The sequence below is a fragment of the Anastrepha obliqua genome, chromosome 3, assembly GCF_027943255.1.
Source record: "Anastrepha obliqua isolate idAnaObli1 chromosome 3, idAnaObli1_1.0, whole genome shotgun sequence".
Taxonomy (NCBI): domain Eukaryota; kingdom Metazoa; phylum Arthropoda; class Insecta; order Diptera; family Tephritidae; genus Anastrepha; species Anastrepha obliqua.
In genome coordinates, this window is record NC_072894.1 from 18,729,644 (window position 1) to 18,873,822 (window position 144,179).

Genomic DNA, 144,179 nt, shown 5'->3' on the forward strand with positions numbered 1-144,179 from the left:
ACAAAGTTTATGGAGATGCTGCTTTAAGTGAAATAGATTGGTTCCGTTGCTTCAAAGACGGTGATTTCAATGCTGATGACCGTCCGCGTGAAGGAAGGCCAAAAACCATCGAAGACGCTGAATTGGAGGCATTGCTCAATGAGGATCCGTGTCAAACGCAAGAAGAGCTTGCTTCAGTATTAGGATTTAGCCGCCAATCCATCTCCAAGCAATTTTATGCTTTGAGAATGAATCAGAAACAGGGGACTTGGGTTCCTTATGAGTTAAAGCCAAGGGATGTTGAACGTCGAATGTCGTTTTTTCGCCTGTGAACAACTGCTCCAGCGGCAAAAAAGGAAGGGTTTTCTTCACCGCATCGTGACGGGTGATGAAAAATGGATTCATGACAGCAGAGAAAACAAAGTCATGGGGACTGCCCGGTCATGCTTCTACGTCGTCGCCTCGGCCGAGTATGGCTATATATTTGGTGGAACCAAATTGGTGTTATTTATTATGAACTGTTAAAACCTAGCGAAACCATCACTGGAGATCGGTATCGACTTCAATTGATGCGATTGAGCCGAGCACTGCGCGAAAAGTGGCCGCAATACGGGGAGAGGCATGAAAAAGTGATTCTACAGCATGACAATGCTCGGCGTCACGCTGCCAAACCCGTTAAAACCTACCTGAAAACACTGAAATGGTGGTGGGAAAATGCTACCCCAGCCTTCAGATATTGCGTCGTCCGATTATCACCTGTTCCAAACGATGGCACATGGCCTAGCTGACCAGCAGTTCCATTCATATGAAGACATCAAAAAATGGCTTGATCCGTGGATAGCCTCGAAACATGAACAGTTTTACCGTGATGGTATAAGAGATCTACCAGAAAGATGGAAAAAGTAGTAGCCAGCGGTGGGCAATACTTTCAATGATTCACTTGTAACCATTTTTTCAGAATAAAGTTGTACTTTCATCAAAAAAACAGCAAGAACTTAGTTGCGCACCTAATAAATAAAGCAAAAGTACTCAAATTTGATACAAATGATGAACCCAAGAAAAAAAAAAAATAATAATAATAATTGGCGCGTACACTTCTGTTAGGTGTTTGGCCGAGCTCCTCCTCCTATTTGTGGTGTGCGTCTTGATGTTGTTCCACAAATTGAGGGACCTACAGTTTCAAGCCGACTCCGAACGGCAGATATTTTTATGAGGAGCTTTTTCATGGCAGAAATACACTCGGAGGTTTGCCGTTGCCTGCCGAGGGGCGACCGCTATTAGAAAAATGTTTTTATTAATTTTGCTTTCACCGAGATTCGAACCAACGGCCTCTCTGTGAATTCCGAATGGTAATCACGCACCAACCCATTCGGCTACGGCGACCGCCAAGAAAATAAATATGCAAGTAAAATAATTAAAAATGGGTCATGGCATGCCCCCTGCGTGTAGCTCAATAACGACTTAATGAAATTCGTCCAAATTTCAGACTCGTATTGTGCCTCTCGCCAGTTAGGTTGCATTTAAATGCGAGGGCTGTTAAATAAGTACCCGTGTTTGATGACAGAGGACGTTCTTGAGAAACGACGGCAAAACAAAGACTGATTGATGGGTTAGTTTGGATTTGGCAGCTATTCGAGTAAGACGTGTTTCGTGATTTTCGCGAAGATGGAAAAAGAGCTGCATCGTTCGGTATTTCGCTTTTTGTTTTTGGATGGAAAAAAATGCGAGAAGATACAAACAAAGTTGGATGCTGTCTATGGGAACGCTTTGCCATCTATGACCGCAGATTTTGGTTCAACGAATTTAAACGTGGGCGAACATTCGTTTTTGATGAGAAGCGACCAGGACGCTCGGCAGACGTGGTTACCGGGGAAATCTTTCAAAGAGTCCACGCTGATCGACGAACGAAAGTGAGTGAAATAACAGGGGTCACAGGTGTGTCGACCGGAACGGCAATTAATATTTTACATGATAAGTTGGAGATGAAAAAATGGTCGGCCCGATGGGTGCTGCGATTGCTCACGGAGGACAATGTTTGGCGCAATTTAAGCGAGAGCCGAAGAATTTTTTGCGTCGCGTTGTCATCGTTGATGAAATCTGGATTTATCACTACACACCAGAAACTAAGCAGCAATCAAAGCAATGGATTACTCCCGGTGGGTCTACTCCAAAGAAGGTGAAGACAGTCCCATCGGCGGGAAAGGTAGTGGCGACGATTGTTAGAGAAATGGTAAACGATCACTGGGCAATACTGCAGTAAGTTTTTGGACCGCTTTCAGAAAAAATTGAAAGATACGCTGGCGCGATTGGCGAAACATAAGGAGCTGTTTCACCACGATAATGCACCAGCGCATTCATCCGGAGTTGACGCCACCAAAGTGCGCGAATTGCGTTATGAATTGCTGCCGTACCTCCCGTATTCACCCGATCTGGCTTCCTGCGACTTTTTCTTGTTCCCTAACATGAAGAAATGGCTCGCGGGAAAAAATGTATTTCAAACGAGGCAGTCATCGCCGAGTCAGAGGCGTATTTTGGAGAGTTCGATAAATCCTATTCTTTGGAGGCGTTAAAAATTGTCCAGAGCACTGGGAGGACTGTATTTTTCTAAAAGGGGACTTTGTTGAAAAATAAAAACAAATTTTTGAAAAAATTGTGCCTTCATTTCTAAAACCCCTCGTTTTAGTTAGATGGGATTTTATGACTGAATTTATGACTGGTGTTACAACTATATAACTCGCATTGTCTATGCGTTTTTTTTTTTGGATTCCAAAAATGTGCAATCAGCCCCAATAAAATTTAAACAAAATGTGAACATTTCGATCCGAACCGAATTTAGCACTTCCTTACTTCCTTCCTTTTTCATTAAAACTTTTATTATGTACATCTCACCTTTTTTATTTCCGAATGCCATTTCAACAAATTTTCTCTTCCTTGTTTTTTTTGTTTGCTGCTTTTAAACCAAATGCTTCCATTCCCATAAATATATCACAGTACATTAAGAATAACGCAAATAATTTATCTATGAAATGCAAATATTTTTGCTGTCGTATATTTTATTTGTACGTGCGAGAAGAATAAAAAACAGCAAACTCTTCAAAGCGAAAACCAAAACCAGTCGAAATTAAAATGACCTGCGGGGGTTTAAAAGTTCTACACTCTTTCATTTTCGTACAAATATATTTTCCAACCTCGACCGCTTCAAGAGTTGGTTAAATATGTAAGTAAATAAAAGCGAAGAAAATTAGGAAAATGTAGCTCTCATTTCTGCTAGATGTTTGACTGAAAAAATATACAAGTAGTAATGAAATTCAAAAGTTATGAAACTTCTGCCATTCAACGCATTTTTTTCAATTTTTTTTCTTTGTAGATTTGTACTGAGCCGCAAGCAGTTACCACATGCAGTTCTATTTTCATTGCTTCCACGGTCTTTGCTTGCATGCATTTGCGTGTATGTATGGGTGGGCGCGGTGTTAGCCATGTCCTGCAGCGTTTCAATTTGATCAAAGCGCATTCTCGTGTGGTGACAATTCAACAGCCCCACATACACTTGCACATATGTACATACATACACACATACATATTTCTACAGTTGTGCCTTCAACTCTGCGAAAATCTCATTTTTACATTTCTCAAACTATCAACACTTTGCATTCTTTTAATCTACCGCTTGACGCCAGTGGTTAGTGGGAATGAATTGCATTTTGTTTCCACCTGTCCATTCTTCAACAGACACTTTTGAAACATAATCCCCGTTTTGTTCTGCGGGCACTTCAACATAAATTATTTGTGTGTGTATGTTTGTATCTACGAATGAATGTACCTGTATGTGTGCCTCCCTTTTGTTTAATGAAGTTGAGACATTTTTAATCCTTCAAACTTATTAACACATTCTGTTGCGTCGCTTATGGAATAATAAATTTCATGAGATATTTAATTTTATTTTATTATGCTTTTTAATGTGCTTAAGTGTTGCCTATTACTCTTTGTGTCGTTTATTTGCAATTCAAGCATCGCAGATGGTTATACTTCTTCTCAAAAACGTTTTCATTTGTCATTTTACTCATTTGACAACTTAAGATGCATGAAAAATGTTGCATAGCTCAAGGCGTGAATGTTGTGAAAATGAAATGTTTGTTTAAATGTTTATTCACTAAGCTTTTTCGAACATTTGTGTGTGTTTAGTATTCTATATTATTTTCGGAAAAACTTTATTTAAAATTTCCATTCCAAATAACTAAAAACGAAAAAAAATTATTAAGGCGTTGCATACGACCAGCAGCGCCAAAAATGCGCTAAAACCAAAACGGGTTTTAGAAGGGAAAACAATAGAAATAAATATAAAAAATGTATACATTGTTAATTAATAATTAAACTTTATAAAAAAATGCATTTTAATTTTTCTTTACAAAAATTAGTAAATAAAAAATCAGGTAGCCCAAGGTACAATGAAAAAAAAAGTTGCTCCACGGTCTGCATCACTTCTCCTTGAAATGTTGGTGGATCTGCAAAAAGTAAAAAAAATGCTTATAAACTAAAGTTAGTAGTTATAGTCTGTTGAGCCGGATTTTCGACGGATTCTAAAAATTTTACGGAATTTTAAAATAAGTAAGCGTTTTACGTCGCAAATACCACACTTAAATTAGGTTTATAAAATTTTTTAATAAAAATAAAATATCAAAAACCAAATCTATAGTTTTTTTTCTATTTTTTTTTTTATTGAAACGTTATAAAATTTGTAAACATTTCATGGTATTATGCCTAGCTTAAGCTAACAAGTAACATTACTTTATCCTTAACATTGAAATTTAAAAACAATTATAAATATTTTACAGACAATTATACAGTGTTGGCGACTAAATCTCGTGGCTTAATTCTTCGAAGTCTTCTTGTGCAGACTGTTTTGGTAAGCTCTGTGGCCTCCGGGTTTCTGTGCTCTGGTTTCATGCTTATTTGCAAGAATTGGGATTATATCAGCGACTTTTTTCACCGACAGATCACTGTGCAGGTCGTGATTTCGCACATACCAAGGTGCGTTGACCATGTCTCTGAGAATCTTATTCTGCAGGTGTTGTACAGCTTCAATGTTTGATTTAGTGGTACATCCCCATAATTGAATGCGTATGTCCACACCGGCCTAACTACTTGGTTGTATGTTAATAATTTGTTCTGTATTGACAATGTAGACTTTCTGCCAATTAACCATTTGATTTTTTTAATTTTTAAGTTGATTTCAGTTGCTTTCATTTTGGCATGCTCTTGTTCAAGAAGTATCGCGAATTTGGTATTTTTTCAAAAATTATTTATTTATTCATTAATATCTACTTTGTCCCCTTCAAAGTAATCCCCATGAGATATTACGAACTTGTGCCAACGTTTTTTCCCATCTTCGAAGTACTTCAAAAAATCATTTTTTTTTTTATCTTGTGCAGCTCCTCCTTCGATGCGTCGTCCTTTCATGGGCCTCTTCAGCTTCGGTAAGAAGAAAAAGTCACAGGGTGCCAGATCTGGGGAATACGGTGGCTGTGGCATCATTGGTGTGTTGTTTTTGACCAAAAAGTCGCGCACAAGCAACAATGTGTGAGCAGGGGCGTTATCGTGATGCAAGAGCCAATTTTTGTTCTTCCACAAATCCGGGCAACTCTAGCGGATTGCTTCGCGCAAATCGCGCATAACTTGCAGGTAATATTTCTTATTGACCGGCAAGAACTCATGATGCACAACGCCCCTGCAATCGAAGAAAACGGTAAGCAAAACTTTTACATTCGACGGAACTTGGCGCGCTCTTTTCGGTCTTGTTTCGTGCGGCAGCTTCCATTGAGATGATTGAGCTTTGGTTTCCACGTCATAACCATAAGCCCACGATTTGTTACCAGTTATAACCCTCTGGAGCAAATTTGGGTCGGCGCGGACAGAGTCCAACATCTCATTAGCAATGCTCATGCGATGCTGCTTTTGGTCGAAATTGAGCAGTTTTGGTACGAATTTCATGGCGACCCGTCTCATGCCCAAATCATTGAAAAAAATCGAATGACACGTGGCAATCGATATATCTAGGTCCTCAGCTCCTTCTCTAACGGTAATTCGACGATTGGTCAATCGACCATTTTCTTCACTTCATCAATTTTTTCGTCTGTTATTGAAGTGCTCGGGTGTCCGATCATGATATGGGTTTGGTGGGACTGGGAGGGCATGGTGTACTAGGGAATACTCGAAAAGAATGCCACCCTCAACAAAGGGCTCTACATTGCCCAGCTACACGTCGTGAATGAGGCTGTTCGACTGAAAAGATATGATCGACATGGCCAAATTATACTCCTTCATGACAAAGCCAGGCCCCATGTTGCACAAGTCGTCAAAGCCGCACTCCAAGAGCTCGAATGGGAGGTCCTTTAGTATCCGCCGTATTCTCCGGACCTTGCAGTGACCGATTGCCATTTTTCCGCTTCCTGTTAAACCATATGAAGAGCGTTACCTTCGATAGCAAAGAGGTCCTTCAAAACTGGTTCAGGCTCAATAACTTCTTTGGCACCATAACAAGCGATCAACACATTCAAAATTTGGTCGAGATATGGGAAGTGGTTGCAAACCGCAACCGCGAATATATTATTGATAAACTTATTGATATAATTATTGTTTTTTTTTTTTTTTTTGTTTAAACAAAAGTCTTCGGTAAAAACGCTACAAACTTATTCCCCAACCAACAGTTTGTGGAAGAAAAATCTAGATCAATATGACTTGAAAGCGAATTAAGTTATCAATTTCTAAAAATTTCTAAAAATCGGAGCATTGAAGGCATAATTAGTTCTAAGCATCCCTAACTAGAAACTAACTTGATTTCGTATGCCTCGCTAGGGAATATTGAAATTAATTTTCTCGAGTAGCAAAGGGGAGTCAATGGAAAGTGAGGGAGAGAATTGCTTATAATATGAACAAAGTTATAATAATGACAACTTGGATACAAATACCAAACCACTCGCTTGTAAGCCTTCTTTTTACCATTAATATCTTAACAAATCAATGCAAAAGAAATAATGGTAATTAATTATGCTTCAAGAGAATTATGACATAAATAATTAAAAGTCGAAATCTCTTTTGAGTTGAACAATCAGTACTCGTATAATGAATTGGAAGCAGTATAAGAGCGATTACCACTGCAGACTGCACAGCATATATGCTTTTCTGTGTGTATAAATTTGTGTATCAATTTTTTTATAAAAACTTCTAGACCACAATCCCCTGTTTTGATGCATTTTAAGCAACTTGTTTTTGAAAGCTTTTTGATATTCAATATCTCATTGATCGAAGCTATGTCTGTAAGTCAGTAAAGGGAAATGGAGATATTTTAATTTATTTTATTTGTGATTGAACTGCTGGCTACAGCAAAAGTTAACAACGACGTTCGCTACTTTATACTCCATGGAATGGAGTGGAGTGGAGTGATGCTCCACTGCGATTCAATGCAATTATTTTTGTGTGAATATATGCACTTCGATGTAAATGTATAGGTAGGTGTTCGTTAAAAATGGTGAAAAAATCACCCACCACAGCGGCATCACTGAGGCCAAACTGTAATTTGTAGCATACTTTCGTGTGCCAGAGGAGTCAGTTAAAACATTGTAACTGTCATTGTCATTGCTGTCGTATAGCAAAAGTTCCAAGCCACACTTACACATACATACATACATACATACCATACTTGTATACCTACAAACCGCACAGGGGACGCCAGAATAACAATGGGATTGTTGGAAGTGCAGCCAAAGAATTGAGTTTGATGAGGATGTCGAGACGGTAGTAGTCAGCAGCAAACTATGCAGACCCTTTTGTTTCACAGTCGATCCAATATGAATGCTGATAATAATGATAATAGAATAGTTGAGAACTACAAGTGCAACAAATATCATAAAAGCTACGAGCTATGAACACCACCAACAACAGCAATTACAACGTATAACATGCTGAGCACTGGTACAAAGAGAAAATGGAATGAAAAATTGTACAGCCATAAAATTAAATGAAAATATTTTCTCTTACAATCTGTGGTCTTTTGTTGTTTTTTTTTTTTCTTTTTTTTTTAGTTTTTTCCTTTTCCATTTATCCTTTGAAGAATGAATGTGGCATCACCAAGTTAAAGGAAGCAGCAAGGTGAAGAGGTGGTTGAGTAGCGCCGGTTTCAACTCTAAAATAAATGCAGCGGGTGACTGGGCTGAGTCTGTGAGTGCAGCCAATTCTACACGTATTTAGCTGGCGGGCGTTATCTTGACGGCTGTGCACACACACACACACACAACGACATAAAAAGCAGCAGCAAACAAGCAGGCAAACAATATGAGAAAAGTTCTCAGTCGCTGTTCCACGCAACTTCGCTACGGTTATGATTTTCCGCCTGTCTGTCTCTCCACTTGGCCGTCGTACAGCGTCTCGACTTGGTTGCTGCCACTTTCGCGTTTTGTTTTTTTTTTTTTTTGTTTTTTGGGTTTCATTTGCATTCTTCTTCCTTTTGTTCTTCTCGCGATGAGTTCCTTGAAAAATGGCAATGAAAAGTATGTGAAAGAAAAATATTTTGTACATCCTTTTAGATAAATATCAATGCAAGGAAGTAGTCGCAGATTAGAGTGACACAGAAAATTACCACCAATTGTTGAGGCTTAAGAGCGCTCGTGCTTTAGCATTTAGCATATTTGCTTTTGTTTTTTTGTTTTAAGTATTGACGTACTCACTTACAAGTTAAGTATATTCTGACTCGTATATATACACACATACATATACACATATAAATTCTGCGTGGTAATTACACGGCCGTAAATATTGATTTTCCTGAAACATAAAATTACAAAGTTCTTAAGTGAACCTCCCCAAATTCAACAAACGACTTAAATATTTATTTTGTGATCATTAAAGTGTCAAAAGGCATCACTTATTTGTTTTTGTATTTTATTAACTTGCGTCTTACAATGTAAGTTGTTTGTGCCTCGTAGAATATACAACGTAATTAAGTACCTAAAGTAAATAAATCGCTTAATGATTTGTTAAGACTGCAATTGATTCCATTAATGTACACAAAATGGAAAATACGACGAATAGGTGTGAGAGACAATTGGCGAAAGCCATTAGGGGCGTCTTCACGCATTCTAAGTGAAAGTTAATGAACTTAGAAGGATATTTGTGGAAAAATGGTTTGTTGTAAAAATTAATTGCACGTTTCTAATGGTTAGGCCTTTGTTTTGAAGTAGATTTTTCTTTGTTGAATTTTTGTCACCAGTATGCAGTCTATACGCTTACATATAAATAAACCACACATTATTTCCAACTACTTTGTGTAAAGTTGTATTTCGGCAAATTAACAACTACACACAGGGGAGTAATTTCATATAAAAAATTTAAGCGATAATTTGAATGAGAGGCAACATTACTAATTTGCTAAGAAAAGTAGAGAACGTAGATACATATATAGGGTGGGCCATGTATATTAAAATTTTCTTTTTGAATCGGCTATAAAAAAAAACTAATCAATATTTTTTCAAACTTTTTGACGTGATAACGTCTTATAATTCGATTTAACCGGCTGCACGCACGAAAAAATGTGTCGTTACCTTGCTCATTTGTAGTTACCTTGCTCATTAGTGTTACCTTGCTCATTTGTCGTTACCTTGCTTATTTGTAGTTACCTTGCTCATTTGTCGTTACCTTGCTCATTGCCGTTACCTTGAATGAACTGCAAGCGAAAGCGCGGAACGAACGACAAAGCAAACGAACGGCCTTAAGCTAAAAGGATTATTATTAATTTGATTTACTTGAAGAATTTAAAATAAAACCAAGTTTGTTAATAATACCTGTTGTTTTAATGTTATTATTATTAATTTTTTTATTATATATGAAGGAAAAAATGTATGGTAATATTTACCATACTCCTTATAAGATATGTTGTATACTAATATATGTATATAAACATGCATATACATATACAATTTCGCGCAATTTTCAAAAAGAACAAATCTATATGTAAAGATGCATACAAGTCATATGGACATATCAAATATACGAATCTATTCCGTACGCAAGCAAATGTAAGCTAATGTGCTTGAACTGCAAGCAAAAGCGCGGAACGAACGACAAAGAGCACAATCGGCCCCCGCGTTCGGCAACGTTCGACATCTGGCTCTGTCCTACTTGAGTGAGCATATATTTGTATGTATGTATATGCGCATTTGTATATAAATTCACATACTTGTATTTGCATATGCCTTCTTCCTGTGTGCATGGTAATGAACCATTTCTCTGTTGAGAATAGGACGATGATAGAAAAAGTAAGAAATGAAAGGGAGTGTTTCGAGTTTAAAGTGTCTTGAAAAAGGCAAATCGATGATGGTGCCTCTCAGTGTTGTTGACTTATTAACGTCTAATGCACAATCGAAATTGAAGATATCTTTCATGAATTTGATAAGTGTTTCGTCATTTTTCACGTTTGTGTAAATGTAACTTGACCTATTCCATTGCAATTCCTTTTACCTCCTCCTCTATATCCATACAAAATATCTATCAAACAAATAAAATTAAAATTTTGTTTTGAAAATTGCAACCATTCCATCAATATTTTCTTATGACGTTGTCACGTTAAACTATCGTCAGTAAACCGACTTTACAGACAACCTCTTTTTTTTTATTTTGAAGATTGAACATTGTCATTTATGAATGAAAAATAATATCGTTCAATGACTGCTACGACTGGCTTTACAGTAGGCCATTCGATCAACCCAATTTTTAAGCACATTTTCGATTGTTTGGGCTCCAATTTCATGAATGGCAACTTGGACGTCTCTGGATGGTTCGCATAGCATTTGTCCTTAACGGCTCCCCACAAAATATAGTCCAACGGGCTTAAATCACAGCTCCGAGGAGGCCAATTGATATCGGAATTTCGGCTGATTATTCGGTTTTCAAAAACGGTAGCCAAAAGTTCGAGTGTAACTTTGGCAGTGTGACAAGTTGCACCGACCTGTTGAAACCAAATGTCGTCCATGTCATCCTCTTCAATTTTTGGAAACAACTCGTTGAGCATGTCACGGTAAGGCTCGCTCATTTTCGAAAAAAATGGCCCGATGATGCCGAGAGACCAAAAACCGCACCAAACAGTGACTCGTTGTGGATGCATTTGCTTCTCTACAGTAACGTGTGGATTTTCTGAGCCCAAAATCCGACAATTATGCGATGTGAAAATCAGAAAAGAAGAAGAATACTCACCACTTTGGAAATAAGTTTTCAATATTTCCCAATTTTGTTTAAGCGTATAGCGTCCCATTTCCTAAATGTCAAACCTTAAGTAAATTGTAAACACATTTGATATGTCATTTGTGTTACCATTCTCAAAAAAATAAGTGGTTCAAAAAGCAAACGCTATATGGCCCACCCTGTATAAATATATATACTCTCAGAAAAGTACTCGTACACTTACTTTTTTGTAGTAGGCTTTCAGGTGCTCTTCGGTGAATTTCCGTAATGCCTAATAGTCCGGGAACCAGAGGTCTTTTTGACCTCAATACTGAAGGCAGACGCCATCCAATGGATGACCGTCAGCTGATCCAGTAGCGGTTGGTACGTGCGTGGGATGCTGCGCAACGTGTCGAAAAAAATTTGTTCACAACTCATTTAATACCGACTGAAATTTGTTTGTGTATTGTTGAAATTTAGTAGAATAAAACAAAAAAATAGTCAGCTGCGCCGTAGAGGGGGGAAAATACGTCAGCTGAACAGGCGAACTTGTAAAATAAATTAAAAAGTAAGACTACTTTATGCCGATTGAACTTTTTTTACATAATTTTGGACACATATGAAAATATAATAATGATGGTCAGCTGCGTTTATACCAGTGGGAAGACCGTCAGCCAAAGCAAGAATGTATCATTGCGTTCATACATCTCGGCGGCGCGTGGAATCTTCAATGCTACGACTGACGTCTTTTCCCCCAACGGACAATCAGCTGACGATTATTTTTGCATTTTCATTTATTAATACTATAATATTTGAACATTTCAATCGGCATAAAGTAGTTTTACTTTTCAATTTTTTTTACAAGTTCACCTGTTCAGCTGACGTGTTTTCCCCCCTCTACCCCGCAGCTTATTATTATTTTTTCTACTAAATGTCCACAATACATGAAAGAAATTTCAGCCGGTATAAAATGAGTTGGTAGAAATTTTTTTTCGACACGTTTCGTACCCTCCCATAATCACACCCACCGCGGGTGCGCCAGCTGACGTTCACTTTCGTTATTCATGAAAGCTAAATCACAAGTATAGTCAAGAATTTAACGATATAAAAACGTAGTCCAAAATCGACTCCTGACTCCCGGACTATAACGTATGAGTAGCACGCAAATTGGAATTGTTTCTGTTATTTGCTGTTATCTTTCAAACGCTTACTATTTTGTGGAGGATGGTTCCATATGTAGAAGTCCATGCTGGTGGGGACTTGTGTATGTATGTATGCATTTTTTTAAACAAAACTGAAGTGAAGCACGACGAAATGGAAATGCTCCGCAAAATAATTATGTAAACTACACAAAGCAGATCCCGATATGCAGCCATCAAATCCAAGGTTAGCAAATGGCTTACTACAACCCGCAAGCGAGCTTGGCAGGCCGAGACAGGCTGAGAGAAGCTGCAGATGGACTAAACTGATGTTACCTGTCATGTCCGATCGACTGTCGCAAGTCCTCCTGTCATTAAGCAGAAGGGACTGCAGACAGCTGGTTGGACGGATGACGGGCCATTTTCTGTGGACGAAGCACATGGAAAAGGTAAGCATCTCAGGCAGTGCACTCTGCCCAACATGTGGAGAGGAGAATGAGACGGCGGACCACTTTCTGTGCGTCTGCCCGGCCTTCGCTCGAATCAGGCTTGAGGTCTTTGGCACTGTTGTATTAAGAAGCGATCCTCTTAGATCCTTGGCACCACAAGATCTACTCTGATTTTTTCGGAGGTCGGGTAGATTTAAAGAAAATTAAAAAGGGAACCCGAGTGCAGTACAATGGACTTATTGTTGTCAGAGTTTTGTACTTCCTAATCTGTCCCGACAAAAAAATGCTATACACGGACAGATATCCCAGTTGAAAGATATTGACGTTTAGTAGGCTCGACGTTTCTCTCAAATATTTCAAGGACCGCCTATTCGGATATTGTCATCGTCCAAGCTTCTGCGCTATACGATAGTATGGGCATGACCAGAGCCTTATGAAATGTTAATTTTGTTCGTCGAGAGAGAACTTTACTACTCAACTTTCCACTTATTCCAGAGTAGTAGATACTTGGAAATGCTACCGAAATGGAAATGAAAATAGTGACGTGGGTGGCGATACTTTTTCGATTGTGATTTGATGGCAAGAGGTACTTTGTCTTGTCCTCATTCACCACCAGAAGCATTCGCTTCGCTTCGCTTCTTTATTCAGCTTAGAAAAGGCAGATCTAAAAGCGCGGTTCTTAAGGCCGATGATAAAATAGGTTTCTGAGCGATTAACTTCGGCGGCTAACACGATATTTTCCAGCATTAGATTAAAGAAATCACACGACAGCGAGTAACCTGAAGGTTTTTACACACAAAGAATGACTGCATGGATAAACATGAATGAACTATAAGCCACTTAACTCATCTAACAGCAAGCAAGGAATCTATCTAACACTTGCAAAAAACAAGCAAGCCCAGCCAAGTGGAAGCGATCAGTGATTGTGAGATATACGCACGCTCACTACTACACGAGCAAGCAATGGGATTATGAGAAGTGAATATTTTCTAGTGAGTCCTAGTTTGAGAGCACAATGGCGTGAGTTTTGAGTATGAGAGCATGTTCACTAGCTCATGCTATACCAGTCAAAAGAATATTATACGAGTACCAGTTTTTGATACCCTCTGGTCCACAGCATGACTTGTGCTCTTAAGCAAAAGTATTCCTCTCCCTTAAATTGGTTTGTTTCAACAAACTTGTGTACGCGCTATTCTACCTGATAGTTTCATTTTGCACAATCAACGCCGTACAGTTCACACTAATACGAAGTTGTTGTTTTCCGCTGCAATCGTCTTTGAAGACTTAAAGAGATCCTTTTTGGTAAGAGTTACAATTAAATTATCAATGGTGAGATTCGTTCTCTTTATTTTTTACACCTTATCGTTTTGAGCTTAAAAATATATACAACAACATTTTTAAGACCTTCCAAGTAATTTAGTGGCAAATTTCTATGACTTTTGTTTTTGTTTTCGAAGATTGAAAACAAGCCTCCACTCCTTATCTATGCATCTTTGAAAGAAATTCATATTAATTTTTACTTATTGAACGAACTTCTACGTCCCTACTCTACGGACTCGGCGGCACACCTCCATCCGATGTTCCAAATTTTCGATGACGCTGAGGCATAATTGAGGTTCCATGCCGTTAATGTGCCCAATTATCTCATCCTTTAGCTCTTGAATTGTTGCTGGGTTATCCACGTACACCTTTTCTTTCAAATATTCCCAAAGAAAGAAGTATAACGATGTCAAATTACATGATCTTGGCGGTCAATTGTCATCGCCGCGACGTGAGATTATTCGGCCATCAAATTTTTCGCGCAAAAGAGCTATTGTTTCGTTAGCTGTGTGACAAGTGGCACCGTCCTGTTGAAACCACATATCGTTCACATCCATATCTTCCAATTCGGGCCATAAAAAGTTCGTTATCATCTCACGATAGCGAACACTATTCACAGTAATTGCCTGACCGGCCTCATTTTGAAAAAAATATGGCCCAATGATGCCGCCGGCCCATAAACCGCACCAAACAGTCACTCTTTGTGGGTGCATTGGTTTTTGAGCAATCACTCTTGGATTATCATTCGCCCAAATGCGGCAATTCTGTTTATTGACGAGTCCACTGAGGTGAAAATGTGCCTCATCACTGAAGATGATTTTCTTCACGAAGTGCGCGATATGCATTTCGATTTGAACGCCCGTTTACATAATAAGTCTGAATAACTTGAACGCGTTGCTCGATTATATATCTTTCCATGGTTCAAATTGAGTTAGTCTGAAATTGAAAAATGTCAAATGAAATACAGAAAAAAGCTTGACGTTTAGGTGTGGTTGACATTCAACATCGGCCCTTAAAATTTAACCACTCTTTACATACGTAACTCGCGGCGTATTAACTTTTATTAATGAATGTTTGAAACTGTTTGCTACTTTTTAAAATAATTTTTTATTTCAATTTTTTAAGCCTTTAATTTAAAAAAACACTAAACATACTTACATATATACACACGTTTGCATCATTTTCTGCTTCATCGCACCATTTGTCATCCTAGTGGCCTAAATAATATGTGCAAAAGTCAAAAAGGCTATTTAATGTATTTTATAGTTAAACATTGTTGCTGTTTTTTTTTCATCATCTACACTCAAATAAATTTTAGTTTTAATAGACTTCTCTGCTAAATGTATCCGAGAAGAGCACTAAAAATGTTGTTTGAAAGAGCGCACAAAAAAAAACAACCAAAGTTGACGGCGTTGCTGTGATAACAGTATCTGACAAAAGGTAGAAAGCAAAAACGCTCACCAAAAGGCGAAAATCCCTTGAGAGCGTGTCTATTAAATTTAAATTAGCTTTTATCCCCTTCGTCGCTCTTAGTGGGGAGAATGAACTCTCGCGCACCTGTAACACTTACATTCCCTTATACATATTATATATGCAATTTCCACTTTCCGCCCGTTTAATTTTAAGCTATGTAATAAAAGAAAATAAAAGAAGCTTAAATCACTAAGAGAGCAAAATAACCAAGAATACGCTTCTCTGCGCCTGCCCCTACCTGCGTTTATTAATGTTTGTGTTTTTTTTCTCTACGTACATATCTTGGTTGTTATCTGACTAAACTGGGAGAAGAGTCGCGCGTCATTAACATTCAGTGCACTTTTTTTTAGTGAATTTCCATATAAATGAAGTCTCGTGTTGATATTTGCATATATAGGTACATATAATATTATATATACGTACATACATACACACATTTACACAAGTTTAGTGAGCGGGTGATATATTCCCTATGCAGAATTCGCATACTATTGTATGTCTAAGCTAAGTTTTTTCATTATTTTTTTAAGGCGAGTAATTAAGCATTGCAAATAATTTGATTCAGTCTGGTCACAGAGAGTGGGAAACTGCATTCATGCGTAGAGTTTAAAATTAAACGAATTTTTCAAGCCGTGTAGTACTTTTTACTTTCCCATAGTTGATGATTTTAGTATCTACCGATGAACAGTTGATTGATTCCGTTAAATGCATAGATGTGCATTTTTTTCTAAGCAACTCACCTCAGCTTAGCGATTTCTACCTGCCAAAAGCCTAATTGCTCGATTCTAATGTAATATGTAATTAGTCATATTATTCATAGCTGCAGATAAAATACACAATTTTTGTATGAAAGCTAAGTATTTATTAATCTTAAGTTGTTTTATCCAACGTCTATAGATATGACTATGAAGTTTGCGTTATATCATCTATTATGAATAGCAAACAAATTGGCCTATTAAACCGATTATTATGATCTCATAGTCAACCCGTATAAAACGATATCAGGCTTGAGCTGCAAAAACCACATAATAAAAAAAAGACCTTACTGATATGATCGGAATATCAGAAGGATCTGTGAAGGATCAGATTATCAGGACAAGCTCAAATGCATCATTACGGGAGATGAGACTTGGATTTATGCTTACGACCCTCAAACAACCGACCAATCAAGCGAATATCGTGCTAAAGGCGAGGCCAGACCGAAAAGAGTACGTCAAAGTCGTTCAAAAATAAAGGTCATGATAACAGTTTTTTTTGATTTTCGTGGTGTGGTGCACTATGAATTCCTTCCACCTGGCCAAACTGTTAATAAGGAGTATTATTTGAGCGTTATGCGTCGTTTACGTGAAGCAATTCGTCTAAAAAGACCAGAATTATGGGCCAACAACTTTTGGTTTCTACATCACGATAATCCACCGTCTCACACTGCACTCGTTTTTCGTGACCATTTCGCCAAAAATTCCACGCATATCGTTGCGCAACCACCGTGTTCGCCTGATTTGGCTTCGAGTGACTTCTGGCTATTCCCAAAACTCAGGAGACCACTCCGGAGAACGCGTTTCGAGTCGATTGAGGAGATAAAAGCTGAATCGAAGAAGGTGCTGATGGCTATACCGGAAATGGACTATTTGGCATGTTTCGGTGATTGGAAAAATCGTTGGCATAAGTGTATTTCATCGAGAGGGGATTATTTTGAAGGGGATGAAATTGATTTACAAGAATAAATAAAGATTTTTCATTTTACAACCAAATTCACCCTACTTTTTGCCCACAGTAGTATATGTATATGTATGTGTGTGAAATTTTAACACCATCAATTGGAGTGTTTATGAAAAATTTTTCAGAATTATTAATATAGGGCGTGTCTTTGTAGCAATGTGTTAGTAGTATCAACTTTTTGGTTCAGGACATTTAATTTTTTTCTCTAAGTATGCTCTCAGTCCACTTATATCAACGGCCGTCTGCTGTTAGAGTAATTGTTTAAAAAAAAATACCAGTCTAACGGTTAGACGCGATAGAAGTGAAACCTTCCGTAAAACAAACTGAGAGAGAATGAGACGAAAGCAGCATTAGGAGCGGGATAATTATAGGTTCATTATAATATTGCTATAAAGTTCATATTTTATTTTCTTCATTTTATTATTATTCATCCTCAATGTTTTCAATTTCAACAAATGATACGAGTGGCTTATGATAGCTAAAATATGATACAAATGCTTTGGTTTCGATGTTGTCAACATATCTTTGAAATACCGCGTCAATTGTTGTTCTTGATCGTGTTGTCGATTCAGTTCGATTGTTACACATTTTTAAATTGTATGTTGTATTGAGAAAGTCAATTGAAGGAACCGCTGTGTCCAATGCAAAATTTACGTTAAAATCGCCACTTAAAATCATTGGAACTTTATCGTAATCTTTTCTAAGTATCCGCGATACTTCTGGTGTATACTTTATTAAATTTTCGTGAATGAATTCCGTGATGCTATTTATTGATTTTTTTTCTGTCGATATTCACGACACTTTTCCGCATTATTTTTCGGCATAGTTGCGGTAAATATTTAAAAATGAAAATATTTACGAATATAAAAATACACACGCGGTTGCTATTATGAGCGTCCCCAGCAAAACCTGCGTGACCGAAACTCTAACACAATTACATTTTTTCGAATGCTACAAACACATATGCACGCGGGTTTTGCTGGGGCGTGACCGAAACTCTAACACAATTACACATATGCACTCGTATTTGTTTGAAAATCGACTTTTTTTTTTGGTTCTCCGTCACCTTTGGAAAATAAACAGGAAACAGTAAGCAAACTTTATTCATATATTTTTCCTCATTTTTGCATCAGTAAAATTAAACAAACGCCGTAGCCGAATGGGTTGGTGCGTGAGTACTATTCAGAATTCACAGAGAGAACGTCAGTTCGAATCTCGGTGAAAACACCAAAATTAAGGAAAACTATTTTTCTAATAGCGCTCAACCCTCAGCAGGCAATGGCAAAACACCGAGTGTATTTCTGCCATGAAAAAAAGCTCCTCATAAACATATCATAAAATAAAATAAAATAAAATAACTGTATAAAAAAATTTTGTTCTTGTGATTCGAACCAAGGATTTTGGATCGGAAGCTCACATTGCTAGCCGCTCGGCTATCGCGCCATGCTGTCGGCGCTGGCCTAAAAGTTATTTTGTTCGTCGCTACGTTTATATCAACATATAATATAACGCTTCGTAGCCAAGAGTGTCGCTTTTTTCGTTTCATCGAGTCTCAAATCACTCCCAACGATTCTAAGGAAGTTTTCACTTCAAAAACAAAATCAAATTAGTTTTTTACGAAAACAACTTAAAAATTAATTCGCAACTCCTTTACTCAATAAATAACCAAAGGTTACGCTCCGCTCTCGCTATCAAGATTTCCACTTTGCACCCTTTTATGGGCTTTCCATTGCATGCAATGCGTTTATCTGATAAATTTGCTTAATGTCACAACGGATTGCTTCACAAGCAGCGCAGGAAAAAAATATTCCAAGAAACAAGTAAGGAAGGCTAAATTCGATTCGGATCGAAATTTACATAGCCGCGCATATTTTAATAAAATTTAATTGAGGCTGGCTGTTAACTTTTGCAATCAAAACTCATAAACAATTGGACCCACATAGCTTCTATCTACAGAGGGGCGAACAGAAATTTTGTTTTGTTTGTTTCAAAGAGAGAGGTCGTGGTTAACGTCCGTTTTAAAAAATAATATTTATGTATATCGAATAGAAGTGAGGTGGGGTACAATACATGTTATTATCGAGATGGTCGCATTTACCAAAAAGTGGGCCCATTTTTTTTTCATTTTACTTGCATCGCATTTATTTTTTGGGTTCACCATTTGTACCAATTTTGAGTAATTTTTCCTCAGAGATGTCAAGATGTTTCCTTTTTTTAATTTCCGTTGTGTGGCAGTTGAGAATGGTTGTTGACCGATTTCGCCCATTTTCAGTGCCCTATTCCACTTTGGAAAGAGTAATACGTGTACCAAGTTTCAATAAAAAAGAACTATTCAATGGAATCATCTAAAATTTTAATATGTTGTTCATCGCCCGTACTAGAGTCATTATTTATTCCAATTATTTCATAGTTTTTTATTAACTGAAAAAACCATTTTGTCAAATTTTTATTTTTATTCTAGATCGGGACATAGCGACAGTGATACTGATTAGTAATTTTTTTGCTTTTTGTGTTTCAGATAAATAGAAGAGCCAAAATGAACAACACCGTCCAATTTTTCGGGAGGCTCAACTTTAGCACCATTTTTTTAATTAATAAAATTAAAACAAAAAAACTTTTTTTTTCATAGCTGTATGTAAAAGAAATTAACTAAAAAGCTTAAAAAAAAGTTAAATATCGTTTTTCATTTTTTTATTGTAAAAAAAATCACGGAAAATACTCTAAATCTTCGAGCTCTAGACCACCGGGACCCCTTAAAGCTATTAACTCCAACTTCTTGACAACTGTAGGTCTGTTCATGAAGCAAATAGTTTGTAATTGGTGTTACAAATTATCATGTTTTGGTGTTTATGTACCTAAAAATTTTGCAAAGTAGGGGAATGTGAGAGAGCAAAGTCTAATTTCATTTTGAGGGGAAGTTAAACGTTTTTACTGGATAAATTTTTGTTTGTAAGAATTTGGAAGTGAGAAAAACAGCTGATCGCAAAGTAAGAATAAACAGGAATTAAAATTTGCGATTTGCAATTTCTAGTGGAATGTTCTTCATCTAACAGCGGTGATGAAATGGAACAAGTTATTGTGGGGAAAATAAATTCATGTGAAGCCGAAGCTCGTTATTTTGCATTTCTTTTGGTTTAATTTGTTTGAAATTCAATACGAGCTAGCACAACTGAAAAATTTTAATTTTTGTGATTTTTCTACCAAAAATTTAATCAGCTGTTCGTCGAAATTCGCAAATTGTTACTGATTTTTCATTCATGTACTTTCTTTGATATTTTTCCCTTTGAGAGCCAGTTCTCACAAATTAACTTACTGGCGAGTTACTGGACAATTTTTCCATGAACAGACCTTCTATCTATCTCTATTCCTTTCGTTATGTGAACAAAACTATAATACCCTTGTACACACAAGCGCGAGGGTATAGAAATCACAGTGCATACCGAGGCGAAATGAAAGGACAAACAAATCACAATAAGTGGCTAGGAAGGGGTAGGTCGTAAATGGAAAGTAACTCGTAATTGTGGTATGAAATAAAAGGTGATTATTTTGTAAATTACACGGCGTGCGCACAACTCGGATAATTAATTCATTAGCATAATTTACCGTTGTTGAAAGCGTGTTTCTGTGTTTTTTTTCAGCCTTACTTTTTTAGTGATTTCTGCTTTTTCTCGCACCAATGGCAATTACGATTTCGTTTATTTTTTCATTCAATTGTATGCCAGTATGTCCGTATGTACCTATGTATGTACAAAGTAGAATGCAAATTTTATTGTCTTTGTGCTGAAGCATATCACGTTATTGTTGTTGGTGATAGGTAGTGTGTATATGTATTATAGCACCTTCTCATTTTACGAGAATGTATGTATGTAGGTATGCGCCCATTCATTAAAATTCAAATTATTTTTATTTTCGTCTGCTAAGCCAAGTAAAACTAATGCTCTTTGACGACATTTGGCTAGGCTATTTTTTTAAACTCAATTAAGTTAGTCGCCATTTTTTTAATACATTTATATGGTCCTTGGTTGCGTTGATTTTCATGCTTTATAAAGTGTGTGCAGTCAAAGGCAAAGACCAAATCTTATCATTTTTTTTCCTGACACTGCTTTCATATCTACTAGCCATTTATCTCACTCCCCTAGGTTATTTCGTTAGCATACTTGGAAATACAGGGTGACTGATGAAAGCCGCTACCAAAAAAAAATTGAATAACTTTTTTTCTTTTTAAGTTATCTGTTCCATTTTTGTTTTAATTTGCAGATTGATCTTTAAAATTTATTAAAATGGATAACTGGGACACGCAAACAAGAATTTGGATAGTCCGCCGCTATCACGCACTGGAGTCCGTAGTTTTGGTACAGAGAGAGTACAGGCGGATGTTTGGCGGCGATCCCCCGAGCAGATGGACCATAATGAGACTGGTGAATAATTTTGCTGAGCAAGGAACAGTCGCAAGAAGGCCTTATCATCGAAACCCACCAGTTCGGACGGAGGAAACGATCGCTGCTGTAGCTGCAACTATACAAAGCAATCCAAGGGTTTCAACAAGAAGCTTATCTGCTCAACTTGGTGTCAGCCGACAGTCTTTGCAAACAATAATGCACAAAGATTTAGACTTATTTCCCTACAAAATTCAAATGGTTAACAAACTGAATGCAGCAGACTTGCCGATTCGCTTGGAATTTTGCCAGAAGATCCTGCAAATGGTGGAAGAAGACCAAAACATGTTAAACTGCCTTTTCATGTCTGATGAGGCCCATTTCGATTTAAACGGCAATGTGAACAAACAAAATTGTCGAATATGGAGTACTTCTAACCCACAGATACTCCACGAAACGGAATTGCATCCTCTTCGCGTGGCAGTGTGGTGTGCGGTTTCTTCACGCTGTATTGTCGGGCCTTATTTTTTTGAAGAAAATGGTCGCACCGTTACGGTTACTGGATACCGTTATTTGAAAATGCTGAAAGAATTTTTCTATCCAGAACTACGCCGAAAGAGAATTCCTTTCAACTCTGTGTGGTTTCAACAAGACGGGGCAACGTCTCACATAGCCCAGACTGTTATGACAGAGTTGCGACGAAAATTTCCCAATAAACTGATTTCAAGAAACTCCGAATTTCGTTGGTCCCCCAGGTAGCCTGACCTTACTGCGCCTGACTTTTTCTTGTGCGGTTTATGTAAACATGAAGCTTATAAAACAAAGCCAACAAATTTGGATGAACTAAAACAATCCATTCGGGCAACAATTGCGGCTATTCCTGTTGCAACTCTCAAAGCAGCAATGAACAACTTTTTACTAAGATGCCGCACTTGTGTCAACGAGCATGGGGGGCATTTAAATTCAATTATTTTTAAAACTAGTTAAGCTACATTTAATAAAATTTAATGACCTTCAACTTGAAAAAAAAATATTGAATTCCATACACTAAAAAAAAAAGTTATTTGAGTTTCTTAATGTAGCAAAATCCATCAGCCACCCTGTACTTATGAAAAATTCATTATCGGTGTACAGCTAAGTGGCTTGGGCAGTCAAAAAGCAATCTATCGTCCGAAAATACGAAGAAACCGGGGTCTTCGGGTATTACTGGGTGAGTTTTGAGGCCGTTAATTCTGTATCTGATGCCAATTTTATTTAAATTCAAAATAGCTAATCTTAATTAAAAATGGTATCTAAAGGGTTATCAATTTAGAGTAGTCGGATTTAAAATTCAAATAAAACATTATTTTTGTGTAGAACCATTGATGACATTTATTTTTTAAAGATAATCCCTTTGAAATATTGTCGGAAAGTACCTTTCTGAAACACTGATTTGCTTCCGGGGGTGGGTACTACCCGGGGCAGTGATTGTGTCAGAAGGGCGAGCTCCAGAAACCATTGGCTGAGTCATGTGGTCTGATGCCACCGACGTTGACATGAGTGTTTCTCCTTCTGGAGTTCCCGTGACACCTGGAGTGACGGTGACAGCAAGTTCGGCTTGTCTTAAGACAGGGCCGTCCTTGCTTCCCGAAAGTTTCGTTGCGAGGGGGGGTCTACTTCTGGCACCAGACGTTGAAGGAATGTCGTCACCAACTTGCCTTGAGACAGGGTTGGGGTGGTGACCAGTGGTAGGCCTCGCTGCCGTGGAGGCAGTCTCTGAAGGGACAGAGTGGGAGCCGGGCCCTGGCTTAGCCACAGGCTTGGCACCACTCGTGTGTGTGGTCTTTTCTGTCGAAAGACCTGACCTTCCCGTAGGATTCGATCTTGTTTTGATTGTGCCTTTATCCGAGGATACGGTTTTTTTTATGCATGATTAATTCATAATCGTCCGCGTTGCTCGACATGGAAAGCGTGGCGGACTAAACTTTTTAGAGGGGAAAGGGGAAACGTCGACCATGGCAGTCCCCTCTACCATGGCAAGGTCATTCTACCTCCTGAGGTGACCCGGTTTCAGGAGATCGCCGTTAAGAGCTGGATATCCCTGGCTGCAAACCATCCAGTGGGCACGGTAACGCATAACACCCTGGATTCGGGGGGATTAAGGGAAGGATATGATGGGAAGCCAGGGTTAGGAACAAAGGTGTGATATCATACGATTTTGGTGGTCAATCCACTGATCCGAGAGGAGCGATAAATCTCTTACCGAAATGACGGCGCGGTAAATATTGATTTGGGGAAGCGTTTTTATATTTTCTTTAATTTTACGATTTGTTTGCTGTTGGGTAAAGAGTGGGTATTCATTCGATAGAACTCTTTCTGCTCTACACAAGTCTGTTAATTGTGTTTTTGAGTTAACTAATTTTTTATTCGTTTTGAAGAATAGAAATGGAATACTCAGGAGGCAAACATCAACATTTTCGACACCTGCTCTTCTTGGCTTTTCCTCGAGGTCAAAATTTTCACAAACATGCATTTTCTCCTACCTGTCTTTCTTTTGTTCGTTTGTTTTATATTGCGAAGGGAGCTGACTTCAGAGCAAGGTAGCTGTTTTTTAATGGCGTCACCTTCAGTACTCAATTCGCCTTGTTCCTCTTGTCATGACTTCTTTCATGCTGAAAAGTCTCGAGTGACTGGTGGAATTGCGCATGCGTCAGAAGTCGCTGAAGGCTGACCCTCTGTCTCCATTTCAGCATGCCTATCAAAGTGGAAATCCTGCGAGTCGGCACTGCAAAACCTTGTTGGGTAGAGCTGGCCATCGACAGGAAGGACTACGCTATGGGCATCTTTTTAGACATAGAGGCGGCGTTTGATAATACCACTTTTGACAATATGTGTAGCTCTACTAGTAGGCACGGCGTAGACCGGGTGCTAGTAAATTGGATTCGTTCGATGCTGGCCCAAAGAATCGTCTCGGTGTGAGCAGAGGAAGATCTGTTGCATGGTAATCGATGCTCTACTCACCACCTTAAACGATTCGGGAGTCTACGCACAAGTATATGCGGATGATGTTGCTTGTTTGGTAACAAGCCCTTCGCTTACGAACATCTGCAGGAAAGTGCAGAAAACTCTGGATCTGATTGACACTTGGTGCTGTGCGAATGGGCTGTCGGCAAATCCCGCCAAGACTGGTATTGTCCTCTTCACCAGAAAGAGGAAACTTGATGGACTCGTTCTGCCTAAGCTAAAAGGAGTCACAATCCAGCTATCCAAGGAAATTAAATATCTTGGAGTAATCCTCGATAGTGAGCTCCTATGGAAATCACACGTTGAAACAAAGACTTCCAAAGCACTGACAGCTTTCTGGCAGTGCAAAGGTGACTTTGGGAAAACGTAGGGTATTTCTAGGTCCTATGGATCCACACGGCTATGATAAGACCTATTATCACCTATGCATCAGTGGTCTGGATGAGTAGACTCTCTTTCGTTGGAGTCAGGCGGACCTTATCGAGACTAAAACGCACTGTGGCCATCTGTTGCACCGGAGCTTTTCCGACTACTTCAGGCCCGACATTGGATGCTCTGATTGGTTTGCCACCACTTGATGCTTTCATTCAAGCAGAGGCCTTGAAGGCCATCTGCAGGCTCAAACACAATGGGAACTGGTACGGCCCCTGTCCGGCATTGGAAAACAGAGAAGGCATGGACTTCGATTCAACGATTCTCTCCATGCTCCTTGACTCCATGCCATCAGGAGTCATACTTGAAAAGAGATACAGTGTAGTGCTGCCAGAGGCTCAGTTGGGGTCAAACTCAGAAAATGAGCCCGGCAAACACTGTTTTCGCATTTTTACGGATGGCTCCAGGACCGAGCATGGCTCCGGCTCTGGGGTCTACGTGGAATCCAGCGGAACAAAACTGCACTTTGCTCTTGGAATGCATGCATCTGTGTTTCAAGCGGAGGTGTATGCAGTTTAAGAAGCCATGAACTTTGTTGTGGAAAACCGATGGAGAGGCAGATCTATATGTGTCTGCAGCGACAGCCAAGCTGCGCTTATGCCCTTAGACAGCCCCCAAACCTCATCAGGGGTAGTCAAGTCCTGTAAATCCAGGCTGAACTATGTCAGTAGATATATGTAATAGCTTGATGCTAACATGGGTCCCGGTAGATTTAACTTTACTTTAACGAAATCTGTTTGGTTTTTTAATTTCAGAAGACCCAGTTCAGAGATATAGTGGCCCGAATTGGAAGATATGGATGTGGACGATATGTGGTTTCAACAGGACGGTGCCACTTGTCACACAGCTAACGAAACAATGGCTCTTTTGCGCGAAAAATTAGATGGCCGAATAATCTCACGTCGCGGCGATGTCAATTGGGCATCAAGATCATGTAATTTGTCACCGTTGGAAAGAACTTGAGAAAACAAAGAAAGAACTTTGGGGTTATTTGAAAGAAAAGGTGTACGTCGATAAGCCAGCAACAATTCAAGAGCTAAAGGATGAGATAATTCGGCACATTAACGGCATAGAACCTCAACTATGCCTCAGCGTCATCGAAAATTTTGACCACCGGATGGAGGTGTACCGGCGGCCTTTTGGCCGATATTTTGTTCCATACGTAATTGAGTCATACCAATATTATCATAATAAAGGTAAATGCTAATAATTTCCTAAAAAAAATGTATTTTATTCAAAATCAACACCGGCCCTTGAAACTTAAACACCCTTTATAAAGCACAACCAACAAAAGCCTGTCTATACAAAACGAAATATAATATAATATTTGCTTTCACAACAAGAACAGATATGTTTGCTTTTTTTTGTTTTTGTTTAAAGATATGCGGCAATACTTTCATTGTGGCAGCTCGGTACGTTTTACTCGTTACGTCAGTCGTTGTTGTTGTTGTAGCAGTATACTTATCCCTATGAGTGTTATGTATGTAGATCGCCGGTCATCTTCGTCTAGCTCATCTAACGGTAGGTCCAGGAAAGTTGCTGTTTCGACAGGTTGAGTTCAGAGGCAACGGGGTGTTCATTCGAATGGCAGGCGGTTCTATATTACCGGAATGACTCGATTTTTTCCCGACCAAGGGCTGCCGCCCCTATAAACTAACTATAACTTCACATTTCCTCTGCCAAAATGGCAGAATGACAAATGGCACCTATGGTGAAAAAATTTTCTAATCCATCATCCTTGGTTTTTACTAGGGCATTTTTATGATCGTTGTGTTTTTACATCATTTTCGAACAGCTCCCCAAAGGTTTGCGGAGGGCATAGAGGGGAGTGACGGGACTGTTCTTAACACTTGAACTGGGTGGGATTTTAAATGCCACAGCGGAATGCCACTGTCGATCGTCACTAGAAAAAACCGTTTCTTTCTTACCTTATTTAAAAAAGCCATATTAGATTGCACAACAATTATAATTATTATTATTATATTATTTAGTGGTATCTCAAAACCTAGTATGTACACTTTTTGTTAGAAAGCAGTTCTTCACTCTGCTGCGTTAGAAATACGATTAAAAATACGTTTATTCTTGCTTTATTATTGAGAATCGAATACATATCTACTTCCAATTGGAATTTGAACTATTGCGCCCTGTGTGGTTGCTGTTAGTATCAGATGTTATCAAATAAAAAAAATGCATATTAAATGTATTCAAGTCTTATTGTGACTTCAATCTTCTTAATTGCTCTTACAGTAGATTCGCCTAAATTAAATTTTTTTCCAATCGCCGTAGATCCTTCTCCTTTTGCTAGGCGATCTAAAATTGCAATTTTCGTTTTCAACGCAATTTATTGTCTTTGATATTTTTTTCTCTCCATTGGGCCAAGTAAAATCTTAGAAAATAAATTAGAAAAGTTTAGTTTAACGATATTGAGAAGGCAAAATTTTAATCGAATTTAAACTTCATGACACTCACTTTAAACGTTCGAATCCAGAAATCAAAATTTGCTGCTTATTGCTGCAACTTGAAATCAAGAAAATTAAGGGGTCCCGATTTTTTTTTTTGATATTTTGAAAGTATAGGCTTTTAAGAAAATACTGTCAAATTTTTGGAAGGATATTCCTAGTATTTTCGATTCTACAGCCTTTTTAGCCGGTAGAATCAGATTCGTCACGCGGCGGCATCAATTGCCGCATTTAAATGGTGAAACCTTTAAACTCAATAATCTCAAAACTACTTTTTTCGACCTGATGTTAGAAAAAAAAAACTATTCAGCCGAATCGTCTGAAGTTTTAATATTTCGTTCACAACATCAATGGCTACCGTTCGTACTAGAATCATATTATTATTCCAATTATTTTATATTATTTTATTTATATCAAATTCAAAACCGCGCTGTTTCGTCAATTTTTTTCTTTATTCTGGTATGTGACACAGCTACAGAAATACTTAGATATTAATATTTTTTTTTGTTTTTGTGTTTCAGATAAATAGAAGATCCAAAATGGTCCAATTTTTCGGAAGAGTCAACTTCAGCGCCATTTTTAAAATTATAAAATTAAAAAAAAAAATTAAATATGGTTTTCAATTTTTTTATTGTAAAACAACATTCCTCAAAATACCCTAAAATTTCGAGCTCTAGACCACGGGACGCTACTTATTATAGAAACGAACAAAACACCGCCAAAAATAAATTTAATTTCAAAACAATTACAGTTTATACCTCTCAGTGCGAACCCTAGAATGATGTAATGGCGACTTGTCTATGATAAGTATCTTGTACAAGGGGAATCCCTGAGTTTTGCAAATCACTGACACCTGGATGTGAAGAGTTAAGGTAGATCTAGCTGTCCTTTATTTCCATAAACGTGGGCTCCACGATTTTTGGAGACTGTCTATATGCGTGCTTTTTAAACAAGCTTGTATGGATAATTTTTGGATAAAATATAAACCTCACAATTTCAAAATCGCATAAAAAGAGACCTTATAGTACATGCATACTCATATATGTATATGTTTTTGTTGCCTCGTCATAATATATTTTCCACACCCATTTTGCATTTCATTTTACCCCTTTTTGTTCGTATCATAATCTGTTTGAACCATGGTGAAACGGTTTTAAATTGTGTGGCCAATATCATACCGTTAGCCGGCTCTCAGCGAATTTCACTAAATCAAATCAGCTGATGGGCTGACGTAGCAGGGGTAATGAATCGGTTCTTTTTTTACGAAGGAACTAAGAATGTGTTAGTGATATACGAAAAAAATTAACACAATGTCAAAATTGTTGCGGTCTGAACAACGACTGATTGGACGAGTGTGTGAATATGTGTGAAATTATCGTACAGATTATGGTAGTTATACAAATTATAAAAATTGATAAAAAAATCAAGGGCTCACCAATCGTTGTCCCAGGATTAAAACTGACCCCTAAGTGTATTAACTTTTGCGCATTAACGATTTGAAAAGCGAAACAATATAAAAATGTTTTTTGTTAATAACTTTTGAACGAAGAAAAAAATTATTTTGCTCCTTCAGCTTATTAGTAAGTACCTTTTTTGGGCAATTTTTCTACGCTCCATAAGGTGTATAATCATCAAAATTATAATACCCTTGTGCGAAAGTGAGCGTGATCAAGTCCTAGTTTGGGTTGTCTCCCTAAGATTTGGCGGGAGGTCAAGGTATTACTCCTACCAAAGGGAGGAAATAAGCTTCCTGAATCTCCCAAATCCTATAGGAAAATCAGTCTTACGTCTTTCATGTTGAAAACCATCGAAAAGCTACTAGACTCTTACCTAAAAAAGGAGGTTATGCCGATAACCCCACTCCATAAACAGCAATTCGCATATCAAAAAGGGAAATCCACAGTTACAGCACCGCACACAAATTGTTCGCCATATAGAAAAAGCCCTTGACCTAAAGGAAATAGACCTCTGTGCTTTTATGGACATTGAGGCTGCATTTGATAACGTGAACTTTCAAACAATAGAACTGGCACTCTCCAATAGGGGAGCCGATCCAGCAATTGTTAAATGAGTAAGCTGGCTGACGATTTGGTACAAATCCTTAACAATAAGAGGTATAAAACAATAGGGTACATTTCTGTAATAATTAGAGGCAACCACGAAAGGACCATAAAGGACTTAATGCAGGATGCCTTAAATATAACCTGGGAATGGTGTAGAAAAGATTATCAATCAACCTTCCAAAACCACTATTATCCCATTTACCAGGAAAAGGGTTCTAAATATACCCACCCTGGGAATAAAAGGAATAGACGTACCTCTAAAGGAAGAGGTTAAATATCTAGGAATAATCTTGGATAAAAAACTCACTTGGGAGGCCCCCTTCAACTCAGTAATAAAAAAAAGCAACGAAAACCCTTTGGACAATAAAACAACTCTTGGGTAAATCCTGAGATCTGAACCCTAAAATAACCTTCTGGATCTGCACCCAAATGGTAAGACCTATTGAACTAAATGGGACTTTGGTATGGTGGGTTAAAACACATCAAACTAACTCAGGGAACATTGGAACGACACAAGCGGCATTAATCACTCCAAAAGGTTTTTGGACTTCAATGTCAACAGAGCAAAATCTGCTCTAACCCTAGATAAAAAAGGTCTCAGATTACTCTATGGAGCACTTACAGGTCACTTTGCCTGTAAAAAACAGTTTAACACATAGGGTTATCTAGTACAAGATCATGCAGATTCTGCTGTGATGGAACACGTAATCACCAACTGTGAGACATTAGGCCGCAGGACACACAGAATCCTGGGCTCGCACCTCCTAGAGGAGGAAGACCTACAATTGCTCCCTCCTAAGGAGTTTGTTTGATTCCTCGGTATACTAAATAATTATAATTAAGTAATTAGGGACGCATAATAGATCAATCTGGAGCCGTGCATAAAGGCCTAAACCTAACCTGTACCACCATTACCATTACCATGATCTGAGCGTAAAGTATCTAATTTACTTTACATCAATGTGTAATTATGTGAAATGTGCAAGATAACAGTGACATTCGTTTTTCAGTAAGCAACATGATTAAATTCTTAAGTACGCAGACTTGGTGGTTAAGGTATTTTTCATTCCGCCTCTTTCTTCAAATGAGCGTGCATGAAACCGGCTGATACACTTTATATTATTACACTACATATAAAATACATATAAATTGGGCCGAATAATGTTTGAGTTGTGTAAGAATTTATTTTCGTTGTTTTAAGCTTTTTTCACTCTGATAGCCCTCTCCCCTTTTTCATTTATTTAATGGATTTCTAGGTTCGTATGCATAATACGAATCATCACCCTTTGTTGATGCATCTAGGGCTAATACGACTACCGGTTTATCAGACTTCAATGTATGCGCCAACCAATCATTCCCACGTATCTCCTTCTCCATAGCGTTATGATCCAGCGACTCCTTGCTCTTTTTCCCGACTAGGGCTACTTTTGTTTTAGCGCACCCAATTTATTGAGGAATTTTAAAAGCAAACATAAAGTGAAATACTCTCGACTACCACCTTTTTTGGCGATTTTCGATCTAAATCCCTATAATTTTCCTTTTTCTCGATGAAATTCTCGAATGAATTCGCTCTCGTCAGCGTTGGCCGTTAACTCAACAACAGTACAAGGGTTTTCTCTCACTTATTTTTTCACGTTCTCGCTTCCTTGTTTGATATTGCTTTTGGAAGTTGAGTATTTCTTTCGGAATTTCATTTCTAAATGAACAAACGAAGTTCATAAAATTAAAACATCTAAAATTAAAAATCCACCGCAATTTCAGCTTGCACTTTTTTGAAGTTTACTCCTTAAGGGGTTAGGTGGGTTTCAAAAGCTCAAAATAGGTTCATTTTTATGAATTTTTTTTTTATTTAATCAACAGAATATTTCATTCCATCAATTTAACACATAAAAGATACATATTTTATAAGAATTTTGTGAAATTTTCATTGAAAAATTTTGAAAATTAAGGCGTGGACACGTCGTCTCCTATGACCCCTCAAAAAAAAGTTCTCTCGGCGTAGTCAGGATAACTCATGACAGATTCATCTGAAATTCAAAAACAAAAAATTTTCTGTTAGTAGATGTTTCAAACTCGTGCTTGGACGAAGGAAAAAAAAAAAACAAAAATTACATTTTTGGGCGCGTTGAAAACAAAAAACCCTTATTTTGAGTAGAATTTTCACCCTTCATGCCCTTGAAAAATTACTTGGAATAGAAAAAAAAAAATTCCTTCGTTCAAGCACGAGATAATGTTATTCCAAAGATGTGTGCAAAATTTGAACTTTTGTTCTTCGCTTCATAACTTTTCGAGAAATCGTGTCCACCGACTTAAAAAATCGAGTTTTGAGATAAACGCGTTTAAAAACGAAACGCTGCACTGACATGGCCTGATGGGCGGAACTTCTGAAGGGTCTATCTCGTAGAATTTTACTCGGATCAATTTGAAATTTTAGGAGAATATTTTAAACATATTATACTATTTAATAAGACAAAAAAAATAAATCGATTTTTTGAAATTTTGAAACCCACCTAACCCCTTAAGAAACGATATATAAGGCCCATGGTATGAAAAATATGGGTAGTAAAATCGTGTGAATCACCGAAAGTGAACGCTGATGGAAGTGACGCGTTGCCCTTTTTCTATGTTCTAGTGAGAAAAAGCACTGCCTACCTTGTGGCGCTACTTTGTTGGTGCAAACTTGTAGGAAATATATTTTCCTTCTGGGTGCTAATTTCTCGTGAGAAAAGGCACTGCATATCTTGTGGCGCTTGGTTGTTGGTGCAAACTTGTAGGAAATAAATTTTCCTTGTGGGTGCTAATTTCTCGTGAGAAAAGGCACTGCATATCTTGTGGCGCTTGGTTGTTGGTGCAAACTTGTAGGAAATAAATTTTCCTTGTGGGTGCTAATTTCTCGTGAGAAAAAGCACTGCATACCTTGTGGCGCTTGGTTGTTGGTGCAAACTTGTAGGAAATATAATATATATTTCCTTGTGGTTGCTAATTTCTAGTCAGAAATAACACTGCTCATATTTTGGTGCTTATTTCCGTTTCCTATCTAGTGCTTGTGCGTTCGTTGAGAACCTACATATACCAGTGATATCGTCTGAACCTTTGGAGGAGATTGTCTTCAAAAACCCTTACAATGGTTCATCTGCCAATTACACGCCAATGAACTACCGCTTAGACATTTGTTTGAATACATTGATGGATCTACGTCTGAAAGCTTTAACGGTGAAATAGAGAAAAAATTGAAGGATTGTGAGAAGCTTTCTTTCGTCAATTATAAACCAATTATATTCACACTACCAGATATATCCAGTGAAAGAGATTTAAGTACGGATCAAAAATACCTATTTGATATTTGTAGTGCTATTATAAGTGGACATTGCAACGACAGCTTAAAAAAGAAAAACCCCAAAAAAATTGTTCATTCCAGGTGGCTTACTATAGCGAATAGAATAAATAAATTTATATTTTTCCAGTAATATAGAAAAGGTCTTCATTTACTCCTTTTGCATATTAAATATATTTTTAAATATCACGGTAATCGTTCTTATGGAGTAAACTCCAGTCGCGTGTCGGAGCTGGCACACACACCTCTTTTTTTATTTTTTTCTAATTTAACGCTCCTGTTTTTGAGTCAATAGCACGTCCTCATCAGAGTCCAATGTTTCATGTTTTATACACATGGATTCAATTTTATGCACTTTTTTAGTTTCGTTCAATTTTGGTTGTCATTCATCTTTTATGCGCTGCTTACGCTCCTCTACATCTTCGTCATCCGCAGGTTCTTTTTTATGCGTACGAGTCTAATGCTTCTTCATCATCATTGGAACTTATATTTGTATTTTCACTATACATGCATCTGAGCTTGGTTTGGATTCATCTACAACTTCAAATCGTTTGGTTTCCTCTTCACCCTACTCAGTCTCCTCACCAATAGAGTGCAACCCGAACTTTCTATCAAACAAATGTTGAATATAATAAGTAAGTTCATTCTTGATTCTCTCATCATTTACTTGACACCCTTCTCGCGTTTTTTTGTATTTTCCTTCATACACATTTCCTGCGATTATAAAGGATGTGCTTTGTGATCTACACAACCTTCTTCTAATTTCTGCATGTTGTTTTTATTTTGCAGTTCCGATATAGCGCCCATGATGAAGAGAAATTGTTAACCTTATCATCCTTGTTGGCGTTCGCCATACCGACCAACCATCGTCGGGCATAGCGTAAGCGGGAATGGAATTCGCCTTTAAATAGATGCCCATAGATGGATTATCCACCAATGCTGCACCGGTTGGATCGCCACCTTGCACGATGAAACATTTCACGACTCTATGAATGTTTTGCGCCATTATAGTAGCCTTCCAAACAAAGCTGGACAAAGTTGCGAGCAGTCTTGATGAGCACCTACAGCAGAAATTTTATTGTTTGCTTATACGGATATTAAGAAAATAATGCTTACCTTTTCCGAAGTAGGACGTTTTTGAATAAAAATAACATTCATGTCTCCTTTGCACTTAGCTCGGGGATAATTAATTTATATTATCCGGACAAAATAAAAATATTTACAAAGACGCACGGCGAAATCGTGGCGAATTCACATGTGGCGAACTCAAGCGTCTTCAAGTGGTGTATGGGATTTTAACATACCGTCTTCATCTGCTTAAAAATCTGACATGCGTTTTATTGCATACTTTCTAATTTGTGACATGTTGTATAGCAAGAGGATTCATGACCTGCGCGCTATTGCCACACAACGTGAAGCTACGCAATGAGAAAATAGTTATCAAACCACAAAAATGACAGTTGAATCCAAACGACATCTAGACATTATACAGATCCTTAAGTTAAAACGCTCTCAACAGGTGGGGAAAAAACAACCACAGTCGAGATCACTTGATTCCACACCGCTCTTTTATATAAAAAATCTAAAAATTTAGCTAAAAATTCAAGTATTTCTCAATGAAAAAAGTTATTATAGCTAAGAAATGTATTAAAAATATTTGTTATTGCAAATTTTCCGAGTCAAATATATTATTTGGAATTTTTTTGGGTATATATAGTATTGTTTTTAATGTTACCATAAAAATTCTAATTTGTCGAGCAACCCCACTTCGGCCGCATTTTAAAAAAATAACCCTCATCAATCCGACTCCGGTTACGCAATACACATAATTTTTGCGTAGAACTCCTTTCCGTGTTAAGACCATTGAACCTAAAATTAAAACGTCATATGCGTGTGTGTAATAAGGAGGCACAATAACCCCCATCCCTATCATTAACACTAAACTGAAATACCTCATTTTTGTTCATATTTTTGTTTTCATTTGCAGGCATCCGGCAACACCATACTGTTGTCATTCTAATCTTCTTCTTATTCGCGTATAAATTTTTAAAGTGATTGTATGGACAAATGCATTTGCATTTAATTCTAATGAAAATAATTCGAATATAAGGATAAAAATAAGTAAAAACACGCGTGTTAGTGTATATTTAGTGAAGTGTAAAAAATATATAGTGTAATGTGTCAAATTATAGTGAAGTTCCCGAGGGCATTTTGAAGGCAAATAATTAGGAAATTATTATTTCCCGAATAATTTGGATTTATAAAGAGTGTTCCCTAACACCTCACTAACATCTCCACCAAGTTTCGTTAATAAAGACATTATAGTTTGCCAAAAACTGTTCAATAGACATTATTGCGAATACAAGCCGAAATAGTTGACAATTCTGTCAAACTCAAAACCTACAAACTCTGGGTTTGATTTTGTGGAAACGTATTATAAATAAAATTTAAATACTGAACGACTTGCTGAGTCGATCAACATTTTGCGCGCTTTTTCAACAATCCACAGTTACCGCAATTAATTAAATTAATTATAAATAGAGGAGAGGGTTATAGATTAGTACAACTTTACCATAAATAAAGTAAACTTTATTGAACGTTTCTTACCAGCGTTGCCAACCATACCATTTTAATGGTATCTATACCATGAAACTGAGTCCCATACCATATACCATGATGTCTATGGTGGTATCATGGTATAACATTTTTTCCTCAGGAGAAACGGAATGAATGATTTGGGAAAATTTTTTTTTTCGATGCGTTTATTTAAAATTTGTATCTTAGTTTTTGGACAATTTTATCGATGACACGGCTTCAGTCCGTGACTGAATCATTTGTATACCGTTCGTTCGCAGCTACAATTCAAGTGATCAATCGGTTTATTCTATTCTATTTTGAATTGTTGTTAGCTATATTCTGTCCATGAAAGTAGAGGTGTAAGAATGGAAAGCTAGATACTAATCACATTCCGAGAGCGCCACAAAAATTCACTAGAACCTCCGGTCGATCAAATCACATCCGTCCAATTGAAAACTCTCTTTATGATAAGCCGAAGGAAACTAGAAGTACAGCGGTTGACAGCGGGGAAGAGGATGGCGGAGATAATTCTATTTTCGAAGATGTCTGAATCGGATTCTATAGCTATTGAATAACTATTAATGTCATTGAGAAAAATTTATGTTGTTGAGAAGTTTATCATATAAAAAATTTGAATTTCCCTGAGGCACCCTGTTTTATCGGTAGATACCATTATTTTCCCTGAAATACCATCATTTCTCCCTCTCCATACCATGCTCCGAGCGCTACGGGTTGGCAACGCTGTTTCTTACACTGATTTCAAAATAAGGCCTCTGTACTATTTAAAAACCATATTGCAACCCTGCATCTATTCAACAGCTGTTTATAAACAATAAATTGCAAATAGCATATTTTTACAATCGCTTTGTGTGAACAGCTTTTTAACGCGTTATTGTGTTCTTCCAACTTAAATAATAATTGCAAGTTTCATATTCGGCTTTGGACAACTTTTATTTTTCGTTTAACTTTTTGTTAAGGGGTTTCTCTGTGAATAATGACGGAGGAGGCCAAGGAAGGTGAAGAGTTTACTTTGGAAGCAGATTCTGAACTGCGCTTTGAAATAGAGGATAAAGATGCCAAAGTTTTCGTAACGGTAAAAGAATAAAAATGAAGTATACATCAGGCTTTAATTGATAATTTAACTTTTAGCTTATATCCGGTTTCGCTGAAATGTTTGGGACAGAATTGGTGAAAAAGAAGAAATACGAATTTTTGACTGGCGCTAAAGTAGCAATTTTCACTTACCATGGATGCGTGCTGAATGTAAATGGTAAAACTGACGTGAGCTATATTTCAAAGGAAACTCCAATGGTGCAGTATTTGAATTGCCATGCAGCGTTGGAGCAAATGCGCGTCGCTGCCGAAGAAAAGGACGAACGTGGTCCAATAGTAATGGTTGTAGGACCCTTAGATGTGGGAAAAAGCACTTTATGTCGCATATTCCTTAACTATGTTGTGCGTCTTGGACGTAGACCGCTTTACGCAGACATCGACGTTGGACAAGGCTCAATCTCTATTCCAGGCACTATCGCTACTTTACTTATTGAACGGCCTGCCAGTATAGAAGAAGGCTTTTCTCAGACAGCGCCTCTAGTGTATCACTTTGGACACAAAGGCCCAGGAAGTAATAATGTTCTATATAAAGCGGCAGTCTCAAAGATGGCAGAAGTAACGTTAGAATCTATGAATGTTAATAAAAGGAGTAAGGAAAATAATGTTTGCGCTGTTCCACTTTAACCACATTTTATTTTTTTTTTTAGCGAAGTACTCCGGTATGATTATAAACACATGTGGATGGGTAAAGGGCGATGGTTATGCGCACTTACTGCACACTGCGCAAGCATTCGAAGTGAACGTGATATTTGTGCTAGATCAAGAACGATTGTATAATGAGCTTTTGCGGGACATGCCATCATTTGTCCGCGTCGTTTTGCTGCCGAAAAGTGGCGGTGTGGTGGAAAGAAGTAGAGACTTGCGTAGCGAACAACGTGACCTACGTATAAAAGAATACTTTTATGGCCGTCGTACTCCTTTTTATCCATTTTCATTTGAGGTCAAATTCCAAGATTTGAAGTTGTACAAAATAGGTGCGCCGCCATTGCCTGATTCATGCATGCCCATTGGAATGAAAGCGGAGGACAATAAAACCAAAGTTGTAGCTGTAACACCTAGTCCTTCGTTGCTACATCATATATTATCAATTAGCTTTGCTGAATCTACTGATGAGGATGTAATTGGAACGAATGTTGCTGGTTTCGTTTGTGTGTAAGTGGTTTAAAGATAAATAAGTTCAAAGTTTTAAAAGGGCTTTTTTGTATTTCAGCACCGATGTGGATATGGATCGACAGACTATTACTGTGCTTTCACCACAGCCAAGACCGTTACCAAATACTGTTATGCTGTTGTCCGAGCTGCAATTTATGGATATTGTTTGAATATTAAAAAAAACTTAGCGTTCTTTTTGCCAAAATAAAAACGTATATTTTTGTACGAAATATATTATAAACGTTCAGATAAATTTATTCTTCTCACATAGATAATTACAGAGAATTATGGGTATATTTATGTAGCTGGCGGTTTTTGTACCTTTGCCAGTTCTGCTTTGAATTTAGTTATAGTTTCACGTGCCAGCTTCAATTTGTCCTTCAGCGAATTTATTTCTTTTTTAACCTTTCCTTTTACTTCGATTATGTTTTCCAAGGTGTTCTCCTTTTTCGTTTCAACTAAAATATGAAAATTGATGAATTTAAATTAATTTTAATCGAATGAATAAAGCCCTCAGCACTCACAGTCAGTATCATGTGTATACGAACCACTGGTTAGCGGTTGTACATTTATGAGAAAGTGTTGCATTAATTGGGTGGGCTCCTGGAACACGATCTCCTCGTAAGACTCGGATACCAAATGTACGTTTGCAGCGCCCAATCTTTTAGTGTTGTCCAAATTCGTGCTGGTTAGTTCACCATCGACCACGGGGCTTTGGAATAGCTTTAATATATGGTAACAAGTCACCGGCCGTTCTGTTGGATCATGGAAATATATTTTGATAACCACTTCGAATTCGCCCCAGCCGGTTTCGGTAATTTCGTAAGGTGGTTTAGTAACGATTCGATTTGGGTTGGCATAACTTTCGTGTAACTTAAAATGCACTTTCTTTACATAGACGGACATATCTTCATTATGATAAGGTTTAACATACACTTTCCACTGATGTGTATGACCATCCTCGTTCTTTTTGCCAAAAGAGCGCGCAATGTTTCCATAGACAATGGGCTTCACAATAACTAGACCCTTGACGCGGCCGCCAGAATCTGGACCAAAGTCTGTGGGTATGTTGAGGCTATTCATACTGGCGATATAATTTTGTATGAGTTGTACTTATTTTCAAAACAATTCACTAGTTTTAAGTTGAATGAATGTCGAAAATAACTTCCCAAATATTCGCAAAGCTACACAAACTATTTACACAACAAAACTGATGATTTGGAAAAGAAAGAAGAAACTGGCTAAATTGCCAGACTTCCAAAAATTACATAATTTATATAACAAAGTACTTACACTAGCAATGGTCGGTTTTACGTTACCAGAACTACCCGTTAAGCTGTCGCATACTCAACATGCTTATTGCAAGGGTAGATCGGTGGAATCTGCCCTACATACAATCGTGGAAGAAATCGAAGAGTTTCTTCTTCAGAAGGAGTTTGTGGTAGGCGCCCTCCTCGACATTGAGGGGGCTTTTAACAACGTCCTTCCGGAGGCAATTACCAGGTCTCTAGGTAAGCTAGGGGTCGAAACCGACCTTATAAGACTTATCCACAAAATGCTTAGCGACAGAACTATCACGGCAGAGTGGGGCGGTATCTCCATCCACCGGCAGGTGAGTAGAGGTGGGGTTCTCTCACCATTCCTCTGGGTTGTTGTTCTAAATGATCTGTTGGAGGAGCTGGCGAAGGGAGGCTGCAGGCTAATTGCCTACGCGGATGACGTGGCACTAATTGTTAGAGGAAAATTTTTGGATACTCTGTACAACTTGATGCAGGGATATCTGAATGCAGTTGTTAGATGGGCAACGGATTGTGGCCTGTCGGTGAATCCTCTTAAGACGGAGCTCGTCCTATTTACGAGGAAGTATAAGATACCCAGAGCTCAACTTCCCTCACTAGGGGGCGCTCCTCTGATGCTTTCTGACAAGGTGAAGTACCTTGGTATTATTCTTGACAGCAAGCTTACATGAAAGCCCAATATTGAGGAAAGGGTGAGGAAGGCAACAATCGCCTTGTATGGGTGCAAGGGCGCAATTGGCAAAAGATGGGGCCTCTCGCCTCGAGTTGTTTTCTGGCTGTATAATACTATTGTAAAGCCTATCTTGTTATATGGAGTCATAGTCTGGTGGAACTCACTAGAGAAGACGACATTGGTGAAGAAGCTGGAAAGAGTTCAGAGGTCGGCACTCATTGGAATCAGTGGGGCGCTTCGAACGACTCCTACTCTGGCGCTCAACGCAATGTTAAATGTGGTACCCGTAGACATCGCGGGCAGAAATGCCGCTACACGTACCGCAATCAGACTGAGGGGCTGGAACTACATATAAGCTCAACCTCACTTATGGGCACTCAAGCATCCTTAGAAACTTCGAGTTCATCCCTCTGTCAATAGATCAGTGTATACCCTCGTTTAGTCCAACCGGAACATTTTCCACTCACACCCCGTCAAGGGAAGAGTGGACGGAGGGCTACACTTGGGGGCAGGGCCTGGTGAACATGTTCACGGATGGATCGAAGTTGGAAGGAAAGGTTGGCGGAGGAGTCTTTTGCGAAGGGCTCCCCATCAGACTAAAATTCAGGTTACCGGACCACTGCAGTGTGTTCCAGGCAGAGGTAGCCGCAATCAAGGAGGCAGCTGATTGGCTGCTCAAATGTGTACTAACAGTCAAGAAGGTAAATATTTACTCCGATAGCCAAGCGGCAATAAGGGCCCTCGGGTCTATGACGGTACATTCGGAATTGGTCAAGGAATGCTTGACCTCACTTTCGACTGCGTCCAAATTCTTTGACATCAGCCTCATCTGGGTTCCCGGTCACAGCGACATTGCGGGAAACTGTGAGGCCGATGAGCTGGCTAGACAAGGGACATGTGAGGTGATTTCCCCGCGGAGGGAGAAAATTGGAATCCCCCTGACTACCTGCGGTCTGCTCCTGGAAAGATGGGCATCGCGCAAACTCAGCGAGCGCTGGGAAAATGCACAAACGTGCAAAGTCGCGAAATCCTTCTGGCCACGTGTGGACCGAAGGCGCTCGGGTGAGCTTCTGAAGCTGACAAAATATCAGCTCTCCAATCTAGTGGGTTCTCTCACAGGACACAATGCGCGAGGAATGCATGCTGTGAGACTTGGAATCACCTCGAGTCCTTTCTGTGCTGGATGTATGGAGGATGAGGTGGAATCATCTCAGCACCTTCTCCTTAGCTGCCCTGCCCTGGCGGGGCTAAGATTCAGGCATCTTGGCTCGTACTTCTTTGCCACGCCTGCTGAGATAGCTGGCGCTGTCATTAAAAATCTGATGAGTTTCATCAGCAGCATTAAGCGGTTGACGCAAACATAGTCATCGTTCATAATCCGCATGCTCCTAAGCTTCCCATCACCACCTCTCCCCGCCCTCTCCCTGCACCTCATCGGTCCTTCCCCTCTCCTCACCTCCTTGAAAATGGTATCACAAAGGACGAATCTCTCTTCGTCCAAGTGTGCCCACTCCCTGGGCAACCATACTAACCTAACCTAACCTAACCCGTTAAGCATTGTCACTTCAGTGGAATTCTGGAAAATTTATGCCGCCTGGTTTATGCTGTTACAGCAGCAATAACATTAATTATTAGAAGAAAGCTGCCAACTTGGTTGAATTCGAGAGACAACATTTGTGCGCTAAGAATTACACCAACTTTCTGCGTTGCAAAGGAAACAAAAGAGATAACGAGCTGTTGCACAATCGTTTTGACAACTTTTCGTATAAGATCTGTTATTTGCTCTCCTATGGTCTAGACAAACGGTGGCTTTAATCGCGATTAACGACATAATTCGGAATAATCTCAAGTTTAAGTATAACTAAGGCAGATTGACAATTATGGGAATGGGATTATGGGAATTTTCGTTGGCAACATTGCCGAAATGTGAATGAAAAAAATGAAACTTTTAAAAGGAAGTGCAAGTAAGGCTGGATGCAATGCTAGTTTGCACTTCTTCTGCTTTCATAGCGTTACAACGCGGGGTGCGTCAAAGCTTCCTTCAAAATGTTCCTCCAAAGCGGTCTATCTTGAGCTGTTGCTTCGTAGTTACGTATTCCCAGCTTCTTAAGATCGTGTTCCACTGCGTCTATCCAACGTTTCCTCGGTCTGCCTTTGGCCTTGACGCCCATTAGCTTTCCTGTCAAGGCTTTCTTCACGGTACAGTCAACAGGCATACGGATCACATGACCCAGCCATCTTATGCGCTGCGCTTTAACAAAACGCACAGCTGTCTCGTTCTGAGTTAGATCGTTCAGTTCAGAGTTCAATCGGATGCTATAGATACCATCCTCCATTCCAATTGGGCCAAAGATCTTTCTTAAAATTTTTCTTTCCATGCGAGCAATCTAAGCACAATCATCAACCTTAAGAGTCCATACCTCACAACCATATGTTAGGATTGGTCGAATAAGGGTCTTGTACATAGTGAACTTTGTAGCTTTAGACAAAAGTCGGGACTTGAACAAGTTAAAGTGGGCGTAACACGCTTTGTTCGCGGCGTTGATGCGATCCCTGACGGTGGAAGTTGAATCACCGCTACATGCTAGTTTGCACCAGTGATGATAATTGGTTTTTTGAAAAATCCCTACACAGCCCAAAAAAATTCCCTACTTTTCCCTACGCTTACAACAAATTTTCCCTACGAAATTCCCTACATTTTTTCTCCTGTCTTTACACTGTAATGAGGCAATTGCAACGTCAAAATTGAATTGTTTGCTTAAAATTTTTGTAAATTCCGTACAGAGCTTCTGCAGTGCAATCAGTTCCTATTGGAATTAGATCCAGCAGCTTAACCACAAGCCGCTCGCTTTCCTCGTCGAAAAATTTCACCATAAGACACATATGCTTATTGAGTTCGATGTCTCTCATCGATCATTATGGAAAATTTGTGTACTTTTAATTCTTTTAACTAAATTGTTTTTTTTTTCCTCTTTTGCCAATTCATTTTTTATTATGCTGGTGCACTTCTTTCTTTCGAGCTCAGAGTTTTTATTATTTCAGAATCGGGCACGATTTCTTTTAAGAGTGGGATTAAATGGTCCACCACTTGCAGCGCAACATTATGCTCAGCGAAGGACATGCTAAGTCTTATTTCGAAATTTCTGGAACTATTTGGTTTACTCACTTTATTTCAGATGTCTTTTTAATTGCCTTCATATTTTATGGTGCATTTTTGTTTCGGCATACTTCGGTAAATCAGACTTGCCACAGCTCAAAACTTTGTTGCACGCAAAGCATTTGCATTTGAATGGATCGTTAGCCAGAGCTTCAAACTAGCCACTAAAATTTCGCCGTCAAGCCTCTTGTTATTGAATTTTTGTTTCCGATACTTGCATTGTTTTTCCTGGTGTTCCTCCGAAGAGTCAGTCGAAGAGGAGGAGCTCATTTCTGTAAAATATATGCATTTTAAATATAAAAAAGCTAAAACTAAAATAATTGCAAACTTACTTCAAAAGTGAAAAGCACCAGAAAACGTAGGACAACTAACAATTTTCGCGCAAAGAAAAAATCGTGCTAGCGTTAACGAAGAAAAAAACAGGCAATGTTTAACGCTTTTAAAAGTATGCTGCCATAAGGAAAAGAAGTCTGGCATGAAATCTTACCGCAGATTTTTATTTTAAATGCACTTTTTTAATTTTACCCCACTATTTTAAAATTTTTTTTGTCCTTCTTGAAAATTCCCTACATTTACAGAATTTAAAAAAATCTGTCCCTCTTTTCCCTACACCCACATTTTTCGACAAAAATCCCTACATATAGGGAATTTTCCCTACATTTACCATCACTGGTTTGCACTAACACGTTCGAAATTACTTTACTTGTTTTAATACTTCGAAGATGTTTGTGATATTGTAATTTAAGATTGTTTTAAATAAATAATATTTTTTTAGACTCAGTTAAGCTAATACCCATATTTGATACATGCGGTGCAACTTTTACTGACAAAATTATCCAATAAACAAATCAGCTGTTCATTAGTCGGCGTAACAATCGTCTGTCACACTACAAATATTGCTTAATTGCTATGACTTTTGATACTATACAAACGAAGTCTACGCGATAACTTATAATCAGTGTCGATTCCCAGTTGAGTTAAAAATAAAATGTATAAAAGTGCTAAATTAAATAACACACAAATATCTATGGATCTGTGAAAATCAATTGAATTAAACTTCATTGAAAACCCGTTTAAACGAATTGGCTACAAATTGACGCAACCCTGTGTTACAATGCCGCCAACCCTCAAAATGTAACATTCTCATCTCTCATTTCTCCCAAAACTTCTTATTGGATTGTTAAATTAATCAAAAGAGTTAACAAATATACTCTTTAGCTCTTGCCTTCAAATTCGACTCGAACGTAAGGAAGTGAAGAACCGCATTGGCTTACGGCGGTGTGACAATAGTGTTTTTATTTATTGCACTTGCCTGTGCAGAGGAAAATTCTTTAAATATTTTAGGAGTGCATTTCTTAAACTAAAAGAAAATATTTTTCTTTTCGAATACTTTCGCGGTGTGAAAAACACCTGGAAGTCGTTGTTGCGCGTGTGTTGCAAGTAGCATTGGTGTGCTGAACTAGCGTTTCGTTGGTCAGCAAACGCAAAAATTCACTGCCAACCAACCAAAATATTCATAGGGCTGAGGTTTATGGTGGACGCCTAGCAAGTGCAAATATATATTTAAGCGTTTATAAGTGTACTAATGGTGTTTTTAACTTATTGAAACCGAATTCTAAATTTATATTAAACCAAAATGAATGCTCCTGGATTGGCGACAGCTCTACTATGCTGTGGATTTTTTCTTATCAGCTCAACCATACGGAATGTATCTGCAGGTAATTATAAACCAAGAAATTCTAATTCTCTTCTTTAATATTTCGATTCAGCAGTTTTGGAAGTGAATTTCATGTTTTGAAAAAGCACAACGCTAATAATTATAGAATTTTTTTTGGGTGTGACTTCAAATTGAGATCGTAATGGCGATGTCTCATCATTCGATGCTCTTGCTTTGGTTAATTGCAATTGATGGCTATTTACGCTCACAATGCTTGTTGGTAACAAACGAACTTTCCACGCTCAATTTTGCATGATCAGCTTTAAGAGTGTACGAAAGCCGAGCTTGCTTGCTCCAACGTGAGATAGCCATGAAGAGTGCTTACGAAGCACGTAGCCAAAACAGAGCGCAAAAGTAACACCCAAATCTCAATTACTCATAGAAAAAACAATGGTTTAGAAACAGTGATACCAGTGTTCAATAATTTTCTCGCGACTTTGACCGATAACATTGCTTGACAGCTTCATTTCTCATGAAGTAATTAATGATGTTCTGTGATTCATACTAATTAATTCGACAATATATATACATATAGTAGGTACCTAGATATCTCGGTAATTATCTAGAGTAAAAGTTAAAAACAAATAGTCGAGGGGGTTACCAAGAGATGCTATTAATTCAGTATTTGTTTCCACGACAGTCGGTTCTACGTACCCGGAACGACCCGGATTTATATCCGGCCAAGGACTGTCACTTCAGCAGCATTCCTCGTATATGCACGGCGAATGTTTATGCTGCTACAACAACAACTCAGTATTAATAATCTTAAGGGGGGAAGCTGGTCTAGAGCGCAAAAAATGGGCATATTTTATGAATTTATTTTGACTCAACAAAGAAATCAATCGAAAATCTGTGAAATAGGTTTAATAATATAGCTTTCATGGTACAAATACAAAATTTTTCGTCTGAATTAATTTCAAAATGGCCGCTGTCCAGCAGTTCTCCTAAGGCGCCTTTTTTTCTAGTGGGTCCGAAGACGTAAACTCCTTAATTTTTGTCCTGGATCAAAAAATAAAATTTTTTTAGTTTCTATATAACAACAGAAAGAGACGTACGTAGGATTTTTTCGATATTTTGTTTTTTCGGAAATGGTGCACGTTTGAACAAAAAGTTACAATTTTCACTATAAAGAACGACATAAAATTGTTGATTAAAAAAAAAAACTATGTAATATAAATAAAAAATCCTACGTATGTACGTCTCCGGAGAAAGGTATTTCGAATGTATTGTCAAAATTTCGTAAGAATCGGTAAAGATTTGTTCGAGTTATGTCTTCGGCCAGTTTAAAAAAAGTGATTTCGAGAAAAACGCGTTTAAAGTTGTAAATAGCGTTCGGGGCATACCTGCGAGGCACTGCCGTCGAATGAAAAATTTGGGCATTTAGACATTTTTGCTGGCATCCCTCATTTGGTATATTATTTCTAAGACCCTAAAGCACCTTTTAAGACAAAAAAAAATTTTTCGATTTTTTCAAAATTCTAGACCAGCTTCCCCCCTTAAGGAGCGAAATGATGTTTTTTGCACCGTTCAAAAGTTATAACACTTTTATTATTGCTCACTAAATAGATGTAAGGAAATTCGCTTTTTTTTACCAAAAAAATTTAAGTTATTGAAATCTACTGTTAGTAAATATGTATACAATGCTTGAGTGCCTCACGAAAAACCAACCAAATAACAATTAACTAAATAACCACAAACTGGATAATTACCGATAATTCTCAAAATGTAATAATAGTTTTAGCTAAATGTCCAAGTTGCCATAGTTGGTTATATATCTTTTAACAAGAGCAAATCGGCATGACTGGAATTTTATTTTACGCTGGCGGAAGAACTAATGCGCATGCGAAATATTTCGGTCAAAAGTTCATCTGCGTGCTAAACACTTGAATTGATGTTGGTAGTAACTGTGTAAACCCACATTTATACAAATGAATAAGCAAGCATTAGGGACTCTTAGCATTCCAGACATGTTCCTATGGTACTGTGGCAAATAAATTTGTATTGAGTAGCTACTAGTTATGTCGATTAAACAACCAATGTGAACCCCTAGGCAACACCAATTCGGCGTGCTGCAGAGATTTATTGACGAAACAAAAAACATATGTAAATGCCCCATTTCCAGACTGTATGTTTACATGCGGCAAAGCTTCAAAGCTACAAGATGTTTGCAAGTGTAGTTTCACATTCCGCCTAATTCCAAATATATTGTAATAAATTTAGATTTAGATTTATTCGCGCTTTTATGCCAGCGGACGAAAATGTGCTCCCATTTCTTTCATGACGTTTCGAGAATTTGATTGGAACTGCACAAACAAAATATTTCCTCACCTGCTGACAAGAGTGCTTATGTTGATATATGTATGTATAAATGAGGCCAGCTCGTAATATTTAATGTAAAAATTATAATCTCCAATTTTTATATATTTTTATTAGTTTGTGAGGAAAAATATTACTTTACTGCATATATATGCACATACATAAATATGTATACGGATAATATAAATTTTTTGTAATATTGTTGGAAAGCTATTTTTGTGTACTATTTACGTGCATACGTATGTATAGTATACTTTCATGTAGGTACATACATATGTATACACATAGTCCCAAAGCGATGTACCAATTAATTATATAACGTAGGTATGTAGGATATACAAATTTAATTTATTTTTTAGGCATAAATACCATTAATTTTGTATCAAATTCTTAAATTTTGTAAAAAAAAGTTCACCACATACATACATACATATTGTTTGCTGCCGTAGTCTTCCGCCGCACGCTACAAATTGAAGAGGGAGTAACTGGGTCCAAACACCTTGTAAAACTTATCATATATAAAATATTATATAATAGGTCGATTCATGAAGCAAATAGTTCGGAACAATTGTTACAAATTATCACTTTTTGCTGTTCATGTACCCAAAAAACTTGCAAAGTAGGGGAAAGTGAGAGAGCAAAATGAGATTTTATTTTGAGGGGAAGTTGCAAGTTTTTACTTGATAAATTTTTACTTGTACGCATATGCAAGCGAGAAAAACAGCTGATCGCAAAGTAAAAATAACAAAAACCGCTTAATACAGTATACAACGAAATGGACGACTACCTGAAAAAGCGAGTGGAAGCTAGGTGGACTAATCTGACCACATGCAAAACAGTAAAAGTCATGTGTAGAACAAAGTGCAAAAAACTGACTCAATTCGTGCTTGCGCTCTCACGAAAGGACTGCAGAGCTACAGGGTTGCCCACATTCGACGGACTCATCTGGCAGCCCTGTATCTTTTGACAGAGACGTCAGATCGCTTAATGTCATACCGCGTTGAAAGCGTCAGTCCAAGCTGATTTTTGGCATGGAACAGTATACGCCACGCGAGCGCTCCCAAATTGTTGAAATTTACATTTAACAAAAGAAGTCAATTGTGAAAAGAAGAAAATTGTGATGCCAATTATTCATCGAAAGCGTATGAGGCAGTTCTGGTTTCAACAAGACTGCGCTCCACCACACACAGCTCGCACCACAATCGATGTTTTGAAGAAATTGAATCCTCGTCGTTTGCTGTCGAAAAATAGCGATTTTGACTGGCCACCGCACTCGCCCGATTTAACGCCACCTGACTTCTTCTTGAGGGATATTTAAAATCAAAGGTTTATATTAATAAGCTAAAGACCATAGAATAGCTCAAGAACAACATCCGTGAGGAAATAGCCGCTATTCCAGTCGAAATGTTAGCTAAAACTATGGAAAATGCTGCAAAACGGGCACAATACGCCATAGAAGCTCAAGGCGGCCATTTGAGAGATATCAAAAATCTACTTGAACCAAATAAAATGATTATACCGTTTCCACGACAGTCGGTTCTACGTTACCGAAACGACCCGGATTTATATCCGGTCAAGGACTGTCACTCCAGCAGCATTCCCCGTATGTAAGTATGGGGAATGTTTATGCTGTTACAACAACAACATTATATCGTCAACATCAAAAAAATTGTGTTTTTCTTTGATTTAAAAAAAAATACACATGGGTCCGTCGAATATGGGCAACCCAGTATTATTGGTATGCTGACAGGTCATAATATTATATGTTGGCCACATATGCTCACAAAATAGAGATTGCTAGCACGGACAAATGCAGGAAAAGCAGAGAGAATGTTGGGGAAATTTCAGAACAACTTCTGTGCGTTTGTCCGGCATTATTAAAAACGCGTTTAAAATGTCTGGGAGCCCCACTGTTCGAGGGTCTGGAGGACGTCTCAAAAGCAGAACTCCCAGCTCTGCTTAGATTCGCCGAAAGCGTTGATATCCTACATAATGTCTACTTTCAGTATTCATAGAGGTCGGTATGTCGGTCTCCATCTGGTATCGCTAGGAAGCAAAAGGTCTATGCTTAATGCCAATCAGGCTAACCTAACTTAAAGTAAAAATAAACATGAAATTAAATTTGCGAATTGCAATTGCTAATGGAATGTTCTTCATCTGACAGCGATGGTGGAATGAAAGAAATGATTGTAGACAAAATGAAATCATGTCATTCCGAAGCTCGTTATTTGCATTTTATTTGCTTCATTTTTTTGTTTTGTTTTTAATTTAATACGAGGTAACTCAAGTGCAAAATTTTAAAATTTTTGTCTTTTTTGCTGCCAACAATTTAATCAGCTGTCCGTCAAACTTGCAAATTGTTACTGGTTTTGCGTTCATGTACTGTTTTTTTATATTTGTCTCTTTGCGAGAGCATTCTCGGAAATTAAGTTACTGGATAATTTTTACACGAACATACCTAATATACCCAAGAATGATAGAAAGAAGATTGCGCCCATCAGAGCGTACGTGACGTCACGTTTGCTGAGTTGTGCAGTATTGCCAACCATTTGCTCTTCGCAATAAATTTAGTGCTTTTTTATACCCAAAATGTAAAAATTTTTAAGTTTCGTGTTTGTTTCTTTTTTTTAATTTAAAGCTACCGAAACTTTAAGTTAAAAAACAAACTATATTATTAAACAAAAAAAAGGTTAAAAAGGGTCACTCTGAGAAGATTTTGGTGCTAATGAAAATATTTGATAATTTGAAAGTGCAAATTTAATTTTTGGCTCCATTTAAGGTTATGCAAAAATATGAAATGCCCCTCTCTCGACTCTTCTTAAGATTGAAAACCTTTTTACACATTTTAAAAAGCCTTTGAATTTATTGAATGCGAATTAAAACCATAGAGGTGTAATCGTTTCTTCCGGTCATCAATCCTTAGTGAGACATAGGACATTAAGAGTTATATTCATTGTAAAAATAAACAAGAAAATACCAGAAAATACTAAAGAAACCATACTGACATTTTTACAAAAAGAGTACCTTATCTAGTTACATAACTTCAAATATAGCAAAAAAGTCGTTCCCTTAACAAAAGAGTCTCGCTTAAAAAAAAAACTCATAAATTAAATTATACATAAGCGTAACACATTTATTTAAGAAAACGCACATTTTAAAGACAATTTGTCACGCATACAAATTTTTTAAGTGATTCAATAAAAATTTGTTGGGTTATTTTCTTTGAATGGGCATTTTAGTGCGTTTTTATATCCAAAGCTAGGCAACACTGCAGTAGCGAGAGAGAGATTTGACTGCCGAAAGCAGAAGAACACCAACAACACCTGCAATCGCGGGCAATCCCATCAATTGTAAGTCATAAGCTAAGAGAGTATTTAGTACTAACATTTAATTAAAAAAGGATGGCTAAAGCAAATAGTCTTTGGCACCCACGAGATGTTATCGCTTGCACTGCAATATTTTTTTTTAACAATACTATATATAATATTTGAAATGCTTATCGGCGCGCATTTAAGACACCCAACAATTGTTGCACTTTCTTTTGTGTTGGGCACACTTGAGTGGTGGTGCTTAGCCAGGATGAGATGGCATGCAAGCAAAACAAACGAAACATAAAGTAATGGCGGTGAACAAAGTATCTGGGCTGTTGAAAAGGGGTGGCTTGTCAGGTTAGAGGTTTTAGTTGGTGTTGATTATCATGATATGTATGTGGGGAGTGAGCGTGAGCATGAAAATTCCTCACAGTTTGTTTGTATTTAAGTATGTTTGACTCCCATCACGTCACGAAACGGCAAAAAGCGGGCACAGGAGGTCGAGCGTTATGCTTATACGTAATGTTGCATTCTTTTTGTGTTTTGCGAAAAACATTGTTCAGTGTTCCTGATCCTGTTTACTTGTGAAAATGAAATGTTTACTGACTTGTACAAGAGCAATGACGTGTATTTCACGTGTGCGCAAGTATTTTTGTTAAATGACGCGACAAACCCCTAAGCGAAAATCTTAAATTTTCCAGTGAAATATGCGAAAATTCTTCACGCTCCGTTTTCAACTGAAGCAGAATACAGAATGCAAGGGTTTCACTAGACAAGGCTCACCGACCTTTCTCGCTTTTTCACTGCGAGGAATCTCCAACTTTCCCCCACCAAGTCCACGGCGACCCTTTTCACCACCTGGACAAAGGAGGTCAAGCTGTCCCTTAAGGTAAAAGTCGACGACACACCAATTCCGACTGTGAATAACCCCAAAATTTTGGGTGTAACCTTTGACAGCTTGCTCTCCTTCTCTGCGCATACAACCGCAATTGCCACTAAAGTCCAAAATCGCAACAAGGTCCTCAAATCGCTGGGGCAAAGACAAAGAATTGTTGCTTTCGACATTTAAGGCAATTGGCCGGCCGGTTCTCAACTATGCTGCGCCTGTCTGGTCGCCTGGAACTAGTGATTCGCAGTGGACTAAGCTACAGACCTGTCAAAATACCGCCATTCGGACAGCGACCGGGTGCCTCCTGATGTCACCTATCCAACACCTTCATAACGAGGCACAAATGCTCCCAGTTGCGGAGCACAACAAATTGCTCAGCAAGCAGTTCCTGCTCGGATGTTACCGTAGGTCTCATCCCTGCAGACACCTGCTTGAGCCCGAGCCGCCTCCCAGGCACGTCAGGAGACACCTCCTTGACTACGCTGGCGATATCCAGGACAAGACTGAATGTAACCTACTGGACCGGACAGTATTTAGACAGTCTATAAACGACATTCACCGGGAGATCGTTACCACCTTCTTGAACTCCCGTCCTGTGAATGCCGTAACCGGAGTCCAACCACCACCTATCGCAGATGAAGAGCTCCAGCTTCCCCGTGAGACTCGTGTAACACTGGCACAACTACGTTCTGGATACTGTAGCAGGTTAAACTCCTACATATCCAGAATCGACACCGACATACCAAACACATGTCCGGCATGTGAAGGTACCCCGCACGACACTAACCACCTCTTCACATGCCCCCTCAAACCGACTCATCTAACCCCCCTCTCCCTCTGGACCCAACCTGTCGAAACAGCATGTTTCCTGGGCCTACCCTTAGATGAGCTAGACGAAGACGACCGATGATATACCTACACTGACAGGGCTACCTATGCTGTTAAAACAACAACAACAACAGAATGCAAAGTTAATTACACGATCTGGCAACCGTGCCGAAAAAGATTTCAATATACTTAAATAGGTCTTCGCAGGGACGACAAAAAGCAAACAAATACTTCCACGGCAGTCGGAAGTCTACGTTACCGGAACGACCCGGATTTATGATATATCCGGCCAAGGGCTGTCACTTAAGCAGCATTCCCCGGCGTTTATGGGGAATGTTTATGCTATTACAAAAACAACAACAACATGGCACTAGCCCTGTCTAGGTGAACATCACATGGCAATATCTTGTTTATATGTGTATACGAACACTTCTTGTATGTAAATATATTTATGTCTATTTTATCTCTACTCCTACTTCCAGATTCCTACAGTGACTACTTCTCTGATTACGATTGCAATCAGCCGCTTATGGAACATGCCGTGTTAACGGCCACTTCATCATTGAACGACCGTGGACCCGAGAAGGCTCGCCTCAATGGTAAGTGTGAAAATATTGTATGATGTGATTTCGGTATTTGAAAAAACGTATTTTCTTATCTTAGATATAACTATCAGACACCTCTCTAACTATTGTGTCGATTTATTATTTACGAATAGTTGTTACAATTACACTATTTTACGGATATGTACATATAGTCCGCGACAAATGATGACACACCAATATGTACATACATATACAGTTAGTAACATAAATAAGTATACAGGAGTCTGATTTATGGAATTTTTTGACGCTAACGCTTTCCTTAATATGTAATCAAAATTTTTTACACATGGTAATTGTGTACTGGGATATGCTTTCATATGCGCCTTAATTTTGCTGTAAATTTTAGGTACCGTTATCCACGCTTTGCTTTGCCTTTGATGCCAGCGAAATTTATGTCAAAAAAGTTAGTGTACAGCAAACGATTGTTCAGTTAGTATAACATTTATTTTTACGTATTGATTAAAAAAGTTAAAGCTACTAAAAGGAAATAATTAAAGTGAGTATAAAAATTTAGGGAAGTACGTTTTGTATTAAGTTTTGCGACATTTTTAGTAATGGCACCAAGAGGAAAAGAACTTTCTGATGATTTAAAAAAACTGATTATAAAATATCACAAGGAACATAAATCATTGCGAGAAAAAGATTGTGAATAAAGATAAAAGTGCGGGAAGCACCACTAATAAAGAGCGTTGTGGGCGTCCGCCGCTCTTAAGTCCCAGAGAAAAAAGCTTAGTCGTACGGATAATCAGGACAAACCCCAAAATAAGTGCCCCTAATTTGAAATCTGAAGTTGAAAATGAGACTGGAAAACAATTTAGCACCCAAACTATTCGCCGGGTTTTGCATAGTGCTGGTTAACATGGGCGCAGTGTTAGGAAAAAGCCCTTCGTGAGTAGTGTCAATCGAAGTAAACGGATTTCATTCGCAAAAGATCATGAAAAATATGACCAAACGTTTTGGAACCAAGTCATATTTTCTGATGAGTGTAAGTTCAGTATCTGTGGATTTGATGGCCGTGAAAAAGTTTGGAGAAAAGTTAACGCGGAATTGGATCCAAACAATATGACCGGCACTGTGAAGCATGGAGGGGCTATGTGATGGTTTGGGGATGTAGGGCTGCGAACGGGGTTGGAAACTTGGTCTTTATCGAAAATATTATGGGCCGATACTTAAATATTTTGAAAAATATTTTAAAAGAAAGCGCTACGAAATTGGGCCTCATAGCAACGTCTATCTTCCAGCAGGACAATGACCCCAAGCACACATCCAACATTGTACGAGAGTGGCTGTTATACAATGTGCGAAAACACCGCCACAGTCCCCGGATACCAACCCAATCGAACATTTAAAGCGGCAAATACGTGAACATCCGATTAGAAATAAGGAACAACTGAAAAACGTCCTTCAAGAGGAATGGAATAATATACCACCAGCTGTAACTGAAAACTTGGTGAAATCAATGCCATCACGACTTAAAGCGATTGTAAAGTCTAATGGTTATCCTACCAAATACTAGGATTTGATTTTAAATATGTTTCTGATTTCACAAATTAATAATATGATGAACTGTTTACTTACTTTTGAGACATGAATTTTTATAAAGTTTAAGGCAGTAGTCTGCTTTACAGGCTTCAAAAAATCGATTTTTTTGTTTTGTTTTAAATCTCTTCCAAAACTATCCAAGAATATGTCTTTAAAATTCCAGAGGCCAATTCGACATATTTTCGAAGCTAGAGCAGTTTTGGTGGCCGAGCGTCGAGCAGGTGCGAATGCTCAGGCAGAACTTTAAAGCGCGTTTTCTCGAGTTTTCATTTTCACAAGTGTTAGAAAACGGTGCCGGCGATAGCAAAAAGAATATATGTCCGATCGAAAAAAACCAAAGTGATCTAGCTTCAGTATTAAATTATCTTCTATTTGAACTAAAAAAGTTGGACAAAAGTATTATTTAAACTACTTGTTTTGCAACTTAAAGTCAATTTTTTTTCTTAAAAAAGTGAATTTTTTTTTCAAACTTCGAAAAAATTTGTAATTTTATAACTTCTTCGGTATTTTTTTAGTTCATAAAGAAAAGAAACTTATAAAAATTAAAAAAAAATTTGGTTCGACTGTTTCAGATGCATCGCACGACCTCCATCACCGGCACCGATTTACAAGTGCAGACTCCAGGCGCTCCAGAAAAATACTTACAACTTTAAAAAATTTCAATATTTTTTAAAAATAAATATTGTTTTTTAAACCTTAAATATAGTACACTATCGTCTTAAAATTCCGTTTACCGCAATCATTTCCTTCCCTTTCAAAAAAAATTGCTAAAAAAACGCTTTTTTTCGGCTTCTAAAGCAGACTACTGCCTTAATATAAAAAGCTATAATTTTGTTCCGTTTTAAAATTTTGCCATTATTTGGATTAAATATGATTTTTGTATTTCATTCATGTAAATAAAACACAATTTTGTTATAACTTAGGTTGTTTGAAGGAATCGATTGGGGGAAAATTGAAAACGTATCCGGTGTATACTTACTTCTGTTACTAACTGTATATATATGTACCTATATTTTTTTTCAATGTTCATTATTCCTTTTATAAAAATATAGGCTCGTTATCTAACAAAAGCCATATAACATCAACAAACTTTTCATTCCGATTCCACAGGCTTTAATACAAATAAAAAAATTTGCTTTTGAAAAATTAGAAAAAATAAAGTTTTTTTAGCGAATTCAAACCTGCAAGTAACTGCAATATTTGCAGATGATACTGTTACACTCACAGTCGATAAAACTATCGAAAAACACTATAAACAAGCTAATCTTAAAGCTAAATACACACCAGGCAACCGTTGAAGCAACGGTTGCAGCAACGTGTTGCCTTTGTTTAAGAAACACGTTGCAACCGTTGCTTCAATCTCAGTGTTGTGTATAACTGTGGTGCAGGAAAGGTACAAGCGGAAGATACGTAAAATTAAATTTTTTAAATGATCGACGAAATGCGTAAAATTACTTCTCTTATTATAATTGACGAACTTTTGTACGAAAATGAGGAAGAAGAGATGCAACAAAAGAAGAGAAAAAAAATCTGGTCCAAAAATTGGCTTTTAAAAAAATCGAATTTTCGAACGAGAGGCTGCTGAAAGAACTGAAGGAAAATGAGCCAGCGGAATATAAAAGATACATGAGGATGGACGAAGCCCTGTTTAGAAAATTGTTGGACTTCGTAAAGGCCAAAATAACGAAACAAGATACCATAATGAGAGAGGCAATATCAGCAGAAATTAGACTGGCAATAACTTTGCGGTATCTTGCAACAGGGAACGCTTTTGCGGACTTGAAATTTTTATCAATTTTATTGTATTCATTTTTTAATTGTTCGTATGCTTTTTTCTAAAATTTTTATTTTTATATTTTTCACTACTTATATCCCACAGCTCTCTCAAATTTTTATATTCGTTAATAAAATTAACATAATTTTCATTATTTTCAATTGCCATTTTTTCCTTTTTCACTTTATTTTACTCCGCACGAACCTTCTTCTTTGCTTGTGTTCAACGAACTGAACGAGTAAAAGCAGTAAACAATGACACACACGAAGCAACGGTTGCAGCAACCTATCCCAAAAATCAAATTTATTTGATATTTCAGGCAACGGTTGCAGCAACACGAAAATCATTTGGCAACACAGCTACACACGAGGCAACGGTTGCTTCAACATGGCCGAGTTGCTGCAACGGTTGCCTGGTGTGTATTTAGCTTAATGGATTTATGGCATCCATTTACTTTAGTTTTTACTTTGACGTTTCTCTTTACATTCGTAGAAATAATTATCAGAGAACGTTAATTATCGATAACACAGGGTTGTATTTAAAAAACTGTGGAAATAATCTAGGATTATTTTATAATCTCAGCTTTCGGGAGAGAAATTTTATATGGGTAATGTCGCCTTTTAATTACGGATTTTGAGTTAAGCACGAAAAAGTATATTTACTTATATGTGAACGTATTATAAAAACCCTTAAAGAATTATACCAAACTTCATTAAGCTATAAAACTGCATACAAAAGAAACTGCATACTCTAAAAAGTATAATTAAAGTCGTGGAATTGGGATGGAAAGCTTTTAAATTAATTTGTATAAAATTTTAATACTGAATTTATATGGTTTTTGTTAGGCAATGAACCATACTTTTAGAAAATTTGTCGCGGGGTGTGTTAACAGTGGAATCAACTTTTACTAGACTTCACAAGGAATCAGATTAAAATGGTTTTCGTAAAATGATTTTAATGCATGATGACGTATTGTTAGTATAATATAATAATATGTAGTATATATGTAGATAAAAAAATTAAGAAAGAGTTTGTAATATTATATATAGTATAGGAAGAAGAAAATGAGTTTCCACCATAAGTGCGCTCATTATAAGTAGAATTCTACTGTATTATCAACTTATATTTACAATAATTCATACATACATTTAGGAACATTGAAAAATTGTCTCTTGTGTGAAAGAATGGATACAAGGCATTTGTTTTCTTGGTGAATGGAAAGATTAGATTTTCCTTTTGTAATACATAAAAATATATATTTTCTTTGAGATTCATCGTTTGATTTAATTTAATTTTTCGATTTGTATTACATAAATACGCTTCTTTGGCCATACACATCGCTCTTTTACTGTAATAGTGTCATAATAGAAAAAAAAAATTGTGTAGATATGTAAGTATGCAACATTCTTTTCTGTACTGACACCAAAAATGTAAAGAAATGCTAAATATCCACAAATGTTGTACTTTTTAAATTGTTGTATTACAAATTTAAATTATCATACAATTTTCAACTAACAAATTGCGCACCTAAGTTAGCGCATTTTACCCCCTTTTACCGTATGTTTACATTTCATTTCTGTTGGCTTTTCAACAGTTGGTAGCACTGTAGCTACTCAATTTAATCATTTGCTCTCTTGCACAAACTCTTCGCTCTCGGAATTTCTGTTCACTCTTGCTTCACATTTTGACAGTTCCAATTCATAGCAGAAAATTTAGTTATATGTTTTATGTAGTTTGTTAAAAATATTATAAAAAATATATTAAAAATTAATGTTCAATATTCAATGCTATGGTGCAATATAAATGTACGCGCTGGGCCTTCGATTTGTCCAGCTGGTCACCAACATTGCCGCAATTAGCGCAGGCAGTGGCTGTTATTCAACCAGAGGAACGCGCCCGTCTCTTGAAGTTTGTTTTCATCGATGACTTCCTTTCGTCACTGGTGGGGCGTTTGCTAATGAGAAAATTCGTTTGTACGCAAAGTGGTCTGGATTATAAAGATGTGCACTTTGCGCGAGATGTGCGTGGAAAACCTTATTGGCTGCAACAAAAACACAATAAGTGCCGTAGCAAGCTCAGCTTCAATGTATCGCATCAGGGCGATTACGTCGTGCTTGCGGGCATGTCCGTTGACGCGAAAAAAGATAGTACAGATGCCACTGCAGATGTTGCCGAAAATGAAAACACTATTTCAACACCCACATTCGGCGTTGGTGTTGATGTTATGAAAATAGAATATAGTGGTGGTAGATATCTGGCGGAATTCTTTCGCATAATGCAGCGCAAGTTTTCTGACAAAGAATGGCGTTATATACGACACCCACAGCACAATGAGCTCCAGCAATTGCAAGCTTTTATGCGTCATTGGTGTTTAAAGGAGGCGTATGTGAAAGAACTAGGCGTGGGAATTACCGTTGATTTGCAAAAAATTTCATTTACTGTGGATACTACACGGGAGCTGGTTGTTGCGGGACCGCCATTAACAGGCACAACGCTGCAGTGTAATGATAGACCTATGAATGAATGGTACTTTGAAGAGCATTTACTACATCCGAAATATTGCGTGGCAATTGCGTTTAAAAATTGTAAGCTAGACTTAGGAAATTTTGAACTACTGAAAATTGAATATCTTTTGATGGAAACAGAAAAGGCAACAAGCCCAGAGATACTAGACTACTGTAGAGAGGCATTTAAGAAACAAAGGAGAACGTGGTGATTTTAAAAGGTTGTGGCGTTGCAATGATACAAATAGCTTTAAAGTTACTTATTTTAATGTAGGGTGTCGGACTAAACATATTGGACAAGTGCCTATTGTGGGCATAATCATTTTTTATACTGCCAAATATTATTCTGAATATAATAAAATTATTTAAAAGTAAAAAAGAAATATTTATTTGAAAGATGCTGCGGAAGATTTTTTAACCTTTGCATGTTGGCGACGGCGCATATCGCAAGCCATGAAACAGTGAGCTGTATGAGCTTTACGACGAATAAATATCCAGCGCCTACGTTGGCTGGGTTATGTCGTTCGAATGGATATAAAGAACCGGAACGCTTAAAATATTAGCAGAGGAAAGCGCCCCCTCTTCGTTGGAAAGATCAGGTGGGTAAGGGCTTGGCTTCACTTGGTACGTCCAACTGGTGAAGGTTAGCATGAGTAAAAAACGACTGGCGCGCTTTTTTAAACTCGGCAAAACTGCGTAAATGGATGTCGCGCAAATCAAGAAGAAGGAGAAGATGATGAAGAGGGATTCAAAGCCAAATCCAGAAAAACATCCCAACACCATTATACACCTGTGCCATGCTCAACTGCACTTTTATAATGAAGAGGATTTAAAGCGAACTTTTTTTCATGCCGTCTAAAAAATTCAAATTAAAGTTGGATTCTTATGAAATGTGATTGGCAAGAGTACACTTCTCCAGCACTTCACTGCACGTCTTAATTGATTTTTTCGCGAAATGTTTATTTTTTAGCTGCTCTTTTAGCCTCTTAGTCCACCTTAAGTCTGCAGCTCCTTCTTGCCCAGCTACTCAGGGATGATATCACTTCAGCATTAAATTTGAGAAAGAGTCCAACACACCTTCTCCTTAAATGCGGCGCTCTAGTGCGGAGAAAGTTGAGACATCTCGGTCAATGGCATAGACGCTTAGCGCAACCCAGCTCTAACTTAAGTTTTGTAAGCGAAATTGGTTTGGAGGGGGAACTGTGATGAGCGGAGGGCACAAAAGGCCTTGAGGCCAAAGTGCATACACACAGTTGCGAACACGAAAATAGCAGTATCAAAAAAATATTAGTTTTTTTCCAAAATTTTTAATCTACAATGTGATTAGAAAGATCAAGGCGAATCTATTAAAGGTGGTATCGGTAAATCAGCTGATTCATTTTTTTTTTCGCTGTGTCCCTGTGGCTGTCAGCCCAGAACGAAACAAGGCGAATTCATTCTTTGTTTTCTACTATGCCAATACCAAGGTGGACTTAATAAGGTGACAGCATTCACCCAGCTGAATTTTTCGCCGTAGGGATGGCTTACGTCAAAATGATATGCTTTGTTTGTATGTATTGGTATGTTTACATTCGTATGTTTACATTTGCTTGCTGATTTTGACATGATGCTTGCACCAAACGCAACAACAAATACATGCAGGGTTTTACTTATATGTGTTTGCTGTCACCTGTAATAAATTCGCCTTGGCCAATACTTTTCTTTGACAATCAAACGTACAAAATATTGTTGTTGGTCTAGTGCCACCACCTTTACCGAATGCGCCTTGAGAAGGATTTTATTATTATTTTGAAGTATTCTAATCTTTAACTGTACACAAATATTTAAATCGATTCTCTACCAAAAAAAAAAAAACTTTATAACAAATTCAGGGATAATATTAAAATAGCAGTGGTCATATAAGTAGTGCAAACCGACCCAGTTTATAAAAATATCAAAGAAAAGTTTGCGGACAAAAAGTTCTAACTAATATTTCATAAAATTTCCCAAATTTTTTATTAAGGTAGTACAACGGCGGGGAATTGAGTCCACCAATCGCTCACAAGGCTCTTTCGGAATCTTCTGCCACGCATCTTTAACAATTTCCCAAAGTTGTTGATTATTATGCGGTTTGGCTTTGTGTACAGCTTTTTTTAAGTTCCCCCGCAGATTTTCTATACTATTGAAGTCAGGGACTGAGCTGGTCATTCCATAACCTCAATTTCATTTGCGTGAAACCAAATCTTGGCCATTTTATTGGCATTTCGTCCCTCACCCATAAGTTCCCCCACAGTTTTTATCCTATATAAAGGTTGTTCCTGTTGGGCAATTGAGCTCGCCATTCCATAACTGCAATTTACACCCTTTTTGGGTGTTTAGCAGGGCTCCTCATATTTGTGTGCATCTTGATGTTATTCCACAAATAGAGGGATTTGCAGTTTTAAGCCGACTCCGAATGGCAAATGGTTTTTATGAAGAGCTGTTTCATGGCAGAAATACACCCGGTGGTTTTGTTATTATTTGTCTAGGGGCGATCGCTATTAGAAACTACTTTTTCCTTATTTTGCTGTTTCTTGCACGGAGATTTGAACCTACGTACTTCCAAATGGTAGTCACGCATCAACCTATTCCGCTACGGCGACCGTACCTCCATAACCTCAATTTTATTTGCACGAAACCAATTCTTCGGCTTTCGACTCGTGTGTTTAGGATTACTATCCTACTGGTAGACCCATTTCATTGACATTTTCTCTTTGCAATACGGCAAGAAAACATTCTGCATTATTTCCACATAAATATTGGCATCTATTATGCCATCACTTGTATGTGGCCATTACCATTATTTTTGAGCCTCAATTTTTAATTGTTTTAGAGAGTATTGTGGCTGATTTTCGGTGCCAGGTAGAGGTCTAGCATATTACCGTGAACTCGTGCCGCCATACAAAATTATTTTAGACTCATCAGTTCATAAAATATTACGCCTTATGGCAGCTGTCCAGTTATCTTATTTCGTTGGAAATTCCAAACATTTTGCCTTACGTTTTGTTGTCAAGAGTGACTTTTTTTCGTAGGCTGCGAGCTGCTAATCCAGCGTCCCGTAGTCTTTTACGCACAATCATGTCAGACGCATTCAAGTTCACCTCTTTTTTAATTTGAATGGATGACTTCATGGAATTCTCTTTGGGGCACCATCGTCTTCCATGGAAGTTTTTCGCTTTTCTTCTCTTTCTTGGGCTCTTCCACAAATTTATTGCATTTGAAATCATTTTTGCCGAGCGTAAAAGAATATTTTGTATTTTTGTGTAAGATTTTTCAGCTGCTCTCAATTCGAGATCCGCATTCGTTGTTCTGCGGTCAGTGTTTCGCTTGATGCAATATAGGCGAAACATAAGAAACATATATGCATGACACTTACCAAAATTTAAAAAAATACATAAATCAAAAATATCATCTAAATCTGTGCAGAATTTTACTTACATTCCTTGTGTAACCTAAAAAAAACTGAAGGCACTGATATTTCACTGCTGCACCTAAAAACGTAACGATGCCCATAAAGAAGCGTTAGTTACATAGTTGCCAGATTTATTTAAATAAATTACAGATTCCTCACATCTGAAGTCCCTTAACCGTTCGTAGATATTTGATATTGAAGTTTTCTTTTGTATAATAAAAAAATAAATGAAAATATTTTTTTAAGGGTACTGCTATTTTCATGCTCATAGCTGTATGTATGTCCTATGCGTGTTGGCACTGTGCTACATTGGCAACTCCTCCACAATAAGTCGTTTTTGGCCTTTGTGCTTAAGAATTATAAGTTTGTTGCCGACAGAGGCACTGCGGCATAAAATATAAAGTTAATAAATTTGTATCGCATGGCGCCTGGTTTATGTTGACAGGCTAAATTTGGGATATGAAGTAAATTTTAGTAAAGATAAACATGGGCGATATGTTTACGGAGCAATAGGGGGAAGGTAAGCAAATTAATTTAAAATCAACAACAAATCAGGTTGACTTTGCAACAAGTTTAAATGCCGCATAAATGATATAAACGTTAAAAACTGTGACAAAAAGCAGCTTTTTCTAATAAAAAAATAAATAAATAATTGGCGCGTACACTTCTGTTAGGTGTTTGGCCGAGCTCCTCCTCCTATTTGTGGTGTGCGTCTTGGTGTTGTTCCACAAATGGAGGGACCTACAGTTTCAAGCCGACTCCGAACGGCAGATATTTTTATGAGGAGCTTTTTCATGGCAGAAATACACTCGAAGGTTTGCCATTGCCTGCCGAGGGGCGACCGCTATTAGAAAAATGTTTTTTATTAATTTTGCTTTCACCGAGATTCGAACCAACGACCTCTCAGTGAATTCCGAATGGTGATCACGCACCAACCCATTCGGCTACGGCGGCCGGCTTTTTCTAATACCTACCTCAAATGTAACAGTAGCCGAATAGGTTGATGCGTGGCTACCATTCGGAGTAGACTACCAACGGTCGAGTCTCCGTGCATGAAACACCCAAATAAAGAAGAAGTTTTTTTCTAAATCGGTCGCCTTTCGGCAAGCAATAGCAAACCATAGGGCAAATATGTTAAACTAAAAATTACGACTTATTTTCTGGGCTAAGTTTGTCTACTTGGAAACTATTTGACCAATTCTATTTTAAAAAACTGCATCGTATGGGCTTATAATATTTATTATACGTAATATATTCAGTAAAATCTATAGTCGCCTCCATTAGCTTTAGTGTCTTCACATCCTCGAGTCATACTTTGAGTTAATTTCTCCGCCAGCTGTGGAGGCTCCAAATCTGCCGAATTTGCCTTGATAACTTTTTGCTTTGATATTTGTTTTCATTTGTTTCTGGAGGTAGTTGGGTAGATAGAAGTGGCAGTCGCTCTCTAAATCAACTCACTTCGACTGTTGCCGATCCATTGTGATACCACAGTAGCAGTTTATCTGCTATTCCTCGTTAAACTATTTTGTTTTAAGTACTAATTGAATTGAATATTGATCGCGCTGACACTTATGTATATCTCTAAGGTCATCAGTATATTTCAAGAACGATTAGCCAAAGTGTCTAAACCTCGTAGCGGCATGTCTTCTGCAATAGTCGAAATGCGGTACGTTTACTCTGTGAGCATGTCGCACTAAGAGACAGTGGCCTGTGATCAAAGCAACTATCACACAGACGTTTTTTCTTGTCCGATGAAGTAACGCCTTTGAGCACCTGACATTCCATTTTGGGGAAATTCCTTTTGTAACATTACATGTCGGACTATCAACCCATCTCGTGTTGGCTGAAGTGAAAATATATGAATGAAAAAGTATCACGCAGTTTGTAGGTTGAGAGGGGTATACCTACAATCTCCATACCAAGGCGAGTGATAGTGTCCTCTCTGGCTAATTTGTCTGTCTTATAATTCTCGTTTTCCTTTGCTTAGGTAAGTGGATGTGGTGGCTGTCGCAATGACACACTTAGACCTATCATAGGTCCATTTTGATCCCCTTTGCTTAAGGGGGGAGCCTGCTTTAGAGGCTTCAAGAAATCGATTTTTTCGTGGATTTTTTTCGGAAGGAAAGAAATATTCGATTGAAACGAAACTTTCTGGTTTTATTGTTATATATTTCAACAGTCTTCTCAATTTTTTTCATTCAAATATTATGTCATATTATGCCTGGTACAAGCATTTTGCCGAGGCGCCTCGGGTGTGCTTGTGTTGTGCGGCGGGAAAGATGCAGGTCGCAATTTTCATCTGAAACCAGAAACCCAAAAAGTTTTTATTTTGGTATAGTTAGCTTCTAGTTAAACCAAGAAGTGACAAATTCAACAATTTTTCGCTAATTAAAAAAAAAAAATTTTTTTTGGAAAAACAAATTCACTTTAGATTGTTTAAAAACTATCATAAATCATAACTTTCTTAAGGTTTTTTAGGTTCAACTAGAAGATAATTTAATTTCGAATACAATCAATGTTATCTCGTTTCAATAGGACGTTTAACTTTTTCCCTATTTTTCCCGCAGGAAAAATCGCAAAAATAAAAAACCGAGAAATCGCATTTCGAGCGATCCGGCTGCACGTACGAGTATACCTGCTCGACGCTTGCTCACAATTTCTTCTGTAACTCCGAAAATATTTTGAATTTGCTTCTGAAATTTTGAGGACACATTCTTGGATAGTTTGGGAAGACATTTATGCAAAAAAAAAAAATCGATTTTTTGAAGCCTATAAAGCAGGCTCCCCCCTTAACTATTGCCCAAAAATTTTCAATACGGTTGGCATCAGCCGACTTTGTTGCTCAACAGTTCGTTGAAGTTGTCGATTATCAGCAGCAAACCACGGCTGACGTATGCAACTATTCGCCCAAAAGGAAGTTTTATCCGTCAATATTACATTTGCCTAATTTTCTTTTGAATTTGCCTTAGCCCATTCAAGTCTTTTTTCAATGTTGATAAAGAATTGATAAGAGCAGCGGTTTTTTCAATGAGTTCCGGTCTTCTACGCGTAAGCGTCCTCGAATCGTGTCACTGGATGCATTAACACTACTTTTCCTTAAAACCGCTTGAACGTCATGCAACGATATGTTCGGCTTTGTCAGGAATAAATCAATGGTCTTCTGATTTTGCTTTGGAATGGTATTGTGTATGGTCCTCGTCCGGGGAAGTCGTCAATGTTTTTAACCTCGGTATAGCGTTGGCCGATTGGCGAGCTCCTTCTTCTATTTGTGGCGTGCGTCTTGATGTTGTTCCACAAATGAAGGAAACTACGGTTTTAAGCCGACGGAACGCCAAGTAATTTTGCCGGTAAGCTTCTATTAGGTAGACTGTACCTATATCTGTAAATAAATGAATACCATTGTCGGTATGTGACTCAACGCGTTGATTTGCATGATTTAGTACATAAAGCATGTCGAATAAGTTTAACATATTGATCGATCGACTTTTATGCCCACAAAACGCTTACGTTTCATGGACAATGCATTGCTTCATTCCTTTTCTTCAATGCCTCCGAACTTTCAATCACACCTTGTAAAAAATTATGATTTACCCAATCAGACAGTTTTTTCCAGTTTTTTCTTCTCAATGAAATAATTCATACAAAAATTGCTTAGTTCCCACGATATTTGGGTTCAATTTAACAGAAGACGTGAAAGCAATACCAAAAAAAAAAAAATCATTCAAAAATATTAAATGAAGCAGAAACTCCTTAAAATAAATTTGCAAATTCCTGCTGTTTAATGTAGCCTAAAAACCAAATGATATTGCATATTAAACGGTATTTCAATTTCAACTGGTTCGCACCTGCCGTTTTTACAGCAAACGACTCGAGTGCTTTGCGGCTGGCAATCGCTGGTTCGAATCACTTTCAGTGAACTTTAAACGCTTCACTTCGACTAAAATGGTGTTTTTGTTTTTGTAAATAAACCTTTCAATTGTTGTTATGTTTTTCGGATTTCTTTGTTGTTATATCCGTTACAACCACAATGCCGCGTGTCATATGTGACGACGCTTTCCTTTTTCTTCCTATGAATCTTCACCCTTTTTCATATGAAATTCCATCCATCCATTCACAATGCAGCGCCCTAATTGCACTCGTATTTTTTGCCTTCCCTAGTTTTTGAAAAATTCACAGCAGTTGAGTGTTTCTTTCAAACAATGAATGGGTACATATTTGTTATGCCGCGTGACCATTTAGTTTTGGCACTCCTGTCATACCCAAAAAGCCTGGCGTCTACGTTTTCGCCCTTTCATTTAATCATGCACGTACATGAAACTTCTGTTGCAAAAGTACCCGGAAATTCTCATTTAAATGAAATGCGCTTGAGATTTTAGCAAAATCATGTTTTCTTTCGTATAAGTGATACTAATCATTTCAAGTGGTCCGTATCGTGGTTAATGATTTGCCTCGTTGCGTTTATCACCATTCAACAATTACCTCTGTGATTAAGGAAACACTGAAAAAGTTAAGAAAAGTTGTATTCGAATATTGTCGTATGAGCATTCGTGAGAGTGAGAAAGCAGCGGGTATTGATGCTTCACTCGAATAAGTGCAGTACGTTATGAGCGATTTTTTGGGGATGGCATGAGTTGTAGCGTAGATTCTGTTCACACTGCCGAATTTTGTGTAGAACCAGCATTCCTGTATTACCGCTAAAGAAATGCTATTTTTATGTGAAACTAATAGTGGGCGTGCCAAGTTTTATTGACCTATGAATATGTCAACGAAACCAACGATCTTTCTAGGCGTGCCAAAAGCCAACAAACCACGACGAAATCGAACTCTAATGAAGGTTTTATTGAACATTTCCTCCGATTGCCTTGATGTGGTCCAATCTAAATTTTCTTCCATTAGGACAAAAAATAAATAAGGAGTACAGTTGTACGGTTCACTTGATTAGAGGTAATAATTTTTATGGAATAAAATGATTATTAAAGCGCTTCATTAGAGGCAATAATTTTTATGGAATAAAACGATTATTAAAGCACCCGTATTTCATCTAGTAACAGAAAGGTTTCTGATAATTCAATTGAATACTGTACTCGGGTCGAACTTAAACATGCGTTAAAATATTTTTCCATCGCAGTAAGAAAAAATAACAACAAATCCATTCGGCTACGGCGGAAATTCTCTAGATAGCCTAATGAAATTTCAGACCAGATCGTTTTAATGATTCGAATTAAGGCATTTTTGTCTTCAAGTTGTTGCCCATTCTCAATATTCCTCATCACAATACACCGAGTCTCACATCTCAACTTATACACGAATATTTGTTTAAACACATTCATGTTGTTTCATTCCAAAGTATTCATTTCACATGTAACTTCTTCCTACTTCCTATTTAGACACATTTTTAGAGCATTGAAGCGATAGAGGCAAATTCGCAGAGAAAGCTGAAGTCTATTCTAAAATGGGACCATCAAGAGAATTTTGAATATTGGAAAATGTAAAAATCGGTGGAATATTTTTGAAGTGAAACTTCTTAGGCGTCGATGGAAGAGCGAGAATGGAGAGTAAAATTTCAAGGCCATGCAACGTTTTGGGCATTTTCGTTCCGCGAGAGAGAAAAAAGATATAACGTAGAGGAAAAGGAGTAGAGAGCTTTACCTTATAAAGCGTTTTTCAATAGGTGCGCTTCAACTTTTTTCCGATAGGGTGGGCGAATGACGCAAAATTTTTTATTTTTCGCTTGTCATTTGTAAACTTCTTTAGTATACATTTCATCATGGAACGCTACACACTTGAGCAACGATTGCAAATCGTGCAAATTTTTTATGAAAATAATCGTTCTGTTGCTGCTACTTTAAGAGCATTACGGCCATTTTACGGTCCATTTAACAAGCCATCCCGTTCGATAATCGACCGTCTAGTGAAAAAATTTGTATCTACGTTTTCGCTACATAATCCGCACGTGATTCATGAGGCACCGTTGCATCCCGAAAAAATCACTGTTTGGTGCGGTTTACATGCCGGCGGCGTAATTGGCCCATATTTTTTCGTTGACGAGAACGATCGCCACGTTACTGTGAATGGAAATCGATACCGCGACATGATAAACGATTATTTTTGGCCGCAATTGAATGGTATGGACTTAGGCGATATGTGGTTTCAACAGGACGGGGCCACAAACCACATAGCACACGCTACAATTGATTTGTTAAAGAGTAAGTTCGATGAGCGCATTATTTCCAGAAATGGACCGGTCGAATGGCCGCCGCGCTCGTGTGATTTGACGCCTCCAGACTATTTTCTTTGGGGTTATGTGAAGTCATTGGTCTACAGTAACAAGCCGGCGACGATTTATGAGCTCAGAGCCAATATTGAACGCGAAATTGCTGGAATTTCGGCCGATTTATACAAAAGAGTGGTCGAAAATTGGGTTCAACGATTGGACTTCGTAAAACGTGCACGCGGTGGTCATGTAAAAGAAATCGAACTTCATACTTAAATGTATATGTTCAAACTCGATAATAAAAAAAAATTAGTTAAAAAAGTCAAACCGTTTGTGTTTTATTCAGAAAAAAAGTTGAAGCGCTCTTACTGAAAAACGCTTTATATATCTTAGATACAGTTTAGGCTATGTTTCCTGAGTTTTTTCTTGTGGTTGCTAATTTCTAGTGAGAAATAACACTGCCTACTTTTTGGCGCTTGTTTGTTGATGCAAACTTGTAGGAAATATATTTTTGGTGCCTACTGTTTGGGCGTTTTTTTGGTTCCAATTTTTTTGGCTTTTTTTTATGCCTACTTTTTGGCGCTTATTTCCGTTTCCTGGCTAGTGCTTATGCGGACTATAAAGTGCTTTCCATTCCCGCGTCGGATTTATTGGTATTGCCTTGCAGTAATTTGTGCCGCTGCTGCGGTCCCGGAATCGCTGCGTTTGTCCGGGTGATAAACGCTCGGAGTAGTGCGCGTTGTTGCTACGGTTTGTGTCCGGCGTTTACCTACACCGGTCGACCCTTCTCCGTTTTTTGTAAATTTTGTTTATTTGCATTCTCTGCAAATGTTATGAATTTATTTAGATATATATTCTTTCTCTCTCTCACTCTCTCTCTATCTATCTCTCTCATTCTCTCTCGGGTCTCTCCCTCTTTCTTTGTCTGCCTTGAAGGTTTCATTTCTGTTATGTGTACTAAGCTAAACACACTTTTTTTTTGTTACCACGAAGACTACTTTGAAGAGAACAAAATAAATTTCAATGAATACTTGAACTTTTTGAACAGAAGTTATAAACAAATATATGTACGAACGTACTCGCACTTGAACGCTTGTCGCCATATTGCAATGGCAATTTCGTATTCTTGTAAACAGCGCTGCACCAAACAAAGTGATTTCATTTGCCGAAATTGCACTATGTCCCCTCTGTAGTCACACAGTTGAGGGTAGTTTGCTTATGTCTCTGTCTTTTAGCCCGTTGCATTGCATACAAATGTATGTAGCGTACGTAGGCACGTCTCAATTCTATTTGTTTTTAATTGCAAGCGAGTGTTGGTGATTTTGATGATCATTTCAATTACTTAAATTCTTTACTTTACTCTTTTGTAGCGGTTTAGGGACTTTATTGTAACAACTGGTGCCGCACGCTTGCATTGCGCTGCTCCTTGTTTGTTGTCACCTAGTCAATTTAAAATTGATTGCCTTTCTACAAATCGTCCTACATTTCGTCTATTCGCATAGAATTTAACACGCCAGTTTTCAACTCCCACAACGATTTGATTCCACAATTCTAGCGCGTGTTGTGTGAGCTTCCCTCTGCTTGCAATAATCCATTAGTTCCTCTTTCAATTGCAGTTCCTGCTTGCGTGTTTTGTGTTTCTGGGTAGGTATACGCATGTATATGTATATGTATGTATGCATCTAAGTGCACACCAGTTAAATTGGGCGTTTCGGGGTTCACGTGCTTCTATTTGTGCCACGATATTGATAAAACGTTTCTTTTAATGAAAGGGTGTTCCGCTTAACTATCGTAAAAATCAATAGATGCACTGGTTTGCTCTGGGTAAACAAAACCTTTTAATTAATTGTACAGAATTTAGTAGAAAGGTATGTCCTTATCGGAAGTAATGTTTCGTACTTTCTCATCATTGAATTCACGTGATTTATTATTGGGTCATTTTTCAAGTCATATTTAGATCTAGTATACAATTACATACATACATATACCTATGTAGATGTGAAAAAGTTTATTTCTTCGCAGTTTTATACCAAAGATTAAATAAGAAACCTTTTTTTCTAGAAATAAACGGTTGTGGAAGACAAACTCCTTACCTACATATATAAATACATTCTGACAAAAAAAAAAAAAAAATCGCAAATTGTTCATTAAAAAACGCGCGATACACATATGACAAAATTTTTTTTTGCTAGAATGTTGGTACAACTGTCCCCTATAGTGTCGCAGAGTTTGAGTGTGATCTGTCAATAAGCTTGTTTTTGGCATTTAATTATATCAGTCCACCGCAGGTGTGCCCTGCGATTTTCACTATGGATAAAAATATCGAACAAAGAATTTGTCTTAAATTTTGTGATTTTGTGTTTTCAACGGATGTCGTGTGCCAAATCGTTGAAAATATTGCAGAAACCCTATGGTGAGTGTGATTTATCAAAAACACGGGTATACGAGTGATATAAGGCTGTTGCAGAGGGCCGAGAAGTCGTGGAAGATTTGCCCCGATCTGGTCGCCCATCAACGTCTTCAACGGACGAAAACGTCGACCAAGTCAAGGAAATGGTGCTGGAAAACCTTCCTATAAGTTTGAGCGAGGTAATTCGTGTCTTTAGTGTGTCTAACGGATCAATTCGCAACATTTTACACCATCAATTGGGCATGAGACGCGTGGCTGTTCGACCCATTCCAAGATAATTGAATTTCTTTAAAAAAATTCATCGGAAGAAGGTGCCTGAAGACATGCTTGAGCAAGTGAATTCGGACCCAACGTTTATCCAGCGTATCATCGCATCATAATAGGTGATGAGACGTGGGTATAAGAGTTTGACATGCAAACCAGTGAACAGACGGCTGAATGGTGCTACCCACATGAGCCAAAACACAAAAAACCACGTCAAAGTCGGTCAAAAGTGAAAGTCCTGCTACTCGTTTTCTTTGATTATCATGGTGCTGTGCACTCGGAATTCATTCAAAATGGTTATACGGTAAATAAAGAATATTACTTGGAGAATTTTAGTAGGAAACGGCCCAATTTGTGGAAAGAAAATGGGTCTCACATGGATCTTGCACCATGATAACGCACCGTCTCACAAGGCTCATATTGTGAACGCTTTTTTGATCAAAACTTAAGCATTTAGACTTAACATGCACCCACAAACAAAAGCACAAAAGTGTGATATCAGACGATCTTGGTAGCCACGATCCACTGATCCGAGACGAGAGATAAATTGCTCACCGAACCGACGTCTGAGTAAATCCGTTGTTTCACGGACTGTATAGTAAGTAGCGCTGATTTGTTGGAAATAAATATTGTGGAGATCACGGCTCCAATATCCGGCATCAAAAAGTCCTTTACCTAAGCGCGAAAGCGTTTGCCATTCACCGTTACATTTTTACCAGCCTCGTCTTTGGCGAAATATGTGACGATGTGCCCTCCAGCCCATAGGCCACACCAAACGTTTGTTTTCAATGAATGTAATGGCTTTTTTTTGAATGGCTTCGGATCGCTCTTCAGCCCAAGTACTGAAATTTTGATTATTGACGTAGCCATGAAGACAAAAATGGGTTGATCGCTGAACACAATAAGTTGGCCTGAGCGCGTGATGAACCCTTTTCACAGAGCGTCGATTTTCGTAATAACGGGTGATTTTTTGGTTGGTTTAAACAGCGGACGCACGTTTCGTGTTTTGTTTCACTGTCAAACATCTTCAGCTTGGTCTATAATTTAACCATGAATCGTCTTACAAACGAACAACGCTTGCAAATCATTGAATTTTATTATAAAAATTCGTGTTCTGTTAAGACAGTTTATCGCGCGCTTCTTCCATTTTATGGTCAGTTTAATCGACCTACTGAAGCGGCTATTCAAACTGTTGTGACTAAATTTAGAACCAAATTTACATTATTGGACATCAAACCACCAACATGCTTACGTAGAGTGCGAACTGAAGAAACTATCGCAGCTGTATCGGCCAGTGTTAATGATGACCATCAATTATCGATTCGTCGCCGTTCGCAGCAATTGGGCCTCTGTGGCTCAACAACGTGGAAACTTTTGCGAAACATTTAGGTGTGCAGCCCTTCAAAATACAGCTGGTGCAAGAATTGAAGCCGAACGACCTACCGCAACGCAGAATTTTTGGTGAATGGGCTCTTGGAAAGGTGGCCGAAGACCCACTTTTTTATCGAAAAATTGTGTTCAGCGATGAAGCTCATTTTTGGATCAATGGGTACGTAAATAAGCAGAATTCTCGATTTTGGAGTGAAGATCAGCCAGAAGAATTGCAAGAGATACCAATGTATCCAGAAAAGGTCACAGTTTGGTGCGGTTTATGGGCTGGAGGTATCATTGGACGGTACTTCTTAAAAGATGCTGCGAATCGTAACGTAACTGTGAATGGTGAGCGCTACCGAGAAATTATATCGAACTTTTTTTTGCCCAAAATGCAAGAGCTTGACTTGCATGACAGTGCCACATGCCACACAGCACGCGCATCAATGGACTTGTTGAGAGGCGAGTTCGGTGAACATTTTATTTCACGTTCGGGACCTGTCAATTGGCCACCCAGATCGTGCGATATAACGCCTTTAGATAATTTTATGTGGGGCTATGTTAAGGCTTATGTCTATTCAGACAAGCCTGCTTCAATTAACGCATTGGAAGACACCATTAAAGCATTTATATGTGAAATACCGGCCGAAACATTGGAAATAGGAGTAAGCCAAAATTGGACTAAGCGGATGGACCATTTGAAGCGCAGTCGCGGTCGACATTTGCATGAAAAAATCTTCAAACATTAAATTATATGGGCTGTACTATCGATTTAAATAAAAATTTCATGCATTTTTCTGAATTTTACGTGTGTTTTTTTGAAAAACTTTCCTATAGCTCTTAAAAAATTGGACGAATTAAACCTTGGTGAGGCGTTGTCTTTCCATGATGAAATGTCAACGAATACGGAAAAAAGTATGTATTTAGTTTGACAGTACTCACGTGTGATCTGTCAAAAAACTCATCTCCAATCTGAGCCCCCTTTAGATGCACAATTTTTAGAAAGTTCCTTTAAGCGCTTATATAGGGTTTTTCAATAAGGGCGGGTAGATGTTGAAATGGAATAAAATGGCGTTTGTTGTGTGGCACGTAGCGCCGTCCTGCTGGAACCACATGTCGTCTAGGTCCATATGGTTCAATATGGGCCATAAGAAATTGGAAGGGCCACCACGTCTACCGAAAAATGGGCGCAATGCGCGCAACGTTTGCGTTAATGAACACTCATTTTGATAATAAAGTTTTATCATTTGAATGTGCTGTTCAATCGTGTAACTTGCCATGATGATTTGGCATAAACAACTGAATAATAAACAAAAGATTTGACAGATGTCATCAAAACAAAATGGCTGCCACAGGGCGCCAAAATCGACCCGCGCCAATTCAAAAACCCTTTACTACTGAACTGTACAAGCCCTAGAAACTACTGAAAGTATTAAAATATTTAAAATAGTAGGAGTATTTAGCAAATAGTTTTAGATAATCTATTATTGCCTACTTTTAAGTCGAAATTCTATATTATTATTTGCTTAAATTTCGCAAAGCCTTATTTTTATTATAATTATTTTAAAAAAAGTATTTAGTTATTTTTATTTTTGATACATATTTTAGAGCTTTTCGCGCTTAATTTAATTTGTAGTAAATATTTTTGTTTATTATGCTGTATTTTATTTTATTTTTCTCCACCAACAACTACAACAAACATTGCCCCATATCCAACAAATGTGTTCACGTGAAATAATTTATAGCCGGTACTTCGTGGTCTGCCAAAAATTCTGATTTCGATCAACGTCTTATCATCGATTTGGGTAATGTAAGAAATGTGACACACATCGCCCTGCAAGGACGACCGCATAGCGATGAGTTTGTCACTGAGTATTCAATTAGTTATGGCATAACAGACCTGGAATTCGCCGATTACAAAGAACCAGGTGGCAACATTAAGGTAAGCCTCATTATCACTCACCACTGACGGTAACGGTAACGGTGACGGTTTACAAGATCAAAAAAAAAAAACAAAAAATATTAACAATGCTCAGCCCAATAAGCAAAGCCAGCTAAAAAAATAACCCATTGCACACAATGAAATTTATTCATGGCATACGTTAAGTAGTGTTACAACAAAAATGCAAAAAAAGGAAAAACAAAACACAATTCTAACGCGCGACACATAAATGCAGAGCTGCATAAACAGATTTGCAGTGATTTACTGTACACAGGGTGGTGCTTCTGTGCGCTCTCAAGTACTTACCATTTCCTTTCACCTCCTCCTTTTTCGTGTAGTTCTTAGTTAGCTAATCCTCAGTTATGCTTCTAATGCGCTTATTTCAATTATTTGCTTTGGATTTAATGCACTAAAAAGTGTTTCTACACAGCCTTCTGTATTTTTCTGTTCTTCTTAGGTTGTAAATTTTTGTACATTTCATTTTACAATTTTTTTAGTAATATTTCTTGCATTTTATTAATTTGTAATTTTTGTTTTTTTCATTTCACAACTTTCTAGTATTTATTACTTGGTGTGAATGTGTTGTTATAAGAAATGTGTGTGTTTTTAACAAATAATCATTACATCATAATTACCTGCCCATTCATATACAGTCTGTTACATAAGAGCGTGGTCACTGTTAATAACAACATAACAACAATTGATTTTTTGAAAATTCGCAAATTTATTGATAATTTAGTCGTCAATACTCAATGCAAATACCTCAGTAGCAAGTCCAATTTCCTGCATTGGCAACTATGGCCTGGCACCGTCGCGGCATACTTTTCACTAGTTTTTCTGCATATTCTAGCGGGAAAAGACCTCAAAATTTTCCGAATTTGTCGAGAAAGTTGATCTAAATTACATGGCTTACGTCTGCGAAGCTGCATTTTCTTCAGATCCCACACATTTTCTATGGGATTTGCATCCAGTGACTGAGATGGCCAACCTAAAGTGACAACTCCGTTTTGCGTCTTCCACTCGCTACACTCTCGACTCCGATGTTTCGGATCGTTGTCCTCTTGAAGGATCCAGCTTTCATTTTTCTTGATATACCTACCATTGCTTAGCAGATGGTAGCAAAGCCTTTTGATATATTTTATTCATTTTTTTTGGCATTTAAATTCTCGGTAAATAAGAACAAAGTACCAAAGTAACCTTTGTTTGAGAGGCACCCCCCCAAGCATGGACCTTGACGGGGTGTTTAACAGTCCGTTGAAGCATCCTACTGGTGGAGGTTGTCCAGGTGGGTTTGATGCTCGGAAATGCCTAGAAGGAGGATTCATCAGAAAAAATTACGTTACTCCAATCGCGGTCCAAGTTTTCCTTCGCCCATTACACTCGGTTTTCAACGTGTTTTGCATTCAACATTGGTTTTTCCAAAGTACCTGCGCTCCGTTCCGTAAGATATGTCAACAACTTTTGCTTTCAATTTCACAGCAGATCCACGTAAAGTCAAAGTTGAATCTTTCAAGAACAATGCGAGACTCGTTTTTCGTCTTTTTTTTGAGACTTTATAGCGATTTATCCACTTGCTAACGAACTGCTTGGACTTTCCCATATGTAAGGTTGTCAAAAAAGTCTTGCGGTATTTTTATTGAATTTTCAATTGTTCATAAAATTGGTTATAATAACGCGATTTAAGTTAAATATGCGCCGTTTTGTTCGATGACGAGTTCCAAACGAGATGCCAACTTCATAATGCCCCTCTTATAGATGCTCGCTTCCCTATTGTCAAAAAACTCGGAGAGCCAATTTTCACAGGACTCTCTTGTGGACAACTTCCGACTACCAAGCGCGTTCGCCATGGACAGAAATAGGTGGTAATCACTTGGTGCGAGATCCGGACTATACGGTGGATGCAAAAGAACCTCTCATTCGAGCTCCCGGAGCTTCTGGCGCGTCACCAAAGATGTGTGTGGCCTGGCGTTGTCCTGATGGAAGACAATTCGGCCTCTGTTGATCAAAGATGACCTCTTCTGCATGAGTGCTGCATTCAAGCGGTCCAGTTGTTGGCAGTACAGGTCCGAATTGAGCGTTTGGCCATAGGGGAGCAGCTCATAGTGGCTGATTTCCTGCCAATCCCACCAAACACACAGAAGAACCTTCCTGGCCGTCAATCCAGGCTTGGCCACCGTCTGGGCAGCTTCACCGCTTTTCGACCACGACCGTTTACGCTTCACGTTGTCGTAAGTGACCCACTTTTCATCGCCAGTCACCATCCGCTTCAAAAACGGGTCGATTTTGTTGCGATTCAGAAGCGATTCGCATGCATCCATACGGGCAAAAATGTTTTTTGTGCCATACATCGAGCTTCTTTTTGAATCCAAGCTTCTTCAAATGGTTTATAACGGTTTGATGACTCATGCCCAGCTCTTGGCCGATGCTACGGCTGCTACTATGCCGGTCTCTTTCGATCAATTCAGCGATATTATCGCAATTTTCGACGACAGGCCTTCCGGACCGTGGCGCATCTTCGATCACCTCTGCACCAGAACGAAAACGTTGAAACCATCGTTGTGCGGTGGAAATGGAAACTGTATCGGGTCCATAAACTGCACAAATTTTATTGGCAGCATGAGATGCATTTTTGCCTTTATCGTAGTAGTACTGTAAAATATGCCGTATTTTCTCTTTATTTTGCTCCATGTTTGCGACGCTATAACTCACGAACGACTAAAAGCAAACAACAATTAATCAAACACGTATTAGCACGTGAAAAGAGCTTTCCAAAAAGCTCTAGCGTGAACCGATGCGACGAATACAACTAGAACTACGCGCTTGCAAAGACAAGCTTGCGGAAATACCGCAAGACTTTTTTGACAACCTTATATTTCGCAGCAGCAGTTTGCGTTAATTTGGGTCCTTTTTCATGCAAACATAGAAAAATTGCCTCAGAGCGAGAGGCGTAAACCGCACTAATTTCGAAAAACCACTCAATTGAAGACTAAATTTGACAGACAGCTGACTTTTTACAAAAAACATGAAGGACTGAGGTGCCCTCTATGTCATAGAAAAAGAAACGGGACGCTCTGATTTTTTATCTACGCGTAACAGTGACCACGCTCTTATATAACAGACTGTACATATACATTTATATATATATACATAGCCCTATTAATCCATTAAGGCGCAAAGATGCCTGCCCACTTATTCGTTTATTTAGATGCTTATTTAACCCTTACACATTTTCTTGAAATTTATTTTAAATTTTACAATATTGGATAACAATAATAAAAAAAAGTGTAAATAACAAATAACACTCTAACATGTATGTATGTAAAGGCGACTCCGCTTGGACACCGGTCGAGAATACTTACAATCACTTTCTAACACTCGATCTGGGTCAGCCGCGTAAAACGCGTAAAATCGCCACAATGGGTCGGAAGCACACACAAGAATTCGTAACCGAGTATATTGTACAGTATTCGGATGATGGCGAATATTGGCGTTCGTATGTGAATCCATCGAATGAGCCGCAGGTAAAGTAACAGTGCATGTCTCGCGTTTGCCGGAAGAACGTCAGTTTCCAAAAAAACGTTTTCTTAGATACATAAATATGCAAAAATTAGCACCAGCTCTTCTTTTGGCCTGTGCGAAGGATTCTCCGCGCTATCTTTTAATCTGTTATCTCTTTAGCTGAAAATGTGTCTTCACGTTTACTTCACGAGAGGCATCGCAAATTGAAAACTTTGAAATCGTTTTTCTCGAATTTGAAATTTGTGTAGTTATGATGTTCTTCCAGCAAACAAGCGATATGTAGATGTAGGAAACTAGAAGATTTCAAATTGCCGTATTGTGTCTTGTCCAGTTGTGCAGTGTCCATAGTAAATGTTTATATATTATTTTTTTTAAGTCCATAAATTAACTTTAAAATATATATTTATAGTCTGGTACTATAAGTTTTTTCTACACTTTTAAGTTTCTGCTTTCGAAGTCGTTTAGTTTAGTTTTCCATAGTAAATGTTTTTAGTTTCTTTTTAGTTTCCTTTTCAGTTAGTTTTTCTGAAGACAAACAAATGATTTTAAGTGCCTCCGGGTACTGATTGTTCCAAAATTTCATTGTTTCCCATTCTAAAAAACAAAATGAAAACTTTTTATACGAGGGGTGCCTTTTATATTTCGCGATTAGAGAACAAAAACAAATTTTAATCATCGAAAATCACTTTATTGTTTTTCAAAATATTCTCCATGAAGATCTATACACTTTTGCATGCGTTTGAACTAATTGTCGAAGCACTTTTGCCACTCTGAATGAGGTACCTCCAAAACATGCATTCTGAATGCCGCAACCGCTTCTTCAGGTGCCGAAAAACGTTGACCTCTCAGTTTGTTTTTTACGAAGAAGAAGAAGTCATTCGATGCCAAGTCAGGACTATACGGCGGATGACCCATTAATTCGATGTTTTGGGTGCTCAAAAATGCAGTTGTTTGAGCCGATGTGTGAGAGCTCGCATTGTCCTGGTGAAGAGTGATCCGTCTAGGGCGATTGGTTTTCCTAATTTCTTGGAAGACAACTGGCAAACAAATGGTTGTGTACCACTCAGAATTTACTGTTCTGCGTTGTTCTAGTGGTACGGTTGCGACATGTCCAGTTTTTCCGAAAAAACAGGCGACCATTTGCTTGGAAGTGCTTCGTGCGCGAACAACTTTTGTTGGATTTGGCTCATCTTGAAACACCCATACATTCGACTGCTGTTAACTTTCGGGCTCATACGCGTAAATCCATGATTCATCACCTGTCACGATGTCATAGACGTGTTTCGAAGCCCCGCGATCGTATTTTTTGAGCATTTCCTTCGACCAATCGACACGGGGCTTTTTTTTTGAGCGATTGACAAATTGTGTGGGATCCAACGCGAACAAATTTTTTTGACAGTCAAATGTTTATGCAATATTGAATGTATGCTGGTCCCACTAATGCCTAAGATTGTCTCAATCTCACGATAGGTCACATGACGATCTTGCAATATCAGTCGCGCACAGCATCAACGGTTTTCGGAGCAACAACTGATTTTGGACGACCTTCACGAAATTCGTCTTGGAGTGAACTACGACCACGATTGAATTCACCATACCATCGATAAACACTGGTCCTTGATGGAGCTTCATCGCAAAAAAATAAATTAAATTCATCCATGCAATGTTGCTGAGTTAATCCACGTCGAAAGATGTAAAAAATAATCGCACGAAAATGTTCACGATTTAATTCAATTTTTGGACCGAGATGAATCTTTTAAGTTACTGTAAACAACACAAATAGCGCTGGTATTTCAAAACGTTCTGAGTACGTAAAAGCCAAAAAATGTCAAACTTTGCGATACAGCTGTCAGTTGCCAGATTGCAACACCAGGGTTGCCAAATCCCGACGTACAAAAGGCACCCCTCGTATGCTAACATATGAAGCACTCTGTCGTTTATTTGTTTCCGTTATTCATCTAAATACTTTCTTTGAGCAAGATGATTATTTCGAGCATTTCTGCGCAAAAGTCAAGGCTTGTTTGTAAAAATTAGCAATCTGCAATAGATATACGCAAATTTTCGAAAAGTAGGTTAGGTAAGAATGATTGCCCAAGGAGTGGGATTGATTCCGAATTTGTCTTTTGTGTGTGAAAGAAGTAAGGTGGAGAAAGACCGATGGGACGAATTGAAAACGGGGAGAAAGGTGGGGGTGGGTCGTTAGGACGATGGGTTTAATGTGGGTGGATCATGAACGACGACTGTGCTATGTTTGTGTCAAACGCTTTATGCTGCTGATGAAGTTCATCAGATTTTTAATGTCATGGCCTACTATATCAGCAGGCGCAGCAAAAAAGTAGGAGCCAAGATGCCTAAATCTTAGCCGTGCGAGAGCAGGGCAGCTAAGGAGAAGGTGCTGAGCTGATTCCATCTCATCCACCATACATCCGACGCAAAAAAAAAACTCGAGATAATTCCTAGTCTCACAGCATGCACACCTCGCGGATAGTGTCCTGTAAGAAAACCCATGAATTCTAGAGCTGAAGTTTTGTCAACCTCAGAACCTCGCTCGAGCGCCCCCAATCCCTACATGGCCAGAACGATTTCGCAACCTTACTTGTATACTTGTCAGCGCTCGTTGAGTTGGTGTGGAGTAGACCGCAGGTAGTCATGGGGATGCCAATTATCTCCCTTCGCGGGGAAATCACCTCACATGTTTCTTGTCTGGCCAGCTCATACGCCTTACAGTTTCCCGCAATGTCTCAGTGACCAGCAATCCAGATGAGCCTTACGTCAAAGAATTCGGATGCAATCGAAAATGAAACCAGGCATACCTTGATCAGTTTCGAATGCGCAATCACTGACCCGAGGGCCATAATTACCACTTGGCTGTCGGAGTAAATATTTTACTTTTTTTACTGTTAGTACGCATGAGAGTAGCGAATCAGTTATTTCTTTGATTGTGGCTACCTCTGCTTGGAACACACTGCAGTGGCCCGGTAATCTGAATTTGAGTCGAATCGGGAGTTCCACGTAAAATATTCCTCCGCCAACCTTTCCTTTCAACTTCGATCTATCTGTGAACAAGTTCACCAGGCTCTGTCTCCAAGTCTAGCCCGCTGTCCACTCTTTCCTTGATGGAATGTGAGTGGAGAACTAAGCGATCGATAAGATCAATGTATACCGATCTTTTAAAAAGTAAATTCGTGCAGTTCTGACCTGGGATTTTGATTCAGCGACCCTAAATACTTACGAAGTGACAAATCTGGTCTGCCTAACAAATATTTTTTTTTGTGCGGCTGTATTATATTTTTTAATACAATATTTTTAGTAATATATTTATATATATATATATATGTAATCTCGCCCCTCTTTAAACGCCCATGCTTCCGCGCACTATCGAAATTGGCTTGTCTTACATTACGAATATCACATCCTCTTGCTTTGGTTCGTAGCAAGATGCATAGATCTACACAGCTGTTTTGCGCGACGATCTTAAAAAAAATAAATAAATAAATAATTGGCGCGTACACTTCTGTTAGGTGTTTGGCCGAGCTCCTCCTCCTATTTGTGGTGTGCGTCTTGATGTTGTTCCACATATGGAGGGACCTACAGTTTCAAGCCGACTCCGAACGGCAGATATTTTTATGAGGAGCTTTTTCATGGCAGAAATACAATCGGAGGTTTGTCATTGCCTGCCGAGGGGCGACCGCTATTAGAAAAATGTTTTTATTAATTTTGCTTTCACCGAGATTCGAACCAACGACCTCTCAGTGAATTCCGAATGGTGATCACGCACCAACCCAATCGGCTACGGCGGACGATCTTAGTTTTTCATATTTTTGTACTAATTGACTCGAACCTCATTTCGAGCTTCAACGCTACGTGCGTGTGTTATCTTTTTCCCCGCCCTAATTCTCATTGAATTTTATGTTAAGCAAGCTCTTGATGAGCTTGCGTTGTGAATTCTAGCACAATAACAGTACTTTGTAGCACCACAACAAACGGCTTTTATGAAATTAATCCCTGAACGAATATATTAGTTTGGGCGAAAAGAAATACATTATTTTTGCGCAAATGGTTTCCAACTGTTTTGTGGCCGATCTTTAGCTCCTGTGCGATGCTTTGACTACTAACTGCCGGTCAACTTCGATTATTTCTGTGATTTTATCGATATTTACTTCAACAAATTTCAGCGGCCTGGCTTGGATTTTCGCCTTTATCCGCCTTTACCGCCTTTGCAAAATAAAAAAATTTCAACTACTGTTTTGCAATTGTTTCTACTTGAAGTCACTCGATCATTTTGAGCCCAAAATCATTAAAATTGGTTCATTTTTGACTAAGTTATTAGCATTAAAAAAAAATGTTTCTTATATAATTAAAAAAAATCGATTTTGAGCCGAAAAACAAAAATTGCCGATAAATCTTGAAAAAAAAAATTTTTCGGGCGATCAAAAAAATACGTGTCTCATTATTTTGACCAGAGAGCAACATATTTGAGTTACATCGAAATCGAAGAACATGACCCGAATAGCCCGGTTGAATTGAAATGGAAAACATCTGTATTTCTTTTTCCCAAGCTAATCATTTGTACAAATGATGAGGAACTTTTATTTTTAATAGTGAATTTTTTGTTATGATTTGAATTCTTTTGTTTTTTTTTTGGGTTTTTTGAGGGATGTATTTTTTCTTGCTTGTCCTTAACTTTTTCTTTTTATTACTGCTAAGCCCACTGCCGGTGACAAGTTAGTACCATAAAATACTCACCGCATGCTTTTTACACTAATTTCGGTTTTGGTACATCTTAAATGTTGCGCTAATTGCCAACTTTCCGTTATTAATTAACACAAAAAAAACTTGAAAATCCTCCTACAGATGTTCAAGGGCAACTCCGATGGCAATTCCATACACTATAATGTCTTTGAGGTGCCTATAATTGCTCAGTGGGTGCGCATCAATCCAACCCGCTGGCACGACCGAATTTCGATGCGTGTCGAGCTGTATGGCTGCGATTATGGTGAGTCTAAGAACCAACATTAAATTACGAGTATTTTGCATAGAAAATCAATAAATTTCCTTTAATTTCTATGTTCATATTAGTTGCTGAAAACTTGTATTTCAACGGCACCGGCTTGGTCAGTTACGATCTGCAATATGAGCCCGTCGCGTCCATGCGCGAATCGATACGCTTCCGCTTCAAAACCGCCTTCGCCAATGGCCTGCTCATGTATTCGCGCGGCACACAGGGCGATTACTTCGCATTGCAATTGAAGGATAATAAAATGATATTGAATTTGGATTTGGGCAGCAGCTTGATGACTTCACTGTCAGTTGGCAGTTTGTTGGATGATAATGTTTGGCATGATGTGGTGATTTCGCGCAATCGACGCGATATCATATTTTCTGTGGATCGTGTTATTGTACGTGGCCGTATTAAGGGCGAATTTACGCGTCTGAATTTGAATCGTGCGGTATGTTGAGAAATTGTACAAAACAAGTGTTTGAGAAACCTATAAATATTACTAAATAAAATTTCACATTTTAGCTATACTTGGGCGGCGTACCTAATGTGCAAGAAGGTATTATTGTGACACAAAATTTCACTGGCTGCATGGAGAACTTGTTTATAAACTCGACAAACTTTGTGCGTGCTATGAAGGATAGTTTCGAATATGGCGATGCATACCGTTATACTAAATATCATACCGTTCACGCTTGCCCTTCACCACCTATTTACCCAGTTACATTCACCACACGTGGCTCTTATGTGCGCATCAAGGGCTATGAAGCCCAAAGCACAATGAATGTTTCCTTTTATTTCCGCACGTACGAGGACAGAGGAGTTATGCTGCATCACGATTTTGCCTCGGGTGGTTATATACGCGTCTTCTTGGAATATGGCAAAGTGAAACTTGACATGAAAATTGCCGACAAACCACGCATTATACTGGATAACTACGATGAGCAATTTAACGATGGCAAATGGCATTCGTTTGTGTTGACAATTGCGCGTAATCGCTTGGTGCTTGACATAGATCAGCGCCCCATGACCACAACGAAGAATATACAAATCTCAACGGGCAAGGTTTACTATATCGCGGGCGGTGTAGACAAGAACGGTTTTGTGGGCTGTATGCGTCTGATATTGGTCGATGGAAATTACAAATTACCAAAGGATTGGGTGCAAGGCGAAGAGGTGTGCTGCGGCGATGAGGTGGTGGTAGATGCCTGTCAAATGATTGATCGTTGCAATCCGAATCCATGCCAGCATAGCGGTGTTTGCCATCAGAACTCGATGGAGTTCTTCTGCGATTGTGCCAACACAGGCTATGCGGGCGCCGTTTGTCACACATGTGAGTTTTGTGCGCGAGTGTGTTGCTGATGATCGCTCTAATGTTATATTCTATTTAATAACTGTTATATTTTTGTATTTGTAGCGAATAACCCGCTTTCATGCCAAGCTTATAAGAATGTGGGACACGTGCAACAGCGTGTCAATTTAAAAATTGATGTTGACGGCAGTGGCGTTTTGGAACCGTTCCCTGTAACTTGCGAATTCTATCGTAAGTAACGAATTCGCACAAGATTTTTGTCAATTTGGCTCTTTTCTATTGACACTCGTTTGATTTCTTCTCGCTTCAGCCGATGGTCGCGTTATTACAACACTCAGCCACAGCCAGGAGCACACAACCACTGTGGATGGCTTCCAGGAACCTGGCTCCTTCGAACAAAATATCATTTACGATGCTAATATGCTTCAAATTGAGGCGCTCCTCAATCGTTCACACACATGCTGGCAACGTTTGAGCTACTCCTGCCGTTCATCGCGGCTCTTCAATTCGCCTTGTAAGTTTGCTTTTGCATACAGGGTTTGATTGAAAAGTAATGAACCTTATTTTTTTAAGCAGTTTTATTAAACCTTTTGACTTATACAACTAATATTCTTCAAAATAGGACCCTTGAGCGTCAATACACCGGTCCTTCCACTGCAGGAAACATTTTTTAAACTCATCCGCCGGAATCGCGTTCAATTCGGCTGTCACAGTTTTTTGGATCGCCTCGATGGAGTCGAAACGCCTCCCCTTCAGCTTTCTTTTCAGGCACGGGAACAAGAAAAAGTGCGGAGGGGAAACGGTCTGGGCTGTAGGGAGGGTGGGGAAGCACCGGAACCCCCATCTTGGCCAATGCAGAGGTGTTTTTGTTCATCAGTCAAAACCTTTGGCACACACTTTGCGCATTTCAAGTTTTCCGGTCACGATTTCTCGCACATTGTAATAAGTTAAATTTAACTCTTCACTGATCTCACGTAGACTAGCTCGACGGTCAATGTTCAAAAATTCACGAACCCGGTTCACATTTTCGTCTGTTTGCGTCGTCGAAGGCCTTCCAGATCGCTGTTCGTCTTCGACGTCCTCCCGGCCTTCCTTGAACGACTTGTGCCACTGTTTAACCTGGGCACTGGACAGAGATTGGTCCCCCAATGGTTTCGGTACTCGTTTTGTTTAGCTTTACGCAAAATTTGATCGAGTAACGTTGCTTCAACGATCGCTGCATTTTCGCCACTGCAAAATCCTAACACAATTTTAAAACAGCTTTCACGCGCGGAGCGATGTTGATTGCACCGCTGTTGCCAGCAAACTGGGACCGGTTTCTAGTGGAAGGGGAAGGTCCAACGATAATTTTCCCCCACCAGCCGATTCGGTTGATCGCTTGGCAGACGCTCCGCGCGGGAAGGCTCATTACTTTTCAATCAAACCCTGTATTATATATAAAAAATATTCACTTAACATAATTAATTATTAATAAATATTCATGCAACTAATGCGTTTGTTGACTTGTTGCTTACAGCTGAACCAGGGAATTTCCGTCCATTCTCTTGGTGGGTATCTCGGCACAATCAACCCATGGACTATTGGGCTGGCGCATTGCCGGGCTCGCGTAAATGTGAATGCGGCATTCTGGGTAAATGCCATGACCCAACCAAGTGGTGCAATTGCGATTCGAATAGCCTTGAATGGGCTGAGGATGGCGGTGACATACGCGAAAAGGAGCATTTACCGGTGCGCGCGGTGAAGTTCGGTGACACTGGTACGCCGCTTGATGAGAAGCAGGGCCGTTACACCTTGGGCGCGCTGCGTTGCGAAGGTGATGATCTCTTCACCAACGTAGTGACATTCCGCATCTCCGACGCCACCATCAACTTGCCACCATTTGACATGGGTCATTCCGGTGATATTTATTTGGAATTCAAGACAACGCAGGAAAACGCTGTACTTTTCCATGCCACTGGTCCGACCGATTATATTAAGTTGAGCATTAATGGCGGCAACAAGCTGCAGTTCCAATATCAAGCGGGCAGTGGACCGCTTGGCGTGAATGTGGGCACCAGCTACCATTTAAACGACAATGAGTGGCACACTGTAAGCGTGGAACGCAATCGGTGAGTAGAAGAAGTTGCTTGCTACTCCAAGTTTCTAAACCTCTTTATTTTTGCACATTGTTGCGAACAGCAAGGAAGCGCGTCTCGTTGTTGATGGCTCCATCAAGGCAGAGGTACGCGAACCGCCAGGTCCAGTGCGCGCCTTGCATCTCACCTCAGATTTGGTTATTGGCGCTACAACCGAGTACCGCGACGGTTATGTGGGCTGCATTCGCGCCTTGCTACTCAATGGCAAAATGGTTGATCTGAAGCAATATGCATTGCGTGGTCTTTATGGCATAAGCGCCGATTGTGTAGGCCGCTGTGAGTCCAGCCCATGCCTAAATAATGGCACATGCATAGAACGCTATGATGGCTACTCGTGCGATTGCCGCTGGAGTGCATTCAAAGGACCCATTTGTGCAGATGGTAGGCATATTTTGGTTTAGTTGATATAAATATATACATTTTTAATTTAATTTGCAACTCTAGAAATTGGCGTTAACTTGCGCACGAGCTCCATTATACACTATGAGTTCGAGGGCTCCTTCCGTTCGACGATTGCCGAAAATATACGTGTGGGTTTCACAACTACCATACCCAAAGGTTTTCTACTCGGCTTTTCCTCCAATTTGACAGGCGAATACTTGACCATACAAATATCCAACTCAGGTGGGTGCATTGGTTTTTGGAAAACCAATTATATAATACTGATTTTCGCATGCTAAACACAGACTTTTCCTTTGCAGGGCACTTACGTTGTGTTTTCGATTTCGGCTTTGAGAGGCAGGAAATTATTTTCCCGAAAAAACATTTCGGCTTGGGACAATATCACGATGTTAGGTTTTCACGTAAGAACAGTGGCTCCACCGTTGTGCTGACGGTGGACAATTACGAGCCAGTCGAGTACAACTTCGATATAAAAGCTAGCGCGGATGCGCAATTCAATAATATACAATACATGTACATAGGCAAGAATGAATCGATGACCGACGGTTTCGTGGGCTGTGTGTCGCGCGTGCAATTCGACGATATTTATCCACTGAAATTGATGTTCCAACAGAATCCGCCAGCAAATGTGAAATCGCTGGGTAGTAAGTGTCAGCAGTGATGCGTTTAAATACATTTTAAATAAAATATAATTTATTAAATATTTTCATTATCAGCGCAATTAACCGAAGACTTTTGTGGTGTGGAACCGGTCACTCATCCGCCCATAGAAGTTGAAACACGTCCTCCACCGCTGGTCGATGAAGACAAATTACGCAAGGCGTATGGCGGATTTTCTATTGTACTGGGCTGTAAGTTGCGGCGGCGAAGCAGTGCTTTGCAAAATCACTTTTACTTACAACCACTCCTTTCTTTTAGTTATTTTGGCCATACTCATACTACTATTGTTGCTCATGCTCTTCTTGATTGGCCGTTACGTGCATCGACATAAAGGCGACTATTTAACACACGAAGACGAAGGCGCCGCCAATGCCGATGATCCCGATGAGGCTGTGTTGCACTCGCGCACTGGTCATCAAGTGACGAAACGGAAAGAATGGTTCATATAGTTCGGTATGCAGCACGTAGGCAATTGGAGCACGTAGTCGTCGCGTTGGCTACAGCTCTGCACAGCCTGCTGCAACTTTACTTTAGAAACCACAACGCTCGCATGCGTACGCACTCACACACATCCACACGAATGAAAAGAAATTGTTGAATTCTTTTTAATCTACAAATCGCATCATAGTATCGTGAAATATATTTTACTTATTAATTGATTGTATTAAGCATGACATGACAAACGGTGAAGTTAAGACGTTAAGACACTGACAAGAATAATGAGGAAATAGGCGTAAAAATTAAAGAGCTACGAAGAAGCGTTAAAAACTCAAAAAATTGAAACACATTAGACAAAACCACACACAAAATTTATGAAACGAAAGTTTTAAATTATCGAAAAAAAACAACAAATATTCGAAAACTCAACGAAAATTACTGCAAATCGAATTAAGATTAAGGCATAGAGATTTGTATTTTTGAGCGTGACACACTGCCAATTTTGAAATAAGCAGACGGCACCACCAGTTGGAAGTGGGACAATTTGTGAAATGCTCTTTACCGAAGCGAAGTGTACTTATCTACACAGCTGAAAAACAAAAATCACAACTGGACTGTTCTAGCTAACTTTTTCTGCCAACTAAGTATTTAGTTATGTTTTCTTCGTTGTTGTTGTAGCAGCATAAAAACTCCCCATACGGGGAATGCAACTGAAGTGAGTGAAAGTGCTTGGCCGGATATAAATCCGGCCTGTTCCGGTTACAATGTATTATTCGTCATTCTTTGTGCTGAATTTGGCTTTTTTTCAATTGTGCTCGGTGGCTTAATTTGAATTTTTCATTTAGTTTTATATTTTCCTTGCGTATTTCTTAAAGTTTTTACACAATTTTATAGGTTAGTAATTGATGCATAATCAACAAAAATAGGTATCTCTCGAAAGCAAATTTATACCGTCCATTTTTTTCGTACTTTAAGTTTTCTTTATTATTTCTATTTGTCTTAAGTTGCACCAAATGTATGATTAGGGAATAAACAAAAGAGAAAAATGCAATACAAAAAGTTTAATTAAATTATTCTTCAGCTTTTTTAATGTATGCTTTATGATTTTTTCTCCCGTTGTTCGTGCGTCTTTTGTATATAAATATTTTTGTGCTTTAAGTAAGAAATTTAATTTCACAAACGTCTTTTAAGGAAAAATAAATACATTTTTGTGCATTTCGAGTCTTTTTGTATGGCATTCGCAGTATGTCGAAAGTTTGGCTATCCGTGATTTTGCAGCGGCAGTTTATTACATTTAACGAACGTGCATTTAATTTGATTTGTTGTAGTAGTAGTACATTCCATTAAATCACAAACTACTTTCGCATAGACATGAGTTGCAAGTATGCATACTGATACGTAATTTATGTGAAAAAAAATAAAAAAGTAAAGGGTATTGTTTTTTTGAAAACGTTATTATTTTTTTTAAGTTATTTTTTTCTTTTTTTCAAAGTTTTTTTTCACAAATTTGTATTTTTTTTGAAATTTAATATTTTTTTTGAAAAAGTTAATACTTTTTTTAAATTTTTTATTATTGTTTTCGAAAAGTTTTTATTTTTTTTTCAAAAAATTTTATCTTTTTTTTTTTTAAATTTTATTTTTTTTTTCAAAAAAAGGTTTTTTTTCAAAGTTATTTTTTTTTTCAAAACGTTATTACTTTTTTTTTTTAAGTTATTATTTTTTTCAAAAATTTTTATTATATTTTTTTTCAAAAAGTTATATTTTTTTAAAAAGTTATTTTTTTCTTAAAAAGTTATTAATTTTTTTAAAAAGTTATTTTTTTTTTTTAAAGTTATTAATTTTTTCAAAAAGTTATTATTTTTTTCAGAAAGTTATTATTTTTTTCAAAAATTTTTTTTTTTTTTAATTTTTTTTTCCTTAAGTTATTATTATTTTTTTTAAAGTTGTTTTCAAAATTTTCCAAAAGTTATTATTTTTTTCAAAAAGGTGTTTTTTTTCAAAAATTTTAATTTTTTTTTTCAAAGAGTTATTTTTTGTTCAAAAAGTAATTTTTTTTTAAAAAGTTAATTTTTTTTCAAAAATTTGTATTATATTTTTTTTCGAAAAGTTTTTATTTTTTTCAAAAAACTTTATTTTTTTTTTTTAAGTTATTAATTTTCTCAAAAATTTATAATTTTTATTATTATTTTTTTTTCCAAAAGTTTTTTTTTTAAGTTATTTTTTTTTTAACTTTTTATTTTTTTTTTCAAAGTAATTTTTTTTTAAATTCGTATTATTTTTTTTTGAAAAAGTTATTTTTTCTTTCAAACATTTTTAATTTTGTTTTTTTAGTTATTATTTTTTGTTATTCAAAAAGTTATTTTTTTTCTTTCAAAAAGTTACTTTTTTTTCGAAAAGTTTTTATTTTTTTCAAAATTTTTTATTATTTTTTTTTTTCAAAAAGTTTTTTTTTCAAATTTTTTTATTATTATTTATTTTTTTTTTCGAAAAGTTATTTTTCTAAGTTATTTTTTTTTCAAAGTTATTTTCTTTTTTGAAAAAGTTTTTATTTTTTTCAAAAATTTTTATTATTTTTTTTCAAAGTTATATTTTGTTTAAAAAGTTATTATTTTTTTTGTTCAAAAAGTTATGTCTTTTTTTTAAGTTATTTGTTCTTTAATTTTTATTACTTTTTTCAAATATTTTTTTTTTTTCAAAAAGTTTTTTTTTTCAAAGTTTTTTTTTCAAAAATTTTATTTTTGTTTTTAAAAGTTATTATTTTTTTTAAAACTTTTAATTTTTTTTCAAAGTTATTTTTTTTTTCAAAGATATTTTTTTTCAAAAATTTTTATTTTATTTTTTTGAGAGTTATTTTTTTTTTCAAAAAGTTACTATTTTTTTCGAAAAGTTTTTATTTTTTCTTATTTTATTTTTGTTTTTTTTTTTTAACTTTATTTTTTTCCGAAAAAGTTTTTTTTTTTTTCAAAGTTATTATTTTTTTTAAAACTTTTTTTTTTTTTTTCAAAAAGTTTTATTATTTGTTTTTTTGAGAAAGTTATTGTTTTTTTTTAAATTACTATTTTTTTTCCAAAAAAAAATTTTTTTTTCAAAACGTATTATTTTTTCCAAAAGGTTTTCATATTAATGAACTGTTACATAAAAAAAATTTTCATTTGAAGGAACATAAAAAATCTTCGTATTTATATGGTAATCCTAATTTTATGGTAATAATGCCTTTGAAAGCTTAATATAAATGAAGTAAAAATGTTTGTACAAAAATTCAAAAATCTTAAAATAGCGTTAACGGGCCATAGCATATGAGGAAAATCAATTTGAAACTATTTTAACGAATAAATAAATAAAAAAAATCTTAAAGCATACATATAATTGAAGATTTAGCTAACAGTTAAATCGAAATTGATAAGAAATCAAATACTATTATAAATTGCGTGAATTGCATTCACCACTATTCGTATGTCGATCATTATTTTTGTAACAGATAGGAATTATACAAACAAAAATATATTAATATTGAGCTAACCTCAAAAATTTAATGCGAAATGGCAAACAATTAAAATAACATTACAATGTCACATTACATAGAAGTATGCATTTTTTTATAAAACATACCAAGTTACTGATTAGAAACTATTTTAATAAATTTTGATGAATACACACACAATAAATATTATGTTTTTATTATTAAAAAATACTGTTCCTTGAAATACTTGAAATATGAAACCTCCAAAGACATGAAGTTGGTTTTAAATTGGCACGACTCCATGAATAAAAATTGTAGATTAGATTAGATTCTTTATGAGGTTTGCACCTCGACTTCATGGTCATTTATGCCCTCTACTCATCACAGTACCTCATCCACACCCAGTTCCCTTATTCAACTCAGGATAGAGCTGGATTGGATTGAGCGCATGCGTCTTTTTTCTGGCTGCAATTGGCCAAGATGCCTCAATCTTCTCCGCGCTATAGCGCTGAATTCCAGGAAAAGGTGCATTGGAGTCTCCTAAGATTGGTTGCAGCAACGAGAAGAGTCCGTAGGTCAAATCCCGATCATTCGCAGTCTGCAATGGCCTGTGAGAATGCCCGTGAGCATCCTCAGTTTTCCCTTGGGGAGGGTTATTAGCTTTTTAAACCTCTTTTTTTGGTTGTATCCTCCCAGCAAAGGATTTCACCTGGCGTAGCCCAATAGTTTGGTGCCAGCAAACTTCCCTTAGTTCGAGCTCTTTACTCCTGAGTTTCTCCTTGATGGTGTGTTGTCCCACAGCAAAGAGGGGCTCGCGTCCTATTAAAGGCGAGGCCGCAGCCTTTCTCGCCAGTGCGTCCGTTATACCGTTCTCTGTGTCTTGGGACTCGAATTAGTCGGATGCAATTGTGCATTCCTAGTAGAGTAAGTTTCTCGATACCCTCAAGTATCAGTGAAGATTTGATCTCACAGAACGATAGGGCCATGAGTGCCATCTGAGAGTGCCACCAGAATGGCAATTCACTCATTCGGGACATTTGTGTCCAAATTTATCTCTGCACATAGACAAATGGTATACATCTCCGCTTGAAAGATGCTTGGAAAACTGCCCATCGGCACAGAAAGCTTAGTTCTGGAGCCATAAATTCTAGGGCCTATAGCTTCTGAGGCCTTTGAACCAGAGGTCTGTGTACCAGTGCAGGATACACTCCTGGAGTTTTTTTTCAAATGCAGGTCTACTCCAGTTTAACTTATTGTTAGGTTCAATTCTGAAATTCCTTTCGAATCTGATCATCTTTGCGATATCATCTTTGGGTAGCTGGGTGAGTGGGAGCTTTAACCTTAGCGCTTCCATGTTTTTAGATGACATCACTTTTTCTCTCCCGAAGCCTTCCCTAGTAATATTCATCAGGGTACGCTTGGCTGATTGCTGAATAACTATATGGAGCGGGGCCAGCTCAAGCATCACCTTCATTGCAGCTGTAGGGCAGGTCTGCATCGCTCTCGTGACGCACACGCAGGCTAAGCTCTGAAGCTTAGTTAGCGCTATCCGCACTGTCGAGAGAGTGACTCTCGATGCCCAAGCGACCGGTCCATGTAAATGTCATCATTAGTCTTCTTATCATTATGTATATCCATCTCAGCCCCAAGATTTTCCAGCTAAACGTTTGCAGATCATGAGCGCCTTTGTTGCTTTGAACAAGGTTGCGTCAGTATGCCTCTTCCAGCTAAGCTGGGTATCCAGGACAAGGACATGATACTTAACTTCGCTGATCAAATTAATAGCAACCCCGTCTATGCTGATCTCTTTCATTCTTGGTAAGAATAATAAATTAGTGACAGTCGTGAAGCAACAGTCGGGTATGGCGTCGACAGTGGAATTCAGTGAAAACTGTGGAATACCCAGGGGTCGAACTATTACAGCAGCGAACGTACCACCCGTCACTGAAAAATGCATATTTCGTGCTATGACATAGTGCTGAACGAGTGCTGAACATAGGGGGCGTCCATAAATTACGTGAGGTGTTTTTTTCAATTTTCTGATCCTCCCTCCCCCCCTGGTGAGATGTCGGAGATTTTATTCAACCCCCTCCCCCATCCCCCAATCTCACGTGAGATTTTTCAAAATGTGGGTTTCTTATGTAAACGCGTTGGATTGTTATTGTAAAAAGAAAAAAAAATTTGCTTCGTGCTTTTATTTACGACTAGTAATCAATATTGAGTTATAAGTGTAATAAAAATTTAACAATAGAAGACTTAAATCGTAACTACTGCGATTAAAAAAAGAATATCTACTCTAATTCAGTCCATGGAGAATCATGCTCAACGCTTGCGCACAGTAACTCATTAGCTCGTCTTGTGACAATCCGTGAGGGTCGCACTTTGCGGAACATACGCGCTTGCTTAGCTGGTGCAATGTGAGCTGCTCGCCTATGCTCTGCAGCTCTTGTGATAGATGCGAAGTAAATACCGCTTGTACTGCAGCATATTTTCTCTAAATCATCACGTATACTTGGGCAATAGAGATCAATAGGCGTGCTGATGAAGGCATTCAGCGGTTGAATCGGTACGCGTATTAGAAATGGAGCAAGTGATTTTCCGTTATGTTCTTTAACGTCCGGAATTGTCAAACGTCAACCTGAGTGTTAGGGCTCATAGTGGCGCGAAAACAACCGACGGGCTACACTGTACCGCAAATTCAGATTAAATTGAGCTATTTGGTATAAAACAAATATGGTGGTTTGACAGTAGTAATGTATAACGTCGAAGTATGAATGAAATTATTTTCTTTCGAACGAATTAGTGAATGATCTTAATCATACTACGATTACGCTTGAGATTAAATCTTAAGCATGTACAATTTTTTTGTTTCAATCAGAAAAAAAATTGCGTGATATTTGCCGAGACCCCCCCTCTCTCCAACGTAAAATTAGATGAGATTTGACTCGACCCCCTCCCCCCCTTAAACATCTCACGTAATTTATGGACGCCCCCATACCCGTTTGATCGAAGTGCTATGCGAACATCGGCAGTCGCTCGTAAACTATCGAATTTAACCAATGATGTAAGTAAATTGTAAAAATATATAATTACATATGGCTTTGGATTTTATTTAATTTACTTTTGTATTCTTAACTATAGAAAAGCCTATGGACTGTATTCAACGTCGTGCCCCCTGCCCCAACCTGCCCCCGATTGACTTTGCGGCGGAATGTCTGGCAACTAAATTTGCCGTAAGACTCAGCGCGACAGGCAAATTTATCCGTAAAACATTCGAACATAGCTCAATAGGCATGAGTTACAGGGTCAAGATGGACTATTTGACTACAAAATGCAATGGGGTTAAGAATCTCTGAATAACAATAGAAGAAGAAAGATGGAAAAGAGGTATGAAACCTAGCCCCAATACGCTTAATATATTTACTGACGGAGTACGGGAGCAGGGATCTAAGCAGAAGTCTTTACAGTAGGTAAGGCTGCGGAAATAGCATTCGCAAAGACATCAAGCAACTCCAGAATAAATATATACGATGACAGCCAAGGGGCGATAAAAGCAATAAACTCATAAGAAATTTCATTAAAAAATGCTCTAAAAAGCAGCGAAGCCATAGAGAGACTAGCCGCAGATAGACGGCTGCACATCTATTGGGCACCCGGACATAAATTCGTTGTAGGAAACGAAATTGTAGATGAGAACCAGAAAATGACATACTGAAACCGTTAAATACTAAATACAATGACGTCGTTGCGGACATGAAAATACGTATATATAGAAGGTGGAACAATCTAGCCACTTGCAACGGAGGACTTCCTCTTCCTCTGCTACCACCAGCTGGTACCGCATCGAATACTTCAGAGCCGGAGCGTTTGTACGCATTCGGACGACATGACCCAGCCAACGTAACCGCTTGATCTTTATTCCCTGTGCTATGTCTATGTCGGCTCAACGTTTCATCGCCTGCAATATTCGCCGTAGCCAACGTGCAAAAGTCCAAAAATCACCGCAGAATCTTTCTCTCGAACACTCCAAGTGGCGCCTCATCGGATATTGTCATCGTACAAGCTTCTGGTGACTTATGGTGATATGTTTGGACGGGCATCATGAGAGTTTTGTGGAGTGTTAATTTTGTTCGGAATTTACAACGCAATTGCCTACTTAGTCCAAAGTAGTAAAGGTTTCTTCAGTCAAAATATTTCTAACACTGCCCGAAGAAATATCTCGAGCTTCTGCTAAACCTGTCAGTCACTCGACGATTTTCTAATAGGGATATGGATTTTTCTGCATATGCAAAATTTATAGAAAAATATTGCAAGGGTTTTTGTAAAGCATTTTTAAAAAAAAGAAGCCAGGCAATGGTCGACCCTTTACGTAGGTGGTTAAAACATATTTTGCGCCCCATTCTCATTCGCGCTTTGCGCTTTTTGGTTATTTGCTATAATCTAATTTATGTAACAAAGGTTTATACTTACTAATATTCATAGTAGAGCCGCTAAAAGAAAAAATAATGAAACAGTAAATTTAACTCCGCTTTTCTGTTTTTGCCACAGTTGAATTTGAGAATTTCTAACGCATATGTATTTAACGTTTATTGATTTCAATATTATTTATAATCAAATATTGTGCTAATATATACTATGTATATATGTATGTATGTATATGTAACAATATTGTACATAAAATACTTGCTTTTCTTTTACACTACATTATTTTTGAGTGCCTTAATATGGCAAACGGTAAGTTGGGTATAATTTTAAATATTCTTTTCTTACTACACATAAATACTAATTTTGATTTCCTCTAGAGGCTAAGGGGCTAACATTTTTTCGTATGTATGTATATGTACTATATGTAAATATAAATGTCTAATAACTATTATTTGTTCTTGGGCTTACGCATTTAATATGTATGTATGTACATATGTGTATCTGCTTGTATGCATGTATTTGTGAAATCACTCACTTGAACTCACTTTTTACATACTCGTATGTACATACGTGTGTTTAGGGTTAATTATTATTAGGCCTCTTCTATTCGCCATTTCCCCGCTCGCTGTCTCTGTGCTCAATTAACTTGACGATAAATTTGCATGCGAAAGCAACAACAGAGTTATAGAGTAAAATTCACCGCTAGCAAGTATGGCTATAGCTCATTAGATGCACTGCTTTACCAACACATGCAATTTAAGGCAGCTCTCTTCCCGTATTGCTGACATACATCTGTTCATTTGTACCTTTGCTCATTTGCTAAGTCTTGGCGAGAAGAAGAGGCCCATTATTTGTATAATTTGTATGTAGGTTTAAGTGTAACTTGTTATCACTTCTATGTGTCTGTATAAAAATTGTAAAAAAATAGTTAAATTAGCAAAATCTACTTTCTAATATCAACGGTCATAAAACTTTGGTTGGATGAGTAAACCAATATTTTTATAGTTTTTTTTTTGTTTTGTTTGCGAAATACAAATGTTTTAGTATTTAAATGTATTGCATGTGTATATGTGTATGTTGGCGTCTCATCACCTATATTTATTATGAAATATACAATGTTCTTACCGCCTTTAGAGAGCGAAGAAAATATTTTTATTTGCTCTTTATTTTCTGAAATTGTCATAGTCTTAAGTTTTTCTTTTAAAATATTTTATAAATAAATTGTTTATAGTAAGTATTTGTTAGTCTAGCACACATTCTAGAGTTTATATTAAGTATACTTATATATTTTTTGCATATGCATTTTTAGAGTCTATAAAGTTCAGGAGGATATTTGGGGTGACAACAAATTACCCACAATCAGTCTAATACTAAGCTAATTTTCGAAAAATGAAATATTTAGAAGAAGTAACGACGAGGATAGATAAAAGGTCTCTTCATGAAGCAAATAGTTTGTAACAATTTTTACAAATTATCACGTTTTGGCGTTCATATACCAAAAAAACTGGCAAAGTAGGGGAAAGTGAGAGAGCAAAATGAGATTTCATTTTGAGGGGAAGTTGGACCTTCTTACTGGGTAAATTCTAACTTGTAAGAATTTGCAAGTGAGAAGAACAGCTGATCGCAAAGTAAAAATAAATTCGAATTGCAATTTCTAACGGAATGTTCTTCGTCTGACAGCGATGATGATGAAATGGAACAGATTATTGTGGAGAAAATAAAATCATGTGATTCCGAAGTTCGTTATTTTGCTATTTATTTGCTTTATTTTTTTTAATTAATACGAGGTAACTCAAGTGCAAAACTTTCAATTTTTGTGATTTTTCCTGCCAACAATTTAATTACCTGTTCGTCAAACTTGCAAATGGTTACTGGTTTTGCTTTCATGTACTTTTTTTGATATTTTTCTCTTTGCGAGAGCATTCTCGGAAATTAAGTTACTGGGAAGTTTACTGGATACCTTTTACATGAATAGACCTAAAGTCAAATTGCTATTGCAAGAATGGGGCTAGAGCTTTAACCCTTTGCGATCGGTAAATTTTTCTGATGGGAGTACCTCCTAGTCGGAGAAAATTAAGCTTTTCGGAGTTATTATTCTTGTTGTTGTTTGTTGTTGTTGTTGTTATTATTCTCCTTTTGCCCTATTACAATGGGTCCGTTGCGTGCGTTGCGGCAACTGATTGACTCATGTGACATGTAAAACGTACCGTGGTGTCACAATAAAAGCATAGCCGCATATCTAAAGGGTGGTTAAATTGCAAGGGCCGATGTTGAGTGTGAACCACGACTAAAAGTCAAGTTTTTTTCTGCATTTCATTCGACATTTTTCAATTTTAGACTAACTCAATTTGAACCATGGAAAGATACAGAATCGAGCAACGCGTTAAAGTTATTCAGGCTTATTATGAAAACGGGCGTTCAAATCAAAATGCATATCGAAGAAAATCATCTTCAGTGAGGAGGCACATTTTCACCTCAGTGAATTCGTCAATAAGCAGAATTGCCGCAATTGGGCGAATGATAATCCAGGAGTGATTGCCGAAAAACTAATGCACCCACAAAGAGTGACCGTTTGGTGCGGTTTATGGGCCGGCAGCATCATTGGGCCGTATTTTTTCCAAAATGAGGCCGGTCAGGCAGTTACTGTGAATAGTGTTCGACATCGTGAGATGATAACGAACTTTTTATGGTCCGAATTGGAAGATATGGATGTGGAAGATATGTGGTTTCAACAGGACGGTGCCACTTGTCACACAGCTAACGAAACAATGGCTTTTTTGCGCGAAAAATTTGATGGCCAAATAATCTCACGTCGCTGCGATGTCAATTGGCCGCCAAGATCATGTGATTTTACACCGTTGATCTTCTTTCTTTGAGGTTATTTGAAAGGAAAGGTGTACGTCGATAAGCTAGCAATAATTCAAGAGCTAAAGAATGAGATAATTCGGCACATTAATACCCCATCAATAAAAATGTTCGCTACACAAAATTGTTTTTCTTTCAATAGTTGTCATTTACGCCGCAATGGCAGCAGGGCAAAAGCAGACAAGTTGCAGTTTTTGTGCATTCAGGTATGGCGTACGACATGGCGTATGTGACACCTTCGACTCAAATACCCGCAAATCTATTTTGCTGTCAGCCAAGTTCGTTGCCACAACGAACGCACTGGACCCACTGTGACGGGCCTATTAGTGATTTAAAGCAAATATTTGGATATTAGAAAGTACAGAATTCGTTGAAACTGATTTATTGTGTTTTCTACTGATCTCAACTTGATTAATCCTGGAAATCTTCCCTTTCCTCTTAATGACATTTTGCCGCCAGTTTGGCTTTAACGACGACTTGCAAATGTCGGCATCGACCGCAAAGGGTTTTTAATTAATGCACATGTATGTATTAAACATAAGATACATATGTGTATGTGTGTACTTTGACAAACGTACACATACAGTAGTACGTGGCCATACACACATATATGTACAAGGTGGTCCAAATATAACATTCCTTCGGAATTAAAACTTGCCTTAACACTAACAGCTCTGTTACGCTTGAAAACTTAACAGTTGCGGTTGCTTTTGTAATTCTAGCCTTATTTTTATTGCTTTTCAAAATATTCTCCATTATGATCAGTACACTTCTGCATTTGTTTGAACCTTTTCTAAATGGCGCAGGATCCAACGCGAACACACCTTTTATGCCACAGGGTAATAATGAAAATTCGTATTGATGTTCGTCATATTAATGCCCGAGAAGGTTTCAAACTCAAGGTTACAAGACAATTTTACTCCATAATTTCGGGTGTAGCATCAATATTTTTTGGCAAAGAGACTGATTTTGGGTGATCTTCCCGGAATTCGTCGTTGAGCGAAGAGCGACTAGCAGAAAATACATTGTGCTGGTTTTTTTATGATGCTAAAAGATTATGCCTGCCCGCCGTATACAAATTTCGGTTCCACGTCGAAAGTTGCAGAAAATAATCGCTCGAAAATGTTCATCGTTTAGTTCTATTTTTTGCTCAGATAAATTTTTGAAGCCACTGTAGCCAACACTAATATGACTCACATATTAAAACGTTTTTAGTGCGTTTATGGCAACACTAGAAGTGCCCAAGGTCAGAATAAAGGTAAATAGCAAAACTCGCATCACCGGTGAGTTATTGTTCAGCCATCAGCCAGCAATGTCATGACCAGTTACGCCACATTGTTAGAAGGCATTGAAAACCCGTCTCGCTCACCTGGTGTGAAGTCGTGGTAATTTTGAGATCAAAACGTCACCCAAAATGCCCCTCATCCCTTTAATTATGGGCATTCGGTCTAGTAGTTGATCCGGATTAGTTGCATTCAATTACTGAGATAATTCGGAATTAAGTCGTCAATCTCGATTAACGCTAACGTCTGTCTATTCTATTAGTGCCTTAATTTAACAATTTTCTATGCGAAGCCCTGAAAAATTGTTATTTTCCGTACAATCTGAATATGTCTAAGGTCTTTCCGGTGAATATCGCCCTAGTCATTTTTGATGTGAAACCAGAAATTATCAACAAGGGTCGTGAATTGAGGCAAGCTCAATGGGAAAATTGTTTATTTTGATTTTTAAAAAGCAACTTGTATTTGGACCACCCTTTATGTGCAACGTGTATCTAATCGCATATGCATTTTACTGTTACTGTCAATAGCACTGGTTTTCTTTTTAACTATACTTAGTGTTATTGTTTTTAATTTTGAACTAAGTTCTTAAATATTTTCTTTATATACGTATGTACATATGTATGTAGATATTCCTTTATATGTATGTAGCTGTCGATATGTGCTCAATTCTCAAAGTTTGGTCAGCTTAATATTGAATGTAATTTTCCATATTTTTGTTTTCGAGTAATTGCAGTTACTTTTAATTTAACATTTTATTGTAGATTACTCACACATGTACGGGTATAAGTAGATATGATTTACTTTCAAAAATATTTGTTTTTGTTTTTGCATTTAACTTCATTTTATTTAGTAACTGTTCCATCCTAAATATTGTACAGCTATGTAGATTATTTGGTTCTTCTGAGGGGTTTCAATACTGTATGGTTATTTTTTTTTTTTTGTAATAGGTATGATATACATTAGGGAGTTGGTTAACTGGTTCGAGTTAAATGGCTCGAGCCCGTGAAATGTGTCTTACATCTTTTAAATGCTTCTCCTCAGCATGCGCTAGATGTCGCTCTGGTCAGTTGGATTCGTTTAATGCTTGCCCAGAGGGTTAATGGGGTTCAAGTTGAGTTTTTGTATCCGTGTATACTCTTGAGCAGACGTTGTGCCCCGTTTAATTGCAGCCTCATCTCATGTAATTTTTTTTTGGAAAAACGCAAACAACATTTAATGTGACAAACACTCCCTATATTTAGATTGAGCCTGTATTAAACCTAATATTTTTAATTATTAGTTTGATTAATTCAATACTCGCAGAGAGCCGAAATTAAGATTTCTTCCAAAGTGATGTATTTAAGAACAAACTTTGGACCGAGTAGTACATAAACTCTCATAAAACCAACCCATATGAATTCGAAAGTCCAAATCTTTTGCTTTGCAAAAATTGAGACCTGAGAGCTATAGGGATTTAATGAATTCAATTATGTGCGGGATAATTAAATTAATTTTCTTAAAGTATAATATCTTAAAAATATTGTGTGAAAATTTGAAGTGGATCCAACAAATGAATTTCGAGCTATTCAACAATTAACAAAGGACGCTCGGGGGTTCCGGAGCGTTCGAGAGCAAGTAGCTAGCAGCAGCTGCAAACAACCGACGTATGAAAGTGGCAGATAAGCGCGCTAACGATAACACTCGAGAAGGTAGAATGTTACGTAGGCAGCAATCGACGGCTAAAGAACTATTATATGGCCCAGAAATAGACAACTTTACTTAAATCGATAGCAAAACTTTAAATGTGTTTTTCTCAAAACAATGTTTTTGAACTGGTGATCTGTAACCCAAAAACCGTCTGGTAGATTTCAATACAATACTATTTTTGAAAAACATAAAACACTCGTGCCTGATCGAAGGATTTTTTTTTCAAAAATTTCGATTTGTTTTAAATAATTAATTGTCGGTTTTTCCTCGAAAATCTGAAAAATATTTCCTGAGACCGCCATTTTGTTTATTTGGAAAAAAGCTTCGATCAGGCACAAGATTATGTATTAATAAAACTAATTTCTCTTGTCCGATTGATTTTAGATGAATCTCCAAGGATTTGTGATGATCACCGCTAGGGGCTTCTGGAGAAATGGACTCCACACAAACAGTGATAACTTTCACAATTATAATTTTTTTTTTTTTGTGAAATTTTGCTAAAGTCAAGTCGAAACATGGTGTATTAATGCTATGTTTTTATTTTTGTAAAATAAAGGAATTCACTATCATTGACTCTGACTACTCCTAACCCTAATGGTACGTAAAATCCTTGTTACCGGCCTCAATGATATTTCTAGGTAACATTAAGTTGCATTATGGTGGTAGTCTGTCTGTACGCCCAACTCACTTAGACCTTACAGGCCCGTACTAATACCACTATGTATCACAGCATCCTCATTTATTTTTCTTCGTGAAACTATTTTGTGGCTCCTACAAAGCGCAGGATCGGTGCAATCCCTACTCCGAACAGTACCGTAAGAGAATTGAAAAAGTATCTACCAAGAAAACCTGCTCTGATTTCAGCTAAGATTGGGTAATTGCAAAGAAAGTGCTCAACTGTTTCTTCCTCTTCACCATCCCTAAAACTTCTACAATATTCATGGGAGAAAACTCTCAACCTCAAGGAATGTCTGCCAAATAGCCAATGACCGGTTATACAAGCCCAACCTTCGAGATATCCTCTCTTGAAAGGTTAAGCAGTTCCTTTGTTTTATTCTTCTTTAATTGCGGTCATGGTAACCTGTCTGTAATGTCATATCCATGCCCTATTGGCCTCTTCGAAAATGTTATTCCTAATTACTAATTTACTCGTGGCCATATGTATCCCAATGATACTTCTATCACTGAGCAATTCAAGAGTAGTACGTTGCCTGGGTAGCTCATCGGCTTCATAATCTCCCTCAATATTTCAATGGCCCGAAACACAAATAAGTCTGACCTTGGATACGACATTAACTTACATTTGACATTTAGGGCTCTGAGGGAGCAGATTATCGACCTCGCGCCGACCAATGTGATCGGCAAGATGCTTGAATGCGAGGATAACTGAAATGAGAAAATAGATAGACCGCGACGCCGTACAACAAAGCGAAGCCTCACAGACAAAAATATAAGAAGTCGAGCCTATAGCATGAAGCTGGCTACAAACATAGTGGACCCAAGTGAATAGAACTGATCCACTTTACGGACGTCGTTCTTGGCAGTAATGCAGAAAGTATATCCGGAAAGGGAGTCTCCCCAGAAGAGGAGGAGGGATTGTTTTAGTGGCCACACCACACGACGCAGTAGACGACGGTCGCTGTAAATACGAAGTCGTAAATACCTCATCCACCAAAAAAAATGGCCGCCTGGCTATTTTAGAATATACATATTTATAGTCGTTTTTTAGGGCATGCGAAGATACGCAGCCACTTATTTTATAGCTAAAACTTCTGCCTGATAGACGCTGTTGTAGTTTGGTATCCGAACGGATAGTTCAAGCCCTAATTCCTACAAAAATACTTCTTGGTAAATGAGGCATTTGGTCATGTGGCGAAAGCTGACTGGTATTTTCTTATTTATGATACTAGGTTAAGTCAGTTTGCTGGTAAAAAGTCATAAAACTGCTCCTTTGTGTTGTTTGCACTTTCGGCTTCAGATCGCATTCGTGATGCCCTATTTTTCCAGTTTTAGTAAATGGTTCAACTTCTTGTCCGCAATAACTTTCGATGAGCGGAATGATATGAGCGAAGATAGAAAAATGTTAGGCAGTGGCATTTAAGTAGAAGTTGTTCGGGGCACCCTTAGCAACACCCTCGTTCCGTGAGATTGCAAAGCACGAGATTGTGTTAGACAGTGTCTCGTAAATACCTCAACTATAACTAGATTGTGGACTCTTGGGAGCATCTACAGACATTTAGTAGACAAAGATGGCGAATAAATCATGTATCATTTCTATGTCTAGCTCAGCACTAAGGAAGTAGAGAAAGTGATAGATGTGTGATATGCAGATCGTTCACAGGCTTGCATCGGTTTCGTTCCGCTCATTTTCTTCTACATTTCCTTTAGTCTCGATCTCTTAACTGACGAGTGCTGAAACTCATTTCGGTAGCTAACTGCTTACACAGGTCTAGCGCTGTTTTGCGTTACGTAGCAAGCGTTCTCCTTATCGTATGCGCAATACTAAGCAAACCGATTAGTCTGATTTTGGTTGATTGGTTTGTGTGAAGAAGAAGTAGAGGTTTACACCTCAGTAAAATAAAGTATCTATGTAAAGGGTGTTTTTTTTAGAGGTTAGGTTTTCAAGATGAAATAAAACGTATATAATTTAATGTTATGGCCAATAATTTAGCTTTATTATAAAGATAAAGGTTTGCCATTATGTTTTAAAAATGATTTCGGGCAAGTGGCCGCCGCGGCTGGCTCGAATAAATTCCAGCCGAGAGGCCCAATTTTCGACCACTTTTTGCAGCAATTAGGGCCGTATGTCAGCAATAACGCGCCGAATATTATCTTCCAAGACGTCAATCGTCTCGGGCTTATCTGCGTAGACAAGCGACTTCACATAGCCCCACAAGAAATAGTCCAGCGGTGTTATATCGCACGATCTTGGAGGCCACGCCACAGGTCCACGGCGCGAGATAATGCGCTCACCATGGCATGTAGCGCCGCCTTGTTGGAACCAAAGGTCGTCCACATCAACATCGTCCAATTCAGGCACGAAAAAGTCATTAATCATGGCTCTATAGCGCTCTCCATTGACTGTAACATTATGGCCGGCTTCATTTTTAAAGAAATATGGACCAATGATTCCCTCTGCCCATAGAAGAGGATGTAACGGCGTCTCAGCAATGGCTTGTGGATTATGTTCACTCCAAATGCGACAATTTTGCTTATTGACATACCCATTCAACCAAAAGTGAGCTTCATCGCTGAACAAAATTTTCTTCGATGCGTCGCGCGAACCGGACCATTATTTTCGTAATAAATTTGCACGATTTGCAAATGTTGTTCAGGTGTAAGTCTATTCATTATGAAATGGCAAACCAAACTGAGCATAAATCAAGTGACAGCTGTCAAAAAGACCATCTACGAAAAAAGTAGTGTCAACTTGAAAACCTAACCTCTAAAAAAACCTCTTTATGCTTGTATGCATGTCTCTACTCGTATGTATGTGTAAATGTAGATAGAGCTGACGTTTACTTCAATTTGATTATGGCTAAGGCTTTGGCTAACCACATACAAATAATTTTCCAGAATTCAATTAAAAAAGTCTAAAAATTTAGTTGGGTGGTAACTACATATTTTGCACGTAGAGTATTTTATATTTTATATTTTGCATTTGTATATTAATTTGTATACATTTTTATGTAACGGGTGTTTGCTTAGACGTAAAGAACTTTCGAGTAACGAGTACACACAGGCACACATTTACTTTTCTTTTAGATACGCAGTGCTGCTCCAAGAGCATCAACGGATTTTATTCAAATGTACCAGAAAAATATTGGAAAATTAATGAAGATAACTGTTTATAGTTGCTAAAACTATCTTAAAATATTTTGTTCCACTTTCAAATGGGTTTTCATATGCACGCATGTTCTCATGATGGAAGCCGAAAAAAGTGCAATCTGTGGTAAAAAATTATGATGTAAATATTTATTTCAAAGGTGAGCTCCTCGACAAACCGTTATTCGGCTCTGAGCGAATTTGAAAGAGTCAGCTGTTGGATTGACGTCACTTGAGGTGGGATAACAAGAAAACTCAGACTGTGTTGGTGATATACGAAAAAAAAAATCGACCAATGACACTTTGTTGCCCTCTGAACAACGACTGATTGGATGGGATTGGTGACTATGTGCAAACTCAGCGTACATATCTGGGTTGCCGAATTCCCAAGTGATGTGGCAGTGAAAGTTCCCCTCATAATTTTTCTTTTAATCATAGCTAAATAGCAAGACTGGTAATCTATCATCCTTGACAGGAAAGAATAATCCACAACAGGTTTTAAACTGAGAGCTCTCAATAAGCTTTAATAATAAAATTTGTAACTCAAGTAATGAAAAGTTTCCACTAATTATTTGCTAGGCAGGTAGGTATAGTGGTTGTCGGTTGACACACCTAGACCTGCTGTAGGCCCATTGTGATACCACCAGGGCTGTCCCCTCTCCTCACTCTACATTTTCCTCATTGAACCAACCTGTGGCTTTAATATATCTAACAAGGCTTGTTATTTTTATATTGGCTACTTCTGCCAAGTTATTCAGGGACCTTTTTCCTAAAGTATTGAACCTTCTTCTATCCAGAGCCATGCACCCGCATAGAAAGTGCATTTCGCATTATGTTGCAGAGGGTATCTGGGAATTTCCCTCTTATTAATATTGCAACATAATCTGCGTAAGCCACTACGTGTATCCTCCTTTCCTCTAGATTCTTCAACAATTGAATCCACAGCAGAGGAGAAAGTACACCGCCCTGAGGGGTGCCCCTCTTGACGGATCTGCGTATCGTCGAGGGGCCCAACGTCGAAATTACAAACCTGCTTAGTAGCAACTGTTTCGTAAATCAGTCATAGCCTCCGGTAGGATGATGTTGAAAGCGCCTTCTATGTCTAGGAAGGCTACCAGAGAGTACTCTTTATTCTTTATTGATTTCTCTATCTCTGAAACTAGTGAATTTAATGCTGTCTCTGTGGATCAACGGTGTCAAGTTTTGCCTTATAAAGGCGTCTATTAATCGCTGTAACGTCTTTAATAGAAATGAGGAAAGGCTAATAGGTCTGAAGTCTTTAGGTTTCGTATGCGAGCTTCTACCAGTCTGGTATGAAAACCACCCTGACTTCCCTCCACCTTAGGGGGACGAATTATTTGCTAACTTACCCCAGTTTAGAGGATACAGACGGTTGAGCAGAGACTCTAAATGCAGAAGGTGCCGCTACTCGGTTCTCAATTGATTTTGACTGAATCAGTAATTGAGCTGTCAAAATTAGTTTTGAAGTCTGTTTATACTTTTGTTTTTTACAAATAACTCTTCTTTCTATTCTCTTTTAATGCTCACTATTCATCATCTAGGCTGATCTATACAAAGTGTTATCGGTTTTAGAAATACGAGGGTCGTTTGAAAAGTCTATGCAAAGTTAAGCGGGTGGCACTACTGGCGCTTATCGAGGTTATGTTTAATGCGTTGCATCTTTTGGAAGAACACACATTAAATTTCAACCAGATCGGTCTATTTCTTTCTGTTCGGCATTTGTTTCATTCGAGGAAGTCGAGTTTTTTTTTCCTTTTCCGTTACGACAACGCACCAGCTCACGCTTCAGCAGTTGTGGGCGCAAAATTAACGAAAATGGGTTCCAAAATGTTTCACATGTCCCCCCATTATTCAGACTTGGTTTCTTCTGATACCTCGGACTAATATTTGTTCTCCAATTTGTAGAAATGGCTGACGGGGAAAAAGATTTTTTTCAAACGGGGAGGAGATTGCAGCAGCGCATGGAAAACTAAGAACTAGAAACTACTAACGAAGTGGAACAGGGTTAGATGAAGTGTATAAGGCTAAAAGGAGGCTATGCAGAAAAATAAAAGTGGTTTACCCCAAGCAATTAAGTAGTTTTTATTTTTGTACGCACTTTTCAAACGAGCCTCATACAACCATTTGGTAGATTATTGTCAAATTTCAGCTGCAAGAAAGAGGGAAAGAAGACACAAAGTCTCTAGTTTTAACACCACCTTGTATAGCTTCGTCTTCATTTAACCTAAGCTTTCATTTACCACTACACTTACAATACAGGGCTATTTTGAGATTTTACTCTCAGTTCTCTCTCGTAGCTCATCTAAATTATGCCTCTCTTAGAATTGCACTTCGATCAGAATTAAAACACAGATACTTTTTGAATTTCGGGTCGAATTATAAAATAAACAATATTGAAGACCCTTTTTCACATTCATTGAGGCTCCTCTACTACATTCTATGGTTGGCTACATTCAAAACTTTTTCAAAGAAAAAAAAAAATTAAAATAATAAAAACTAATGCGAACGAAGTCTATGAAAGAAGAGGTGTTGCTTTCGAAAGAGAAGGGTTCTTGCTGAACAGCAGCTCGTCGTTGGTGGTTGAAGCATGCGTACTGTTGTTTGATAGCAACGCTAGTGCCGTTATTTAATAGGCGCACCTTGCATGCCAGCAATTATTTAATTCAGAAACTGTAAGTGGCTAGTCAATTAAGCCAAATTAATACTAATTTTATGAATTTGTGTTTCGTAACTCATTCACTTTATTCTTTACCTCTAAAAGCACCCGTTACATGTACTATGGTTTTTTGTTTTTATGATTTCTCTGGAGGGTCATCTACGGTGTACAAAAATTGTGCTGATATGATTAAAGTTAAATTTTCACTAAAACTAGGTTTTCATTGTTTTTACTACAAATTTTCGTTTCATAAAGTACTATTTTTCGTATATTAAAATATAAATATACACCTGTGTTTATAATAATAGCAGCGCCACATATTGCAAATTTCGAGTATCTATTTTTTCACTTTTTTATTTTTTTTATAAAAATATAGTTCATACTATAATGAAAACCATATCACTTAAATTTAAACTAAGCATAAAATTTCAAAATATGCAACAAATTTCCATAGAAATTTCTAAATTTTTAGCAGTTTTATAGCCCATAGAGTTTTAGTGTAATAAAACTGCATGCAATAAAGTGCAGGTTTTTTGTCTGCGTTATATGGAAGAAAAAAAAGAAAAAACATAAAAAAGAAGAAGAAAAAAACAGCGTCAACAAAACAAAATTATCAAACATCAACGCGAATTTTGAGCCACTTTAAACTGGCAAAATCTTCTCTAGGTACAGAAAAAAGGAAATAAAATAAAAAATGAAATGAAAAAAAGTTGGCGTTGCTATTATTTTGAACACATGTATTTATGTAAAAGTGTACAACTAATTTTGTAATGAAGGTTTTCTAAAGGTGTTTTGGTAATTTTTTCTAATATATGTTTGCTTATAGATATGTACGTTCTGTCAAATAACTGTAGGAATAGAGTCCGTGGATGGCGGACTATTAGTTACAGGGGTCAAAAATATGAAGCGAACTTAGTTTACTAGAAACCAGAGTATGCTTTTCGAGTTGCTGAATTCAAATCCGATGCCATTAGTGCTCTGATGGCTCAAGAGAAACTCTAACTAAAAAAAAAACGGGGAATATAAATCAAACATGTTTGAAGTTATGTAGCACCGTAATTCTTCTTTTTTAATTTCGCATTTTCTTAAAGTACAAGTCTTCTTCTTTCGAACACCGTAGAGCTGTTTATTATTATTGGAAAATGCATTATTTTCTGAGCTTATTATTATTACTGCGAAATAATGCACTGCGACCTCTGATGCGGTCTATTGTGCTTGACCGCAAGCCCACAATTGGAAGTTCCTAATGAATTTTTCCATATCAGCAATGAATTTATTTATATAATTATTTATTATATTTTCATAAACTTGAGTCTCATCATATATGTATATGTGTATGTACAATAATTGGCACGTATACAATTTTTGGGTGTTTTCCTCCTATTTGTGGCGTGCGTTTTGATGTTGTTCCACAAATGGCGGAATCCACAGTTCAAGCCGACTCCGAACGGCAGATATTTTTTATGAGGAGTTTTTTATGGCAAAAAGACACTCGGAGGTTTGCCATTGTCTGCCGAGAGGCGACCGCTATTAGAAAAAACTTGTACTTCATTTTTGTCTTTCACCGAGATTCCAATCTATGTATGTTCTCTCTGAACTCCGAATGTTAGTCACGCACCAACCCATTCAATAAGTCTCATCATACAGTTTGCAAAACCGTCAGTCGCTTGTTTCTACTAATTCCAGTTTTCTCAAAAGATAACGAAGGCTACAATGTGCCGTGTTGTATCTAGTGACAGCTCGTTATTCCTTTCTATCCAGGTCAAGGGGCCTGTTTGGTGCTTTCCTTGAGGCAAGGGTTAATTGTTTTGCCTGGCTCTGTCATATACTCTCAATCGAGTGCGGTGTAAATTTCCTGTCTTCCTAGTCTTTGAAAAAATCCTTTATGTGGGCTTTGGTGAGCTCACAAAAGGTTTCCGGCCCATGGTATGTTGAGGTAGGTAGTCCATTCTTAGTTTGTCATCAAGGTACCTGGCAACCAGCTCAACAAAATGGAGATCTTTACTCCTTCCTCAACAAGTTTGGATGTCATATTGTGAGACTGCAGAGAACGCCGGACTGTCTGACAAAATGCAGATGCGCTTCAAAGTTGTACCTCTTCGAACGCATTCTATGCCATGGGTTATCGGTTGAAAGTCTGTGGCATAACCATCTATGGATATCGATACCCTCACCAGTCCTACAGTCCGCAAGCTTCTATCGATCCAGATACCAGATTTACGAGTAAGGTTCAATGTATAAGTTAAATGCCTTTCTGAGAGCTCGGTAAAAAAAAAAATAGTTATCTCGAAATTCCTAGAAGTCTTTAGTACAGGAGTTATTGCATTACAGGATTGTTCATGCATTTAATTTAATTTCTATACTTCCATATGTAGTTTTTATGGCTGTAGGTGGACCATAACGGTCTGCTGACTTTGCAGAATGTCTTGGACCAGAAGCCTGTTGCCTTTGCCGTAAGTCTGCAGGCATCCCTTTGTTTAATCTTTGTCCGTATTGACGTTTGTTTATGGCTGTAGGTGGACCATAACGGTCTGCTGACTTTGCAGAGTGTCTGATCCCTTTATCTACAATCTGCGATTCGCAGATATGTTGAGGAGATTGCATTCCTGATTGGACCCAGTGGTGTGAATACCGAATCTGCAAGAATGTTATTCACAGCACATCCCCCTTTTGACAGTTCGTGCGCTTTTTGGCTTTCTTCAATCTTCTGATGTCCTGGGAGCCGCATTAAAGTAACGTTAGCGTTTACGCTCAAGGTGATTTCTGCTTTGTTCCACCAGCTTAGAGCTACTTACAGCTTGGCTATCCAAAAGAATAACGATATTGCCCTTAAAAAGAACTAAGGATGCATAGGTGACTATTGGTTTTAAAAATGACCCAATACCAAAAAAAAGGTATGCAGGAGAAATAACAATCGTCGCCTTATTAGTAATCGCATCTAAGTGAGCGTTCTTTCAAGCTCAACGCCCAGGCTATGTTGCTTTCTTAGAAAACCTGATCCTTGCACTCTTTAGAGTCGGTTCTATCATAGATCTTCTTCGAGTGATCTTCTACTGCCTATTTCGGATTTATTGTAGGTCCTTTATTGTCGGACCACTTCTGGGTTATGCGCACCGCTTATGGCGTGCGGCACGACATTTTTTACTCTTAAGTGGAGCTTCCTCAATATTTTTCATGTCCATATGTTGAATTATAAAAATTTCTAACTGCATAAAGTTTTGGCAAAGCATACTCTGGTTTCTGGTACAATTTCTTGTCGCCTTCTATTATTATAGTTTTTAACATTTAACAGATGAAATAAAATGTCTCGGACAGTGCGATTTTTGTTGAAAAATGTTTTGAACAAATAATATATTTAAAATTTTGTAGCTGATTTTATTATGAAATATTGAAATTTTTGCAAGATTTAAATTATAGCACAAGTGAATTCGTATGTTACGTTTATTGGTAAATAAAAAGAGCTACCACAAATCTCGCTTAGTCGCGGAAATTATTTGACAGAGCGTTGATATGACAGCTAAACGTCTAGGTTTTGTTTAAGTTAATCACATTTTTTGTTGGTTTTTTTTTGTCACTAAAAACTAAATATTCTCAACATTTATATGTAATTAAAAAATTATCCAAAAAACGCACAGAGTTATCACATGGTTAGAGAGGAAAAAAAACAACAACTAAATAGTTCGTTCTTTGAACTTCTACATATACGAGTACTAAGCTATGTTTTACATATACCTATGTGTATACGTATGTATGTAAGTACTTGAATTTCATTTCTAAAACTAGTTAAAACTAGACTTACTCGCCAACTGTACGCAGTTCAGCCGCAGTTATGCCGCCGCAACGTCAGATATCCTCACTCACTCCTCCTCTGTCTTCCATCCTCTGACTGCTTCTCCGTCACCACCTTCCTGCTGTAACTTATTAGATAATTCATTTACCTTACAAATTGAAGTATAGCCGGGCTAGCAAATTCATACGTCTTGTGGCACGCGCCTCTTCCTCGCTATTCATTATTTGCAGGTATTTGAAAATTTTATCTCACAAAATCGTACAAACCACAAAAAGTGCCAACACGAAGAAGAGCATCGCTACAATATCCTTGTGGAGGTTGCGATCCCGGTAAAAGGGGCGTGTCGTATACGATTCTTTGCGCGTTTTTCGAAAGAGCCACAATGGAATAATTAATTGCAATATATCTGGCACCATAAAACCGATATCTCGTACTATTTGATGGGCATAGCCTTCACCACGCACCACATTCAAGAAGAATTGATCGAAACTGCTGGCCGTAATGTGGAGTATGGCGATGCCAACGATGCAGAATACTTTTTTCGATGTCACAGTGTTCGTGGTGTTGGCCAGGTGCATGACCAGCACGGAAGATATCAGTTCAGTTACCTGAAATAGTTGAAAAATCGGAATTTATTTATTTATTTAGTTAATACACTTATGTGTATCAGATTTGACTCATTTATACATCAGTTCACGCCCTGCCTATTAGATTGTTTTATTTATACATTAGGACTGATAAATGAGATCTGATTGGCTATAAGCGCATCATCATAGCTGACTTGAGAAAGCAATTCCAGTGAGCAATGCAAGCGCATTCGAATGTTAAAATGTTCTCTAAAATCCAAATGCACTCAATCACACTCATTCACATATAAGTCACGCTCTTTGACATTCTCTGGCGAGAGAATTTAATGGCTGAATACAAACAAAACTTTATCTACGGGTACTTTTTAAACGAATGAATCATCACAACTCATTTTAAAAGCAGAAGAAAAAAATGATGGTTGCAATTATAGACCGATTTCCAAGCTATCAAGTATTTCTAAACTGTTCGAATAGAATAAATTCCTTTGGAAGTCACACGTTGAAACAAAGACATCCAAGGCACTGAACGTCTTCTGGCAGTGTAAGGGAGTTTTTAGGAAAACGTGGGGTCTTTCTCCTAACAAGATTCTATGGATCTACACGGCTGTGATAAGACATATTATCACCTATGCATCATGGTCTGGATGAGTAGACTCTCTCTCGTGGGAGTTAGGAGGATCTTATCTAGACTACAACGTCCTATGACCATCTGTTGCACCGGAGCTTTTCCGACTACTTCAGGCCCGGCATTGGATGCTCTGATTGGTTTGTCACCACTTGATGCTTTCATCCAAGGAGAGTTCTTGAAGGCCACCTACAGGCTGAAGCACAATGGGAATTGGTACGGCCTCTGTCCAGCGTTGGACAACACAGTAGGCTTGGACTTTGAACCAACGATCCTCGTCATGCCCCTTGACTCTATGCCATCAAGAGTCGTACTTGAAAAGAGGTACAATGTGGTGCTGTCAGAGGCTCAATTGTGGTCAAACTCTGAAAATGAGCCCGGAAAACACTGTTCTCGCATTTTCAAGGATGGCTCCAGGACCGAGTACTGTTCCGGCTCTGGTGCCTACGTGGAATCCAGCAGGACAAAACTATACTTTGCTCTTGGAATGTACGCATCTGTATTTCAAGAGGAGGTTAAGCTATTCAAGAAGCAATGAACTTTATTGTGGAAAAAAGATGGAGAGGTAGATAAAGGGTGTTTTTTTTAGAGGTTAGGTTTTCAAGTTGGCACTACTTTTTTCATAGATGGTCTTTTTGACAGCTGTCACTTGATTTATGCTCAGTTTGGTTTGCCATTTCATAATGAATAGACTTACACCTGAATAGCGTTTGCAAATCGTGCAAATTTATTACGAAAATAATGGTTCGGTTCGCGCGGTTCAAAAATAATGGTTTTTGTTCAGCGATGAAGCTCACTTTTGGTTGAATGGGTATGTCAATAAGCAAAATTGTCGCATTTGGAGTGAACATAATCCACAAGCCATTGCTGAGACGCCGTTACATCCTCAAAAAGTCACTGTTTGGTGTGCTCTATGGGCAGAGGGAATCATTGGTCCATATTTCTTTAAAAATGAAGCCGGCCATAATGTTACAGTCAATGGAGAGCGCTATAGAGCCATGATTAATGACTTTTTCGTGCCTGAATTGGACGATGTTGATGTGGACGACCTTTGGTTCCAACAAGACGGCGCTACATGCCATACAGCCAACGCAACAATCGATTTATTGAAGAAAACTTTTGGTGAGCGCATTATCTCGCGCCGTGGACCTGTGGCGTGGCCTCCAAGATCGTGCGATATAACACCGCTGAACTATTTCTTGTGGGGCTATGTGAAGTCGCTTGTCTACGCAGATAAGCCCGAGACGACTGACGTCTTGGAAGAGAATATTCGGCGCGTTATTGCTGACATACGGCCCCAATTGCTGCAAAAAGTGGTCGAAAATTGGGCCTCTCGGCTGGAATTTATTCGAGCCAGCCGCGGCGGCCACTTGCCCGAAATCATTTTTAAAACATAAATCTTATCTTTATAATAAAGCTAAATTCTTGGCCATAACATTAAATTATATACGTTTTATTTCATCTTGAAAACCTAACCTCTAAAAAAAACACCCTTTATATATGTGTCTGCAGCGAGAGCAAAGTTGCGCTCAACGCCCTTCAACCACTTCAAGGGTAGTTGAGCACCTCAAATGCAGGTTGAACTATGTCGGTAGATAAAATATCCTGATGCTAACATGGTTCCCTGGACGGCGAGATCTCTGGCTCTTTAGCTAAGATGGGCTCTGAGGCCAACTACCTTGATCTGGAGACCGTTCTGCCACTCCCTTTTGCAGCCATCAAAGCCATGGTTAGCAAACGGGTTACTCTAATCCACAAGCGAGCTTGGAAGGCTGAGAGAGGCTGCAAATGGACTAAACTGATGTTACCTGTCATGTCCGATTAATTGTCGCAGATCCTCCTGTCTTTAAGCAGAAGGGACTACAGAGAGCTGGTTGGACTGATGACAGGCCACTTTGTGTGGGCGAAGCACATGGAAAAGATGGGAATCTCAGAATCTCAACTTGTGAAGAGGAGAATGAGACGGCGGACCACTTTCTGTGCATCTGCCCCGCCTTTGCTCAAATCAGGTTTGAGGTCTTTGGCACTAATGTGTTAAGAAGCGACCACTTTGGTTCCTTGGCACCTCAAAATCTACTCGGATTTCTTCGGAGGTCGAGTAGATTTAAAGAAACTTAAAAAGGGAACCCGAGAGCAGTACAATGAATTTAATTGTGTCTGAGTGGTGTACTTACTAGTCTTTCTCGACAACAAAAAAAGACATAAGCATGTGTTTTTTCTTTTCAAATTTCTTGCTCCTCTCATCTGTTAAGGACTCAGTGGAGGTTCAGAAGCTTCAACTCGTCTTGCATAATCTTCACCAATGGTGCAAAAAGTCGTGTTTGTCTTTGAATATTAAAACATGTTTTCATTTAACATTTTCGAGGCATCAATACATTTTTAACATATACCTACACCATTTCTTATACTGTACTACAAAGTGTAACAGAGTTTAGGAATCTTGGAATTTTATTCGATACAAATTTATGCTTCAATGGTCACATAATTTTTATTCTTTCCAAATCGTAATTGGTACTAGGTTTTGTTTGTCGCAATGCATTTGAATTTTCTGATCCGCTCACCTATAAACTGCTGTTCCCGGCTCTTATTCGTTCTCACTTAGAGGGCGCTGTTATCATTTGGAGACCGTACGACCAACTTTCGACAAATAGAATTGAGCGCGTTGAAAAAATATTTCTTAAGCATGAATTACGGGAATCATGGGAAAGAGAAGTACACAGGCGAACTCGTTGCAATAATTTTCAAGAATACCAATCATTTCAAATAATTTTCAATTTCAAGCGTATTCAGTTTCCAAATTACTTTCTCGTGGAAATAAGAATCAATAAATCGCAAGGCCAATCAACACAAGTTTGTGGAATTAATTTGCAAGAATCAGTCATTCTCGCATGGACTATGGAATTTATCTGCGTTCAAGAGTTGGAAAGCCATGTGAGTTATGTATGAGAGAAAACCACAAAAATTTAATTTGAAAGCAAGCATAACAATAAAGGACAAACAATCAGAAAATGCATTCACATTTTTTTATTATTAAACTTTATTTTGTATTCTGTCGATACTTTTACAATAAAATAAGTTTTGCGGAAACAGAAAAGCTTCTTTTTGAATAATATTTTGAATTAAACAAGTTTTTATATCTTTAATTTCAATATCTAAATAAATTTTGATATAAACAAGTTTTTACAACTTTCATTTCAATATTGAAAAATGTTTGGGATCTCGAAACCTCCAACAAACCGAGATTTCCGTATCCCGGGGTTGACATCAGTACGAGTACTTCATATGTATTTAGCTTATCGCTCAATGGAAGCATTAAATACCAACACCAAATCACATTTACCTTCTAGTGTGAAGAATCTGTCATCAAAAATCAAGCACATTTACCTCACAACTGGAACTATGAGTTTGCTAACTTTATTGACAACTTTTTTCCCACGCGTAGCAGCAACAGTGATAAGCGTGTAAACTAAGTGATTTATGTGATTGTGGAAAAAAGTTTACTTAAGTGTAAGTTTTGGCTTCTCCAAAAATATTTGCTTTACTTCTTAGTAACTATAGGGTGTTCTTTTATACATACACAATTTTCGCTAAGTGCTGTTGATAAATTAGTTGTCTATGTTTTTTTTCATTTCGTTTCAGACTCAGATTCGGGACACTCTGTCAATATTATGAAAAGATTTAAAACTGAGCAGCATTTAAAAATAGTGGAAACTTACTTTCAAAATTAACAGCACAAAACCAAATGTGGACGAAATTGCATTCATTTATGTCGTTTATTTGGAAAGAAGGATAAATTCATTAAGGCCCTCGCCTCATTTGAAATGGTGTTTTTTGGGTGTTTCTTTAAAAGCGTGTAAAACGGAAACGAAACAAGATTTTGTATTTCTGTTTGAATGTTTTATTTCTTGATTAATTGTTAAAAAACAAAAAAAAAATTTTTTGGCCATAAGAGGTTCGTTCAAGAAGTGGTCAGCCTTCAAAAAATGGTCTTCACATGGACAATGCTGTGTATCTAGCCAGTTCCACTGAACCGATTTTGATGAAATAAAATTTAAATGACATACTCGTAGAATGTCGTTATCATGTGAACTACGATCATTCGTATACAAACATTTTTAATATTTTTTTCGGACCTTCAAAGTCAAAAAAAGTGTCAAAAAACGGGGTTTCATCTTTAAACGTCCACCATTTTGTCAAATTTCATTTTTTTTAAGATCGTAGTTTACACGATAATGACATTCATACTGAACGGGAACCTTTTTGTCCTTTTGATTTTAGATACCTGTGAGTGCCGGAATTTGTGTCGCCAGCGACATCCCTCTTTTTGGAAGAACATTCCTTGAAGGCCGACAACTTTTTGAACCAACCTCGTATGAGCAAAAGCAAAATTTCGTTTTTTAACGATAAATGAAAAAATAAAATACTCAAAACAAAAATAAAAAATCATTTTTTATTTCCATTTTACACGAGTTTAACGAAACAACCAAAAAATACCCATTTGAATGAGGGGGAGGCGAGGGCCTTAAACAAAAAACTCATTACAGGTGCTGCGAATTAGATAGTGAAATTCCATAAGAAAGGGAGTAAATTACTTTACATAACCTTGGAAGTCATCCTGCATTACATGAAAATACACTTAGCATTCTTTTTGTCGTTGCAAAATAATGATAACAAAATATGATACTAACACATGGGCTGAAAAGTCCCGGGCCTAACACATACATGACACCTCTTTTTCAGTTAGTACTAACCTTAAAAGGCAAGCTCTTAAAATGTCATGATATTCAATTCATTAATTAGTGAGTTATCATGCTAAGAGTAGCGTCACACTTTTGTTATTTTCAAAATAATGGATCAAAATGAAGGTCGTGTTTTCAGTATACTCTGCTTCTTGATGGGAAAAAATACCGTTCAAGCGAAGCAATGACTTGAAAAGTGTTATGGGGATTCCGATTCATCAGAAACAATAATAAAACGCTGGTTTGCTGACTTCAAACGTGGTCGTAGAGATACCGATGATGCACAACGCAGTGGACGTCCAAATGAGGCGGTAACACCAGAAAACATTAAAAAAATCGACAAAATCATTTTGATCGATCGAAAAGTGAAGTTCCAAGAGTTAGTTAACGTCGTAAAGATATCAAAAGAATATTTTGGCCTTATATTGCAAGAGCATTGGAGTAGCATCTGAGAAAGCTCTGGGGTGAGAAAGCCCTGGGTGCCGCGTTTGCTCACCGTCGACCAAAAACAAAAACGTGTTGATGATTGTGAGCAGTGTTTGGCCATGTTGAAACGTAATCAACCGGGATTTTTGAGTCGATATGTGACAATGGATGAAACATGAAATCAAAACATCCCGTCATCTGAGTGGACAGCAACTGGTGAAACTCGTCCAAAGTGCCCGAAAGCACAACAATCGGCTGGAGAGGTGCATGATGTAATATTCATCGGCTATCTTGAGAAGGAAAATACCATCAATAGTGAATAGTATATGGCCATATTCGCGCGTTTGAAGACCAAATTTGTTAAGTGTATATTGAATGCGTATGGCAAAGAAAAGAAATTTGTTTCATCAGGACAACGCACCGGGTCACAAGTCACATGTACCGTCGATTCACCAGATTTGGCTCTCAGCGAATGCTGGCTGTTTACCGACCTAAAAAAAATGCTCATCGTAAAGAAATTTCGCTCGAAAGCAGAAGCTATTGCTGTAACTGATGCCTATTTTGAAGCAAAAGATAAATCGTTCTACAGAAGTGGTATTGAAATGTTAGAGCGGCGCTAGAATGATTGCGGTACGCTTGATGGGAATTACGTTGCTGAATAAAGCTAATTTTGAACAAAAAAAAAAAACGTGTTTTCTTTGTTAGGTCCGGAACTTTTCTGTCCATGTGTTAGAGTGAAAATTGTAAAATATTGCCATATTTAAATTGTTGCTGCTTGTTCGTTATTTGCAAATATTTGTGAACTAGTCGGAATTAAATTTAAAGAAATCCTATAGTAATGAATTCAGAGCTCTTCTAGGAGATCAATCATGTAAATGAAATAAAATTTTGTGCTTTTTTCCATCTGCAAGGCGGTGCTACCACGGCTCTTCTGGGAAAGTTGAAAAGTCGCGTAAGATTTTTCAATACATGAGTAATCAGTGAATTCAGTCTATTAGCAAAATAATTGAAATAAAATTTTGTGTTTTCTCCGATTTTCAAATTGGTGATTCGTCCATTCTCCTAGAACGGCTTTAGCGCAGTGTAAGATTTTTCGCAACAATTTTTGATGAGCCAAATAAGCCTGTTTATGACGATTTTTACGGTTTGAATAGCCAGATTTGACCAGAAAACCTAATCCGTGCCATTAAAATCGTCACCAAGAAGCGTAAAGCAAAGTTTTTCCTTTCTCAAAAATATAATCAAATAAGAAATACAGCCTCATTTTCATTTGGAGAATCATTGATGGAAAATACTTGATATGAAAGAGAGAAATGTGAGTTCTTAAATAATTGATGGGTAATTCGTACAGCAAATTTTTTATTCAGCGTCACCTAATTAATTGGATTTTATGTTAACATAACATTCTATTAAATTCAATAAATTTCGTAAAGCATGAAAAGTGACATGAATAATCATGCAAGCATGGAATTAAGCGCATTACTTACATTATGGTATGTATATATTGCACTGATTTACTTGTATCTAAGTACTAAGCGTGAAAATATGTGGATTACCGTCCTGCGCCTATAAGCACGCAATATGGGCTTTTGGAAAATCAGTTGTGCAGAAAATATAATATGCATGCACAGATAATTAATTTACATGCTCGTAGAATGAGCATCCTTTATATTCGTACGCTGTAGAATATGGCAAATCAATCGCACTATGCTATGCATGTATGCAGGGGCGAAGGCAGGCGTGGATTTATACCAAAATTTGGCAGATTACACTGATTTAAGGGGACAGATACCTGTAAAATTTCGAAAAAATTTTTTTTTTTTCATAAAATGTTAATATAATCCTTTAAGAATATGCCAAAAAATTTTAGAACGTAAATTTAAGTATTTATTATATAATATTACAGATCACCAACCGTGACGACTCTATTCTTTGCGTTCGAGCGCTGGGAGAGGTATAGTTACGTTGCCGACTTCAGACGGGTTTTTCTCAAAACTATATTTTTGGAAACGATAACTCGAAAATTTATTGACCGATCTCTTTTTTATGATATTAATTTCTATGTGAATTTACAATTTCGAAAAATTTTCGAAAAAATAATTTTGAAAATTCGCCCCAAATTAAATTTTTTTTAAGTACATATTTTTTTTCCATTTGTTTTGAATTCATAAAGAAATTATGACATTAATAAACAAAAAAAAGTTTGGTTTTTAATATTTAAGTCACTGACTCCGATGCTACAATGCCCGCCGATTGAGAAGCCCCGCTGTGACCTTCCTGGAAGAGTTGAGCTTACATCCGCCATTTTAAATGATTAAAAAAAAAAATGTATATTATTTTAATGTATGTATAAATAAACTGTGTGCCAATTTTGAAAATAATATATTGACTTCTTCATTTTAAATAATTTTAATGAAAATCAGGGAAAATATGGCCGTTTACAGGTATCTGTCCCCTTAAATTTAATTTTTAATTTTGATTTTATTCCCTTACCACTATTTAATTCTTATGTAGAATTGTTACTTTTTTTTTGAACAAGTTGCCGAGCTATTTGCAATTTAAATTATTTATTCAGCAGAATAAAAAATGAGATGTTTTTTACGATTTAATTTTTGTTTCTTGCGATACCTGTGTAGAAAAGCCCGTTGATTCTGAAAATTTACTTAGTTTAATTTTGTTTATGGACAAGTTTTCTAGCTATTTGAAATTTACCGTTAGTCAACCAAACACTAAAAAGTTATTCCCTTGAGTCGCGTACATATTTTTTACGTTCTTTTTTCGATTTGATTTTGCTCACTGATTCCGAAAAATTTTGTTAAATTCTTTATGAGCAAGTTTTCGAGCTATTTGCAATTTATCGTTGTTGAGCAAATAAAAAAAGTTATTCCACTTAGTCACGCACATATTTATTTCCTATTCAATTCCTATGTACGAGGGGCGTTCAATAAGTACCCGTGTTAGAAATGAAGACACCATTAAAACAATTTTTTATTCTCCGGTCACTTTTTAACTCCTCCAAAAAATTGGATTTGTTGAATTATCCCCAATACGCCTCTGTCTCGGCGGTGACTTCCTCGTTTGAACTAAATTTTTTCCTGCGAGCCATTTCTTCATGTTAGGAAACAAGAAGGAGTCGCAGTTAACCAGATCGGGTGAACACGAGGGGTGGCGCCGCAATTCATAACGCAATTAATGCAGTTTTGCGGCGACATTGTCAAAATTCTTTTGTGACACGGTACATTGTCTCTGATGAAAAATAATTTTTTTCATTTGCAGACTGGGTCTTTTTTCACGAATTTTTTCCTTCAGTTGGTCTAATATTCAGAATTTATTGTTCTACCAGTTTGCAAGTTTCGGAGCCGAAAAGCCCGGTACTCCCGTTTTGATTTAGGATCATTGTGATAGGGCCAATTCTCATCCATAGTGATGCTTCGATGCACAAAATTCACTTTATTTATTTACATATTTATAATTCACTTTATCCTTTCGAAAACGCTCTAAGTGTTACTGAGAAAGTCGCATTCGAATGTTTTTTTGTTGTATTGTTAGCGAATGCGGCAGCCATTGTGCACACAGCTCTCTGAAACCCAATACTTGAGTCAAAATATTGCTTGCACTACCCAATGAGATGCCTAGGGCTTCTAGCAAATCTCCTTTAGTCAGTTGAGGATTTTGCAATACGATTTCCAGTATTTTTTCTACGATTTCTGGTGTTATTGCTGTGGTTGTGTTGGGCCTGCTTGGTGTGGATCATCTTCATCTACGACCACGTTTAAACTCAAGAACCCATTTTCTACTGCACTAATTGATTGCGAAAAGTTCTTATACATTTGCAACATTCGTTCATAAATTTCCTTTGCTTTTAATCCATCCAAAATAAAAATTCAATTACCGCACGATACTTGATTTTGTCCATTGTAGAAAATACTGTGACACGTCGCTACTAAATGGCTTGTAATCAAAGAATGAATTGACAAATTGAAATGAAATTTCCGTACGTTCATATGAAGTGTGCACGAACATAATGCAAAACAAAAAAAAATTCAAGCTGATAGCTCTCTTATCGAACCGCAAAACTTTGAACAACCTGACCTCATAAAAAATCAATTTTTTTTTTATCTTTGTTGAACTCAGCCAAAATCGTTCAGGCGTAAGAATAAGAGGAATGAGAGGAATATGAGTTGATGCTCCTTCTTTTAGTGCTGAACTACAAATTTAATAGCAACTTGTTTCTGTTCTCCCTACAGCGATTTTTATATCACAACTTCCATCGATAAACTCAATCACTCATTCACACGCTTACATCTACACAAATGCACTTACATATTCTATGAATACTCACCGTAAAGAATAGTTGATGATTCCATTGTTGGTAATAGTCGTCGTTGTAATAATTTATATATGCCCACCAGGCATAGTAGTGTGAAAATATCGACAGTGAGAAGAGCAACAACATCGAGTAGCGGCAACGTTGTTGCAATATCAACGCAATCAACTGTTTAATGCATTCATAAAGCGCAATAACGGCAAATACAGTCAGCAGCCACATTTTGAAAGAGTTTTGTGTGACATTGAAGTAGAGGTGCTTGTAGGAGGCAATACCCGATTCATAGGGTCCCTTGAATATGGTGTCCCAGCAGGAGCAAGTACAAAAGTGTTTATCGACGTAACGTGAATAATTTTGCCAAAAGTAGGCCAGCACCAACATGTGTGCGGGCGGTATGAGCGCGGGTGCCAAACTGCCACAGGCGGCAGGCAACCATTTCGTATCGAACATTTTTCTATCTTTTGCAAAATTTTCGCTCCCACTTAGTGGGTGAGTACTTTTTTTTTTGTTTTATTAACTATTTAAGTGGCTGTGCGAGAATGCGAAAACTCACTAAAAATCTACGTCGTAGGCTGTGCTAAAAAATGTTACTTGCGTTATTTAGGGTTGCTAGTTATTCGTTTTGCAGTTGGCTCTGTTGACAGTTGGCTGTAGTATTTCTTGAAGTGCTGTTGGCTGACATTGGCTGGTGTGATTGACGGTGGTGCGGTTTTTATTGAATATGATTGATGTCAACAGTTACGCTCTAATCGACATAACTCGTGCCTTCGCCTACATACGAGTACATTCGTTCCATAGTAACAGCGCCTACTTACATGTGTGCGTACGAGTATACCTTTACGCATGTGTTCTTGTTGGTATTCTTTGCTGCGTAGTAGTCGCCCGTTCTTGAATTGCCTTTATGAATATTTCATCGTGCAAATGTCTCGAATGCGTGTTGTTTATTACAGTGGCGGCTTACATGGATTTGCTCATTTGAGTATTTGGAAAATTTGCCATTTAGTAGAATTTTTAAGCATGCAAATGTGAACTATGCATGTACGCATGTACGGGTTTGTTTGCAGCTATGCTAATTAATTCCACTTTATTTTGGTCCCACTGAAAGAGGAAACTGAATTACTGGTGATTATTAATAATGAAGGAGGCCCTATGTTCCATTTGGGACAAAAGGAATTGATGATGAGTAAATAATGAAGGGCAATGCAGAGCAATTACTTTTTCGCTTTTCCTTGCGAATAACGGCCTGCACTCCACCCATTAAACAATAGAAAAAATGGAATATTCATTAATTTAAAAATATTTATGTACGAGTATGTACAGGGTGTCCTGTGGCATAATTATGAATTAAAAGTTAAATTAAAGAAAATTACTAATCATAAAACTTTATTTCAATAACTATTAGAAGGAAAACAAGTGCGGATTTTTTTCATTTATTTCCTTTAAATGTAGACAGTCTACACGTCGCATATACTCTTGGAATTTGGCCTCCGTACTCCGTGCCACTCGCTGGAGATGTGACGTCGGAATGTCACTATCCTCACGAAAGATATTTTCATTTAGTGTTGACATGGTCGCTGGGCTTGTTTCCTAGGCTTTACTTAAGGGGTCCCAGTGGTCTAGAATTTTCAAAAATTGATTTTTTTTGTTTTTTTTTTGATATTTCGAAAGTATAGACTTTTAAGAATATACTGTAAAATTTTTGGAAAGATATGCCCAGTATTTTCGATTCTACAGCCATTTTAGCAGGTAGAGTCAGATTCGTCACGCGGCGGCATCAATGGTCGCATTTAAATGGTCAAAACTTTGAACTCAATTATCTCAAAACTACTTTTTTCGTCCTGGTGTTGGCAAAAACAAAAAAAAACTATTCAACCGGAATTGTCTGAAGTTTTAATATGTCGTTCCCAACATCAATGGCTATCGCCCGTACTAGAATCATATTATTATTTCAATTATTTCGTATTTTTTGTTTAGAAAACTAAAAAAAACTGATTTTTAGAGTGTAAAATTCATTTTTTTTTTAATTCTATTACGGAACATAGCTACAGTCATACCGATTAAAATTTTTTTTGGTTATTGTGTTTCAGATAAATAGAAGAGCGAAAATGGACAACACCGTCCAAGTCTAATTTTTCCGGAGGGTCAACTTCAGCGCCATTTTTGAAATTATAAGAATTAAATTTTTTTTTTCATTTTTGTATGTAAAAGAAGTTAAATAAATTGGTTTTTCATTGTTTTATTTTAAAAAACGAATATCTGTAAATACCCTAAACTTTCCAGCTCTAGATCACCGGGACCCTTTAAAAGGCACCTTCACAGAAAAAAGTTCATAGCGGTAAGATCGGGCGGTTTGTGTGGCCAGGATCTGTCACCGAAACCGTGTATCAGTTTATTCATTATCTGACATCACGCAGTATCGCCATGATATCTGTGGGCGTGTGTATCATGGCGCCATCTTGCTGAAATCCTGTCTGTGCACTGAAGTAATGATGTTCTCTCATTATTGGCAGAAAATAACCGTTCAGCGCGTACGATTTTCTAAAAAATTTGGTTCAATTACTCGACTGCTTGGCAATGCACCCCAAATCGTCACTTTGGGACTGTTCAGTGGTGGATCAGTATAATAGTTCAAAAACGAGCCAGACCCCTAGTACGGTTATCAGACGAGCCATGCGTGAGATAGAGTACAAAATTCTCAACATGTTCCAAATGTTGAATCCGTGTTATAAACTGTAGGTCCTCTCCGTTGTTGAAAAACTTCAAGACGCATTCCCCAAATCGAAGCAGAAGCTTGGCCAAGCACCCAATAAAGCGTGCAAGCACCAATTTCGTTTTTGAATAACTTTTTTACTAAATAAAAAAAAAAATCGTTATGGAAATATTTATTGCTTGTTTGTTTGTATTAGACAGCTGTCTAGTTCACAAGTGTCAAATATGTAATAAAAATTATAAATCTTCTCTCGGGGTGATTAATTTTACGAAGCCTTGTATAACTGAAACGAAACACGTCCATTTATTAATCTGGTTTGTTAATTTTTTTGTTTATACTAAGTTTAGGAGAGACTAATAACATAGACAGACCGTTGTGTTCATCGGGATTAACGACTTAATTCCCAATTATCTCAGTAATTAAGTGCAACTAATCCAGATCGACTATTATACCGATTTCTCATACTTTAAGCGGATTAGGTGAATTTTCGATAGCAACATTGTCGACAAATGACATTTAATATTTATTGTGAATGAAAAATAATGATGCTTTTGAAGAGAAGAACAGGAAAGACTGGATGAAATGTTAGTTTGCACTTCGGAGCAGTTTGAGAAATATCAATTTAAGATTTTTTTAAATAAATAGTTATTTGTTAGTATCAGGGCAGCTAATACCCGTACTTGTTGCCTGTGATCCATCTTTTACTGATAAAACTATACTAAAAATCAACTGTTCACTAACCCGTATAACAACCATCTGTCACACTACATTTTTAATCTGAATTAATAGCGCCGGTAGTCCCGAATAACGCCGCTGTCTATCTAGGCTATAACTCAGTTTGGGTCTGCGTAACAACAGCTAACTTCAACAGCTAAAACAGACGTCTTAGATACGCCACAAAATTTATTTAGTGAGAAATCGCATGGTAAAGGTTCTGCACCCGGGAACAAACGCGCCGTCTTCATCTTAAAAATGCGGGTAACAAATAAAATCACTGCCACTAAAATGGTTTCAATGATTGTAAAGCAGACTTTTGACGTTTATGCTGATGCTAACATTAAACATATTTGCTACATTGAAATTCTTCAAGATGCGAGATTTCTTTACGGAATATTTGGGACTAAGTACATGATGATATTGACATCATCCGTCTTAATAATCGCGCTGTTAGTTCTCCTTTTTCTAAATTGTATAAAGAAACAAAGCGAATGGATCTGGTGCTGAACGAGCACATGACGAAGTACCTCCTGTTATCCAACAAACAGCCCTCGCACTCGCATATCGGCTCCTACGTCACTGTTGACAATTATGTTATGATATTGGAGTAGTTAGATACTTTGTTTATTTAGGCACCGATAAAAATTTCAGCCTTGAAATCCATCGGAGGATCTCTCTTGCCAACAACTTGTACTATGGACTAAGTAAGCAATTGAGTAGTAAAGTCCTCTCTTGACGAACCAAGCTAACGCTTTATAAGGCGCTCATCATGCCCGTCGATGACAACAACCGATAAGACTTCCCTTGTAGTATTTGAGAGAAAGATTCTGTGGAAGAACTTTGAACTTTTCCGCGTTGGTGACGGTGAGTATCGTAGGCAATAGAACAACGAGCAGCGAATAAAGATCCAGCAAACCGCTGGCTAGGTCATGCCGTCCGAATCGATGCACAGTATTTATACCGATTCCCAAAGTATTTAATCCGGTACCAGCTGGTGGTAGCCCCAAAAGAGGAAGGCCTCTTTTGCGTTGGAAAGATCAGGTGGAGAAGGACTTGGTATGTCCAACTGGTGCCGGTTAGCATGGAAAGTTATACTCGACAGATACAAGCAACTTCTTCGGTGGTTTCAGTAAACGGCCATGATTACGGCCAATATTATTTTCACAGATGAGCAAATTTTCCTTGTTGAAAAAGTTTTTAGTAAGCAAAACTATAAAATCGATGCTAAAACTTCTAAAGACGCAAAAAATGTTGTTCCAAGGGTTAAGCGTGACCACCATCTAGCCACCGTAATGGTGTGGTTGGGGAGTCTCTTGTAAAGGCTTCATTTCTGCGAAAAAGTGGTTAAATCGGAGTAAAAGTGTACCAGAAGGATGACTTAAAAGTGTGTTGAAGCAGTTGAGTAGATCTGAAGTCCAGATCTGAATTCATTGGACTACAGTTTGTAGTCAGAATTGGAGAACTTGGCCTGTTGAAGACTTGACAGAAATTTGGAGAGTCTTCAACAATATCCGTAGAAACTGCAAAAGCTGAATGGCCTAATCGTTTTAAGGTGTGTGTAAAAGCAAATGGTGACCATTTCGAATGAAAATTAAATTTTTTGTTAAATATGAGTAAATAAAACTAACTTCATTAGAAGCAATACACCTAATTCTCTTTTTACACGAATTTGACTTAACTCGAATTAAAAAAAAAACAGTTTTTGTTTAAGAATTGTTTTAGTTTTAACGCGATTTTCAATATTTTATGAATTTTCCTTGATACTCATAAAGCAAAGAGAGTGAGATTTTTTTTTGACGCATGTACGAAGCGCTTAGTTAGTCTGAAGAAAAGTCTCTGAGACTCGTTAGATTTTGCTTTCGCCGTTTAGTAATTTATTTCTAAATGAATTATTTCTTTTTAATGAATTAAAATGTGTAAGCACTGAATAAATTCTTAAATGATTCCTAAAAAGAATTTTTTAATTTTGTTTTTCCCTAATTCTCTTTCTCCATGATTTTTTTAGCATGAAATTTTTGGGAACGTGAACAAAGAAAATTAGATGTATACACTTTTCATATCTATAACGGTCTTAACTTATAACAGTACTTATGGCAGGACTAGAACACTGCTTCAAATCGTTTTTTCAACGCGGAACTCATTTTTTAAAAGCAACGTTCGCTTTCTAAATTTATTTCAAAGCTAACAAATAGCACAACGGGTATTGCGAAATGGATACGCCTATTTAGCAGCATTCAGATTTTTTTTGTAACAGAACTCTCACTTGGAACTTGGCAATTTGTACGAATAGATTAAAGTCTGTTCAGAAGGGTTTATGCTTTGCTTTTCGCTTACTGAAATTTTCAGTCCGCTTTTACAGAATTTGCTGCCTCAATGCAATGTTTCCTCTTCTTCCATTGCATTTGATTTCTCCTCTCTTAAATTAACTTTTACGCATATTTTCGTTGAGACACTTGTTATAAAATTTATTAAATTTATTTTGATATTTAGTTTTGTTTATATTTATCATACAGTCCCAGAGGCGTACCTGGAGGACATAGCACCCATGGCAGTGAAAAAAAAATTGACGCGAATTCATTGATAATATTATCGAAATCAGTTTTTTCAGTTTCATCCCTTTCTACACTTAATAACGCCAAATCGCACAATCTTTCTTCACCCATTGTAGCTCTTCAATAAGACAGTATAAGTTTTAATTTGCTGAAGGATCTCTCGCAGCTAGCAATGGAAACAGCTATTCTCAGTAGAATTTGAATTGCGACGCGAAGATTCGGGAACACGCTTTCATTTCCGAACTGAACAATGAATTCGAGGAGTGTTTCTGGACTTGAAATGGAGTTTTTTCGGCTCGTGAGCATCATGCTGCAGTCAAGAATTTCTTCGTAAAGTTCATTTCCATCAATATCACTCGCATAGAATTGACCTAACTCGTTGCACTTTTGTGTTTTTGAGATCGTATTCTTTTTCCTGATAAATAAGACCTTTGACATCGAGAAGGAATCCAAATTTTTCATCGTAACCGTACGAATTTTCCGTTCATTTCTTGAAATAGTCGATCAACGGTTTCTTTCAAGACCCTTTTCATTTCTTCGATGGCACTGAAACCTGCGTCAATCGAAACCTCACCATCCATATTTTTTATTCTTCTTCGGCGTCTTGCAGTTGCAACATCCCATTTTTGACATAAAATTATCCTTTCCTCGAGTGAACTATCGCCACTCTTTCACTTTCGAAATAATTTTGAAGAGCCTTCAAATCTTCAGCAGCATTGTGAACATTCATCGTGGGATCTTGCAGTCTCTTTTGAACGCGGTCAATGCGTATTAGTACTTTATTCTAAAATCCCAGTAAAATCAAGAAATCATACTTCAACATTTGGTTGTTGAGGTGCTGGGCATCACTTCTTGTTTCACTTGTTTGATTGTTGTCTTCGGTCATTTCTTCAAGAACTTCCAGAATTTCATCCAAATGGTTGTTAATTGGCTTTATTGCTTCTAAGTTTGGAGTCAATCTGGTTTCAGATTTGGATTTCATGACAACTGGTATAGCTTCGTCAAGTTTTTCCCAACGTTGTGTTGAACGAGAAAAAAATGCATACAGACTTTCGATCGTTTCAAAAAAGTGACCAGTGTTTGGTTTTGCTGCATATACACTATGCCGGGTCGATTTGTGGGGAGGCAAAAAAATCGCCCATTGCTCTGTGAAAATCATATTCTAGGGATCAAAATAAGAAACTTTGCCGAAGGAACCATACCTCTAAAACGAATTCTGATGTCCCCAATTTGGGTCGAACTTTTTAGTTTCTTTTCTATAACTCACTTAAATTAATTCCCGCTGTTCGAAGTTTTTCGAGTCACCGGCAGTCATCAGCTAAACCGGCTTTGACCTTAAACAGATTACAGAGTCGACTATCCTGACTTGTTGTATCTTTATTTAAAAATGAAGTTCAAAATCGCGATTTAATATACAAAGTTCAGGTGTCATTTTGCGCCCCCCTAAAGTGGCGCCCATGGCACGTGCCCTGCTTGCTATACCCTAGTTACATCACTGTACAGTCCTATAGTAGTAAATGTAATGAAATGAAATATCCTTACAATTTCACGGAAGTAGCTCAACTTCATGCGAAATTTTATTTATTTGTAAAATGTGCGACTGCACCAACTTTTGGTTCGAAATTAATTAATTTTCAACATTTTTATAGGTATATCAAAAAATATGTACATACAGACATGCATAAGTACATACGTACAAGTATGTGCCCATAGATAAGTTTACAGGAATTTTTTTAATTAAATCGTCTATTTACGTGCATAAGCTCGATTTCATTGAATATTGAGTATGTGCTTTGCACTTTACGCTTTGGACGCAACCTAATAGTTAACTTTTTCAACTTTTGAACTACGATATCAATATGGGAGCTACGAAAATAATTAAGCTGCACACCTAAGTTACTTATTTTTTTCATATTTTATTTTACTCTCTTTAATTTTTAAAACTTTTCTACTTCGCGAATTTGAGGCTATACAATGTATACCACCTCGATCAAAAAGTTTCCGGAACAAATGCCAGGTTACGCTCTAAGTCAATTCATTTGAGCTCCTACCAAAATTTTATCGCCATTGCTGGATATTTGTAAAAGTTACGCCGTCTTGTGTCAATCTGCTTCGCACGTGTTTTCGATTTAAAAATGGATTTGAGTTTGTACTTAATTTTGCCTTAAAAAATGTGGTATGAACACTTCAGAAGAAACGGTGAGTCCATCGAGGATGACGAACGTAGTGGAAGTACTTTACATAAAAAACTGATGAACACATTAATAAAGTGAAAGGAAAGCTGGTAAATAATAAAATTAACTATCAGATATCAGAACTAACTATCAGACAGAGATGGTAAGGAACTTCAGCATTGCTAATGGATTCGTTCAGGTCATTGTAGTTAATGATTTGTGTTCGCGCCGAGTTATGTTCTGAAAAGACTTGAATTTCATGCTAAAAGGGACTGCCAAAGACATAATTTCCGTGGCTGGATCCAACCCGACATTCATCAAATGCATTGGTACTGGAGACGAGACGTAGGTTTATGAGTACGACCTGCAATCCAGATATCAGGCGAGTGAGTGGAGAGCTCCGAATGAACCAAGACTAAAGAAACCATGTCGTTTTCAGTCAAAAAAGAAAAGCGATGCTCATATTTTTTACTGGATTCTAAGAGTATTGTACACCACGAACTTTTGTCAGAAGGTCAGACAGTTAATAAGCCCTATTATTTGGGCATTGCGAGCCGTTTACGTGAAGCAATCCGCTAAAAAAGAAAGAAAACAACTCGTAGATTTCGTGCAATAATAATACACCGTCACGCAGTGCAATCAATATCCGTGAATTTTTGACCAAGAACGAAAGGAATCCATCCAACAGTCATCGAATTCGCCTGATATGGCTCCCAGCGATTTTTTTTCTGTCTAATCGAGTCAAAAAACCTCCACAGGAAACGCAATTTAACAGCTGAATGGAAGTAATGGAAAAATCGAAGACGGCTCTGATGGTCATATTGAGTTGGAGCGAACCGCTGGCCTAATTGAATTTTGAATTTTCTTCCCCCTACTAACTGCGTCCATAAACCTCCTATACCTAAACCTTTTGAACTTCTTCGATCAAATAGCCCGTTTATTACGCTCTCGTCGGCAGTCAAGTATCTTGGTGTAATACTTGACCCCAAAATCCATTGGAAGCTGCACATCGAAAATCGAGTTAAGAAGGCCAGTAAAGATTTCTACTATTGTAAATCTATTTGCGGCAAAAAATGGGGTCTCACGTAATTTGTCGTACTCTAGATGTGCAACTTAGTGGTTCTGTCAATTTTGACATATGGCTCCCTAATTGGGTGGGTAGTTCTTCGAAAGGGCTATAACACCACTAAATTACATAGAAAGTATGCAGAGGACTGGCATTACTGCGGCATGCAGAATATGCCCCACTGCCGCCCCTAACCTCATTCTGCACTTACTTCCCGCTGATCTTCAATTTCAATGCATAGTCGCTCAGAGTGCTATTAGGTTGAGGGTGGTTGATCCCTGGAGGCAATCTCTATTAGGACATGGTAGCACTTTGAGGCACATTTCTTTTTCCTTCTCTATACTTTATACAAATAACTCCATCCGCAAACTGGGTTTTGAGGGTTGTGGTATATTTCCAAGCTGGCTGGATTTGAAGAAGGGGGAGTCTTCACGGTCATAGATACCTCCGTTTTCTCCGACAGCGAATATTTCAGTCTCTTTTAAACAGACGAAAACTAGGAGAGGTTTTCAAGCAGAGGTTTTGATGATCCGTAGGGATCGCTGTTGGGAGGGAGACATAAATATTTTTTCCGATAGTCAAGCTGCGACCATAAGCTTGCTATGAAGTGATCGACGGAACCCGTTTCGGTTGTCCCCATCTCAGACATCGGTGTCACCTTGACCGTTGTTAAAGCGAAACTTTACACTTTCTTTCTAAAAAAGGACAAGACAGATGGAGTTAAATTTTTTCGTGTGCTATCTCAAAACCACTTTGACCTCAGAACGACAAAAGCATGACACTTAAAGTGCTGGTGATCTCCCGCCATTCAATTTCCAAACTTCTAGCGCTGTTCATCGGTCACTGGATGGTCGGAACTCACGCGGAGAAGCTTGGACTTCTGTACAATCTCCATTGTAGAAGCTGTGGAGATCCGGCATAGAAAGAGACTGGCCTAATTTCCGCTATTCGGATCCTATCCCTACCTGTGAAGGCGAATAATCCTAATTTTGTCTTTAATTTTTTATTTGATCCGTGGTGCTGTTGACTGTCCAGTGCTTCTTAAGAGGATTTTCTTTAATATTCTGGTCAAAGCGCTGCGTATTTCGGAGTTTTTCTATGTTGGTCACTCAAAATCTCTTTATGCGCGAAATGTATTACTAGAACATTAATTGAGTTTAATAAAATCTCAAAATTTGTTGAGGTAGATTTTTCATTTTCAAGAGATCGGCTATTGAAATTTTTCAATGTTTAATTGTATTTTTTTAATGCCTATTTACCTTGAAATATGTCTACTTAGCCTATAAGAATCCGTTATATTCATTGGCTTAATAAATAAATAAAATACCCAAGCGCACTAACGCATATGGGTATAAAAATGTTTAACCCTTTCTATGCGGTAATTGCTCGCCCTGTGGAAAAGTAGAGAGAAGAAGTAGTTGGTGAATTCGGCAAAAGTTGCAAATGAATTGATAAAGTGAAAGTGTTACTTATATACATACATACATACATGCATACGTATAAATATACGATCCCCAACATCCTTTTAGTTTGGAGTTTTGTAAGTGCACCAACAGTTATAGGTTCATAAAATATGTATTCTTTTTACTTTTGAAAGTTCTGCCTATTCGCACTGCATTTTATGTAAGCAGGGGTCGAATGTATAAGTATTAGTACATATGTATGCATGTGGATAAATACGAGTGGGGCTGGTACTTGAGGTTGCAGAGTTAAGATTTTATGCCGCGAGTTTTGAGCAGCTAGCTAGTTAGTTAAGGGGGCAGCTTCGAAATTGTGTGTGGCTTTATATGAATATGTATGCGTGTAAGTGCTTGTGTTTGTAAAAGTGGTTGCACTTGTGTCAGTCATGATGAAATTGTACAGGTGAAGCAATAGGAGTTATACGAAAGATTTGCCATTGCTTTATTGGTAGTGGGTGGTGCTTAGATTTATAAATATAATTTTTACGTTGTTTGGCTACTAAAGAGTCAATTGCTTAAAATTTTTTGTTTTGTAAAAAATATACAGGGTGCGCCATCTTTTATGTCGGTATGTAAACGCTAAATAACTTTGACATTTACCAACCGATCGACCGCAACATACATGTTTTCGATACGCTAATTCAGTACAATTTCAACCATGGATCGCAAATAGCCGTTCTATTGTTCTAACTCAACGCGCATACCGCAAAAAGTATCGCGGCAACCAGACATCGTCTTCAACATGCCGTTCATCAACGACCAAGATGTTCCAATGAACTTGTTGAAGCAGTGAGGGAGAGCGTTACCTAAGAGCCAGCCTGCTTATTAGACGGTTACTGGTTTCAACAAGACGGTGCGCCATGCCACACTGCGAATACAACAATTGAATTTCTGCAACGAAAATTCCCGGGACATCTAGTGCCAAAAAGAGGCGACATCGACTGGCCCCCCAGATCACCTGACTTAACCCCCCCGGACTTCTTTTTGTGGGGTTATCTGGAAAGTAAGGTTTACGCTAACAAGCCGCAGAGTATTAACCAGCTTAAGGCAAATATTCGTGCCGAAATTGACGCTATAAAACCTGAAATGCTTGACGAGATGATGACAAACGCAGAAAAAAGATCACAGTTTGTGATTGCTAATAAAGGTGGCCACTTGATTGATATTGTATTCAAAAAATAATTTTAATAAATTATGAATAACCAAACCAAATAAAAATACAAATATAAATACAAACAAAATACAAATCAGTTTTTTTTTTTTCAAAGTTATTCAATGTTTTCATACCGACATAAAAGATGGCGCACTCTGTATGATTAAGTCATAAAAATAACTAATTTGAATCATATACAAAGAGGCACAAAATCAAACTTCCAGTTTTATTTTTGAATAACTTTTTAAAAAAATTAAAAATAAATACATTTGGTTGGGCGAGCTCCTCTTCCTATTTGTGGTGTGCGTCTTGAGGTTGTTCTACAAATGGAGGGATCTACAGTTTTAAGCCGACTCCGAACGGCAAATGGTTCTTTATGAAGTGCTTTTTCATAGCCGAAATACACTCGGAGGCCTGCTATTGCTTGCTGAGGGACGACCGCTTTAGAAAAAAGTGCGTGTAGCGTAGTACATATAACAGAAGTGAAACTTTCAAGGCAAACAAAGAAGGAGGGAGAGACCCGAGAGAGAATGGGAGAGAAAGAATATATACCCAAATAAATTCGCAACATTAGCAGAGAATACAAAGAGACAAAATTTACAAAAAACAGATAACGGTCGACCGGTGTAGGTAAACGCCAGACACAAACCGTGGCAACAACACGCACTACTCCGAGCGTTTATCACCCGCACAAGCGCAGCGATTCCAGGACCGCAGCAACGGCACAAATTATCGCAAGGCAGTACCAATAAATCCGACGCTGGAATGGATAGCACTTCATAGTACGCACAACCACTAGCCAGGAAACGGAAATACGCGCCAAAAAGTAGGCACCAAAAAAAAACGCCAGAAAATACCGAAACCAAAAAACGCCCCAAACAGTAGACACCAAGGACAGATAACGCCAAAAAGTAGGCACCAAAAATATATTTCCTATATGTTTGCCCTAACAAACAAGCGCCAAAAAGTAGGCAGTGTTATTTCTCACTAGAAATTAGCAACCACAAGGAAAAATTCAGGAAAAATAGCCTAAAGTGTATCTATCCTCTACGTTTTATCTTTTTTCTCTCTCACGGAACGAAAATGCCAAAACGTTGCATGGCCTTGAAATTTTACTCCCCATTCTCGCTCGTCCATCGACGCCTAAGAAGTTTCCCTTCAAAAATTTTTCCTATTATTTTGATGTTTCATGCACGGAGATTCGAACCTACGCACTCTCGAATGGTAATCACGCACCAACCCATTCGGTTACGGCGACCGAATCTTAAGATTTTTAACAAAATAAGAAAATTATTTTAAGTGACGGAAATGTTTATTTTGCGCTTTACGTGCACCATTGCTTGTCTGCTTGTACAGATACTGTAGCTGTCTATCCCCAAGTGTCAAGTGTATTTGGGAGGTTCTCAGAAATTGTTTAAATATTGGCTCTTAACCCATGGAGCTCAAAGAAGACTATTTTGAAAAAAATTTTGGTTTTTTATCAAAGAAAGTATTTAATTCTTGCCAAACTTGAAAATTTATGGAAAAAGTTTTTCAAAAACACCTTCTTTATCGATAAGGGAAGACAAATACCCGAGTAAGTATCGGCTCTCGAATTTTTCTTCTAGAATGGCTTAAGCGATTTTTGTAAAGTTTTATTTCCATTCAAATAAGCACCTTAAAAACACACTAAAATTTTCTAAATTATGACTATCTTGTTTAAGAATTGCGCTTAAATGTAGGCAACAAAAGCTCCCACTAACATATCATTGCCTTAACAATCGGTTCTACCGGAGCGACTCGTATTTATATCCGACTAAGGACTGTCACTCCAGCAGCATTCCTCTTACATGCATGGGGAATGCTTACGCTGCTACAGCAACAACAACTACTAACATATAAGTAGAAGTATTTGCGTGTATGGAGCAAATTGTGTATCGTGATAATTGCGTTATTCTAGGCATTCCAACAAAATTTTTCTTCGAGTGCTTTAACTTTTGTTTGTTGGGAGCAAATACATTTACATACTTATATATGTATACATATTATAAAATCCTAAGCTAACAATATTGTTGTTATAAATGTAGTTCTTATTTTTATATTGGAGTATAACACCCACAAACATACACACAAAAACGAGAAGAAACTGTGGAATTTGCATTGTAATATTTCTGTTTTTAGAATTAGCAACACACTCACAAGCAAATAAATGGCGAGTGGGTGTTTCGTAGGCAATTAAACAAGATTGCGTGCCAATTGGTTATATTTATTAGCATACTTTCACACTAACGGCACATTTATCCACTTCATTTGCATACGCGGCGCCGCCTGCCTATCGAAACATGTAATCACCCAAGTAAAATTAGAAATGAACCAAAAACATTATACATACACAAACACATGCGTGATGAGGAAGTCACGCTAACCAGATATAAAGCAAAGTGAGAAAGTCATGCAACACGCCAAATTCCTTCAACATTTTTTTAGTTTCAATTTTTTATTGCAAGCAACAATGTAATCGCGGAATGAATGGTATGCAAAACTGCGCAGATAATTGTTAGGGTATTAGCTTGAGTGGCGGAATTTCTTCACATGCTGATGCACATACCTATGCTCATATACCTATATGCACAAATTGTGTATACATTAGGGTGCATCACAAAAAAAAATTGCTATGGCTAATATTATATTAAATTTTAATACTTCGGCCAAAGTATTTTGGGAAAAAATTAAGTTTACGTGAGCTGGAGCGATTTGGAGGTAACTCGAAGAATCGAGTTTTTTTATAGATAAAATTTGTTTTTAAAAATAGTTTTTTCTTAAAACATTGTATATGTTTATTAAGAATTTGTATTTTTAAACAGTTGGTTGAAACAGCTGACGCACGTTTCGTGCTTTGTTTTACTGCCAAACATCTTCAGTTTGGTCTATAATTTAACCATGAATCGTCTGACAAACGAACAACGCTTGCAAATCGTTGAATTTTATTATAAAAATGCGTGTTCTGTTAAGAAAATTTAAAGTCGAAAAATTGTGTTCAGCGACGAAGCTCATTTTTGGATCAATGGGTACGTAAATAAGCAGAATTGTCGATTTTGGAGTGAAGATCAGCCAGAAGAATTGCAAGAGCTACCAATGTATCCAGAAAAGGTCACAGTTTGGTGCGGTTTATGGGATGGAGGTATCATTGGACGGTACTTCTTAAAAGATACTGCGAATAGTAACGTAACTGTGAATAGTGAGCGCTACCGAGAAATGATATCCAACTTTTTTTGCCCAAAATACAAGAGCTTGACTTGCATGACAAGTGGTTTTAGCACGCGTAACAATGGACTTGTTGAGAGGCGAGTTCGGTGAACATTTTATTTCACGTTCGGGACCTGTCAATTGGCCACCCAGATCGTGCGATATAACGCCGTTAGATTATTTTTTGTGGGGCTATGTTAAAGCTCATGTCCATTCAGACAAGCCTGCTTCAATTAACGCATTGTAAGACAACATTAAAGCATTTATATGTGAGATACCGGCCGAAACATTGGAAAGAATATGCCAAAATTGGACTAAGCGGATGGACGATTTGAGGCGCAGTCGCGGTCAACATTTGCATGAAATAATCTTCAAACATTAAATTATATAGACTGTACTATCGATTTAAATAAAAAGTTCATGCATTTTTCTGAATTTTACGTGTGTTTTTTAGAAAAACTTTCCTATAGCACTTAAAAAATTACCCTTTATTTTTGCTTATTTAGATTCGCGCTTTGGAGTGTGTGTTTATTTTTTTCTAACTACATATATACATACATTTGTATTGTATATTTACTTCATAGTTATTTTAGCATTCTTTTCTGCTTAGCTTATTTATGTGAATTTAGCTGTAGTTATGAAAAATACTTTTGAAAAAAAAAATCAGTCAAAAGTGCTTAAGCTGAAAAGGTCTGCATAAAAATGTTTAAAAACTGTATCAACATAATCAAAATAATGATATTTCTGAGAAAAATATTTGGTAGGTGAATGCATTAGCTTTCAAAGAAATTAAAAGGGTACGAAAATTATTTTCCAATGTTGCCTCAAAAGTCTAAAACGGTAAAGATTTGGCTGAATTATTAAAACTTCAAACTATTCTATTATTTTGGTTATTTTTTGGCAAAACTATTTTTAAAAACTAATTTCATTTATAAGAAACTCGTTTTTTTGAGGCATTTTCAAATTCGCGGAAATCTTAATATTTTATTAATAAAAAATATTAATAAATATCAATAAAATATAAAAATATTGAAAATTTGCCTGAGACGGTTCGCACAACTCGACCATTTTTGGGTCATCGTGAAGCACCTTGTCGGACCGCAATGTAGAAATTGGTGAACAAATTCGAGCTGTTGGGACAAGTCGCTCAAGAACAGCCGAAAATATTGCTATTGTAGCCGAAAGTGTTGAAGAAAACCCAAGTTTGCCCATTCATCATCGTTCTTTGGAATTAGGCATTCCACAAACGTCATTACACCGTATTTTGCATAAAGGTTTGGGTCTTAAGGCTTATAAAGTACAGTTAACAAAAGAACTCAAGCCGGCCGATCATCAACAACGTCGTGTCTTTGGTGATTGGGTCGTTGAAAAGCATGGAAATGATCCGCAATTCCATCGAAACATCATTTTAAGTGATGAGGCCCATTTCCGCCTCGGTGGCTTCGTCAACAAACAAAATTGTCGGATCTAGGGCTTAGAAAATCCAAGAATTATTGTTGAAAAGCCTCTCCATCCTCAACGTGTGACTGTTTGGTGCGGTTTATGATCCGGCGGAGTCATTGGTCCTTGCTTTTTCGAAAATAAAGCTGGAGCAACAGTTACGGGGAATGGATTGCGCTATCGAGAAATGATTAACGATTTTTTATGGCCGAGATTGGATGGTTTTGATCTGGACAACGTTTATTTTCAACAAGACGGCGCTACGTACCACACAAGCAACGAAACCATTGATCTTTTACGGGAAAAGACCTCCAATAACACCTCTTATTGGAAAACCCTTTACATTCACATATGTATGTATGTAGGCGTGCACACATAATGTCAAGAAAATCAGAGAGGAAAACTGAGGGAGCTATAGAACTTTGACTGAAAGAATTTAAACAGGTAAACTATGTCAGATACAGTGATGCCAATTTGAACGATTTTTGTGTATTATTCATATTTAAAAAGGTTAACACTTCCGTAACTTCGTGTGAAAATTTCAAACAAATCCGAGGAAATACCATAACGACTTTTTCTACGACCATTGCATACTTGGCTATTGTGGTGTGTCTGTATTTTCACCACGCAATACAGTTGTGTTACTCGTACGCCACTTGCTGGCTCTTGTTGGGGTTTGAGAATACTAAAATAGCCTAATTAAATGCATTTTCCCATTAAAATTCAACTAAATGTTTCTTCTGACATCCAGCTGCCAAAATATTCAGTAAGGTTTGCCATTTAATCATTCGTCGTTTTACACTTGTCGAATATCTGGAGATTATTAAAAAATATTTATAATAAAATATATGGATTTCGTTGTGAGGTAGGCCGTTATCGGATGAGGCCCATTTTCGGCAAGCGGCTATGCCCGGAAACAAATTTCTTGTTATTGGAGTGAAATACTTACAATCTGCAGTCAAGCTGGGATTGCAGCTCTGTAACTCATGTAACGGCAGAACACCCATTTTCCCTGGAGCACAGAGCACCCTAGCTCGAGCACTCTTAACTCGAGAGCCTGAAGTATCTCCGATAGCATCACAAATCATAAAAAGGTGAAATGCGCGATTGGGTATTTTCAACCATAAAAATGCCCAGGACTAGATGACATTTTTCCCACTGGATAATAAGCGGCCTGTGGCTTTCTAAGTTCCCTTCTTACAAATATCTATAAGGTTTGCCTTAACCTTTGCCATATACCGTGAGGATAGACCATGCGAGCGAGAATGGTTTTCATCACCAAAATAGGCAGTGCTTCGCATCTGCAGCAAAAAGATTTCGGGCCACTAAAACACCATCTGGATAAAACTTATGTTACCTGTCATGTCGAACCGACTCTCGCAGTTCCTCCTGTCACTAAGCAAAAGGAACTGTAGGCAGCTGGTTGGTCTGATGCCAGGCCACTTCCTATAGCCAAAGCACATGGAAAAGGTGGGCATCTGTGCCCAGCATGTGGAGAGAAGGATGAGGCGGCAGATCATTTTCTGTGCATCTGCTCGGCCTTCGCTTGAATCAGGCTTGAGGTTTTTGGCAGTGATGCCTTGGCTCCTTGGCACCAAAAGATGTACTTAGATTTAAAAAGCCACCACCTTTGTTCGAAAAAATTTGGAGAGATCTTTGGATGCCCACATCTGTGCAAGTCACAAAGGCTCTACATGAAATATCGGCAAAAATAGAAAAAGGGTTGGCCTTTAAAGAATTTGCGTTATATAGATTGGGTTCCACTATGTCGAAAGTATCATTGCATTCATACATTCATTGATTGTTTGGTGAAGCAGACACTCTGGCCTTTAATGATTTTTGGTATGGAACTCAATACGCTTGAACTGTTACAAGATAGCGTTACATGCCGTACCAGTGACGCAACGACCGAGGTTTGAGGGAGATTCGTGAATTTCTAATAATTCTTCATTAAGGCTAAGTTGCCAAGATCCTTTAGGGCGTCACTTGCCGCGCGATTCTTGTGGGTGACAGTCCAGTGTTATTCTACTTATGTCGGTCGCTGGCTTGTGCAACCTAAGATCAAACCAATTTCTTTTGCGCTCTCGTATTACAACGACAATTGGTTTTTGTCTGCTTCGATTGAGGAGTTGTTCGTTTGAAATCCAACTGTCGGGCCACCAGAAACGGAGAACTGTTCTTGTTCGGTTCGCAAATATCTGCAGCTTCCGAGTTGTAGATACAGATACATGCGTCCGTCATTCCGTGATACGAGCGCGATGTCATCGGCGTAGTCAAGGTAGGCTAAATGCTCCATACTGATAGGATTCCAGAGAATCTCCTCACCTGAGCTGGTATCGAGAGGAATTGGATTATTAAAAATAGAAAAGGGGATGGTATACACCTTTGTTTGACACCAGCTACAAGTATAAGAGGCTCGGAGAGTACACCGTCGTGTAGCACTCGGAATGTGAATTTCAAGTATTGGGCTTGAATAATACTAGAAATTTTATCTGGGACTCCACGTCGCTTAAGAGCGTCGCAGAAACTTTGATGTCGTCTCAGCCGCGATAATGCGACTTGTTACTATTACTCGATTATTTTTCTGAGACTACATGAAGTCTTACGTGTACGCTAACGAGCCAACCACGAGCTCGAGGGCAACATTTGATACACAATTGCTGGAATAACACCGCTCATACTGGACCGAAGGCAACGAATCCGAGATGGGTATTTGTATGATTCGCTATTCCGCACGTAATAGCAACAGCTTTGGAAGAAAGCCAGAACCAATTTTATATTTCACGTCGTTAAAATTTCTTATCTGGTCACTCTATACTAGCTATAGCTCAAATTGTACCTGCGAGGAATTTAGTGTATGTGCGTATGTGTGCAATTTTGATAGATATGCAACAACAACGATAAGTAATGACAAGAATCGGTTGGATCACCAAGTAATTATGCCCCCGTTAACCCAAGAGTGAACAGGTGCGTGTCTACATGAATATCCACATGTAGGTCTATATAGTATAACACAAACTTGTTGAATGGATGTGTGTGCGTATGTATGCAAATTTATAGTAATTCTATCAAATGTATTTTTGGCTACGTAGATTTGTGCACTGCGGTGTGTGCTATGCTCTCTTCTGGCCAGTGACTTCTGTAGTGGCTTTTTGTTTCGTTTTATTTTGTTTCTATTTATGTGAATTCAGCTTTGATCTAATATTTATTTGGTTTGCAAAGCATGTGTAGTTGTGCATGCCAACATTTATTTTCATATTTATTAAGGTCTGTGTGGCTTTAGATATATTTTACCATTAAAACAAAACATTTTTTTAGAAGAATTGAGACTTTTTAGAAGCAATGAAAATACATCAGAAATTCAGTTTCTAAGCAATATTTAAATAATTATGGCCCATAATTATTTAAGATCATATTCCTGTGAGTGAAAATGAGTGATACTATTGTAGTTCTGAGCCATCGTTTGGTTGTTGGTCCTTCGCTCATCCAAAGTCCCAGTTCCTGTTTCTCTTCCATTCTTTTTTTCCTCTCTGTTTTCTTCTGTCTGGTATCACAAAGGACGAATTCGATTTTAACCTAGCCGAGTGTTCGCCATATTTTTGAGTTAGTGGCAAGATTCACTTATCTTAATTGTATAATAAAATCTAATTCAAAAAGTGGGAGGACTTTCCATTATTCTGAACACCAGCCTAAAATTAAAAGTTTTTGGAAAATACCTAAATCTGCAACTCCAATTTCTAGAACCACAAAAATGGATTTTGTTATTATTCTGAATCGAGATCGAAAATATCGATTTATAAAATATTATAAAATATTACAGAAACTACTTAAATGAAAGCTTAGAAGGAGGAATAAACATGTAAGGGAAAAAGGAAAAAGACTTTTAACTCAAACTTATTTTCTTTATTCACTTAGTAAAAAAGTTATTGAAAAATAAATTTTTAGGCCACCTTGTGTTATAATTTATAATTCATAGCATTAAATTTTATCGTCAATTTAATTGTTTAAAGGACTTAAAAGTTTCAAAAAGGAAAGAATAAATAGAGGTTTCATTAATTCATGAGGAACTTTTTCATGGCAGATATACACTCGAAGGCTTACCATTGCCTGCCGAAGGGCGACCGCTATTAGAACAATCTTTTTCTAAAGGCTGGTTAAGTTTTAAGGGCCGGTGTTGATTTTAAATCAAATACATTTTTTTTAAGAAAGTATTGTCACTTCTCTTTATTATGATAATATTGGTATAGCTCAATTATGTATAAAATAAAATATTGGCCAAATAGCTTCCGCGGCCTCGGCGGGACACCTCCATCCAATGGTCTAAATTTTCGATGACCTGATAATTCAGCTTCTGTGCCGTTAATGTGCCGAATTATCTCATTCTTTAGCTCTTGAATTGTTGCTGGCTTATCGATGTACACCTTTTCTTTCAAATTACCCCAAAGAGAGAAGTCCAACGGTGTCAAATCACATGATCTTGGTGGGCAATTGACATCGCCGCGACGTGAGATTATTCGGCCATCAAATTTTTCGCGCAAAAGAGCCATTGTTTCGTTAGCTGTGTGACAAGTGGCACCATCCTGTTGAAACCACATATTGTCCACATCCATATCTTCCAATTCGGGCCATAAAAAGTTCGTTATCAGCTCACGATAGCGAACACTATTCACAGTAACTGCCTGACCGGCCTCATTTTGGAAAAAATACGGCCCAATGATGCTGCCGGCCCATAAACCGCACCAAACAGTCAGTCTTTGTGGGTGTATTGGTTTTTCGGCAATCACTCTTGGATTATCATTCGCCCAAATGCGGCAATTCTGCTCTTTGACGAATCCACTGAGGTAAAAATGTGCCTCATCAGTGAAGATGATTTTCTTCGAAAATTGGTCATTCACTGTTGCCATTTCCTGCCACCATTCTGACCATTGACGACGCTTGAAATGGTCAAGGAGCTTTAGTTGTTGAGTCAATTGCACCTGTAAGCGTGTAAATGCAAGTCTTTATGCATAATGTTCATCAACGACGAGCGTGAGAGGTGCAATTGTTGCGCACGACGACGACTTGAGGTGGACGGCTCTTTAACCACACTATCGCGAACAGCGCCATATTTTCTGCAGTACGAGATATACGAGCATGCACTGGTGTTTTCACATCTCCTACAGACCCGGTTTGCTCAAACTTTTGCACAATTTTTCCGATTGTACGCACATTTGGACGATTAAATTGACCGAAAAAATCACGAAGTGCGCGATATGCATTTTGATTTGAACGTTCGTTTTCATAATAAGCTTGTGTATCTTTCCATAGTTCAAATTGAATTAGTCTGAAATTGAAAAACTTCAAATGAAATGCAAAAAAAGCTTGACCTTTAGGTGTGGTTTACATTCAACACCGGCTTTTAAAATTTAACCACCCTTTATTATTTTGATGTTTGAGTTGTTCAAAAATTTTGGCCGAAAAA

At 37.7% G+C, this 144,179-nt stretch overlaps 5 protein-coding genes and 1 pseudogene across 6 annotated transcripts; 3 read left to right on the forward strand and 3 right to left on the reverse strand.

Moving 5' to 3' along the window:
* Positions 1-30,802: 30,802 nt before the first annotated feature.
* LOC129240700 (uncharacterized) lies at positions 30,803-33,960 on the reverse strand (annotated as a pseudogene).
* Positions 33,961-36,367: 2,407 nt separating this feature from the next.
* Positions 36,368-38,049, forward strand: LOC129241948 (protein CLP1 homolog). Its single transcript, XM_054878499.1, has 4 exons — positions 36,368-36,624; positions 36,681-37,233; positions 37,292-37,796; positions 37,855-38,049. The coding sequence occupies exons 1-4, from the start codon at positions 36,526-36,528 to the stop codon at positions 37,964-37,966; spliced, it is 1,269 nt and encodes a 422-aa protein (XP_054734474.1). The 5' UTR covers positions 36,368-36,525; the 3' UTR covers positions 37,967-38,049.
* LOC129241949 (YEATS domain-containing protein 4) lies at positions 37,987-39,003 on the reverse strand. Its single transcript, XM_054878500.1, has 2 exons — positions 38,321-39,003; positions 37,987-38,254 (listed from the first exon to the last, which is right to left on the reverse strand). The coding sequence occupies exons 1-2, from the start codon at positions 38,877-38,879 to the stop codon at positions 38,094-38,096; spliced, it is 720 nt and encodes a 239-aa protein (XP_054734475.1). The 5' UTR covers positions 38,880-39,003; the 3' UTR covers positions 37,987-38,093.
* Positions 39,004-44,172: 5,169 nt separating this feature from the next.
* On the forward strand, positions 44,173-88,838 carry LOC129240361 (neurexin-4). Of its 2 annotated transcripts, none has more exons than XM_054876118.1 (14): positions 44,173-44,642; positions 52,468-52,584; positions 73,845-74,041; positions 82,415-82,556; positions 82,640-83,010; positions 83,085-83,892; positions 83,977-84,102; positions 84,182-84,385; positions 85,388-85,979; positions 86,050-86,387; positions 86,451-86,630; positions 86,708-87,052; positions 87,125-87,259; positions 87,327-88,838. In XM_054876118.1, the coding sequence occupies exons 1-14, from the start codon at positions 44,561-44,563 to the stop codon at positions 87,515-87,517; spliced, it is 3,828 nt and encodes a 1,275-aa protein (XP_054732093.1). In that variant the 5' UTR covers positions 44,173-44,560; the 3' UTR covers positions 87,518-88,838. The 2 variants fall into 2 exon arrangements, with proteins under 2 accessions (XP_054732093.1, XP_054732094.1); XM_054876119.1 differs by lacking the exon at positions 73,845-74,041 and adding an exon at positions 77,366-77,562.
* On the forward strand, positions 57,616-58,777 carry LOC129240363 (L-aminoadipate-semialdehyde dehydrogenase-phosphopantetheinyl transferase). The gene has a single exon (XM_054876120.1). The coding sequence runs from the start codon at positions 57,696-57,698 to the stop codon at positions 58,620-58,622; it is 927 nt and encodes a 308-aa protein (XP_054732095.1). The 5' UTR covers positions 57,616-57,695; the 3' UTR covers positions 58,623-58,777.
* A 22,790-nt stretch (positions 88,839-111,628) lies between the features above and the next one.
* Positions 111,629-122,671, reverse strand: LOC129240364 (uncharacterized). Its single transcript, XM_054876121.1, has 2 exons — positions 122,237-122,671; positions 111,629-112,125 (listed from the first exon to the last, which is right to left on the reverse strand). Exons 1-2 carry the CDS (start codon positions 122,669-122,671, stop codon positions 111,766-111,768), a joined length of 795 nt encoding a protein of 264 aa, XP_054732096.1. The 3' UTR covers positions 111,629-111,765.
* Positions 122,672-144,179: the final 21,508 nt, after the last annotated feature.

What these genes read in the sequence shown, in the direction of transcription:
- LOC129241948 (XM_054878499.1), top strand. Translation starts at nt 36,526, where the DNA reads ATGACGGAGGAGGCCAAGGAAGGTGAAGAGTTTACTTTGGAAGCAGAT. An exon ending in ATGCCAAAGTTTTCGTAACG is followed by an intron (nt 36,625 to 36,680) that starts GTAAAAGAATAA and finishes TTTAACTTTTAG; the next exon opens with CTTATATCCGGTTTCGCTGA. An exon ending in GTTGCTGGTTTCGTTTGTGT is followed by an intron (nt 37,797 to 37,854) that starts GTAAGTGGTTTA and finishes TTTGTATTTCAG; the next exon opens with CACCGATGTGGATATGGATC.
- LOC129241949 (XM_054878500.1), bottom strand. Translation starts at nt 38,879, where the DNA reads ATGAATAGCCTCAACATACCCACAGACTTTGGTCCAGATTCTGGCGGC. An exon ending in GTATACACATGATACTGACT is followed by an intron (nt 38,255 to 38,320) that starts GTGAGTGCTGAG and finishes TTCATATTTTAG; the next exon opens with TTGAAACGAAAAAGGAGAAC.
- LOC129240361 (XM_054876118.1), top strand. Translation starts at nt 44,561, where the DNA reads ATGAATGCTCCTGGATTGGCGACAGCTCTACTATGCTGTGGATTTTTT. An exon ending in CGAGAAGGCTCGCCTCAATG is followed by an intron (nt 52,585 to 73,844) that starts GTAAGTGTGAAA and finishes AATAATTTATAG; the next exon opens with CCGGTACTTCGTGGTCTGCC. An exon ending in AAATGTGAAATCGCTGGGTA is followed by an intron (nt 87,053 to 87,124) that starts GTAAGTGTCAGC and finishes TTTCATTATCAG; the next exon opens with CGCAATTAACCGAAGACTTT.
- LOC129240363 (XM_054876120.1), top strand. Translation starts at nt 57,696, where the DNA reads ATGGTGCAATATAAATGTACGCGCTGGGCCTTCGATTTGTCCAGCTGG.
- LOC129240364 (XM_054876121.1), bottom strand. Translation starts at nt 122,671, where the DNA reads ATGTTCGATACGAAATGGTTGCCTGCCGCCTGTGGCAGTTTGGCACCC. An exon ending in ATCATCAACTATTCTTTACG is followed by an intron (nt 112,126 to 122,236) that starts GTGAGTATTCAT and finishes CAACTATTTCAG; the next exon opens with GTAACTGAACTGATATCTTC.